Source organism: Cydia strobilella, chromosome 7, assembly GCF_947568885.1.
Source record: "Cydia strobilella chromosome 7, ilCydStro3.1, whole genome shotgun sequence".
Lineage (NCBI taxonomy): Eukaryota > Metazoa > Arthropoda > Insecta > Lepidoptera > Tortricidae > Cydia > Cydia strobilella.
This window is the reverse complement of record NC_086047.1, coordinates 12465436-12609614: the sequence shown is the minus strand read 5'-3', so window position 1 is coordinate 12609614 and position 144179 is coordinate 12465436. Positions and strand designations below refer to the sequence as shown.

At 35.7% G+C, this 144179-nt stretch overlaps 1 protein-coding gene across 2 annotated transcripts; it reads left to right on the top strand.

Moving 5' to 3' along the window:
- The first annotated feature begins 32601 nt into the window (after positions 1-32601).
- LOC134743218 (netrin receptor UNC5C-like) lies at positions 32602-97495 on the top strand. 2 transcript variants are annotated; one of them, XM_063676604.1, is made up of 13 exons: positions 32602-32901; positions 43944-44026; positions 56518-57087; positions 66359-66558; positions 72405-72483; positions 77909-78082; positions 78526-78576; positions 82423-82575; positions 90544-90681; positions 93726-93873; positions 94247-94368; positions 94708-94941; positions 95359-97495. In XM_063676604.1, the coding sequence occupies exons 2-13, from the start codon at positions 43963-43965 to the stop codon at positions 96525-96527; spliced, it is 3102 nt and encodes a 1033-aa protein (XP_063532674.1). In that variant the 5' UTR covers positions 32602-32901; positions 43944-43962; the 3' UTR covers positions 96528-97495. The 2 variants fall into 2 exon arrangements, with proteins under 2 accessions (XP_063532674.1, XP_063532675.1); XM_063676605.1 differs by lacking the exon at positions 78526-78576.
- The last annotated feature ends 46684 nt before the right edge of the window (positions 97496-144179 follow it).

Here is a 144179-nt window from a genome sequence, read left to right as displayed (position 1 = left end):
CTTAAACGGCTACCGGAGTTCCAAATCATATTGGAAATTCACCAGTACCGTTGCGCTATCCCATACTAAATTAATATTGTATCAAGCAAAAACGTCTGCGAACGATGCTATTAAGCTTAGAAATAAATTAAAAGTGGAAAAATTCACTGTCTTGGGTGGGACTTGAACCCACGACCACTGGATCACTAGTACAGTGCCCTACCATCTGCGCCACCAAGACCGTACTGAAAAATCGATTATATATATCCATGTCGATATTTAATACCTTGACTGTACCTTTATTATAATATTTACTATTAGCGACCCGCCCCGGCTTCGCACGGGTGCAATGCTGATGTATACATATAAACCTTCGTCTTAAATCACTATCTATTAAAAAAAACCGCATCAAAATCCATTGCGTAGTTTTAAAGATCTAGGCATACATAGGGACAGACAGACAGCAGGAAGCGACTTTATTTTATACTATGTAGTGATGATGTAAACATTTTTATTGTATTCCTGCGCAATTGTCTTATGCAATAGCATACTGTACCGGGCAAAATTCTTTACGATTTCTATGAAGTAGGTACATTGCAAGTAAGTACATAGTGATTTGAAAAACTCAATCACTATTGGCAACACAGTGTTCCGGCCATTGTAAGTGCACATGACAGGTGTCGTCTTTGGCACACCTAGCACTCAATAACCTTTTTGTGATAATTTTGTTTGAATCGTGGCAAGTATAAAATGACCACAATGATCTACAATTTCAAGTTTTATTGTATTTTGTTATCTTTTTGAATCGTAACGAAACACTTATCCGGCATTTGTTTTTAGGGTTCCATAGATCCGGTTACCTGTAGATGACAGGAAAGCCTATTAGAAATGTGCAATCCAGTGTGAGTCGGACTTAATTACTTAGGTTTTGATCCGACCCCTACGCGGTTTTTAGAGACATTTCATTCACGTTTCACATAAAAAATACATTGTTAAAAATTGTGTAATGTATGGAATCTATGGAACCCTTAGAACGTGAGTCCGACTCGCACTTGGCCGGTTTTTATTAGATGTGCGCAATTCATGACCACCCAAAGAATCCTTCAGATAGCTAATTGAAGAATTATTTTTAGGATTAACAAGTTGTTTTCGGGATTTTGTTTCTTATTGTTGGCCTTATTTCAATACGACGCTTATATATGAGAAACATGACGCTCTAATTATTTTTATAAAACAAATCTAAAAATTCATTATAGGTAATAATGTCAATAAGGCATGTCGAGGAACATTGACGATTTGTTATCTACAATATCTGTGTCCAGCGTAGTTAAATCGGGCTTCAAACGTTAAATGGTAATTTTCATTACCGCAGAGCGAAGGAGACAGGCAGGCCAGATTTGTAGGGCTTAGTTTCAAACCCATCTCCAAACCAAATGCTCCCGTCGACAGTAGACTTTGTCACGCGTCACGTGTCACGCTGACGAACGTGACGCAGCAATTGTGACGTGCGTGACGTGCAACTCGGCCGCTTATTGCGGTTATTGAATTGTTTAAGGGTATGATACTGTGACAATTTGCATCGCATTTTGATGATAAGCAGATTATTGTTTGGTAAATTTGTTGACAAATGAATATGAAACATAGACGTTTCGTTTATAAATTAAGCAGTGTTTAAATGAATCAAAATCAATGTGGTTCAGTGAACGAGACGGATTGAAAATCAGCGCTGCGCAGTCAATTTGTAATGAAATGACTGGCGCAGCACATGCTGAGCCCGTTCCTTTTACCACACATGCAAAAAAAAAAAATGTAATACTTTGTAAACTATCAGTGTTTGTTTTGTGTGGCAATAAATGGTTACTTATTCTTATTCTTTAAAAAATCTATTAAGCTTACCAATGCAAACCTATATGCGTAGGTATTTTTAGGGTTCCGTACCCAAAGGGTAAAAACGGGAACCTTTTACTAAGGCCCACTCGTCCACTCCACTGTCCGTTTGTCTGCTGTCACTAGGCTGTATCTCATGAACCGTGATAGCTATAGTTGAAAATTTCACAGATGATGTATTTCTATTGCCGCTATAACAACAAATACTAAATAATTTTTAAGAAAAAAAAAACCGACTTCAATGGGAGATGCCGCTGAAAGCATTCTTAGATTCCAGACAATGAAATGAAAAAGACAGCATCTTTTGCCTAATTATGTAGAAAAGGAGGTAAACCGATCCACTTTTCTAGTAGCATTTCGTTTTTGTAAGGGTCGCAGATCTAACCTTTTTTTTTTTTATAGAGGGGGAATGCGTTACGCATACCACCCAGGCGCAGGGACGGGCCTGGGATGGTTATGTGGGACTCCCATACAGGCTAATGGGACCCATGGTTTACCCACTAAACCCCCTCTGTTGCCGCCTCACTGCTATACGGCGAGGTCCCAGGAACGCCGAAGTACTCTTCCGCAATCGCAGTTCTAACCTAACCTAACCTACTTTTCTGGTAGCATTTCGTTTCTGTAAGGGTCACAGCTCTAACCTAACCTAACCTACTTTTCTGATAGCAGTTCTGTTCTGTGAGAATCGCAGTTCAAAACCCACCCACCCACCTAACCCACTTTTCTAGTAGCATTTCCGGGTCCGGGTCTGGGTCCGGATCCGAGTCCGGGTCCGTGTCCGGCTGTCCGGGTCCAGATTTGGGTCAGAGTTCGGTCCGGGTCCGGGTCCGGGTCCGAGTTGGGGTCCATGTTCAGACCCGGGTCCGGGTCCGAGTCCGGGTCCAAGATTGGGTTTGGGTCCATAAGGAAGAGAACAAATCGCCAAACGTGAACTATGTGTCATTGAATAGTTCCATTCTGATCATCATCAGCAGTTCCACTTCATCAAATGTCACTTTTTAAAATGGAAATGCTGGATTTGTTGATAAAAATACAAAAATCGCTATATGTATGCCTTTCACATTTGAGGAGTTCCCTCGATTCCTCATGGATCCCATCATCAGAAGTCGAGCTTGACAAAAATGTTTCTTGAAAACCTAACTTGCTTAACAAACATAACGAAGAGGACAAATCGCCAAACGTGAACTATGCGTCATTGAAGAGTTCCGTTCTGATCATCATCAGCAGTTCTACTTCATCAAATGTCACTTTTTTAATTGTAAGTGCTTGATTTGTTGATGAAAATACTACAATCACTATATGTATGCCTTTAACATTTGAGGAGTTCCCTCGATTCCTCATGGATCCCATCATCAGAACTGCTTTTTGACAAAAACGGGACCAATCTGTATGTATATACTTACAATCAAAAAAAGAATTTTCAAAATCGGTCCAGAAATGACGGAGTTACGGAGTAACAAACATTTAAAAAAAAAAAAAAAAAAACACAACCGAATTGAGAACCTCCTCCTTTGAAATCTTGAAGTCGGTTAAAAATACGGAACCCTCGGTGGGCGAGTGCTTTTTGAAGTACGAAAATAGTATGATCCTATTAGGCTGCCGTAGCCTGTGGGCGTCTCCATATCTGAGCTATCATAAATATGTGTAATACTAGTAGTTTTACACTTTGTTTATGAAAGCTTTACTACTTTAATCGTTTAGAATAAAACAGTAAGCATCTACTCGTACTCTAGGGGAAATATAATTTTAACGGTAAAAATACAGCTCTGATTACTTAAAATAAAACCCTTTAAAAAGTCCCAAACCAAATAACTTGTTATAACGTACTATTATAATCATAGTTAATCCATAACATTTTGTAACATGTTTGACCTTAATAAATCCTTGTTTTAATTAAAATTATTTCACTTAAACCTGGCAACTTTGCGAATGTAATATCACACATTTTACCTAGGTCAGCAATGTTATTGTAACCGAATATCAGATTTATTTAAATGTATACGATTAAACATATTACATTTATTGAGCAAGTTTTACTTTACTGCCATTAAAAAAAAAACAATATTACGTTTTTTCGTAATGGCACAACTTTATAAATATACAGTATCACATTCCGAATTCGTTACTAAACAATTTCTAATTATACTCCATAAGTACGCTGTCACCTGTCTCAAAGAGAAATCGGTCTGTTTGAATTCCATTTTTCTACCTATACCTAAACTATCAAAAGGAAATTTCAACTTTGTATTGATATAAAAAAAATATAAACTTTTAAATTCCTAATGCATAATAAGGTAATAACTACATAACAAATAAATAAATTACCTATGACACACATTTATATTAGACAATATCCATTCATCACGCTAAACCAGGGACACAGCTGGATAAAAACGCTAAATCTAGATAGTAAAGGTGTCAGTGGAAAAATATCGTAAGCAATGCAGATAATTGAGCTCATACGCCATTTTAAGTTTAGAGGGCGGAATGAGTCAGACGTACAAAACAAACGGTTACAGGGGCACGACTAATTTGCATATGGGAAACGGTCATATGACGATACATTTATTCGTACATGCGTATATACCTACCTGAATACACGTTTAAATACGGTTGACCATGAATGAATCTACGGATTCATAGTTGGGTTAGGTCATGGTAAATAATTTCGTTATTCTGTAAGTAAAAATAAATAAAAATATTAAATCTTATCTTACCACAAAACCCCGTTGTAAATGACAAAACAAAGGTTAACATTATTTCTTTTAGGTAAATTTAGTACCTTGCTTACAGTTATAATTGACTACCTATTGTTTTCTTGTTAAGGCTAATGCCTGTGACACTAATACTTTTTATCTACATTGTGTTTAGCTATTACTTAATAAATATGAAGAACCTCCTCACATTACTTACTACGTAGGTGCTAACTTATTTACTGCGAAAAAATAAGTGATCGATATTTGGCTCACATAATTTAGAAGCTTATCGGCCAACACTGGCACTGTGATAGTATGGACAGATAATTTGAATTCAGTCGGCAGAGCAATGCCAGAGAATGGTAGCAGTGGCATTGGAAATATTTACGCTACAAATCAATTACTCGTAAATTTATCAATTCAAAATAAAATCAAAACATGTTTAGTAAAGTGTTCTTTTATGCGTAATGAATAAATACTAAAAACTATTAAAAGTCTGGCAGAAGTTGGGTTAACATCGGCCATGAATGGAGTTCAACTTTCCGTGCGTCACTTCAAAATCTGAACACAATGCTGATTTAAAACTGTACGTTGAATAAATATGGAACAAAACGATGAATGAACAAATAAATTTAATGACCCTTATTACAATTTTGAGATGACACAGATGTTTTAAAAATAAAACATTTAGGTTAGTTGTGTAATCTAGGTAATTATGCATTGTGAAAACGTGTGCATACTGTTTTTCTGCCATAACGCTGTGATTTGAAAATACTGTTTTTTTTTGGAATCTACTAAAGGCTATAAAGACGAGGTTAGTTAAAGGCTATTATTGTGGTTTGTGTTCATGTTCATGGAGTAAACTTTATGTGAAGCGGGAGGAGGGAGGCCTTTGCTCAGCAGTGGGACACTCTCATATAAATAAATAAATAATAAACTTTATGAGGTAACGTTTTGCAATGTTATCGGTTACATAATTTTACACACAGTTTGCTTGATCAAAAATATAATAATAATAACACAAGTCCGCCTAAACTTATTCTACGTTGACATATTTATTATTAAACATATAGTTGCCTCCTATTTTCATTAATTTATTAACCTGTACCTATGTACTTTGAAATACTTAAAAAATATATTCTCTTAAAAAATCGTACTATAAGTAATATACAAATTGTAATCAAAATTTGCACATGGTCTCAAGCGTATAAAAGGGTGGAAACATACCCCAATCATATTTGGAGCATGATCTCAAAGACAAACAATGCGTACTTTCACACATACCCATAATTACTTAGAAGTATAGCAATCCAAAGGCAATTCGTTATACCAGAGTCAAAATCATCAGGGGGAAGGATAAAAGCAACACTTCATATTTGTTATTACGGACGCCGCGCGGGAGGGTTCCATTCATATTCAAATCACTTTCAAATCTACAACTATTATTATCCCAAACGCATTGTGTAGGTCCTTTGGGACCTATATCATTATTTCTGGGCGTCCTCCGAATCATTCCTGATGTAAAAGTATTGTCGTGTTCCATGGTCGAGCGTGGGCCAAATTATTGTCACGAGGGTGATTCCCAAACGCTTTATATCAATTTACTACGTATTTACTGTCATTATTGACACATGTTTTACGGTTTTCCTATTATCTGCTCTTAAATGGTTTACAGAGAAAGCTAATAGGAGTTTTATCGCCGATAAATTATTAAGCCAAATCTTTAAGTCCGTGGTCGTCCATTAGTAATAAAGCATAGAAGAATTCATCGGCCCCTTTGGGGTATAATTTATAGGCCGGTAAATGTTTTTATGTACCATTAAAGTTCGATTCGTCTATCGGATTGTCTAATGTAAGTGGCGCCTGAATTCCGGGCGGATGTCCTCGCACGTAAAATTTGGTCCCGAACAAACATAGTTCGCCCGTTTTTGTTTTTTAAATAAGCAAACTCTGTTTTGTCGGGATTAACTTCGGTAGTAGTAAAATATTGACTCAACTCATCGGTTACATTCGGCGATGTTATTGTAACAGTTTCGGAATTTATCATCCGTGTATGGGTTGCATAACCTCTGTTTTATAAGAAATCCTTAATAATATAGTTCTTGGAATCGAATATTTGGTTAACAAGTTAATAAAGAGCTGACTTTTTATAACTACCATCTTTTTTACAGCATGATTTCCGCGTTAGCAAAATAGATAAAATAACGACTACTGTCTTTGTGATGTAACTAGGTATTCTGGTACCTACATTTGCGAATAAGTCGAAATAATTACTTCATAATCTCAACCTTCCGGGATTATTCAATTTAATGTTAATCATCCTTGTTTCGCTAATAATCTCTAATCTAACCTATACAAAGACAATCAGATTATTACAAGATAAAGCGAAAGTCGGGCCACATCTTCTCAGTACGACAGAAATTAATTATGTATGCGATGCATGTGATTTAATAGGCGCTTGCATTATACCTAAGCCATGGTATGGTTGTGTAAAAGGCCATGATGCTATATTAAAAACTCGTATCAAGTATCGTTTCCGCTGATGGTGTTAGAATGATAAATTCCGGATATGACAATACCATACCCATTGTTTTAGAGCTGACAATACTAGCAGACGGACAAAAAATGGGAGGGAATAAATCTAAATCGTATTTGAGACGGAAAGTGGTCCAACGGCTATAACGAGACGAGGAATGTATCGACTACGAATACGAATGCGGCTCTAAAAGGTTCTTATTACACCATCGGTAATATAAATAAGACATTTTGAATTCCTCATTATCATTAACATTCTTATTGTATAAAGGATAAAACTTTGTTCTGATGTTCTTTTTGTTATATGGAAGCAAGAAAATAAATAGCTACTTACCTATAACGGCTATAACATTACATACATATTGTAATGTTCAAATTTTTTAAGGTAATTAAATTACCTATTCAATCTGACTAACCAAATGTATTTTGAAAGTAGATATAATATCTACATATCTTTAATCAAGATTACATTGCTTCTGAGTTAGGGCCGATTTACACAGTGAATAGTGATAAAAACGAGTTCGTACATTTGCTACTGCAAGTAGCAAATTTAATGTATGTATGAACTCACACTTAATACTAATCATGCAGTGTGTAAATCGGGCCTTACGACAGCTTTCATATCTAAGTCAAATACTTACGAAATTTCTGAGATTTACACTCGTTAAGTACTTAAATTATTAGAAACTTGCTAACCCTTGGTTTGTTTGTTCAGAACATTAATTTGAATTTCGGAGTTTCGTGTGGCCGTCGAAAATATTGAATTAGCGTTAAAATGGCCACTTCGTCGGACAAGTGTATGGTTACTACTGCCTTTACAATGCAATTGAGATTTCTTGTTTAAACTAAGGCACTTTTTCATTTAAAGCTATATGGGTGCCACTGCAATATCTTTACAATCACTGGAAATTCAATTTCCCTGTTTAAGAGTCCCCGGCAAGCTCGGCCGAATTTCACCTTCCCATGCAAACGGAGTTTCGTTCTCATTTTAAAAGTACGGATTGGATTGTAATAAAACTTTGCACATACAATGACATGAGGTATATCTAGGTCTGTAATTAATTTATATAAATCCAGTTTATAAAACAAATGAAATAGAGAAATAGAGCAAAAACAAGTTTTGTATGAAAAACTTAAATTCGCTGTATTTTTTTTATTATGTTATCTGAAGCTACATTATCCTATTGTAAGTACAAAGTTTCAGAGCAAACTAGCTATTTATTCGTTTTAAAATGAGAGCGTAACTACGTTTGTATGGAGAACCGAGCTTGCCGGGGACCCTTAAATAACAACTTTACTCCATCCGAACTCACTATCATTTCATTTTAGCTTTTTAATTAAATTTGCATATCGGCCATTTCGCACCACGTGCCTTATCAAAGGAAGCGTCACTTTTGACGCTATCGCTAAAAGCCATCAGTGCAAATGTGTCCAATTAGCCTCCAGCTAAAACGGGCCTCTGTATTTTTGGGGGAAATCGGGTATGTGTTAAGCCAAAATAACATGTAATGGAAATAATTAAGAATACATAAAAACTTGATGTTAAGGGCGCAGTTAATTAAGTTGGTAATACGGTGGTACCGGTTTGAATTTAAATAAGAATTTGTATTTAAATACTTATATCTACATTATATACTAAAGAGTAATAACATTTGGGACCTACTAGGAGTATCAACGAATACATTGCTCTTAACGGTCTGGCGCCTCTTTTATAAGGCAGATCGTGATATGCCTGGGTTAATCCTAGTCAGATCATGAACCGGTGGCGTTTCATGATATGCCTAGGAATATCTCAATCTTCCCGATTCTACGATCGCCGCCGACATATCAACAAATTAGGTAAATCCAAACAAAATTGAACCTAAAATTTCTCAAGGGAAACACCTTTATCTCCCCGACACCGTTACCCGGCCTAATCAAACATGTCTCATATACACACCGCACTTTATGAGGTAATAACTTCCGGACAAACCGACCTCCAACACCTCTCACACGTGCAAATGAACGTGCTATCTCACTTTGGAGAAATAAAGAAAAGAGATGTAAAATTAGAATACTGGAACTCACGTTTTATTAAATGGTGTGCGAAATGCAAAATCGAGCCAGACCTACCGTTTTAAAGTGTAAGTTTTAAATGCAAAGACAGGAGGTCCGGGGTTCGAATCCTGGTACGGGCATTTATTTGTTTATTTATCACAGACGAGTCATAGATGCTTTATTTGTATTTAAGTATTGATATTTATATTTAGACGTATTGTACTCTTTTGTACTGTTGTAACTGTTGGAGTCTGACCAAGCTAACTCTGCATAGCATATTCAATAAGAAAGTTTGGCAACATCATCATTAATGTCAAATTTATATATACATATGCCGTTTATAACGACTCTCCCTCACTTTGTTCTATTCATGTCGGTGCAAAGTTAAGCTTAGATGGCCTCTAATTTGTTATGCCTCTCTAGTTCCTCTTCCTACACACGTATCTTAGTATCCAATTGTTGTTTAGAACAAGCTTAGTGCTCATACAGTGGCAAGTTTTTGTAGTTGGTACACAGTTGAAGCAGCTTGGAAAAGTTAGCACGTTAGCAGTAACAATATTCGGATAATACCACGTTTGTTAGTCATAATATTTGGATAATATTAATGTATAGAAAGTCATTTGCACGTGTTTATGTTTTTTTTTTTCAGTAATCTAGTTCTTTTACAACTACTAAGAGGAAAATTAAGATTAAGCCTTTTTCCAGTGACTAAAAGTATGAATATGACATTATGAAAAAGGAAAACTTTCGATACGGGCAAACACATCAGGAATTCTGTATATAAATTTAGATATTAAGAATAAATTAGACTCGATCGGTAGTACGGAGACACTGGAACCTTACACCGCTATAAAGAAGATACTTGACGTAATTATTTAAACTTGCTGCAGTGTGAATATTAACAACATTTTATTTTTACGCATGATTGTTTAAAGTATATTTTTTTCCATTAAAATTTCCACAAGTATTATTGGGATTATCTTCGCAGCCTTTAATAAACAAACAATTAGTAACTCGTACTCATCAATCACAAACATTTAAGAAATATCCCAGTCTCATTTCTCAATCAAACGCCACTCAACCATGTCTGACCCGCAGCCATACATGGTTGTAGACGCAACACAACGTAAGGTTGTAAAAAGAAACAATGACGCCCGTGAGATAGGACAAAGGCGAACACAAAAAGTTACGTCGGCGCCCAGAGAGAGATGGGATGATAACGAAATTATAAGCGAGCTAACGTAAGTAAGTACTTACGTAGTCAAAGCGATACGCAGTAATTAATGTTAGATTCTGAGAACGGGGATTCTTTTTTTAATGCTTTTTATATTTGCTCGAAACGTTTGAAAAAGTTAAGTTAAACAAAACGCGATTTTAAGTGAAAACCTTCATAATAAATTATGGAACAACGATTAAGTTTATAAAAACAATTATGGTTTTCCAATTATAAGTAAAAATGTGTGGCGTTTTAATGCAAAAAGGTAGGTACTAATTCTATAGTCAATGTTCACCTTTACCTATTACATAAAAATACGACATAAAAAGATTTACATTACCTACGACGAAAGTGGACGAAAGTGGTTTTTGTTAATCACTATTTTTTTATTTTTTTTATAAATATTTATTTGCTTACCAATGTACTGTTTTACTCATACCTACTGTGACGCGAGCCCTACGTATACGCTTATAAGCGTGCACGAAGTTTGATTAAGTACACACACTTATAGTTTTAATAACAGCGATGAGAGTCTAGATAATAACTTGTACGTAAAACTTTGCTCATTACGATAAGCTAGTCTAAAAATGATTTTCACATCACCAGACAACTAAAATAAGAAAATGTACCTATATAAATCGAATGTAAGAAATTAGGTAAGTATATAATTTTAATGGGAAATCACCGTGATCAGGGTTCCATACCTTCATACGAAATAAAAAGAAGCACAAGTACGTGGATTAAATAATTAACATTAATTATAATGATGATGAAAGTCAACATATAAAGAAATGATTAAAATAAATAATAATGTTCTTTTGTCAGGGTGAAAAAATTCCAATAAATGATTCAAACATCGGTTTGATGCCGAGTGCACGTTTGAATTGGTCTGTGGAATAATTGAAAGTTTGTATAAAATTATACGGAGCACGGAACACTCGAACGCCCGTGTCAAAAATTTGCTACCGAATTAATAATCTTGAAATTGTACATTAAAGTTCAAAATGTCTGTGACGTATACGGCACAAGGCATTCGAAGGGAAGCGACATTTGACCGGTTTCTTATTTCGTGTTTCTAGTTGGATTAACCTACTACTTACTACTAGTAAAAATCCAGCATAAAAAATATTATGGCTTACAACTGAGATTTCAAGGTCGCCCATACAATACAATACAAGGGTAGCTTTTTTGTACTACGTCGGTGGCAAACAAGCATACGGCCCACCTGTGTTTCCGCATGAGTACAATCTGTGGCTCTTCTAGGCAAGAGTTAATAAGTATCTCATAAGTAAACGTGCTCCACCGTAGACTGTACCATCAGGTCAGGTGGGATCGTGGTCAAACGCCTGCCTATAACATCATAAAAAAAACCCTAACACTCCCTCACCCTCACCCTCGTTGAGCTCTGGCAACCTTACTCACCGACAGGAACACAACACTATGAGTAGGGTGTTATTTGGCTGCGGTTTTCTGTAAAGTTAGGCTCTGCTCTAGATCTGGAATGACATCAGCTGTCCTGTGCTCTACAACACAAAGCGAAATGACATACACAGTGCCCATACCTCTCTTTTGGAGGTTAGTACATCTCTAGGAAAAACAGATTATGATTTTCTATTATTAGCATATTAGCATATTTTAAATAAGGTAAATACTTCTCAATATACTAGAGTACATATTTATAAAGATACAACAATATTGAAATGAAAATACATGTATTTTGGCCCTCTTTGTTTTCCTGAGAATGCAAAGTAACTGTCAAGTAATGATTCTGATTTAAGACCGCCCCAATTTGGCATCGCCCATAAAAACACCAGTATAACGATGAAGGTTAAAAATGCCCTTTGGCTGAATTCCTGAATTTGAAAGTATAATATGAAATGCGCTGCTGTTTGTAGGTCTGGTCGGCGTGCACAAAATTCTAAATCGGGCTAATGAAAGTGTGGACTTCTGTGTTGGGATTGGTTTATCGTGGTAAAATAAAAAAACCGGCCAAGTGCGAGTCGGACTCGTGCACGAAGGGTTCCGTACCATTACGCAAAAAAATCACGTTTGTTGTATGGGAGCCCCCCTTAACTATTTATTTTATTGTTTTTAGTATTTGTTGTTATGGCGGCAACAGAAATACATCATCTGTGAAATTTTCAACTGTCTAGCTATCATGGTTCATGAGATACAGCCTGGTGACAGACGGACAGAAAGACAGACAGTGAAGTCTTAGCACGAAGGGTCCCTTACCATTACCATAGAGTAACTTGTACTAGAGCGGTACTGTCATAGTAAATTTTGTAACCCCAGTAAATTCACTGCCATCTGTCGACACACTTTAAAACTAAAAATAAATATTTATAAAAATACGATAAAATGTATTTAAATATGGATAAATGATTTTTTTTATTTGCATTAATTATTTTTATGATTTTGACCCATGTTCTTTCACCGATATGCGTTAAAATTGTTAAATAACAAACGATACAGCCAACGCCATCTATACGACAGTGGGCCAAAACTAGTGGCGCCCTCTGAACGAGAATCAAATTTTCTTGATTTTCGAGGCACGTTTTTTCCTTAGACTGTAAACATCTATTACGGAGTTATATCTATCTTTGCCATTACGCTCAAAAACTATTCATACAAGTTATATAAGTTATTCCTAAACTATTGTTTAGGAATAACTTATATAACTTAGGGGTTTCCCAATTGCGTATTAAAGGAGCCCTGGGTCTGCTCTTGGCAACCAAATTCAAAGAACTGAAGCATGAAGGTACTGATTCTTACAAAAGCGGCTACCATCAGATCTTACAATCCAGTGGGGAAAGTAATGTTTTCTTTTAATATTAAAGGAGCCCTGGGTCTGTTCTTGGCAACCAAATTCAAAGAACTGAAGCATGCATGAAGGTACTGATTCCTACAAAAGCGGCTACCATCAGATCTTACAATCCAGTAGGGAAAGTAATGTTTTCTTTTACCGGACATAAGCATTACGAATACAAATAACTGCTTGTATATTTAAGTATGTACGTATAAAGAAATATAGGTAGTTCAATATTTTTATTCGGCAAATTTAGTGTAGATATTTAAAATAAACGTCAACTTTAATCCTTTAATTACCATCCATATTCAAACTGAACACAGAACCCGAGGACTAACCAGCGCTTTTTCAAAGGAATGTACAGATCAGTCATCAAATACCGAGCGGCAGGTACCTACGCGGCAAAACGATAAAAATGTGCTGCCATCATAAATATTCATTTCTCCAGGATCAGGGGTAACTGGTAGAAATATGGGGTTTGTCAAAGCGCGGCGTAATCATAATTTTCATGTGTCTTTTATGTCGGGAATTAACGGGAGGATGCTGTGATGTTATGAGAATCATTTTTGTAATGCGTAATAATATAATTCATAGCAAGGAAGTTTTTTTATGTAACCTTAGTAAGTTAAACTTCCTGAAGCCCACTTACTTAGCTTGTAAGTTTGGAAAATTAAATAAAGGCGAATTTAAAACCGATAACATGAAATCCTGCAAATTATGCATTTATATTACTAGAATATGTACTAAACTTATAATTTAAATGTCAAAACCTGAGAAACTAGCAGTATTATAGCAGTATTAAATAATGCAGGCTTCTAAAAGTTGTGTGAATGAGAATGTAGTAAAAGGCCTTGAATATAATCAAACATGATACCTTTTATTCCAATACTATTATTATTTCGACTTTACAAGTCCCTATTATAATTATATCTCTGACTTAAGCCAAAAAATCTAGTTTGTGAGCAAAATGCTGAAACTCTTAATCCTTTTTCTGTCACCAAATTGTAGTATTAAGAAGATTTTGTTTTGGTTAAGATTCTTTAATTATTTTATTTGAGTTTAATATAATATTTTTTAAAGTGTTAATATTAAAACTTTAAGTTTATTACAAGGAAAAATCCTATAGATTTATCCGAAGCTATGATCAAAATATTATATATTTGTTGAAGTTACTATTTATAATTGTTAATTGTTATATAACTTATAAATACAAGTATAAAAGCCAAACTTTAAGCTGCTGCAGACTTCACAACAAACTATATTTGGGGTCACAAAAACAAGGCATGTTTTTTTAATCTCCCTTTACGTGGGTCGCGGCATTTTTTATTTTTAGGGACATTGATTGATTGAACCTTATGGCAGAACTATGAGAAACATAGGGATTGTTTTTTGTCCTTGTTTTTGTGTTTGGTTTCGAAATCCCGAAGTTTATTGCATCTTCATTTAGATATTATTTGTTGCCTTTCAACAGTGTCGTGGATTGTAAAATTATTATTGATTTATTCAATAATTAAACAATAATATATCAAGTTTGTTCGTAAGCCAGCTCGTATTAATTAATTAATTAAATAATTCACCTAAATTAGCCTCTAGCTAAAACTGGGTATAAATATGTTGCTTGTTTTATTTAGTAAGTTGAATTGACAATTAAAATAACACGCGTAACTCCCACTAAATCCGTTACTGAGATCTTGAGATCGTTGACATATAATGACTGTATAATAATACGCTATGTAAGGCTTTATTTATTGCTAATTAACATTCTACTGAAATAAATTACTAAATGACTGTATTGTATAAATTACTTCATAATATGCATGAATATGAAGTAGATTACTTCATTCACTTCATATGCATGCATGTGCATATGTCAATAAAAAAAATCGGCCAAGTGCGAGTCGGACTCGCGCACCGAGGGTTCCGTACTTTTTAGTATTTGTTGTTATAGCGGCAACAGAAATACATCATCTGTGAAAATTTCAACTGTCTAACTATCACGGTTCATGAGACAGACAGACGGACAGACAGACAGACGAACAGACGGACAGACGGATAGACTGACAGACGGACAGCGGAGTCTTAGTAATAGGGTCCCGTTTTTACCCTTTGGGTACGGAACCCTAAAAACATTTGTTCACATATCCATTGATTGTATCATTTTTTCTCCAAATTTAAAGTGTACCATACGAGTATGTATACAGAGCAAAAACCTGTTATGCATCTGAAATCGACTTGATCGTTAAAAACACAATATAAATTAATTATAAGCTGCATTAACTACATGTTAATATTGAAAATTGTTTTAATCACGAATTAATGTGTCAATACCGTTTAGATTTCAATATTGGATTAAGAAAAACCAATTTGAATGTAAATGATACTTAACGACGAGACTGCTCTTTGGAAGTCATGAGAAAGCTGTTAATTAAGTTGTTTCCCAAGCTCTGCAAATCAAGAGTGGGTAGATACATTACTTTTATTAATTAACCTCACTAACAATACATTTACTGGGTACTTACGTACCTACATGATTTCAGAAATAAATTAAACTTTGCGTAATACATATACGGCTGAATTAGGAAAACAAAATTGAATAGGTATGATAGAGGCGATGATAACAAATACGAGGTCGAGGTACTTATTCTTAAAATTGTTGCTGTCACTTTTAATAAAGCAATTCCACATTAAAATATCAGTTAGTCTGTTCGAAAAGAAAAGTCGTGGAATGTATTGGGGACCATACATTCCACGACTCGTCTCTTTCCGCACACTCTACTCGAGGAATAGCGTAATTTTGCTTCATTTAGACTAGATAAAAATATGATAATAATTAATACATCATCTGTATTATCTGCAGACAAGCGTTTTCATCATGTTTGCAAGTCAATTTTACTGGCAACATATGATATTCCTAGTGTCCCTCATAAAGGACAAGCTAAAGCTGTCCTTAACAAATGGGGGTAAGAGATAACAAAACGGCTTAAATAAAAATGGCGTTACGTGACAAGAGTCAAGGAAGTGTCCCTCAGGGCACAAGTACACCCTTTTCCACGAAATAGGGCACTCACTCAAGATACGCTTGGATGCTTACTTAAATATGTTCACGATTGCAATTTTAGTTTTAGCGGCCAGAGGTATCAAATCTAGCCACTTGTTTTTTTCATTCTCTATTTTATAAAAAAATATATAGTTATAACTATAAATAGGCTTCCGTAGCCATGGAACTCTTATAGGTTTATATTACAGACCTCGGATTCTAGCCGGCATAATTTATTGACAGGTAGGGAGTTTCTATACCAATAAATTAAATTATCGATACTAGTGATCGCTCCATGTTTTTTTTTGTAAAAATATAATTTTAATGAAAGTATTAACATTAAATAAACAAATTCCATTTTTCTTTATTTCTAAGCGATTTTTGAAACTTCACTCGTCATCATTGTTTACTAAACTAGCGATCATAAAATATGCATTGTGTAAACTGCATCAATTATATCATCGACCCCGAAATACTTTCAAATAATATACAATAGGGGATATTATAGCAATGTTCTGCCACCGGAGTGCAGCACTAGCCTTTTTAGTAAACCACAGAGTAACTTATATACCTTTAACAGGTTTTTGAAAAGTTTTCAGAGATAATAAAATATGACATTGACGCATCAAGGCGGTTTCTTTACAGAGGACCTACCGGGAAACGCGAATCCGAAATTTCACTATGCAAGAATATGCAAGAGTGACAGAGATGTTAGATAACGAAACTTCGATTTTCTTGTTTCGCGATAGACCCTTCAGATTGTGGTAGTGGCGCCCCCTGCGCAGATCGAGTTTCGCGTAATATTCCCTATTACAAACAAAGCTTGGGGCAATCACTAGTATTAGGGAAAAGTATCGAAAATTTAAGTTATCGATATAGGAACAGGAACTCCCTACCTGTGTAAATTATGCCCGCTAGAATCCGAGGTCTTGTTACGTCTCTGTTCGCATACAGGGACGTTAGGTGGACGTTAGTCATAGACTATAAAATGTTTTTTTTTTAATGAAAAATCCATACGATTATTGAAACAGAAGTAAAAATAAATATTTCGGTGACATCTTATGAACATGAAGTGATATAATGATTAACAAAAAAAACGCATTCACTAACATATAATTGCATTCCGTACTATGGCTGCGAATTCGATAAGCTATTGAAAGATGACTCAGTATGAGAGTATGACTAATGAAGTTGTACCGAGGTAGACGCGACGGAAATTGTAATGGGTGAGAATGGCTATCGACATCCTATAAATGTTTTTTCGTACTATCCAGTATTGTGTGCTAATTCCTTAAGTGCCTAATAAAATCCGACATTGTCAGTAATTGTGTAAATGACTAGAATAGAGAAAATATATCTTTGTAATCGCTAATTATTAAAAACTTTTTCGAATCCGGAATATTATATATTCGGTAAATTATGTTTTTGAGTTAAGTCAAGAACTTAAAAAAAAACTGAATGTAATAAATTTTATACACCGTGTTTTTATTAAACTCGGTTTACGTCGGCGTATGGCTAAGTAAATTTAAGGAAGCTACTAAAATGGCATAGCTAATTTCCAAAAAAAAAGTTTTTATTTTTCATAAAAAATACTTAAATACTTGTAACACGGGTATTATATTTAACTCAACCAAACAATTGGAAACTTTGACGCATCAATATCGAACATCGATCATCTGAGACAGTACTTGCGTTACGTATTAACTCATACTAAAACCCTAAGGCAAGTGTACATGCTCGTACGGACCTTATAATATAAAAATAAATTATTGAATAGTCTAGAATTAAGATACCGGTTTTGAGAAAGTTACTTTTATGCCAAGGATGCATTCCTTGGCATAAAAGTAACTTTTGAAATTAACGGAGTTTGAAAAAAAACACGGTGTAGGTATATAATTATATAAATGACGCATATACCGAATGTATGTAACAAACACTACCTACCTATTTTATTTATTGTGATATTTAATAAGTATTAAATAACTAAGATACTTTGTTTACCTGTTTATTGCCTGATTTTGGTTACATATGAGTATTGAGTAGTATAGAGCCTGTAAAAATTATCGCTTAAGGTTTCCACTGGCCCTGTTTTAGAACTAACACACATTACGGACCTATTTACCCAATCGCATTTTGTAGGTATCCACAACCTTTACACCTTTTCTCGTTTCCCATTTGTCCAGAAACAGAATCCGTCTCATAAAACCTCTCCCAGTAGAGTAAACGCACCGTACCCTGAAAATATTATGATTTATTAAACCATGGACACAGTTCCTTGATAAAACCCAAAATGCATAGACATTCGCGGATTTTTAAGATACTTAAGCTTTTTCTGTTTCACTAGGCTCGACTAACACCGACGTGAAAGGACACGCTTCCAAATGAATATAGAAATGTTTTTTGCATTTTTCATCACATTTACGCCCCAAAAATGTTTTCGACCGCTGCTGTCCCGTTTGACGTTTTTCTTTGTTACATTGAATTCGTAGAGTTCTGAGGCATGTCTTTTTTTTCAATTTAATTGATTTGTTTTGTTTTTGAAAATTAAATTGGATGAGTATTATATAAACTGTATTACATATAAACTGCGTTTTTTAAACATTAAATCCAATGCAAGGTTTATTTTTTAGATTCATATAAGTACTGCATAATATGTATAATAACAATATTTAGGTTTTAATTCGTGTATGTTTATGAACAAATCGTGATGAACATAGAAATTCTAAGTATGTTTACTGTGCGGAATGTTGTTTTAATAGTCAACAAATACCTAATCGAATGACATGTAAAAATATTTTTTATCAATAAATGATCGTATCGTATCGTATCGTATCGTAATTATTATGCTTAAGATATTTTGCAATCGATACAATTCGCAAAAATGCAAATTAGCAACAAAAGTGTTCATTGAATCGACATAAAATCACAAAATAATGAACTTGTAATTAAACATGGTCAATAATCACCACGTACTGCAAAATTAATACGACATCATGAATTTGAATTACCCCATTACTTAGCATGATAACGATGATCGTAACAAAGTATGTGTTCGGACTTATTTTGTTAGTGATAGGGTTTAAATTCCCTCTAAATATTTAAGTAAACGTGACCCCAAGAACAGTTAAATGAGTTAAGTAAATGTTGAAATCGTTTCTTAAGAAGATACTGATCGCGATTATCGCTTATAAATAAGGTGATAAAAATCCAAGATTTCGTTTTATAACATATATTAACAGTTTTAACTTATGCAACTGCTACATGTATTTATACGGTAATTTTCTAGTGTATTTTTTTTATAAAATCAGATCATCGTGTCATCATGGTTGGTAGGCTAATAATTGTAATCACATATTACCTTTTTATAATACACCAATATAATATTTTAAGATCTAGATATCTTATTTTTTTTTTTTTTTTTTTACTAGCCTAATTTAGTGTCCCACTGCTGGGCAAAGGCCTCCCCTCGTTTCCTCCACTCGACCCTGTCGTTTGTAGTGTCCCGCCAATTTGGATAAAATGCGTCTAAGTCGTCCCGCCATCTCCTTTTCGGCCTGCCTGCACCCCGGCCAGCACCATCTATGGTGTTCCGTGGGTCCCACTCGGTAACCATTTTGGCCCACCTTTCAGGGTGCATGCGGCAGACATGCCCAGCCCAGTCCCACTTAAGCTTAGCGGTCTGGACACCTACATCTACAACTCGAGTTCTGGAGCGCAGTTCCGTGTTTCTGATTCTATCAGTTCTGCGAACACCTAGTATACTGCGCTCCATCGCTCGCTGGCAAACCTTGAGTTTGGACTTTAACGCCTCAGTTTGACCATGTTTGAGCACCGTAGGTTAGGATAGGCAGGATACACATGTCGATGAGTTTGCGCTTGAGACACAGGGGAAGGTCGCCCTTCAATAGCGCCTTCATGGACCAGAAGCTCTTCCAGGCGTTGTCAATACGTCTATTGACCTCTATGGTTTGCCTGTTTTCGAAGGAGGCTATCTGGCCCAAATAAATGTACTCATCAACATACTGTATATCCTGCCCATCTACCGTGACCCTGTGTTTTGCTCCATTGGTCATCAACTGAGTTTTCGCTCTGTTCATTGTGATATATATATATATTGTATATTATATATATGTGATATATATTGTGAGATATCTTATACAAGGAAAAAATTAAATTAAAATTTTACTTCCTGTCTAGCCATAATAAAAATGTTACCATCGGAAGTCATGGTGATATGGCGCCGTCAAATAAAAATTAGCAAGTTGTTCAAACACATTGATACCATTTCTAACGGGATAATACAGTTTAATAATAATTGTTAAACTGTGTTATCCCGTTAGAAATTGTATATTATATAAGATAAAGCTGTTGAATTAAACCATGCTGCCTACAGCCATTTGTCATTTGACTTTCATCTAAACTAAATGATTTTGTGAAATCGTACTAACTGAAATATAAAAAAGGTCATTACCAAGTGCCAACCTGCACGAGAGATCGATCAAGTCATGATTGGTTTATCTGAGAATTTTAAGTCCCCCGTCAAGCTCGGTTCTCCATACAAACGTAACGCTCTCATTTTAAAACGACTAGCTAGATTGCTCTGATACTTTGTACTTACAATAGGAAAAGGTACATCTATGACTATTTACAAGTTTAATGTAGCTTCAGATACCATAGTTAAAAAAATACAGCGAATTTAAGTTTTTCATATTAAACTTGTTTTTGCTCTATTTCGTTTGTTTTATAAACTGGAGCTATATAAACTAATTACAGGCATAGATATACCTCATGTGATTGTATGTGCAAGGTTTCATTACAATCGAACACGTAGTTTAAAAATGAGAAACATACTCCGTTTGTATGGGAAGGTGAAATTCGGCGGAGCTTGCCGGGGACTTAAAAATACATATAATTATGTTGTGTTTTCCTCATTATAACTGAACACGTTTTTCAGCTTTAGCGTGTATACCTAGTCGTAATTATAAATTTTAATAAACTTAATCCAGGAAACCAAATTAATAATAGCTTATTCGCTTAATACTTAATTAGTAATGTCAGTATCATGCATGATCAGTAACTCTTTTTACAAATTTCGACGTATAGTTTTGCAAGCGTGGAAAATAGCTCTATCTCTATAAAATACCAGTCATAGTTACGAAAAGACGTACGTTTATTCAGTACTGGAATTCACGTGAGTCGTAAGTAGATTATGAATGGAGATGTAATTAACCGTTGATTACGCCGCGTGCTTTCGAGTCCGCCTATTTTACGATAATGCGTACCGTGTTACCCGTTCCTATTTACATAATTATAAGATCAGTACATTGTATATTATTTCTCCCGTACATTGTAAATTGTAATAAAAAACAGTTTAATAAACTACACAATAAATATATCGTAACGTAAGTAAATACACATTAAATGAATTAAAATTACGTGTAAACTATGAGATGATTTTATGTCTTAAATCGAATCAACTATCTGTCTGTGAGCTTTTATCTAACTCAATTTACGGATTGGTATTGGTATGATATTGTCGTAGTTAAGAATAAATAAACTACTCACAGCAGGTACTGTTAGTAAAAACACTGTATTCTATTCTCTACTATCATCATAATTATATTCATAAATCATAATTGTGAAAATGTCAAAATACAAAATCGAAAGCAAGTAAGTATGTTTTGTATCAAAGGTTAAGAAGTTTCTTCTCATACACATATTCCGCGTTCCAATAGTATTTTCAAGAACACTCGTAAATAAAATATCATCTAATCACAAATTCAAATTTCGAAGTCTGAAGTCTGGATGAGCTTCATCGGTAAAGTAGTGCTTGCGCCCGAGGCGGAGTGTCGTGGGCTACCGGTGCGGTCAGCTCACGATCTGTCTACGGCCCCGGGCCGGCGTGCAATTTGCATCGAACCACGCCCAGCGGCTTCCACACTACATTAATTCTGCATTGTTCCTTCCAGCGCCGCTTATCTTTGTAATTTTTAATACCATTTTGGTTGTGGATTTGAAAATGTTTGGTTGTTTTATGAATTGAATATGTAGACTATAACAGAATAATCTAAGTATTAGAAGATATTAAATAACTTTGCATGTTTACATAAACTAAGCACGTCATGCTAACGTCGTTTACGTCATGCTAAGTTACCACGGTAGTTAGAAAATATAGAAATGTTAAAATGCCTTACGCTGTGCCTTGTTTATATACGAGTTTCAAAGACGAAGTTAGGCTTTGCACGCCATACCTGAGCCTTCCATAACCCGGAGAGGAATAATTGACGGAATCGCTAATGCCCGACATGGCGAGGAAGAATATACTTAATGCAAAACCTGGTTAAGTGGGACCTGCCCGCGCAGCATGGTTCCCCTATCACTAAGTCCGTCACTTTCGCACTCACATACTTGTTAGAACGTGACAGGCATGGTGATAAGCGTACCGTGCTACGACGCCTGGATATATATTGTGAGATATCTTATACAAGGAAAAAATTAAATTAAAATTTTACTTCCTGTCTAGCCATAATAAAAATGTTACCATCGGAAGTCATGGTGATATGGCGCCGTCAAATAAAAATTAGCAAGTTGTTCAAACACATTGATACCATTTCTAACGGGATAATACAGTTTAATAATAATTGTTAAACTGTGTTATCCCGTTAGAAATTGTATATTATATAAGATAAAGCTGTTGAATTAAACCATGCTGCCTACAGCCATTTGTCATTTGACTTTCATCTAAACTAAATGATTTTGTGAAATCGTACTAACTGAAATATAAAAAAGGTCATTACCAAGTGCCAACCTGCACGAGAGATCGATCAAGTCATGATTGGTTTATCTGAGAATTTTAAGTCCCCCGTCAAGCTCGGTTCTCCATACAAACGTAACGCTCTCATTTTAAAACGACTAGCTAGATTGCTCTGATACTTTGTACTTACAATAGGAAAAGGTACATCTATGACTATTTACAAGTTTAATGTAGCTTCAGATACCATAGTTAAAAAAATACAGCGAATTTAAGTTTTTCATATTAAACTTGTTTTTGCTCTATTTCGTTTGTTTTATAAACTGGAGCTATATAAACTAATTACAGGCATAGATATACCTCATGTGATTGTATGTGCAAGGTTTCATTACAATCGAACACGTAGTTTAAAAATGAGAAACATACTCCGTTTGTATGGGAAGGTGAAATTCGGCGGAGCTTGCCGGGGACTTAAAAATACATATAATTATGTTGTGTTTTCCTCATTATAACTGAACACGTTTTTCAGCTTTAGCGTGTATACCTAGTCGTAATTATAAATTTTAATAAACTTAATCCAGGAAACCAAATTAATAATAGCTTATTCGCTTAATACTTAATTAGTAATGTCAGTATCATGCATGATCAGTAACTCTTTTTACAAATTTCGACGTATAGTTTTGCAAGCGTGGAAAATAGCTCTATCTCTATAAAATACCAGTCATAGTTACGAAAAGACGTACGTTTATTCAGTACTGGAATTCACGTGAGTCGTAAGTAGATTATGAATGGAGATGTAATTAACCGTTGATTACGCCGCGTGCTTTCGAGTCCGCCTATTTTACGATAATGCGTACCGTGTTACCCGTTCCTATTTACATAATTATAAGATCAGTACATTGTATATTATTTCTCCCGTACATTGTAAATTGTAATAAAAAACAGTTTAATAAACTACACAATAAATATATCGTAACGTAAGTAAATACACATTAAATGAATTAAAATTACGTGTAAACTATGAGATGATTTTATGTCTTAAATCGAATCAACTATCTGTCTGTGAGCTTTTATCTAACTCAATTTACGGATTGGTATTGGTATGATATTGTCGTAGTTAAGAATAAATAAACTACTCACAGCAGGTACTGTTAGTAAAAACACTGTATTCTATTCTCTACTATCATCATAATTATATTCATAAATCATAATTGTGAAAATGTCAAAATACAAAATCGAAAGCAAGTAAGTATGTTTTGTATCAAAGGTTAAGAAGTTTCTTCTCATACACATATTCCGCGTTCCAATAGTATTTTCAAGAACACTCGTAAATAAAATATCATCTAATCACAAATTCAAATTTCGAAGTCTGAAGTCTGGATGAGCTTCATCGGTAAAGTAGTGCTTGCGCCCGAGGCGGAGTGTCGTGGGCTACCGGTGCGGTCAGCTCACGATCTGTCTACGGCCCCGGGCCGGCGTGCAATTTGCATCGAACCACGCCCAGCGGCTTCCACACTACATTAATTCTGCATTGTTCCTTCCAGCGCCGCTTATCTTTGTAATTTTTAATACCATTTTGGTTGTGGATTTGAAAATGTTTGGTTGTTTTATGAATTGAATATGTAGACTATAACAGAATAATCTAAGTATTAGAAGATATTAAATAACTTTGCATGTTTACATAAACTAAGCACGTCATGCTAACGTCGTTTACGTCATGCTAAGTTACCACGGTAGTTAGAAAATATAGAAATGTTAAAATGCCTTACGCTGTGCCTTGTTTATATACGAGTTTCAAAGACGAAGTTAGGCTTTGCACGCCATACCTGAGCCTTCCATAACCCGGAGAGGAATAATTGACGGAATCGCTAATGCCCGACATGGCGAGGAAGAATATACTTAATGCAAAACCTGGTTAAGTGGGACCTGCCCGCGCAGCATGGTTCCCCTATCACTAAGTCCGTCACTTTCGCACTCACATACTTGTTAGAACGTGACAGGCATGGTGATAAGCGTACCGTGCTACGACGCCTGGATGTGAGAAATCTCAATAGCTGGGACTCGTGGTGAGGTTTCGACACTTTAGCACTGAATTCCTCTGTTAGTGAGACAAAACAAACAATCATATTTGGGATAAGTTCTTTCGATTTGATCGTTATGATTACCTCTATAAATGAGACACCGAGTGTATTTTACCTCATATACTGACACTATATTTTAAAGAATACTTTTGCTCAATTGTTTTCTATGAATTGTATAGTACGGCGTTACATACCAAAGAAACGTTACAAAGTATTATGGTCTCATAAATTAGAATTGCATTGTCATCTAAGATTCTATATTATCTCTGAATCAACTTATAACATGAACAGATGACATGACATTAGCTAATTTATAGTTTCTTACAACGATCTTACATCAAACACGAAGCCTCTCGAGTCTCCTTTTATGAAAATGTTCTTGTTCTCGACTTAGGCTGTTGTAAGCCTTTTCAAACACGACCCGCCACAGTCAAATAACATCAAGGTCGTGCTCAAGCTTCGCCCAACAATTATAACAGACTGAAACAAGAGCATGAGAATCGTAAGCGCAAAGACAAATTATAGGTACTTCGTGAGCCACGCCAACGGTAGCTCACGACGTAACTACATCTTCCTATATCTGCGCACATCTCGGTATATCTCGTTTATAATTCAAGCTTCTGTATCGAAGCTCGGGAGATTTTATTAGGTAACTTTGTAGGAATAAAACCGCAGCCTCGTGCCACTCGCAATCCCCGAGGAAAACCTCTTATTTCAAAGAGCAACTATTTGTTAGTAAGTAAAAGGATAATGTATCGGTGTGTTGCAAGACCTGTTCTATATAGGCTTAAAAGATCTATCGTATGTCTGTGTTTATATCGGTCGGCGGTTGAAAACAGAAGGTTATTTATTACCGCATAACAACTAGCATTAAAAAGTTTGTTAAGATACTACTTAACCACTTGATAAAATAAAAAAAACTACTATATTATACATTGCCACTCGAAAACTGTTTAGAATTTAACGATACCTTTTCTTTATTAAGGCTATATTAATATTTAATTTAAATTCGTTTCATACCACTAAAATCCATGCCTCGTTTCAAAAATACACTCTATTTATACAACAACTTATACCCTAAGTCTCTAAATAGTAGTGTATGTACATTATAAATTGTAAATTTATTCTGTTCTAATAAAATCTACTAAAGTATCAACGATTTCTTACTTACTTACTTACTGCTGTGGCGTAACGACTCGAAGTAGATCTTGGCCTCCGACACCAATGACCGCCATTTCTAATAAAATAAAACTTCTCCAACTTTTAGCAAGAAATTATCAATAAGAAAAAAGTTTTTAAGATCTCAAATTTCTTATTTCACCGTCAATTGAAAATATGATATTAGAAATCGAACAAAAACTAAGGAAAGTGGAAAACCTGAACCGTTACAAGTGATTTCTTGGTAACAATGGGATGACGTGGGAATGTGGAGCAAAAACCGCGGTGTTATCTTATTGGAAAGATCGTCACGTAGTATATGAGACATTTGGTTTGAGAATTTTAACTATGACAAATTACGGATTGCTTATAAACTAAATACCTAATTACACTTTTGGAGTCGGCACAGCATGATGTTTTCTTTGAAATTTGTATGCCGCCCAATATCGTCATTTCCACATTCACATCTTTTCCGCTCATCTACATAAATGTCATCCCATTGAGTTTATTTATGAAAATTACATAGTTGAAGTATCTCGAACAATTATTTTTTTAAGCGCCAACCTATCTAAACTGATGGAAACCTTACGAAAACAACTAAACCGGAGTTAACGAAGTGAACCGGGATTAATTTTCTCAGTGTTTGAGTTGGACGGACTAGCCGCGGGTGCTAGCCGATATAAGTTGCCATGTTCTAACTCAGGGGTTGCTCGTTTTAGGAGAATTCATTACCTCGATAAATTTTACTATATCCGGAATCCGGACCTATAAAGTTACAGAAACCCCGACTAAGCATATTACGAAATGTTCATTATGTGTTGATAGGGCAAGGGTTAAATAAGTTATGTATTCAATAATTGCAAGAATAATATTATAGTAAGTTATCATATATTGCATCTCACAGTATCACATACTCGTAAAATTTGTAAGTACGTATGTATCGATTTTAGATAAACTCTTTAGGCAAGTTAGTGAATTTAAAAACACCATGCAAAGTTGGTTATGCATTTTTCCTGTGTAAATATTATGAATCAAGTTTGTTTCTTAGGTACAATTTTCTTTTATCCTGAACGATGTTTAAAAATATAGAAATGTAGATTATTCTCTTTCTTCTGAGTATCTTCTGATGCTCTGAAATCACAACTTTAGCATGAGCTCCAATCCAACTTAGGAATATTTTAATCAATGAAATCATACCAATTATCATAGGTCATAAACCTTCTGATATTGCTCCAAAAGATTTGCATTTCCTTTGGCGGCTGTCAGGGAATTGGAGCTAGCTAAATTTAGTACTGAAATGTAGGACACTCCAATAGACGCTAGCTGTAATTATAATTTACAATCGCAAATATAAATTAACCAGGCATAACTTGGTGATTTGTTACTTTTACCTAATTAAAGGAAAAACCTAATAAACTTTTTAAACCAAGGTTGTGTTTTAAAATATGTTACGAAAAAAATCTTATCATCTTTCGGTCACCATTGATTCCAGTTATTAAATGATTGTTCATAAAATAATTTTTTTCAGTTATTTTTCCTAATTCCCACAGAGATTCGCTGTTTATTAAAATAAGGTGTAATTGACAGATACTTCATTATTTAAGTTATTAAATTTTACCAATATTTTTAGTGTTTGGATTAAAAACTGACAAAAAAACCATAAAGCTTGTAGAACGTGAGCGTGCACCGACAATACAACGGATGGACGGACGGACGGCGGCGGAATAACAATGCAGTCGCAATCAGTGCGGTTACGTTCCTCGGATTAATTAGCTTACTGAACAAAATTAAACTGCTTTAAAGAATCACAGAAGAAAATTAAATAAGTCATGCGGAACATGCAGTAAGTACACTGAAATATTTAAATTAGGATGCATTAATTTGATGTTATCTACAGGTAGAAATTAAAGCTGTACTAGTAAGTAGGTCAACACTGATCAACGCTGGCAGAACTATAATAACTGTAGGTACGAGTAGGTATGTTAAATATATTAATAACGGGTCACTCACGTGAACACGTGAGTGACCCGTTATTAATATATTTAATATGTCTATGTCTCACGGAAGTTTTGTTACGAGTAGGTATGTTTTATTTTTCGGGAAAAAACAAAAACAAATGTGAAAGCTACTGAAATATGTGTGACCCAAGTATGAAAATTGATTGTTACTTGATTTAATATTTGTTTTATTATTTAATTTTCGCGGCAGGCCCAGACGGAGATGGCGGGACGACCTAGACACCTTTCTCAACAACTTGCCGGAAGAGGCACTAAATCTGGGTTTTAGAAGACAAGGGGGAGGCCTTTGCCCAGCAGTGGGGCGCCATAATATTAGGCTAAAAAAATACTTTTAATTTTTAGTGTAAAATGAAATAAGGTAACAAAATAATATCACATACAAAAACCGGCCTTCACCACTGGAGGACTTCGTCACTTTTTCTTTAATATATGACATCTATTACAGTTTTTAATATCACATACAGTCAAATCGATAAAACGAAACAAATAAAAAAAAACCGGACAAGTTCTAGTCGGACTCGCCCACCGAGGGTTCCGTACTTGTTAGTATTTGTTGTTATAGCGGGAACAGAAATTATCTGGGAAAATTTTAACTGTCTAGCTATCACGGTTCATGAGATACAGCCTGGTGACAGTCAGACGGTCAGACAGAGGCACAGCGAAGTCTTAGTAATAGGGTCCCGTTTTTACCCTTTGGGTACGGAACCCTAAAAACTGGATTTAACGTAAGATAAGAATTATAAACGAAAGCTTTATCTATTGTAGACATTTTACGTTCTGATTACTAAAAATACTAATTTGTTCCTACTAACTGTTACCTTTCAAAATCTGGCCATATTTCTGCTTAAGTTCTACACCTCAACGCATAACACCATAATCTAAATGAGCGAAAACGGGGAAAGTAAAGACGGACCGCCGTAATTATCTGAATACTTCTCTCAAAATGGAGGATATTTAAAATGAGGTAATTTGCAAAAACTCTTAGGGATTGGCAAAAAACAAGATTCTGAGTGAGAGAGATAAATTTCCTTGGAGATTGCGATCGGACGCATATGGTAAGCAGCTGGGATCGGGCCGGTTGTTAAAATTTACAGTAGCATAGCGAGAAAACTGGGTGGTGTTTTATTATTTTGAAAGGGTTGGGATCTGATTTTATTGGAGGCGCCGACGTCAAAAATTTGCTAGGTACCTATTAAAACAACCTAGCAATTCAAATTTTAAAGTGCTTGTAATTGTGTTATGTAGTGAAGCAAAGCCAGCAACATCCACTTTTATACGTGTGTTTATTTGCTATTAATGTAATACGAATTTGATGAAATTTGCGTGCATATCGACCGAAACGATAAGTGAGATCATTGCGAGTTGTGTCAACTTCTTATCATATCAATTACAAATAAAATTAGTTGTTTTTAATGCCATGTTAAAACTAGGCACTAGGATATGTTGATAAATATTTGATATATTTTTGATCGGTTAGCAATCGCAATCATTACATAATTACAAAATCTTTTATAAAAGAAAAAAATAAAAACAGACATGGAATAAAATAGATTAGTATGAATATTTTAGGGAACAAACGACATATTCCCACAGTAAGCTTAATAAGGCTGGTTTTGTATTGTGTATTGGTAATTTATTTACTTAGTACCTAAACAACCCTATGGACGAAAATAAGTCATGTTATTAACAAAATGTTAAATAACGTTTTTGTTTCCAAGGACCCTCATTTTTAGGGTTCCGTACCCAAAGGGTAAAAACGGGACCCTCTTACTAAAACTCCTCTGTCCATCTGTTTGTCCGTCACCAGGCTGTATCTCATGAACCGTGATAGCTAGATAGTTGAAATTTTTATAGATGATGTATTTCTGTTACCGCTATAACAACAAATACTATAAAGTACGGAACCCTCGGTGGGTGAGTCCGACTCGCACTTATCCGGTTTTTATATCTGTATTCTGTTTATGTTTTGGCCGCGTAACGTCATAAGAGTTAAATAGGTTTTTTTTCAGCTTGCATATACATATACTGTTGGGCAAAAAAAAATGTTGACATGTTATCATCGAAATTCTTTTACGCATTCATTGCCAGCGTCCCGCTAGGCGGGTTCTCTGTTCTTAGTCACTTTTCGCTACATATGGTTTTTCCCATGTTACCGGCTACGCTCATAGCGCGTAGCTCGCGCTGGCATTGAATATGTTAAGAGGTAACTGTTACATGGGTAGTAAAAAAATACACTATAGGCAATATAAAACGACAAATCTTGATTTCAATCCATATCAAGCATATTACCTTCAATTGGGCAATAACTTATTAGGTATTAAAAACTATCAAATCGATAAAATCTTGCATAGATATTTTTTTTCTGTTTACGATCTAGTAAAATATGGATGACTATTTATAAGGCCAGTATAGAAGAACACCCGTTACATTAATTTATGTCAACAAACTCAGAACTATAATATACTACATAATGACCTTCATCCATCAACCGATATGACTCAGTAAAAACTAAGTAAAAATTTAAATAAGCCATGAGGTCCGCAATAAAAACAAAATGTCGAAAAAAGGTTAAGTAAGTCTCAAACACTTTTTAAAGATGCACTAAGACAACAACCTAGATTAACACCTGCTTAGCCCGTCATACGTATACTTATGGGCTCCCCCACACAATATATCAAACTTTTTAAAGCACTTTACACATCTTATAGAGCTGCTTCAGTCTGACGCAAACTCCAAGGAAGAGTAATGAACGCGAGTCCATTACTCATTACAGCGCGTGACTTGCTTGTGTGGCGTAGCTTTTATTTTAGTGCACTACTGTTTGAAATGATTTATCTTTTGAAACTTTATTAGGAATCAATTGTAGTAAGCATAATCAATGTTATCGTGCTGAATTAATTGTAAATATAATTGCAACCAGAATTTTCACTGTGACAGTGACACAATAGATTCCATAACGACTGTTTCATTTTGTGGAACTCGTACCTACTCCATCACGTACATCCATACCACACTGAAGACATGACGGCATTATGGGATATTTAATATTTTATCAATTTAATGCACCTTTTATTTACCGCAAGATGGGGACGAAACCGATAAGAGATAAGACGAAAAAGCTGTTAAAAATTAAAACGACGGGAAGTAAAAGTGGCTGTGAAGTGGATATTAACTGTGTGAGTTCCATTACAACCATCTGGCATTCATCGAGTTTTAATGAATGTCTTCGAAACCTCGTCTACAAATTTTTACATTTGCTCTTGTATACTTATTTGGATACCACTAAATTTTTCTAAAGTTTTTGTTATATAGAGAGAGGCACGTAATGACAATTAAATTAGAGTTGTCGCCAAATTGACACCACTATATTATATTTTATATTTTATCCCTATGAATGGACTGACTCCGATAGAAACGCTGATTGGAGTTCTATTCTATATGTATAATAGCAACATTTACAGAGATAATTATTACCAGCTAACTCAGTGAATGGAATCCCGATACGCGCCTATTGTCAAAATCTGTAACAAGACACCCTTTTAATGTTAAGTAGGTATCTTAGATGCATTATACAGATTGGAGCATTTCCCAAGAATACTTGAGAATCACAATAAGGTTATTTGTATGCTTGTTAACGGTACGCCTCCCAAACAGCTGTATAGGGCAGATCAGGGTTTAACATAAAAACGATATCCACCATAATGTTTCTCGTATTACCCCAGAGTGAGAGAAATCTTCAGCTCAGATAAACGATAAGGTAATAACAGAAGCTGATCCGATCTATTGTACTCTTTTGTTAAACGCGCAACACAATGCAGTTGTAAATTTTTGGGTTCTTAACTCCACAATTCCCGCCATTAATCTATGAGTCCGTTGGAAGTCGAGGCGGGTCGGCTTTTGTGTACCTGCCCTTGCAGCCCCTGACATGTGCGACGGGACAAAAACCCAGTCTTGTGCAATATTGTCCGCCCCGCGATCCCGAGATGATGTGGAAATAATGCGGAAGAATATAAAACGCAATATTCCACCCGCGGAACGAAGCTCGCATTTCATCCAATTTCAAACGTCTCAGACGAGATTTTAATCTAAAAATCTCTTTCCAAGTTAGTTCCATCAATCCGGCCTGTCTTTAACTTTATTGTGGTTATTTTTAAAGACGTCACCCGCAATCTTGGTTTCAGTTTTTTCTGGCACGTCGTTTTGGCCCTTGACATGCTTTAACACTTAACGTGCGCTTTTCTGTGCTTCGTTCATGTAACCATATGCGTCATTAAAATCTTCTATGACTCCAAAAAGATCAAAAGTTATCTCGGTCCGAAGTGGTTCTCCCTACGCCCCGGTGTCCTGTCTCCCCTCCCGCTCCGTTCCCTGTTCCCCTTTGGTTGGAGGCGGTTGCCGATTCAGTCGTGCCGCGACTTTGGTACGCGTCGGGTGTCGAGCTTATCAGCACGTCCCTGACGTAACCGCAAATTTGTGAAAATAGTTTTCGTTAGTGTCATTTGCATACGTGAAGTGAAAACTTGTTTTCAATTTCGTAGCCGTGCGGTTTGGATACGATTCTAGTATTCGCGTATTATTTTACTGGACTGTGTTTAGTGGAAGTGACAGATTAATTTGTTTTGATAATTGTGTTGTGGACTCAGGATTTTGACTCTATGTTTTGAGTGGACCTGGGTTAATTTTTACCACAAATTTTGGTACGTATCAATTACATGCGCGGAAATAATTTACTTACACTAAAGTCGCATTTTATATTATGGAGAGGATATAAATAGCTACTTACCTAGGCTAAAAAACACATTTAAGTATTAATAATTTAGGAGTAGGTAATAGTAATAACCAAAAGTTTATCATTTTGGTTTAGTTATATTAGAGAACTGACATTAATAACATTAATAAAACAACTACTTAACAGTATATTTACGGTAAATTCTTGTTCGAGAAACCTGGAGTTTGTAACATTGTATTTAATACCTTTATGTAGTAACTTGTGACAAGTTTCTCGTAGAGCAATTATATTTTAATATTTACACTTTAGTCCTACCCATTTTGGTGGTATTTCCTAGTTCCAGTTAGTAACCTAACTATTAGTACCTATGTAGTTAGAAGAATATTATTGCTTTGTTGTTCAATGTGATTATTTTTACGATTTCACACAAGTGACAATACAAGTAGGAACCTTCTCAGCCCGTACTATGAGTCACTGACAGTGTCAAAACTGACATATACGCTAACGTCTACGTAATTTACTTTCTATACATCTCGCTCGCACTAATATGCGAGTACGAGCGAGATGCATAGAAAGTAAGTTACGTAGATGTTAGAGTATATGTCAGTTTTGAGCGTTTATGTCAGTGCCAAACTGGTGGTAGCCACCCTGTTCATTCGTAAAACTCTATTTGGGTAAATTAAGCAAAGTTATTAGCAATTTACAATTGGATGTGCTGTGAAATGTCGGTTTTGTGATTGCGATGTTCGCAGCCAATCTTTAACTAAGTATACAATGTAGTGTTATTTTTCATTATAGCCAATTAAGATATTTATTGCAAGTATGTACCTACAATAATTAACATTTGATCGAGGTTATTTATGCTTCTCTACTCTACTTATTTTATTTTATTTTTAGTGTTCCACTTTGTCTGTGTAATTAAATAAACAAAATGATTATGATATCTATGAATAAGTCTACATAGCCTGTATACTCTTGTTAGGTAAAATAGTGGTACCTAATACAGGGTGGAAAAAAAAAGAAGAACCTTAGGTACACGACGGGTACGGTACGGTTACGGGTTTTAAAATATGTGTTAAAATTGAATACTACAATCATTTAACTAAAACAAAACAGACAAAGTTTGTGAAAATAAAAATAAAACAACATATTTTTGGGCAATTCTGTAAATATACATACTTAGAATTACTTTATTCTTGTTTTTGAAACGATTTGGAAATATTTTGTTTATTTTGCCTGTAAGTGAAAGAAATCGGTTTTACTTTTCATATATAATAGTTTGGTATATTGTTATTTTGAATAACGTAATAAATGGCATACTACCGTAATAGGTACCTAATTAACGGTACCTATACATAATGTTATTATTGGTATAATGGTCATAAGGTATATTTACACTTCGTCTAATATACATTGCCATAATTATTACATGCTCTAAAGAATTATTATTTGTTAAAACAAGTGACATCACATAATTATTTGTGTGGCATAATAGTTGCATGGCATAAAAAGGATTAGGTTAGGTTGGAACTGCGAGTACGCACAACCGAATAACTACCTAGCAAAGGGAGGGTTAGGTTAGGTTAAAACTTTTACCCTCCGTAGAATAAAGTACCTAGCAAAAAATGGTTTAGGTGATGTTTGAACTGCGGCCCCCGCAGAATCGAAAACCGTGAATAAATTGGTTAGGTTAGAACACTTACAACTGCGACCTCCCTAGAATAAAATATGTAGCTAGCAAAAGAAGTAGGCCTGCATACTAGTTTAACTAGTTATGAAAAGTATGTAAAACTTTATATTATCATTAAAAGAAATATGATATAAAATGTTATACAATAAGTGTATTTATACTTGTAAAATTGTATAAAGTATTACGTTCTTTAAAAATATAATATACGCTGACGATTATTTTATTTAACTAAGGTTATTATTTAAACAAAACAAAAAATTACGAGGCCGGTTGCGGATATCATCATTGGTATTTTTGGACGAAGCATGTTGCTGATTTGCATTTGTAGCCACCAGACGAAGCCTGCGTTGCGGATTTTTTACATGTAACTAGATTATTTTTTATAATTTTCTCAATTTTTGTATTTTTTTATGTAGTGTGCATAGACGATAATAAAATTAAGTTAATATAACAAATGTCATTTTAAAATATGTCTATATACTATTTTTAAATTATATTACGATAGACATTATTATCAATAACAGTTAAAATGAAATCACAATATAACAAAGGAATAGAATAATAAAAATTACATTATACCATATAATAATATATCAAATGGCGTTATAACAAATGTATGATAGTTCTTTTACAATTATATTAAACATTACACACCCACTGAATAGTATAATAGACTGAACTGAGAAAGGGAGCAATCTACAAAACTAGCATAAGATAGGTACATACTAGGCAATTGGGACTGAAGTTTGTTCTCAGTTGCTCATCAAAACATATAGAGAAAATAACCGGCGAAACATATTACTACCAGTACTACCACGATAGCACCCATACAATGTTTTGGTGTGTCAAGATATTTATGACCGAGTTGGTAGTTACCGTAAAATGTCATGTCAATCACCTACAGGTAGATAGGTACCGATTCTTTAACGTGACTTGCTTGTAATATATTATATTGATCATTCCTTTCAGTTATTTTTTATCAGGATGCACATAAACTCTGTTATCTATTAGTTTTGGGTGTTCTTTCTTTGCTTGTAACCGCGATGCATTTCTCCCGATAAAAGAGATTTATGACTCGTTACAGCTGTCACTGTGATATCATGGAGTCACGGAGTTATCATGTTTGGAGACAATACGTTTCTGGCCGGGTTCTGTACTTGTAGGCACCTACCTACATTTATGGAACAATAAAATGTCTGCACGAAACAATAGTCTGGTTTTATATTCCAAATTCCAATCCTAGTTGTGTAATGACTGAGTTTAATATGCTTTAATAGATAGACATTTGGACTTTGTAAGTTTACACTATGCTATACTGTGAATCGATGTTTAATTCGAATTATGTACTTATTTAAGTAGGTACCTCGATTATGGCTCGGAGTACGTTCGTTTATTCGTTTTCTTTCAGCTACTGCTCAATATAACGATGAGATACACAGGAATATTTCAATTATATAGGTATCTAATACCTACAAAAAGTAACGTTACATTCACATTACGTAAACCATGCGTAAACCTCTAAAACATAGTTATAGTTAGCCTGTCCGATTTTTTAAGATTAAGTTTGCCATAGTCTTACTTTGGCATTGATCTTAGAAAAGCGTACAGTAAGCTATACCTACCTAAAAAAAGCTAGCAATGCTCCAGCGTCGGCAGCCTGATTGCAGTTATGCCCCATAAAGCAGTCGTTCCAATTGATTTTAAAAAAATACTGGTTATATTAGAATAGAATAGAATAAAATTTTATTCGTAGGCATAAACAAACAAGACATCACATAATCTAAAAGAAAGCATAAAATAAGATTAAAGTGCCACGAAATGGCATCATCTCAGCATGTTGCTGGTGGCTTCCAGGGCTGATCTTCCGATGAGACCATCAAGTGAGAAGAATCACGGAAGGTAACAGACAAGAAGAAAAAAAGACATAAAATAACATACAATGAACAAATAGTTAAATAGAAAACACACAGCAAGAAGATACAACATAACGATTAAATTAAAATTATTTATATAATTATTTAAATATTGTTGTAGTAGTGAACAAACAAGTATTACTTACAGCAGTATTGCCCAAACTATGGGTGGCGACCCATTGGTGGGTCGCGAGCGAATATTGAGTGGGCCCTGAAACTACTAGGGAATCTGAGCGTTACCAATAATATTTTATGCCCCCTTTTTAAGACGGCCATGAGGTGGGTCCCGAATTTGGCAGTATTTGTGAGTCGGAGCCCAGACAACTTTGGGAACCACTGATTTACAGTATTTTAATTTTTCAGTAATAGATTTCAGGTAGGTAATATATTACATTATTCATTCAAACAAAAAACAAGGAAAAACGACACTCAAACGATGAAAGGAACCCTTTTATATTTAGCCTTAAAAAGTTTTACGACTGGCGCAATGGTCTAGGCGGCACCAATTGTTATGGCGGAGACGAAATCTGATAAAAACACAACGACACAAAAGAGCCAATATGTCTTAAGCGCCATACTTAAATCTGGTGAGACGAAACCTGCCGCAAACGATAAAGATGAACCGGTGATCATAATAACGTAGATTATTCAGATTAACCTAAATGGTCGATTGCGACATTTTTCTTTCTACCATCAACAATTACTCTTCCCTCCGAAATAGGTTAATGTCATCTCCTATTACAGTATTTTGTCACGTGTCGATGACTAGATAGATAAGGATTCTAACCAATTTAACTTTTGTAACCTCTGTCTCTTTGACGTGAGATCGTAGATAAGTTTTCTGACAAATTTAATTGGTGTACACCACTTACACATCCTATAGGTTTTCAAAAACCTATTTATTATTTCACCTTTTTTTACATCAACCCAAACATTTTTAAGTGCTTATTATAATTTTCTTATGATCACTATCATTATTAGTTGTACATCAACCTGCTGACCTTCAAATAAAATACTTATTACATTCAAGTCGTGAATAGACATGGACTACTCAAAGAATATTTTTGAAATCCTTTTCCAATATCGCCTTGAGCATAATGATCAATAATAATTCTTTCATTAGTTATTAATGTTACACCTCTATTAAACAAACTACAAAAACCAACATGACCGGGCAAAAAGGTAACTTACAAAGTTTCTTAATTAGTGTGCTATTATGTCCAATTTAGGATTTCTATGGGAAATGAAATGTCAGTCTGTCTGTTAAGCTTCTGCGCGTCATCGTCACGGTTGATGCGATATTGTTTTTTTGCGGTTCGGCCTTTCCTTTTAGATCTGTTAGCATTTCTTGTATAGTTTTTTTTGTGAGCAAATTCCTGGATTAAACATTTTTATTAAACCGTTAATGGTTTCACGGTATAATAAATAACCATTTGGTTAATTGTTTAGCAAAGAATAATTTTAATTAAATCGTCAGCAGGTTTCCAACATAAATCTCCTTTAAAAAAATCACTCATACATATTACCCGCGATATCGTCACGAGCGCGTGAAAGACATTAGAAAAATAGTAAATACAAATTGTCACTAAGTCAGAAACCGGAAAGGCTTGACAGGGTTGCAAGTTTCGCGTCCGCACCCCCGGTATGCCGTTAATATTAGTTAATAAGCTTGTTTCACATAAATTATTGGTCCCTGAGGTATTCAACAAAATTCATTTATCGCTATAAATTTCCCAATACCTGGCTTAATTACTTTAACAGCCGGTCAAGGTTATACCAAGCCCTAACCCATTAACTATCAGATCGCTTCGCTATAGGCCAGATAAAACGGTTTTCATGACATATAAGACCTTAACTATAATTGGAATGCAGTAGAGAGCTTCATATTGTGCGTTACTACCTTGGAAATAAAGCTGCTTTTAGTTTTAATAATGTGTAAGTTCGGATCACGCGTGGAAAAAGTTACAATAGCCCTTTGCTAGTTGGCCAAGGTTTAGTATTAATCGATATGTGTATTAATTACATTGAATTGATATTACCTTACCTTCGAATTGATATAACAGATTGCTTAAAAATATAAGCAGATGAAGTGCAGAAGCTGCAATTAAAATGCCATTATACTAACTGTTAAACAGTCAATTATAGGGTATAATTATGTATTGATAAATAAGGGTAGGTATTACTACGAGTAGAATATGCAAAAACAAATTTGTATTTCTATAAAGGTCCAATCTAATATAACCGTTTGATAGGAGATGAGAATTTTCACTACATAAATTACAAAAGCAAACTAGTTGGCATAGGATCAGTTATAACTGACGAAGCTGCAGAAAGCAGACTGCTGGACTCGTCCAGCCATGCGCCTCGGCGCATGCGTATTCGATTACAAGTCTTAAGATGTTACTGTCAACTGTCAAGGTGTGGCAGAATGCAAGATACAACGAGTTTGCATTTGTGTTTAATCTGCATAGGCTTATAGATAATACTTGTTCTAATCGTATAGTCAGCAGCAGAAGTTGAAAATTACCTTAACACGCTAGAAAGATACAATCTTGATATTTTGTGTCAAAAACTAAACAAAATATACCAAATGATGAAAAGGCGCAGTTATAGTGTTAAAGAGGTATTTCCCGTTGGATATATGGATATTGCGTATCATTTTATGATTAATTGTATTGTATTGTATTGTATTGTATTCTTTATTGCAGATACATTAAAATCACGAGCACAATTAAAATAACAATAAATAGGTACATGAAAACAAATCTTAAAATTAAATTAAATTAAAATTAAATTAATTTAATTGTTTAATATGTACCGTATCTCGTAAAATAGGTATTGAAGTAGAACTGTGACACTTTGTAAAATTGAAAAATTAAAAAAAAATGTTAATGATATTATTTTCAAAATTGTTTTCTTAGGGTTGGATATGAGGATATCACCTATCATTTGAATAAAAAATAAATGTTTCAGCACTCCCCTCCTAAAGGATTTTTTTTTAGGAACTGCGGCTCAAAATTTTTGTTTTGACCTCTAGTATGCCAAACGGCTAACCTGTAGATCGATTTGCGGTTTTTCTAAAACCCCGAACCCGAAACCCAAAAACCCGAAAAGATCGACTTTTCGGGTTTTTGGGTTTCGGGTTCGGGGTATGCTTAATCTCAAATTACGTTAATCGCCAAAGTTTAAGAACAAAGTAAACACTGAAGTCAAACAGTAAATTTGATCGAAGAGAAAACAGGCGAGTTTGCAAAACGAATTAGCTGTTTGTTTAACTATCATTACGTCATAAATTCAATGTAAACGGGAAATTTATGAAGTTATTTTACAATTAAGATTGCAAACAAGGGTTTTAATTTAATGTTTTGGTATGTATATGTGCCATTTTCAAGAAAAAGGGTACTTATTGTCGCTTGTCAGTTAGGCGCTATTTCCATATAACTTCAATTAGAAATCAACCTTATCGACAAGCGACAATGTGGTACCTTTTGATTGAAAACGTCACATATGTACTAGATCCAATCTGATAACTGAAGTGATAATGATGTAGGAAGTGTACATGGAAGCGTGCCTACTAAAAATCGATGAAAAGGGCTGTAGGATAATGGGCATTTACTAATAAGTAGGTACTATGTTTTTTTTAGAAATTGTTGTACATTGTCTAAGTTCCAGGTTTGAAATATTTTGAATTGTCTTGTAGTGCCGTGAGGCAATACAGAAAAGCCAGATAGGGGAGGTTTAAAACATGAGAAATATTTTATAGTCGATAAAGCTTACAAAGCAACTAAAATTAAGTGTAATTCAAATACCTAATTATTTACGGTCCAGAGTGGAACCCTATCTTAAAATAAAAAATACATGACCTGGTACTACCTGTAATACGAGTATGTAAAGGTGCCTACTATTTCGATCCGCTACTTTTGAGAGTAACCGTCCCTTCGTTGCTCAAGTTTTTTTTTTAGTTTTACAGCAACTTAATGTTTTTTGAAGTTGTGAAGCTGTCTCAGCCGAGTCCAGTTGCAATCTAGATGCGTTGCATCAGGCGAAGACAAAAGCGGCTGGAATTTATCTGCTTGCTATCGCGCCGTCGCCGATCGTAAGTTTGCGGGACGCCTTATTGTGCCTTACGGGACATTGGAAGTAGAGGGAGCAGCCCTAGTCAAATTTAAAGTATCACATACATAATACTCGTATTTGTCAAAAATTTTGTTTTGACCTCTAGTATGCCAAACGGCTAACCTGTAGATCGATTTGCGGTTTTTCTAAGACCCCGATCCTGAAACCCAAAAACCCGAAAAGTCGATCTCAATATGCTTAATCTCAAATTACGTTAATCGCCAAAGTTTAAGAACAAAGTAAACACTGAAGTCTAACAATGAAGTCAAACAGTAAATTAGACGACTTAGACGCATTTTATCCGGAATGGCAGGACACTACAAACGACAGGGTCGAGTGGAGGAAACGAGGGGAGGCCTTTGCCCAGCAGTGGGACACTAAATTTGGCTAGTAAAAAAAAATACTCGTATTTCCAATAGAAGTGCAGTTGAGCGTGAATGTTGTTCGATGTAAATGTCACAAAGTATTCATCGGTGTATTGCGCAAGATTTAATCCAGAAATCAGCATGATGATTGATGACGTGTACAGTGGGTATTATAATTATTATGAAACGTCTTTGTCATCGTATAGAATATGATTTTAAATAGAAACGATTATATGCATCGCTGTACGAGTAGTACTTCATAGCGGTTGGATGAACAATATGGGAAATACCTTTTTTTCTTAACCAAAATCCTCATTTCAAGTGGAAGAAGGTAGGTACTCGTACAAATTAAAATGAGAATATCTGAGAAAAGAGGGTTAAAGTTTTTGTATGTTTCACTTATCATTATCATGATTGTTGATTTATCTCTCTGCATAATTTTGAATATTTTTTGGCATTTAAAACGTTATGCCTATGCCTGGCTAACTCAATAGTAGCTTTTATACGCTAAAAGAAAAGCCAACAATTTTTAATGAATATTATACTATTCTAAACTTTAACTAAGCATCGTAAGAATATTTTATTAACCTTAATACGTATAATGTGTCTAGTTCCAGCTTAGTTCTCCCTTAACGTGTGTGTATTTTAATCAACAAATCTCCACTGCTCCTGTATGCCGTGGCTGGTTACTTACAGCTACGAAGCTTTGTTTTATCTGAGATAAGGCAGCTTCCGCTCTTATCGGGGCTCTTACAAAGCTCCGTTGTTTAATGATTACTCATGTTACATCGACGTAAGTGATTGCATCGGTTTTGCGAGCTTTTACACATTATTTCACAGTAATTGGAAAATATGTTTAAAAGATGGCAAAAAAATCATTGATTTAAAAAAATTAAGATATGTATGTATGTATAAACTCTTTATTGTACAAAACACAGAACACAAATATGTAACGCTATTAATCGTGCCAACAAGAGACTGTAGTAACATTGCTTACCCTTTATTCATAAAACTTAACGGGCCTGATTTAGTTAAATTATGTTTTATCCCCTTCTTACAAATACATAAGTCAAAATGACAGATAAAGACAAACGATTCATAGCATCATAGCTAATTCAGGCTTGTAACGCGTGCATGAATAACGCCATTAGTATCTAACGAGACACTAACGTAACAGAACGATATGTAACACTTACAAAGAATATGACCGGTTAATTTACAGCCATGTTATAAATAGTTTAGTGAGAATAAAAAGTAAAATCTAACGAATATGAGTTATTTCATCTTAAATAAACTGCATTAGACTGTCTTTAACTTAAAACAGACGTAATATCATACCTATTTCGAAACTAAAACACAATTTTATTTTGTATTATAGAAAATAACAAATCTTGAAATGCGTTAAAAGTTCCTAAACTAATTAACGTTTAACTCCTTTCAGAGTTCCCACTAAAACCAATACCGCGTCCTTCAAAGAACCTTGAACAAACCCATTTCGAATGCATTAAAACGCGTTTAGACTGTCCTATTTTATTTAGTTTTTGCCTCAAACCCATTTATAACCCGTACCCTAAAGACGTATTAGTTACGGTCCCATGCCATACAAGCTCCATATGAAATGCCGTTAAAGCGGTTAAAGTCCCAACACCGTTTGACAAAAGAACAGACGAGACGAACTCTTCTGTTCGTCGATCGAGCTTTATGAGAGAGCTATATGAGATAACTTCGTAGTTTACTCATACATTGCTGGTTCGATTCGAGATATCGTTTATGAAAATCAAAGTGAGCATTCAGTAATGGAAATTCTAAGTGGTTTTGGGTTTAGCTCATTGAAAACGTGGTTTAAGGAAGAGCTCAGTATGTATAGACAAGTCAGAATACAACTAATGTACCTACAATAATGTTCCTTTTCACAACATATAAATATTATTTATTTAACCCTTTATAAGGCATGTCAGAATCGGTGTAATGTCGGTGTAAGGGTGTCAGAAATTATGCAAAATTGAACCCTATCACATTGAAATAAAAGTTCATAATCATGTGATAAATATATTTTCTCTGCCTTATAAAGGCTTAAAATGGTTAGTAATTTTAAAAAATAACATCATAATTCACTGAAAAAATAAAAATGTAACTAAAACTAAATTAATCTAAGCTATAAGCATAAGCACCGTTTTTACTACAAAGTCTGTGCATTAATTGTCTTGGTCCGACCCTAGCATAACCCCTGTAAAAAATGTGCCTATTACGCAGTGCCATAGTTTATACAGAACAGTAAAGGTATTCCATATTTAAAAGCCAGTAACAAAAGAGTGGAGGCATTCGTGCGGGCATGCTATCTTTCCATTCATTCGAGAACCATTTCCGAACTGGCGACTTGGAATAAAAAAGTAGGGAAGACTGAGTAGTGGTGTATAAACGGGTGACTAATTTTCTTTGGATTGACGTAAAGGAGATAAAAAACCACAAATTTATTGCCCTTCGCAAATTAGATCTAGGTAACTTAACAACACTGTAACTGACACACACATCCTTCTCTACTTGTACTCACAGCCTTCCTCAGATAGCCATAGTCAATCATAAAACCTTCCGCAAACGTCTGTGTTAAGCGGTAGACCATTTTTTATTGTAAGATTTTTTTGTATTGATATTGTGCCATTTTATTGATCAAATCTATCTATAGGTACATAATATTTATTATCGGTGGAGTTGTCTAATGCGTACCTATCCCCTTTTCAATAATAATACAAGAACGCTACTCGTGCTAAATTAAGCTTATGACATGCCGAAACTAATCTACACTTGCTTCAACAAAACCTAACGGCCACTTCTACACATTAAACACACAAATATCAAATATTGGTCGTCCAACCCTTGATCAAATATTGGTCAGCTTTCCCGTGCTCAAACAGCGTTATTGTTTTAGGTGATGCGCGCGCGGTGAGATGGCGTGGAGGGGGATACTCCTCGTGCTATGGGTGGTCGGCGTCGCGGCTGACGGGAAACATGGTAAGTTTTTTTTTCTTCTATATACTCGTATTGCAACTCTATTAAGCAAAGCGGCTTAGGCCAACAGTGAAAATATAGCGCGTTTAGACAACCTAAAAAAGAAAAGCTTGAAACCGCTAGCGTGCTTTGTGAAGTTCGTAAATGTTTGGTTTTCTGCTACATACTCGATTCGCAGTTTTCACTTGTAGCACTTCACGTGGCCTACGTAGACTATTCACCTGACAAAACTTTGAAATTGTGACATAAAATCTTTTCAAATAGAGAATAATATTAATAATAAAGCCTTAAAGCCAAATAAGGATCAGGTACGCGCTTTATATAATATTAAGAGTTTTGGACACCTCATAGTTAGTTAATCCATATTTAAATGTCAACCTTTCATGTACGTCTGATCGACAACTATCTATTATTAACCTAATAAATACGTAAGTATTTTTGGGGTCGACACACCAGCGCTAGTTTAAAGACGTCATGTGACTTCAGTCAAAACGACCTAAACTTACTTACTTAGTTAAATGTTAAAAATAACTTAAGTGGTCTTAAGCTCGATAAAAAAGTTTTTAGAGCGTGCGTAAAAAAACCTTAGAGAATATAGACTTGGCACCTAATCTTGAATCAGATATCAACAAAAAGCTGTCGTCGGCTTTCAAACTGTTAGGGGGCCTCCGATAAAAAGGTTAGGTATGCATTGGGTAGGTAGCTCAGGTTCCGTCAGTGGATGACATGTTTGTTCCGTTATGTCACTCGTATGAAGTGGATTGGTACCTAAGGGTCATTAGATATACTCATAAGTTTGATTACGTACTTAAATAAATCGGTTGGTTATAAACGAAAACTTTTATCATCATCATCATCATGGAACGCGTTTTCTTATTGACATGTTGCTATTTTTACCCGTATGACGTATGACAAATAACAGAAATATGCAATGTAAAAATATGCAAGTTGTAATTTTTCCGGGTATCATACTAACAAGATAAGAGCTGACTTTTTCGGAGCGTAGTTGTTAAATATCCAGTAGTCGGTTTTAGATAGTTGTTTTGTGGAACCCTAACGACATTGGAAAGGGCGATACAAGCACAAGGCAAAAAACCTTTCGTCACGAAAAGGGCTTCAACACGACGCCATCGCCATCGCAATCAGAACGTCGCGGTAAAAAATCTATTAAGGTAACTGTTTAGTACGTACGGGCGAGAGAAATATACGGACATTTGTACAAAGGCACCTCTTTATCATTTATGTAATGGGTAGTAATGGTACCTTTACGTTTACTCCGTATACGTGTTGGCCATTACGTGACGCTTTCTTGAGCTTTATAAAAATTCACTGCTATTTAAGCAGTTTTGTTCTATCCGATTTACAAGTGCTAATTATTGAAAAAAACATTGTGCTTTTAACTTATTATTGGGCACGTCGCCAATTCGGCTTCCCGTCGTATATGATTTGATTCGTACAGTTTTAAATATGCACAGTGTTCTGGAGGCCGACAACCGTAGATAAAAACGCCAATCGATACTTTAATAATGTATGGAAATACTTATGTGGATTTCGTAGCATCTGTCATCCCGATAATTTTTATCTTTTCGTTTGGCATTTGTCATCGTGGCTGCAAATAGGCCCCTTGGTCTACTCGTATTTGCAGAAAGCTCTTACTACTAGTATGTAAACATTCATAAACATTAGATATGGTATCCCATGTCGCTGGGCCTCATTTCGAACACATTCCACCAGCACTTGTTTTAAATCTTCTATTAAAAGACTTTGGGTGCATGGATCAGTGAATTAAACCTAATGGAGTATAATTTTGAGCAAGAAGTTTTAACGATGCACTGCCTAAAAAATAATAACCATTCGTTGCACCAATTACCATTATATTTATTAAACATTTCGCACAGTATTCTCATACTGACCGCAAAAAGAGGTAACATTATAAATTCATAATAAACAACGACGTCGTAAAGGGACTTTACCTCAACAAAAATGTCCTGCTGTTTATACATTACATTAACAAGGTGCAAAAAGCCCAGTTCTAAAATTACTGCCTTTGAGTTCCCGACAAATTCTCACCCCAGGAAAAACACAAAGACGGACTCGCCTACAAAAACACGTAACTCGATATAACCACGTTAACTTTGCAGTTGGAACACATCACAAGAATCCTACATATGGTGCTTTAACTGAACAGTTCTCCAGAGTCTGATATTGACTGAACATCAAATGACACTTAGATCGTTTCACACATTACAGTCACGACGGAGGATTCTGGTAACTGACAACGAAGAGCCTAAATTTCAAGAATGAATACCGTCGATTGTAGAATAGCTTTTGTAGGGCATATGAGTCCTTATGGAAGTCACGTACGGGATTTGCCCACCTGAATATTTAAGTTGGTGGTCGTACAAAGCATCGAGTGCCAGTCAAGAGGTTCCCAAACAAGATAATCCCTTTGTTGGGTTATAATGGCGTCTCGCGGGAGTCCTTTGCCATTATTTCTGTTTCATTCACGCGGGCAGCTGCCAAGTTTCCTATTTCTCCCATGGCAGTTCGATTTGTGCATTAGAAAAGGTTTGCACTTGTCGTTTTTTTAGTCTCGTGGTTGCTTAACGTCTATTAAATGTATTCTGCTACTTCTTTATATTTATTGAATGACAAAACAACTATGTATGTAGATATCCGGTTGTTAGTTTCTTGAATTTAACTGTTTAGATATCAGCTGCAAAAATGCAAACCTGCCCACTTAATGAATGAATTCTATTCATAAAAGGGGTATGCAGTTTTGCTGGTTTTGCAGCTGGGTGTAAATAGACCGTTTTAACCGCAAAACTTCGTATTTATACTCAGAAGACTTAATACTGCTTCTTCTTCTTATTCGCCATTCTTCATTGCGCTACTAAGTTACGAGTAGGTATCTATCGTTTACATTTCATAACTTGGTAGGTACTGTGAATTAATAAGTAAAAAAAGCAAAGTTTGTCTACTAAGATAATGCATTCTCCCTAAATGAGCAACATGAAAGACACAGCATGATACTATTTTAACATTATAAATGTGGCTTTCCACGCAATAAGGATCTTTCTATCAGAATTTCTGTTGGAATTTCAGATAAAAAGGACGTTATTGCACTTGAAGCATAAGGACCCTTCTGTCATGGAAAGCCACAAAATTTTACGTTAACTCCCGTAGGTACCTATGTTAATTTTGTAACACTGGTGATTTAATAATCTTAATTTGCGTTCCTAATTAAAATAATGAATATCATCCCTCGGGTTTCCTTATAGGGTGAAATGGGAATAAGTACGATAGTAGTATAGTAGGTACTGGTCAGAAGACAGGCCAGGGTTTAACGTTAGTTAAAATCTATACGGCGCGGCTATTTCAACATAAGTTGCACTTTAAAATAGGTATTATGATATAACTGTACGTAGATTAATATAAGTAACCTACTTAATCTACATTCGTCAGATTTGTACTTAATGTACATTCATCAGACTAGTCCGATCTCAGTCTCGAGCAGCACTGGTTTAAGAAATTTTATTTTATCTGTATAAGAACGTTAGTCTGGTATTTCAAAATACTGCATTTGAAAGTCTTCCGCCAGAACTCTCCACACCAATTTAATTAGAGCTCCTCTTATTCATTTTTTGCTTCTCAAACTCAAGTTTTGCCGGTAGCTTCAATATTTTAAAGTGGCTAGTTACTTCATTAGCCGGGTATTCATCGACCGCACGGACTAACATGATAACAACGTCCGTTTCCTGGATTTACGCGGGGTAGTATTTACGATAATCCAATTTAACAATTTACTTTAGTAATATATGTAATAAGTAAGCTATTTAAGTGAAGACATATTTTCCTGAAGCATATATCAGTTTTGATGGATTGAAAAGTTTTTTAGCCTTCATAAGTGTGATCATAGTAGGGTAACATTTACATTTTCTCTAATTTGGGTCTCATTCAAGGGTAAATTTTTTGAAGATTTATGCTAGAATTAATCTAATATATTCCTTAAATCAAAATTTAATAACTACAAACCGCCTACATACAGTTCTGTGCCCAAGAACGTTAAAGTACATCTCCCATGAATACCGCCGTTCGGTTGGTGTCAATCCGAACATTGCTGCACGTTTTTGCTGACCACTTCAATCTGAAGACCACGGGTACTTCTTTTCATACTTCATTAGCTTTCTTTTTGACGGTATCCTAACAGAGACGTTCGTAGAGATAGTTACTCTTTGTTACAATGAAAGTTAGATTTTTTTATTAACGAGTAATAATACAGCTGGATGTTATTTTTTTTTATTTGCCTACCGAGGTAAAACTAGACAATAGACATACAAACAGAGCTGAACCTTAAAGACCAACTTCTAAATCAGCGCGTGTCTAAATATAAACAAAGAACAAGTATTAAGCCCAACTAATCCACCGAATCGACACGTTTGAGAGCAACATCCAAAACTAACATAAAATATCCTTAAATAAACACCTTAATGCGCCATAAACTGCCTTAAGAGCGTTTAATCGTCCACCCACTAAAGCAGTGTCGGGTCTAAGCCAGTATGCCCTTTCATATCACGCACCATGTTGGTAAAATAAAACTCAAATATGGTAACAACAGTGAAAATAATAAATGTAAATATATTTTTCCTTTTTTTATTGTGGACCGTAAGTAAGTAAGTAAATATTCTTTATTGCACCAAAATTATACATTTTACATACATGTAAAACTACAAATAAATATTTAAAGAAAAAATAGAACCAGGTAACAACAGGCGGTCTTATCGCTAAAAAGCGATCTCTTCCAGACAACCTTTGGGTAGCAGGAAATGTAGAACTCATACAAAAGTCAACAGGTAGTGCAAAGAGCTAAATATGGAGACTATTAAACACAAACACACATACTACAATTACTACTACCGTACCACATTATTACAATTTATGATACAGTTGACGATGGAATCATTTCCATACACATAGGGATAGGGATTAAGAGGGGGCTAATGCAAAATTGTAGTTTTTATATTAAATTTTTACACGTTTTAATTAAGAGCCAATGCCATGAAAAAATTCACTCGGAAACTAGACCATATTCGCAAGGGCAGAGTTTAAGCAAATCCTTAGTTAGTTAATCCAAGGTTAGTTGGCTCGATAGAAAAAAATCACGAAAACATGTTTATTTTCAATTTACAAGAGAACGTTCGAATAAACAATGCAAAATATAGACAAAGTAATTAAAAACTACACAACAACTTTGTATTATTACGACTCAAGATTGATACATCAAATGAGATTAATGACCTTTTGTCTACCTCAATTTGGCCCGCACTATAGTTCAAGCTTTTAACTCCCCAAGTTAAGTGCATTTACGAGTAAGTGCATCAAGCAGTCTGAATCCACTGAACGTTTTATTGCATCTTCGTTGAACAGATTTATCAGAAATGTGTTTGTGATTTATTTATAACTCATTTCGAAAGGTATGAGAGTGCAAAGTTTTAGATAACAACTTTTTTTTAATGATACATTCATAGGATCACCTAATGTGTGTACATATAATATAACGGAATGTAATAAAAAATCCTATTTTTTTCCTAACGTACCGCTTTGCACATTTCATCATGTCGCTCTACTAAGTCCAGGTGTCGTTAAGCCACCTAAATAGCATGAAGCACAGTACAGTTTGTGTCATTTAATTTGACCTATTAATAACCTATCAGCTTCTTGATCCTATTCCTAGCTATTTTGTTCGACAGATTAACTCATTTTTAGAAGATAAAAAAGACAATACTAAGCGCCACTTGCACCATGCCACTAACCCGGTGTTAACCCGTTAAACCGTTAACCCAGTGTCAAATTGTACTGATAACCATGGTAACTCCAGGTTTAACCGGTTAACCCCGGGACTAGTTGGATGGTGCAAGTGCATGGCCCTAAGATACTAGAAAAACGGTGGTCAGAACCTGCGCTACAAGGACGTACTCAAACGGCATCTGAGCGCTTGCGCCATCGACCCTAAGCGTTGGGAGTAGCTTGCTGAAGAAGGTCATCTTGGAGTTCTACCATCCATAACGGTGTCAAAATATTTGAAGATAACCGCCTCACAAGCCTAGACATAAAACGTTCAACGCAGCTGGCTTACTTTATTGTCACGCGTGCAATATAGTATTTAAGAGCAAGTTCGGCGTGGCCAGCCACATTAGGGCTCACGCTAGACAACTTCCATAATGTTTATTTAGGGTCGCCGTCATCGAACGACGAGGAGGACTATATATACTAGAAAATTATCAACTTTCGAAACCAAAAATTTAAAAGTAAATGTGTTCTTACACTGCCCCAATCGGAAATCAAACTACTAACAACATGAACCACTTTACGAGCCCGTCGGTCGACTTCCAAACTTACCAATTTACGAAGCACATCCGATGAATCATCCTAAAACTTGGCCTGCACTCTGCCGTGCAAAACCTCTTATGAAACTTCTAGGTTGAAACAGATGCTTCGATGCTCGATATCTGGTCAGTCAGTTCGGTTAATAGAGACTTCGAAACTGTAATCGACTGAAATAAAAAAGAGTCTTATGCTATTATAGATAGAGTTGTATTTTCTATAATGTTAAATGCAATTGAACTCGACTGTACTTTTTATCATTGAATGGTTAAGGGTCACTTAGTGGGTGCATATGTTTTAGTGCACTGATAAGGAAGTGATGTAAGCGTATTACATGTGTTTGAATATGTGTTTTATCATATGTATTCAATATCAGTAATAATCAGACCGAATTCGAACTCATAGTCTACATAATATTAGTACAAACATATATATCACTTACATACTGATTTGCATACATAATGCTACATGAGTATTATATTCTCACATTTATGGCAAACTGTGCATTAAACAGTTACATGCTAAAATAATACTGACGTCCAAAGGACAACAATGTTTTTAATGGGTTAATTAACTTCTTGTCATTCGTTCGTACGGTTATTTTCCTGAGTCACCGTTCGAAATCATGCATTTACAGGCGAATTCACCAACCATGCATCTCTCTTTCTAATTATAGATATATTTGACTTAGTAAATGGCTTAAATGCTTTAAACTACTTTTTATTTTTACTCTATACACATTAAACCTAAGCAAGTCTAATAATTTGTTATTTAAAAGGCGTTTAACATTACTTTGTACGCCATGGCTCGTAACTTCTCCAGCAAAAACGACTACAATGTCTACAATCCTAGCCCCGCTGTAAAGGACATTGATTAAGCACTATCTAGGACAAATGCACTAAACAGAATCGATTGAACTAATTATTCCAATAGCCACCAGAATGACAGCGGTCCCTTTTAAAGCTAAGTACGGGATGACGCCAATTCAAGTTTGTTTTTAGAAGTAGTGATGTTACGTTTTAAAGTATCGACGGACGTGAATTTAAAATAGCGCATCTTTTTTTTTTACTTCAGAGTTAAACCCCGTTAATCAGAATTGAAAGCTCCCTTGTAATCGAAATAACATACATACATACACTAACAGCAACAGCAACACTAACAACACTAATAACAGGCATAAGTACTGTGCTGTGCGTGGTTTATTTCCGAAAAAAGAACCTTCTCAGTTACAACTAATTAATCACTACATAGTATAAAACAAAGTAGCTTCCTGCTGTCTGTCTGTCCCTATGTATGCTTAGATCTTTAAAACTGCGCAACAGATTTTGATGCGGTTTTTTTTATAGATAGAGTGATTCAAGAGGAAGGTTTATATGTATGATACATCAGCATTGCACCCGTGCGAAGCCGGGGCGGGTCGCTAGTTTAGCATACAGTCATATATTCGGTAATATAGTTATATCGTAGTACGTCGTACTTTTAAATTTTGTGTCGTTTGAATTCCTACTTTTAATTAAGAAAATTAAAGAATCAGAAAAAAAAACCTACTTACTTATTAGAATAAATAATGTTGAATAAAATTTACCTACCATTAATATGCTCTTCCTTGTCTACATAATTCGTGAAAGCATCGACATTTATCACAGCACTACTCATTAGTAGAATTCGGCCATTCATCAGACGAAACATACTTCTCCTCTGTCGTGGCGATAAGGAATTTCTCCATTTACATTAATTTTCTTCAGCGTGTGGTATTTTAAACTAAGAAAATATTTTTGTTTAGAATTATTCAACTATTTTTGTCGACTGAAATACCGATGTTTTCATTGGACGAAATATAACCTGATGAGTACGAGTATTTAGCTGTTGTGATTGTTTGGACAAATGATGTAAGTAATTTGTTATGATTAGTAAATATTGTTGTGTCATGTTACGCTCAATGGCTGTAACAATTATTCATGTAAATATCAACAACAGAAAATAGTGTTTGATACGAGAAAATATTGTCAATTATAATTGTTTTATTGAGTCTTAATTTAAAATGACAGAACATCGAACAAACCATCGACATACCTACAAATAAAGAGACAGCCTGCATACGGAAATATTATGTACCTATGTGTTTGTCTGGGAATGCAATTTTTGTCTCTCTTACTCCGCGATGCCGCTTAGAAATGGATGAAGAATAAATTTACCGAGTAGGCAACTCGGAATTTCATTAAGTTAAAATAAATAATATGTAATTAATTTTTGATAAACAATCAACTCGACTTTTTATTGACAGCCAAAGGCAAGCCAAGAGGTAAAGTGCTTTGCATGGGTACCTGCGCAGTCCTTTCAGGATATCGATACTGAAAGATGTCGATTTATGTAAACAAAGAGGTTTCAATGTTATCAGATTTGATTTTATACATTTTGACAAACATACTTAAGTAAGCGAGAGCTGTTTTCAGGGTTCCGGACCGGTGAGAAACAAAACCCATTACTACGTAAACCACCGCACTCCGTCTGTCTGTCAGCCTTACGGCAGGCTATATAAAACTAAAACTAACTATAATAACTAAAGCTAATATTGTCATAGTCTGCGCAACCTAAGATCACATATTTGACAATTGTGAATTTACCCATAAATTAAACGGTAGATATTAGCTTCTTGTAAGGGATCAGTACATAACTGTCAAATAATATGTGATCGTAGAAAATTTCCACTAAAAAGAGTCGCTGTCGCTAACTTGTTGGATTTTAGTTAATAAGTGTCGCTTTAGTGACAATGCCTTACCTGGACCCATACATTTAAACCCATCCTGCACAATTCTATTACCACTATAAATGCAGAACACTCAACTACTACTTACAATTTACAAAAGAGTCGTGACATCGGTAGACACGTTTTGGCGTACAGTACGTAACTATTTAACCAAAGAACGTAGCTAAAACGTAAGAAATCTCTGCACTTACTGCGTTTTAAATCTAACTACAGAATAGCTAAATGAACATTGCCTTTGTTTACTGGCTGTTTGTTAAATTACGCACAAGCTCCTTGGTCTCAGCTGGTGGTCTAGTCTGTGGTCTATCCTCAACGCGTAAAATGAAGCAGTTAGAGGCAATTGGCGGTTTTATCGATTAGGTACGAAATCCCAAATTTAACATCATCTCGATGTGATTTTAACTGTAATTTAAAACCTTATTTTAGTATTTGGTACCTTTTTGTCATGTCAGCGGTTTTTAAATAAAGATTCGTTCTTACCACATTTTAGAAACTTCCAGTAAGAGTATCGATGTCAATAGCTAAGTTCATATACTCAAATTCCGATAATCGAATTAAAACCAAATAATTGCGGCTTGGCAAGTTTAACGCGCGAACGCAACCGAATTTCAATTAAATTACAGCTGCAGGTAGTGGTATTTATTATTGTCATTATGTGGCGTCCAATTCAATAAAACATTTATTTATCTCAACTGTGCAAACAGTTAATTAAAGGAAGTACATAAACAATACAAAACAAATATATTTGAGAACAATTAACAACGGGTACATTAAAAAAATATGAAAACTTGTTTAGTGTAATTATTAATTATCTATACTTAATAACCTTTATTACCTTTTACAAAATTAAATTTCATATATTATATTATAGGATGCTTTACAAACTCATCTGTTTTAAAGAAGCTGACCCGCGATTTACAGGAAAAGATTTTTTATAAATATTTGGCTATTATGAAAAACAAAACTAACAATTTTATTACAGATGTATCTGTACCTACCTTTATTGTCCATCGCCTACGTATTAACGTAGATATCTGTCCAAATATACTAACAACTTAAACCGTGTGACTTTTCAAGCGTACAAAAACAAAAAACTACCTTTGTTTATCGGTCGTGACGACCGAAGCGTGATTGATACCGCGCCGAAAAAGGCCTCTAACGAAGCGTGTGCGCATGCACTCATTACGGGAACACGACCTGAATTACGAAACAACGATACTGGTGTTAATTGAAGAAACTTTGGTACTCTTGCTCGGAATTCAGTTTGAATGAGCTTTGGAAGATGTTCTATTTTTTTTTCAAGAGTATGTATGTTTAGGAACGTACTCATTACTCACTATTTGGTTCAAAGTTTCAAACGTAACACCGCTTTAGTTATATTGAGGTTGCAAGTACCTGTACATACAATCAAATAGGTACAGATTAAAGTACATGTGCATGTACCTTTTATATATGTATTTCTGTTTTGCAGCTGGTTCTTTAACGAGTACATTAGGCGTATTCTGTCTAGAAGGATCACAATCGAAAGCAATGTCACACCAATAGGACTACATTATAGCTTATAGTTTAAATATTGATCTGTTTTGAATTAAATAGGCCTGTGCTGGAACCAGGACATTGACATTTTGCTCATTAAAATGAATGACTTAATTTTCAAATGTAATTTAAGTAACACCTCGTTGTAAATCGGTGAATATCTCATTACTTACAAAACATGATGCATGATCAACCTTCCTGGTATCAGTCTCCTTAGGCGCCAGCATATAAAAGCTGACTGTTACGATTAAGTACCCATTGGCTTCTTTAAACAGGTGATCTTGCTTCCAGTCAGTGTAGCTATTACACTTCGTATCCGAGGGCCTTGCCGGCTACTATTCTCGGTTGCCGATTAAAGTCCCTTTTAAGGTCCCTAAATAGACCGAATTGCCTGATAAAGTCTTGTCTCAATTAGCTTTCCTCTTGAGTTTCTCCTCATCAAGTTTATTATTAGCGACTTCTATCAAAGTATTTATAATCTCAATATTAAACTTGTCAAGTCCAAAAATCATTTGGAAAGCGTGCTTGAATCAATCAACAGCAAGCCCTTTATTTTGAATCAGAGTCAGCATTAATTACAAATCTGTGATAACGCCCCGTTAGAATCGGAGGCGAGAAGCGATCAGACCTGTTGGTAATCAAAAGTTAAAACCAATTTAAGTTGACGTGCCGGTTGCACAATCAAGTGATTCTACAAACTTTTTTTAAAGTCTTTATACAAATGCTTTTGAAAACTTTTAATTACATTTTACAGTTTAAGAGTGTTTTTACGAGTTAAATTGAACCTGTTATGGAATACCATATTTATGTAACACTAGGCACTTGACCTGCCACATTATAAAAGAAACTTAGAATAAGGAGTACAAGTCAGTAGTTTTACCTCGTCGAGAGATACCTAATATAGGTATAGGAGGTTCCTAAAGTGTAATTAAAAGCAAACTACCAAAAACTGACTGAGTTTATTATCAGTTGTCTTGTTAAAGAAACGTATTTTGTAAAGCGAGCCTGATGCGCAAAATGCCATTGAATTTTAAATAAGAAAGCTCAAAAAATAATCTCATTAAAACTAAAGGAAAATCCGAAAAGGAAACAGCCCCACTAAAACGGAAATAGAAATAAGCCGAACGGAAGTGAAACTAATTAAGTTATCCACACTTTGCGTTATTTTCGTCTACAAACAGACGTACAAATGTCAACGGAAAAGTAACATACACTGATGTGCTGATAGCGATTTCTAAGCGAAATGCTCAGGGAAATAACTTCGCGTCAATTAAATTGAAGCCCAAGCTTGTAAGGCTTAAGATTCAAATCTTGTTGGTGCGTGACCGCTTTGTAAAGTAGGGTGTATAGTATCCAAATATCTACGTTTCGCATGTAAATAGGAGTGAGCTGTGACACCAGGTGCGTAGAAATCGATGCCGCAAGGGAGCGTGTTATTATGACAGTTGTCGTTTATATAGCTGACGTTGATTATAAATTATTTAGGAACTGTAATTAGAACGCAATTAACTATTTGATACAGTTTCCCTGTGATCATTTGTCTTCAGCTTCAGTTTAATTTTGCTTTATAATTAGATATTCGAGGACTCATCATTTCACATGTGAATTGTTGTAGGTACTATTTTTATGGAAAATCCATCAACAAATAAACATGCAATCAATGACTTCTTTTTGGTTTAATTTACTATTTTACTCAATGCTCAAAACTAAATAAGGTTTAGACTTATGACGCTAAAGGCTAAAAAGTTTAGTTTCGGTAAAGGTTGAGTCTCACACAAAAGTATAATCAAGAACTCTCTTGTTCCAGATGCTTCCAGCACACCGAAGCCAGATGACACGACATCCGCGCCAACGCCGCCCATTCCTCTACGCCCCGAATATGCCCATCCGGCTGGAGTCGAAGCATTAGACCCCTATAACTCAGAAAAGAATCACCCACCTCCACACCATAGAGACTACTTAGAAGAAGACTACGATGGCGAACCATATAAAGAGGACGACCACGACAAACGTGAAGAAGACGAATTACCTAGTTTGTCAGGAGATCATTTACTGCAAAGCTCCACTGATGATCTCCCGATGTTTCTACTAGAACCTTCACATTCATTCGTTGTCAGAAATAAACCAGCTACTTTAAGATGTCGGGCAGCGAATGCCCTTCAAGTATACTTTAAGTGCAATGAAGTGCGGTCGGTTGCCAGCACGCAATTTGAGTTTGTGGATCCGCAAACTGGAGTCAGAATTGTCGAGGCGGAGTGTAATGTAACAAGAGATCAATTAGAAGAGTATTTCGGTGATGATCGTTTTATTTGTACGTGCTATGCGTGGAGTAGCCGCGGGGATATCAAGAGTCAGCCTGCCGTTGTAGAATTAGCATGTAAGTATTTTCAAATAACATTTACCTAAGCATATTTGACCTGCCTGTTCTGCCCTAGGTCTGTTAAACTTATCTGCTGGGTACCGCTACACTGTAGCCGATTAAAAAAAAATCCTTTCTCGTGCTCTGAAAGAGGGTCATTGTTGTTCTAAAAAGTGTCCAGAAAGTGATACGTTTCTGCACTACGAGTACGTTTCTGCATTTTACTTTCCAAGTACTTTTTTTTTTCTTTTTTTTATGATAAGCAATTGAAATTTGGTTTTAAACGGATTTGTTATACAATTTCCATTCTGATATTTAACTCGCCATTCCATAAATAACGACACTTTTACCTAAATGGTTAATTGAAAGTACCCTCAAGAAATGCTACTTATAAAAAATTATACTTAACCCTTAACCACCTACGCAAGGTCTCTCAGACCTTTGCAAATACAAAATAGTGAATAACTCAACACGTGTTCATTGCACGGACCTCTGTGACCCTGTACCTTTCCCTGCAGCCGTCTCAGTGCCGGCCATGTGATCGATGCCTTCGGACGTGTGTCTTTGTGAATTTGGTGAGCAAAAGACTGTCGTCGGTGGTCTCAGCGACCTTGTCTAGGTGGTTATATACTATATCTCGCTGGTCTCTGAGACCTTGCCTAGGAGGTTACGTTTATTTTTATGGACTTGTAGTTTTTAATATTTCAACGCATTTTATATTTTTTCTTTGTAAAATTGTTATGCCTGCACTCCACTAATAGGGGATGGAGGGTAAAAGTTACAAATTTCTTAATTTTTATGATCTTTGTATAGAAATCATATAGGCTTCATACCAAATATTTTATCTCTCTAGGACATCGGGAAGTGCCCTGGGCACACTAGTTCTGTATAAGTATTTAGAACGGCACCCCCTTTATAACGGGGTGCAGTTTTAGGATATCAAGCGGTGGAGAGGGGAGCGGGGAGGGGGGGTTACGGTACAGCGTTTTATGTAAACCGTAAGTTCGGTTCTTTATTTGCTTTCTTAAGATACAAGTATCATGCAAAATTGTATACAATAAAATAACTTAGCCTAAATCATGCATAACATTCAAAATTAAATTCTGAATAACATAAATGTACAAAAGGCTGATCAATGTCCTAACTAACGTAAAGATGTCACATTTAATAATATTGATAATTAGATTTTACACAATAAATGATAAATATACACTTAAAAACAGATGAAGTAATAATAAAGCTCATCAGGACATCGAGAAGTGTCCTAGTTTTACTTGTAATATATTCAGAACTCTACCCCCTTTTTTAGAGGTGGGAGGGTGAAAGTTACAGATTTATTAGTTTTACTGTTCTATGTAGGTATCTAAAACATAGACTACATGGGAAAGTTCAGCTTTCTAGGACAGATATAATAAAGTATTGAATAAAATGTGTAAGTATTGTATTTATTGGCTGTGCATTGGCTGCCGCGAAAAATGGCTATTTGAATAGCTTGCAATTTTATAATAATAATACGTTTTTATATAAAAATTATAGCTGATTAGCTAGACAGATTATTGTTCTTTAAGATTTATTAATAAAAAAATATATCATGCAAATAATATTTGTGATCCCTTGTCCCAAAGGATTTACAATGATTTTTTTGTTAAAAGTAAGAAAAATGTTATATGTTAAGTTCAAGCTATATGTTATTGATTAATGTTGTATCGGTATTTGTTAATAAATGCCTTCAACCAATTTTAATTGTCCCTCTAACATAATTCTTATAAATATTTTAGACCCATTTCAAATAGTGGTCTACCAGACCTTTCGTAGGTGGTTATGCTATAGAAATCGGACGTAGGTAGTTAAGGGTTAAAACACGTGTAGTTTACTTTCCTCGTATTCGAATTGAAAAGTAGTGTTAAAATCGGGTGAAAGGCATCATTTCATCCCTTGGTTAACAATCTACTATACCGGTATGAGTAGCGTTTTCACATTGTCCGATCCGATATCGGATGTTGGAAGGAAGTAAAATGTAAGATATGTGTTTCTCTGTAATTTATTTATGCATTTAATAAATAATTATTACTAAAAAACGATAAATAACGCAAAAAGGCGGACTTAATGCTAATGGCACTCTCCTGCAGCTGTTTTTGTCATAGGCGTCTTCCGACATCCGATATTGGAAAGGCGCTTCCGATAAATTCAGCCATGTTGGAGCCCCCGTCAGCTGTCGGACCGATAATATTTGTTTGGCTGCGTATGTGTAGGCATAATGACTGTTGTAGTGTGCGTGACCGCTAAAGACGGCGCCCGGGAGCGCCTCCGCGGCCTGACTACGCGGATGTAAGAGTAGGATCAGGATCCTACATGCGATATCGGATCGGACAATGTGAAAACGCTCTAAAGGTACCATGATTTTCGTTTTCCTGAAACATTTCAAACTTGTGACACCAAACGTGTTTTCCTTCTTTCCTTCCCGTTATAAATATTAATACTAAATACAAGATTCGTCAATTAATCTCAAACGATAGTCACATTGATATATTTACAACGACAATAAACACGTCGATGCAATCATAACGCAGCTTCAATATCCGGCCATGGTGCAACGTTTCATCAAAACTCATAATTTGAGAGTTTCCGCGACGCTTTTAGAACTAACCCGGTCAACGTTTGAACCCCGGTAGGTAAAGTAGAAGATACTTTTTAACTTGCGTTTTTATAAATGTTTTATTAAAATGACGAGCTGTACCCTAGTACCTTGAATAAAATACAAATTTTATTGGCATGTAAAGGTAGAGGCAATTATGTACGTTAAGATTCAGCATTATTACTTTTAAGTAATTTTTTATAAGTTTATGATGAAATTACTACCTAGCAACATTTTTACTACAAAAAAAAAATTATAATTTCTATTGCTCCAAATTTAAATAAAGATAACGGGCCAAACTGTGTCACATTGTAGGGACCAGTCCCTACAATGTGACACAATTTAAAATCTCAAGAATATTTAATCTTCTTAAAACAAAGGCCCCTCAGAGCCAGACAAATTGATTTTTACCAACCAACAATAAATCAAAAAGAATTTGTTAAGACCCGTAATAATCAATTTGTATACCAATCATGGAAATCTGTTTGAAATTCTTCATCAAACTGTTGCTACATGACAAATTTCTTTGAGAGCCTCGGAATTCTTACATACAATATAGAAAAATGTTCTAATCAGTATTTTAAATATATACAACTTAAAAAATGCAAAGAAATATTAACTGCCTATCAACTCTATGCAAAGAGAAAATATGCTAGTATTAAATTTTATTGCGTTATAACTAACATAGCTCCGGTAACATGATACGAAGTAGGTAAAGGGAATTCAAGGAAATATGACCTAAGCTAGTAGCGCAAATTAAACGATAAGCTCGAAGTTATAGCTTCTACTCGGCATCTCTTAACAAACACCATTCGTACTTTGACACCAATTACCTACAAAAATTCTGGGAACTTTAAAATCAGCTAAGTACCAATACTTCGCTTGGATATATTGTCAGAATATAATAATAATGATTTAATCTTAATTCAATTTTATATTTTTAATTATTATTGGATATTCGAAATGGGTTGATTATTTTTATATTGTTTTATTTTACTTTAATTAATGATTATTTTAATGAATTGTATATATTATGTAAATCCAATTATGAGGTGTAATATGTAATATTGTTATAACATTATAATAAATAAATGAGTATGAGTATGAGTATAAATTTAAAGAAAAATTATCTAATGACATAGTATTAATTCTGTTCACAATATGTCCATGTAATTTTGCAGCTCGCTGTACATTGGTTTTACATCTAATAAATACTCCATCAATTTGACCCTGGTGAATGAATATACCTAAGCGTACCTTCTGCAATCGTTTACCTATCTGTGAACACCTACAAAATTTCTGTCCTACAAAGACGTATGGCACCATTTATATTATTGTTCATAACTTCCATTAAGGCAGCCTCGATTTAATTCAATGCCCGGAGGTAAATCTTCTGTACATATTAAATAAACGTCGGGTGCGCAGTTTGTTGGATTTATTGCTTCTTGGGCACCGCGAGCCACAGATGGAGGTAGAACCATCACTATAATATCAATGTGATGATTGGAGCTTTAAAAAAACATTTTTTTAACAATGTATTTTTAGTTAAAAAGCTCTTATGAACTTACTTAAGTTATGCTAATTTTCAATATTTATCGCGACAGTAAAATGAATACACGTAAAAGGCACATGTCACTATTGCGTTCTATAGGTACGCAGGTATTAAGGTAAAAGGTAAAAGTTTTGGTATATACGGATACTGCCTGATTATTTTTAACGCTACCAAGCGTTACGAAGCTACACCAAAAAAACCTTTAAAAGATTGAAAAAAGTTTTAATTTATTTCTGACATGATTGTTATACCGAAGTGATGTAGCTGGCTCGATGCCTATGTGTAAAATCTGATTTTATTTGCTTTTTACACGATTAGAGCACGTTATTCGATCAGTTGAACTGCATTTGAAACCCTAATAGGATTGGGCAATAAGCCCAGATCAATACCTTTTCTACCGGTAAATACCTTTTCTACTGGTAACTTATGCAAAGTAATATCAGCGTAACATTGCTAAAGAGACATAAATCTTATTATGAGAGTATGAAGTTCCACAACTGTGAATTCAGCATTCACACGAGTTGTCTGGACCCGGTATTGGACATTGTCAAATAGAAAGTAGGTACTCCAATTGCAAAGCTATAAACCAGCTAAAGAACCAAATATCAAATGTGAGTTGCGAAATTTTACTACAAGATTATATATATCACAATTGAAATGACAGTAAAGGTAATATAATTGAATTATAGGACAGGACTTATTGCGTATTACAAATACTATTGAATCAGTTATATTTATGGTCAAAGTCGGAGGTTACTTTTAAAGTGATTTTCACCAGAACGCGTGCCTTTTGATCAAAATTACTCTATTGTAGTATGTGTAACTTTCTGTTAGCTGACATGGTTGACATTGCTACCGCAGCAACCACAATGCCTTAGGACTTAGTAACCTATCAGAATTAAGTTAGTTGTGTAGCCGTCTCATTCATAGGTCAATGCATAATAGGTAAACTACTCGTAACTATTTATTAATATTTGATAAACGAAGCCAAAATGTGTATACATACTTATATTCATGTTTTAAATGAAGTTCACCATCTAGATTATGCCATTTCAACAATACAGAGGGTTTTCCAAGTGATTACAGTAAGAGACATTTATTATTTAAAATTTAAAAGAAATCTTTATCTAGCAAGCAAAACTGTCCAGTTCATAAACATTCCTTTGAAAGGCGTTAAGTTAAACAAAACTGGAAGCAAACATCTAGTTCAACTCATAAACGCCTAAATATAAACAGAAACGTTCGCACTGTTCTAATTACGAGAGAGTTCAAAACAATACCGCCAGTAAAATTACTTTAAACAATGGCAATTTCTCTTTATTAATTAAGAGCAAACTCGACATAATTAATTTGTAACATACGAGTATGTGATATAGTCTCAATCTTGAAAGCGATATTATGACAGCTTCAATACAGAAAAGTATTTACAACTCCTTTATGTGTTATATGTAATAATCTGGTGCTTAAAACTGGAATTAAACCTACTTTAACGGAGCTACATAATTTAATACGTTTGATAAGCCAGTATGTTTTCAAAGTTCAAGTAGCAGGCTTACTTGGCAATAAGAAATATGCTCTAAATAATAATAAAATCAATTAAGTCACTCGACTAACAGTACTAACACCATCTAACACTAACAACCAACACCAACGCATGTACTCACTTTAATACAGAAGCTCTAAATCCTCAACTTGACAGTTTTAATTGTTCCCCCGCTTAAAATACACTCTCGAGCGACATTGCTATAAATGATAATACAATACGTGTTCTAAGTGACGCTTCTACGTCTCCTGTCTAAGATTTACGGCAATGTACGCAATGCATTACCTTTTCAATGGCTGAGTAAACGTGTTTAAATTTAAATTCGTTTAAGGAGTTAGTTAATAGTGGGCCTAATGTGGAGCTATTTAAGCAACAGCTGTTTGACTACTATTCATTTCTATTTCATTTTCTAAAAGACTGTTGTGATCTCGAAGATTTACCAATCCAGATGTATCTACCTAATTTTCTTTTAGTTTATTTATATTCTGATTGGATCATTTAAAATTGAAAGGCAAATTGATTCCGAAATGGACATAACTCGGTTTTTCTTTGTTTTGTGTTTTAATGCCAGTCACATATTAGCATCCCGACTACCTATCAACGTTAAAATTTAAACTTTAGTAGGTACTATCCAAGTAATAAATCTATTTTATTATAACTATTTCTCGAGCTTCTAAGTCCTTTGTTCCAGAATTTTGTGGAGGAAATGGAACGTAGTCCGTAATTTACGGCGCATGAACTCACAGGTTCAGACAAACTTATATTTGCTGTTGGGAACAGCGCCACATCTGACAGTTTTCATGTAATTAGTATGTGGAAAAGTTTCTTACAATTTTAGAGACCGGTAAATTTAAATTTGGTTTAACCTTACACTTATCATTTACGGCTATCACCGGATGACTTAAAATTTAAAGGGAGGTAAAATTTATTTTATTATAGAGTTCGTATAATAATTATAAAAATGTTATATGGGCATAAGGGTGAAAGTACAAATATCACCTTTATTTTTGTATTTTAAAATGTAATTTAGATTAAATGTTGTCGAACAAATGAAAATATGCTAATAAGAATTTATCATGATCGCGCAACAAAGAACATGCAATATCAACAATATTTCAGATTTCGTATACGTTCCTACGATGCAACTCTTTAGTCTTCCATATAAAGTGCCATTTCACACTTTATTGTTAATTTAACAATATAGTTTTAAGCTACCGTACCTCAACACTGTAGCCCAATCCCGTGTAAAAGGACTTTTAAGGTCAAGAAACGTAACTACACATACGTCCCTTTGCACAACAGAAATAAATAGCAGCGCAAGCTTAGTACTCGAGCGAGTAATGGAGCGTGTTCGCTCTAGATTTATGGTCCGCTCTACAGTTCGCAGTATTCGTTTTGCAGCCGGCATTAGTTCTTATGAAACCGAGAGTGTCGTGATTTGTTATTGTATGTTCCTGTGATACATTGGAGGAGTTTTGATTGAGTGTCGACATACCCTAACTGGAAAGAAAATTCTGTACAAAAATATGTACATAGAAATTACCAGACATTATTGAAATACAATATTTAATACGGAATTGGTTAAGACGGGGGTGGTTATTAAGACCTTTTTTAATACGAACTTATTCAGAAAATTGCGAAACTAACAAATTTTTGCCAACTTAAATCAGATATATTTTCAAGGACATCAAATTATGAAAATATAATATATTCACACGCTCCGGCTTTTATTTCTATTATAAAGTTTTACAAATAAATTGACTTTTTTTTGTCATTAAACCTTGTCTCAAAATAGGTTTGACCAAGATGGTCACATTATTTTCTCGCCTCAATAGCAACATTGTGACCGCTTTTGAATTGTTGTTGAATTGTTTAATGAAAGACAATTATCGCCGACGACGGGAACGAAGTAATCGACCGGCTTGTTACGCTTTTTATTAAGATTGATGTGAGAAGATATTCGGGGACGGCTCAATTTAGGGGACCAAGCGAAAATAAAATACCCAAAAACTAATTTACTCTCCTAAAGATATTTTGTGGTTATGATAAATATCATGTATGTGCTACCTGCATGCATATTTAAAAGTATTGATAAAGATTTCATGCAATAAAAATCAATAAATTTTAGTAAATGAATATTAAAGCCATAATAATATAACGAATGCAAAACTTAACATGACCAAAACAGATGTTTTGTTTTTGTTAAATTATACAAGACAATAATTTTATTGTCAAGAAGTATTAGACTAAGTAGTCACAATAAGCCCACAACTTACCCTAAAAATGTTAACAGAAAACTCAAATGTGTACACCATGCCAATAAAATTGCTAGGTACTTACCTGAATAAAATGGGCACGCTCATTTTGATACTTGCAAGGAGAGATTCCAGAGTATTTTATGTACCTATTAAAGGCCAGTCCATAAAACCCAGCTACAATAGGTAGTACAAACGACCCATAGAGTGTTTCCTAGTATCGACGTGAAACTGATACGAATTCACTACAGTAACGTATAACTAAATAGTATACAATCCACCTTAATCCATTGACGTGGACATTCGTTTACGACCGTTACTGTGCATAGTAAAGAAACCGGATTACACTATAAACCATCACTGTCGAGAACCTAAATACATATTTGTTTGTACAAAAGTTCAGATTCATGAATTTAGATAACTCCACTACGGTCTATTAAGGTAGACTAACTCAAAGACAGACAGTATCACGGCCATACAGGATAGAGGAAAGGAGTACACGTCGAATAATATTCATATATGGGTATGATGGGCTCTTGTCCCACTATCTTTATAGTTTAGCCCAAACCCTTATGTTGCATAACAAAACTGTCACTCCTTAAACAATTATCACATTACAGTGGCCAGTCCACGCGTGCGTGATAAATTTGTAATTGACATGGTTTTGTTTGTATGAGCTCATTCATTTTTTGTATGAAGTTCGCATGCGGGTGTTACGCAACAATGGAATATCGAATTAAAGGGAGATATGGGAATTCGATGTCATTTCATTGTCCCGTTTAAGCCTTAATTTAATCAGAAAAATGTTTAAGTGAGATTATTAAATGTATTTTGTATTTCTCTTAACTGATTCAGTTGTAATAAGCACGACATATACTTACCTAAATCATAAACATATTTATCTAATAATGAGATATTCAAAATTGAATCTTAGTAGGTATCGTGGATCGTGGCACTGTTAAGTATTGGTATAAATAATTCTTGTAAATTAAACAATCAAACAAGTTTATTTATTTAGAAATGTAATGAAACAAAACACAATAACGAATATAAGCTATATGTTGGTTTACACATATAATACACTCGGCCGAAAACGTCCCCTAAACAAACGTGTTTATGATAATATTTGAGGATAACAAACATTAAATTTCTAAACATTCACAGTAATATTTATCTTTGGCATTCATCCATTATAGTTTGTCTATAGCAAATAAGTATGTACAATAGTTAATAGAAAGGCGACACTAAAAAGTAGGATGAACGGCAATTTGTGGACGCAAATAAACATATTTTTTCTTTTACAGATCTCAAGAAAGTGTTTACGATGTCCCCAACACCAACTTCGGTAGAAGCAGGTTCCACAGTATCTCTCCGCTGTGCTCCTCCGCAAGCCGCGCCCACCCCGCGAGTGTCATGGCTAAAGCACGGGTCACCTCTTCAGCAGGATCATAACGTACTGATTTCTGCTGAGGGGAATCTGGTTATATCAAGGGCTACATTACAAGTAAGTTTAATACAGATTTAGTTCACTCAAGCGTCGTTTGGTGACTTAAATTATCGAGATATTGATTTGGTTGTAAAGACTGAAACCAAATCGGTGATACAATGTGTATAGCCTGGCCTAGCCTAACCTGTGTTGTGTACAATAAAGTGATTTCTACTACTACTACTACTACTACTACTACTACTACTACTATATAGGTAGTAAGCTGCAGAGATAATTAACCCCCCCTACAAACAAGTTTCTATGCGGAGGGATCAGTTATCTCTGCAGCTTACTGTACATGATAAACTCTCAGATTAAGGAACTATTTTTAAGTAACGGCTCAACAATGGTATATCTTTAGTCAAGATTATTACGCGTTCAAATTTTTTTACCGGTCCATTAAATGATTGATAAAGCTACTTACTTCTTAATCTTGATAGAAACTTATCTTCCCTCGTAACTGTATAGATAATCCGTAATTTTGACCTTTAGTTTCAATGAGTACCTGGGTACTTAAAATTAACTTTACAGTGATAGTAGCGGACAGGAGCCTAAAGCGGTTAAGCGCTGTCTTATTGCGGAATTAAATGCGAATGTCAAAGCATGCAAATGTACTTAATCGATATCTGAACACTCTTGAGTAAGTTCCGATCGGACACAGAGTTATAATATAATATAAGTAACTATAATGCAACATAAAGAAATTGTTAAATTTGTTAAAGCTACGACAGGAATCATTGGTTAATTTGAAAACTAGTATATTATTTTGGTACTATTTAAATACCTAAAAAACCTAAAATATTTTAAAAAAGGTGTTCTGGAGCAAAGCGGGTACTCGTTTTGAAACAATTCTATACAAATTTGTTTCACACAATCTTATCGAACGATGTATAAAAAGGAGAAAAAAACCTGGAAGATAGTCCTGATTGAGACGTAAATGTGTCCACCCTTAATTTGCTAAACGCTAATAAATATGTACGAGTATAATATTATTATTTGAATAAATATAACTTTAAAATCATTTTCTTATGACAGTTACGTACACAACGAAAGTCTCAAAGTTATGTTTTTTTTTTTCAATCTAAAACATAATAGATAGCTACTACACACATAGTAACAAAGGTACAAATGTATGAGAAAATTATTTACTCATGTTATTATTAGTTTTTGTAAAATACAGGGATACTCGGTCGAAATGATAAATGTAAGGATAAATAACAATAGTTCCCGCTTGTCAGACATTTCGTGCAAAATCCGCATAAAATTCCGCTGACAGACAACCGTGAGTAACATTTTTATTGAATACAAAAGTTTCGAGCGCGCCATTTTTATTGTTCACTAGTTTCGCAAAACACAAATTGTAGAAATAAAACTGTGCTGTTAACTCGTTCCGTGAAATGTTTTCAGAATACGGGTCATTATCGGAATATAAAGTAGAAATCGTTTATTTCGAATGTAAAATCGCTGTGCTGTGTGTGCCTAAAAAGTTAATCGCGTAATAATTTTTTCTATCGAACTCCAACACCAATTAGTTTTTAGGGTTCGGTACCCAAAGGGTAAAAACGGGACCCTCTTACTAAGACTCCACTGTTCGTCTGTCTGTCTGGATGTATCTCATGAACCGTGATAGCTAGACAGTTAAAATTTTCACAGATGATGTATTTCTGTTGCCGCTATAACAACAAATACTAAAAACAATAGGTAATGGTACGGAATCCTTCGTGCGCGAGTCCGACTCGCACTTGGCCGGTTTTTATTGAAGTTATTGACGATATGCTCCGGTACCTGAAAACAGACAGTTTTACGCTATCAATTTCCTGATATAAAATGTAGATTTGTTGTTGTTGTTGTTTGATGTCGATTTTACTATAAAGACTGGGTCATTTTTTTATATTCATAGTTTGTGGCCATTGTATTTGTCTTTAGTGGACCTTGGCATAGCACAAAAATTATAATAATGGAAAATAATCAAAAACTATGCGGGACAAAGATAATACGGCGATATGGTTACTTTTCACCAACATACATAGAATAAAAACAAAAAACATGTTGTGGATTTTCTAAACGTTGAGATATTCCAGTTTTCATATCTTTTGCCCCCAGGAAAAATTTCTAGTTTGTTTATATGTTATACCTCTTTGCATTGGTCATATATGAGATCATACTCTCTTAAAGTTTTGTTACAGTATTGTAGGTTCGATACGAATTGAGATGACGCAATTCTGTGTTATTTCGTTACTAAATATGTCGGGCACATTTGGTTCATAGAATGTAATGTTTATATTCCTGTTTTAACTTACTTGGTATTGTTAAGTTCGCTTCCGTTAGACCTATAATAATAAACGGATAGTAGAGTCTCTAAGCCAACCTAATATGTATTTTACTTCTATTACTTTGTAACGCAGCGTCTTATGCACTATGATGGTCCATCGCGTAGAGGAGCCATTACGTAAGCACAAGCGAACAACTTGCGAGCGCGATGCGATGCGTGCGGCGTGGCGCGGCGGGCCCACGGCGTTCGCCTTCGCAACGAGATCGCCCTCGTAGGACACTTCTATAGGTATCAAAGGATTGATCCACCCAGCGCCGGATCGCTTGGCTTCGCGTTCGCGTGTTGTTTGCCTACGTAGTACGCTGCGTTATACATGTTAGATCTACAGTCTATCTTCAAAGATGAAGAAGAATGAAGTAGCGTCTATATAATGTGCAAAAGTTCGCGTTTTCTTTAACAATTCTTTCACACAAAATCACCGTTAACACGTTTTTACCATTACGTATTAAGTAGCATAAAAGCAAAAAACACACTTTCGTCATACCGCTCTTTAAAAAAACTTTATAGTCATTAAAACGTTTATAGCTTATAGTTAATTATCGTTACAGCTTATTAAAAAACCGCAAATATAAAAGTCGTATAACTTACACGTGTTTTATTTAGGTCATGTGAATGCTACACTTTTAAATTTGAACCTTCGCGTGTAATTAATAAAGTTGTATTTATTTTAATATTGACACGTGACAAGTTTCCTGTGGTAAAGCATGTGACTTGATGGTTGGATCTACAACATGTTTACTATTAGATACCATGCCAGTGTTTAATCATGCATTTTTATACGCCCCTATATGTACTATTTTCAATTGTATGCATTATTGTTTTATAGTAAAAGGTATTGGGTGAGCCAAATCCCTGACTGAACTTATTTTTACTTGTTTAGACGATAGTTATATAAGTAGTTAATAGCAACATATTTATTAAAATCTTGCTTGTTGTAGCCATAGCAAGATGACAAAACGTGTTTCTTGCGTGTGTAAAAACATTTTTTGTTTGTTAACAGAATTTTAACACGCTTTTACTTTGCTTACATTTGGTATATTTATTTCATTCGATTTTTTTTTAAACAATTGGTTTATTCTGAAATTGTATCTTCTATTGAGTAGTGTAAAATAAATATTATCTGTATATGTCTTGTAAAGTGTTAAATATATTTATTTGATTAAAAAAAATCTTGGAGCGACGACCTGGTGAAGGTCGCGGGAATTCGGTGGATGCGAGCGGCACAGGATCGGTCGGAGTGGCGAGCCTTGGGGGAGGCCTATGTCCAGCAGTGGACGTCTATCGGCTGACATGATGATGATGATGATGAAAAAAATCTTGTACTTACGTTAAATTTCAACCACTTTTTGATGTTTGATTCGGCGGCATGCACTTCCGTAGGTAGTTACGTCAAACTTTCATATGTAATCGAGGTGAACCTAGAAACTCTTCGAGGATACAACGTACGAAATTGAGGCTTCATTAGACAGGACAGGTGCTACTACAGTCAACAATGAAAGCGTGTATCAAAAAAAAAATTGACAGGACTTTGTATCGTTACAACGTTGTGTTGTTGTATTATTCCGTTAATTTATTTTCATTAGCGTATATTCCTTAAACCAAGCATAGCTTCACCTACAATAATCATCAACAAATTATCTCACTACATGCTTTACGGCTTTATAATTCAGCAAAGCAATTCACTAACGAGATAATGCCGCAGTGTTGCAACGTAATCACATAGCTTAGCTACAGCATGAATAAAATATCCCACCACTTTCATCAGGGCTTTGAAAGACAACACCGCGCAGAGGAACGCAACAAAACAGCAGACGGAGACTTGTGTTGCAATTAATAAATGTCCGTGCCGCTCGACTAATTAGTTGGACTCACTTTGAAATAAACATGAAATAAACAAACGAATAAACACAGTGTAAACAAATAAAGTGCGAGTTGGTGACGATTGTTAACGCTAAGTCGGAGTTGGTTAATGTTGCCCCGGTTGGGATTGATGGCAGAGTCCATTGCAAGTGAAGAGGATTGTCAGTTGCAATACATACTTGACGATGATAAATTTTACAAGTTGTTCATGAATAATTGCTGATATTTTTTTGAAGTGTTGTTATTTAAAATGTTTTTTCTTGCTAAGTAGGTGTTAAACATAAATTATTAAATGCACATTAAAGAACTTTTAATAACCTTATATTTAATCTAACGAAAGAGCTCAATGAAGTTTTCAACTCAAGTATTATTTTCATGAAATAGTCATTGTTATTTCAAAGAAATTAGACTTTAAAATAAAGACCAAATGAAGAGTGACGCTTGCAAATACGACCAATGAAGATTGACTGCCAATTACTTTGCATCAAAACGATAAACGTGTTTAATGCTCTGAATTATGTTAACTGTTGCCATAAATTCATATGACAGATTAATACCACAATTTCCACAAAGAATTATTGTCTAGAAATTACACGTGGCTAAATATAACTTACGCAATGCTCACTTACAGTTAATATTTATTATTAAATGACTACTTATATGAAAAGCAGCATGCAGTTTTCAGCAAGAACTTTATCATGTTAGAGGTTAATAATAAGTGTACAGTTAGCTGCAGAGATAACTGACCCTCCTACATAGAAACTTGTTTGCAGGGGGTTCACCGGGTCAATTGTCTCTGCAGCTAGCTGACTGTACCTAATGTTATATTTGTAGTAAAAGTTTAAGTGATAATTGTGATATTTAACTTAATAGCCTTCCAAGAATTACTTGTTTAAACACGGTCGTCGTAAATAACAGTTTTACTAGCGTATCTAAAGGGTCCAATAGCTTTGCTTTGGGATTTTACAGTTTGTGAAGGCAATTTCGCCCCTAATAGTTACAAATAAGTAAGTATAAAATAAACAAAAAGCTTGCAAATGCTAATAGCGCATCATCTCTAAACATAAATGTCGTTTCATATCCAAAATATCCGCCTAAACCCTAACCAGAACCACCCACGAACGACAGCACCGCAAATAATTCATTCCATCTCCGGTTTCCGTTGAACCGGCTTGCTAATTAGCAAACGCGTGCAGACATGGATAAATTGCAGGCGATATCCCATTGTACGTAACGTTATATGACTACGCAAAGGTGTCGGAAGTGCTCTTCTTAATTAATAAGTACACCGCTTACTTACTAAACCTCATCTGTGTATTTTGTATTGCTCTGTAATTTGAACTCTATACTAAATTCGAAAAGGTTGATTTTGCCATGATAATTCGTAAGCAAAATATAAGGTTGAGCAAATAAGTAAATAGTTAATATAATCACGCGTTGCTGGAATTAATGCTTGTCCTTTGTAATTTTAACACAGGTTTTGTCAGTTTCTGCTAAAAGGATTTTGCGCACTGAATTTCTTTTTCAACATTTGTTTCTTCTAGTTCTATGCGCATTGTTCTCTGTTTCAATTTTTCACTGAATATTAATTTTAATATGTATATATGTTAGTTTATATTTATATTCGTGTTTAATTTTAACACCTTTACTAAATTAGCTTTATTGTTAACAGGACATGGCGAACTACAGCTGCGTGGCCGAAAATATCGCAGGCAAAAGAATTTCGGAACCAGCACTTCTAACTGTCTACGGTAAAAAATTTTTTCTTCCCTTGACACTCAAACTAAGCCCATATGGAGACACTTCAGTGCCCCATTCATTAAATTCAGACGTCGAAATAGTAGCACATGTGAATGAGTGTAAGTGGCCACAAGAATAACAGTTGTTGGCAATATAATACGACGTCTTTGTTTTGATAATAGGCGTTAATATATTAATGAAGGATTTAATAGGGTTGGGAGTTTTGTTATTAAAATCGTTAGGTTTGAAGTTCATTTGGGTATATGAATACGTATACGAATATTATAGTCAATTTTCTGATAAAATGTGTGTTATGGGAAATTCTTAGTAATAGCGTTACAAACGACATCGAATCTCTAAATATATACATTTAGAGATACGACAAAACAACTCTTACTTAGGATGGTATAATGTTTACTCCTACACATTAAATTGAACCCTGCATAGGCTCAGCAAAACATAAAACAAAATTCAATTCGTATCCACCGACATATCAAAGGATTAATAACAAAATTGCCCGCTAATTTTCCAACGATTTAATACGCTTTACCTAACAAGACATCGAACACGTTCTATACCTCACATAATTCATCAGACAACCATTTCCGATGGAGTTTAACGCTCATTTCACCCTCCTTGTACGTAATAACTATCTTTACTTCAGCGAGATCAAAAGGGCATGCGCCGTACAATTATTGCACTGATGCTTGCGCTGGCGCATGGGAGAGTCATTAGGGACGCGCCCACGCCATCTCGGAAATATGGCGCCTGGCTAACTGATTGCAATCAGCACCTCTGACTTTACACGTCCGAATCCTTGTTTCATATCATTAAGACTAAAATTATTGGTCGTGTGCTATTTTGTCTGGTAATAACAGATATATCGTGCAACGTTATAATGTCCCTTCGCATCATGAAGACTAACATGCAAGTACAGAAATAAAGCTATAGTTTGTCAAAAGTCTGTCTTAATTCAAACATAGACAGAAAGAATCATACTATATTTGTCTTACACTAGTACAAGAACCTAAAAGAAAAGGATGAGTATAGTTTTGTTTGTTCTTATTTACTGACAATCTGATTACCTAGTTGATTAGTAGATTAAGAGTTTGCAAACTTTACTGAACAAAGGATATCTTCACGAATTAATATTAAGAATTTAGCTAGTTTCGCCATTACTCGACCATGATCAATAGCACTTCAGCTTCTAAATCCTATTGCGGTTTCGTCCTAGCTAGCAACCTTCGAAATCCGGTGGATTATAAACTGAACCTCAATTTCTCCTTGCAAACTTACCTATAACTTCGAAACATACATATATTTAAGGTACTAATTGGAATAGTTATTCCCGCTATTCGGGGAGCAATTACGTTTATTAGAGGGACAGAGCTCCCTTTGTTACGTCTGTACTAACGTGTGAATTGGGCAATATACGTTGTCGCATAATATACCTATTGTGTAATTGTGTATGTGTGCTTTGAGGATTGTTATTTCCCTGGATATGGAATCCGCAACTTTGTTTGTCCTAATACAATACTATTATTTGTTCCTAACACGCATCATATCCTATTGGTTTTATTAAGTCTGCTGTAGCCATTTCACTTTGTGTTTTGAATTTTATCTGGCCTGTTAAATAAAATAAAAAATATAATAAAATTCATTTATTTCAGACTTCATAATGGTCCGTACATGTTAGTACTGAATGCTATCTTAAGCTATGTTAAACCTGCACTATTAGACTATGCCAGCAATATTTGTATAATGTGTTTATCTTTAACTACGCTTTCGAGCTTTTAGATTCAGAATACAAAGACAAGTTATACTTATAGCTAAGTTAATTTCTTATGTAATTAAAATAAATAAATCCATTCTTTCAAGCTGCGGTCAGCGTTAAATACAATATGTATATATATTTGTTTAGCCATATATTTCTAAGAACAAGTTTGGGAACAAATCAAATTATTTTATTAAATATTTTGGTTTGTGATATTTCTAATTTATTTGCCCAAATTTTCATGATAACACTTACCCTTATTTGAGAATTACTAACACTATTCGCTGGGTACTAAAAATGCATTTATATGTATATGAATTCAACAATAGGTTCAACCCACTTTAAAACCAATAGAACAAAGATACTGTTCATAACCATTACCAAAAATAAACTACCTATGTACCTATATTGTTTTTTCTCGTTTAAGCCTGGAAGCAATTTCCCAAAAACCAATTTCACCGCTATTGCCTTACATATTACCTTTTATTAATAGTGGGCATGCTGAACAATACTTACTTCACACTTTTATTTAATAGTGGCCATGCGTGTTAGCGGTGTCACGCTATTGTAGGAATTATCTTCTATCTCCAAGATAGCATTCCTCTGAAGATGCTTCTTTGTGTTCAGGTGATAATATAAAAACTTTAATGACGCGAGGAAATTTCTAATTCGGTACCGTTAGTTTATTAACATGTTAAAAATTGTTATCGCATTTGTCAAAGCTTGCATCTTCAACTTTAGACGACCGGTCTGGCCTAGTGGGTAGTGACCCTGCCTGTGAAGCCGATGGTCCTGGGTTCGAATCCCGGTAAGGGCATTTATATAATTGTGTGATGAGCACAGATATTTGTTCCTGAGTTATGGGTGTTTTCTATGTATTTATGTATTTGTATATTATATATATCGTTGTCTAAGTATTCACAACACAAGCCTTCTTGAGCTTACTGTGGGACTTAGTCAATCTGTGTAAGAATGTCCTATAATATTTATTTATTTATATTCTTTTATTTGAGTATTATGACTTTATAAGTGATAGCTCAATAGAACCGACTTGGACAAATGTATGGTGTTTATGTGGACCCTACATTTAAGCAGATATATTATGAAGAGGAGTTTCTAACGAAATATGTAGTTTTGGAGTTGTACATTAAGAAGCTGCTATTCCCACTAATTTCAATTCACATGTTCAGAAGTCATAACTCAAAACAACCGCCCATAATTACTAGCCTTTTCTAACTTAATTTAAACTTGTAGACAGCAGATTAATATTAACAGTACTTTAATAAGTTAATAACGGAGCCGAATTCTCTAAGGGCAATCAATTTTTATTGGGAATCCAACGCCAGAATGATTAACCACGGGTGGTCTGAAACAATTTGAATGAAAGCTGTTTCGATAACATGCTAACCAAAGCAAATTAGGGAATTTTACTGATACGCCATTAAACTAAGTTTAGGGGAAATAAATAACCCGTGTTTTAACAGCAGGAGTTGATTACATTATAAATATTAAGTATAACTATCGCTTAATTGTTTCATGTTTACAAAAACTTACTTACCTTACTTACTCCTCTGGCGCAGCGACCCAAAGTGTCTTGGCCTCCAACACGACAGTTCGCTACTGATCCCGGTCCTGTGCAAACAAAAACTACAAAAACAACAACAAAAAACAAAAAATGTTTACAAAAAGGTTCTAATAATACTAAAGCAACACATTATATCTGATTTAGTAATAAAATCCAATTTATTATAATTTATAATCTAGCGATCTAACTCGCTATTGGTTATGGATGGAAAATCAATAGTAGTAATTTTAAAAAACAAGCTTAAATTTTCAATATTTTACGCATTTAAATTTTGAACCACATTCTTGTACCAACATTACAAAAAAGGGTTGCCGTGGAACTTGTACTTGTATTCGGGACAATTTAGGTAACATATGGCGAAGAATACCGTTAAACGAATGAGCGTAATGACGCTTCATTATATGTAGTGAGTTTAGTGATGCATTTGTCGCTTCAAGAATAATGGCGTGAAGCACTTAGTGGGAGTAACAAAGAGTGTCGCATATTAAGTGAGAGCATAAGCGAAAATATGAGAATATTATTTTGATGGATGTTTGAATCGTTATTTTTAATATGTATATGTATTTTAACCAGTAAGTTGTATCTAAAACAGTTACATACATTAATTAAATATAAGTATATTTTAACCATTTTCGCATTTCTTTTATTATTTACACTAAGACTATCAATGCATAGGCAATAGGCATACGTATTCACAACCTAAGCTATTGAACTTTTTTTTGATAGCTAAAAGCACATTAAATTTGTTTATTTTAAACTGAAATATACATCATGCTCTACACAAAAAGTGACCAAGTCCACTGGCGGTACATTTGTTTATCATTGAAGCTTTCTTATTATATATGTTATTTATTTATATTATTAAAATTACAGTACATAAAATAAAATACAACACAACAATAAAATAAAACGTTACACAAATTACTCTTACTCTAAACTATACTACAGCAACCACGACCCCCCCCCCCCCCCCGATGCAAAGGTGCCCATCACGCTCGCCGCGTTGCCACCCGCCGCGTTGCAGTTCTTATAATTACAAACAAATTAAAACTAATATCAATACCGTTATCATAAAACAGTAGCTTATACTTTACTTGTACTGAGCCGGGTAAGTTCGATCCTGACAACGTCTCCTACATTATCTTAACAAAGTTATTTTCTACACTAAAACCGGACATCTGATAAACATTTATTTTATTGACAATAACTGATTATCCAACAAAGACAAACTGAAGTGACCCTCCCAATTAGCGAACAGCCGAGGTGGTCAACATCACCTATTCTCGAAATGAGGTTCTAGGAAGGCTGTCGCGGTTAGTTAGCCTACAACGACACGCAAACTCGCGTGCCTCAACCAGCATGCAACCGATTTGCGAAAAGAGATACCCGAGAATGGCTAGTTTTTCGTATTAGAAACACTTTTGATTTTTTGAAGGGAAATCGCCCATTAAAAGATCTGGCCTCACATTGATGGAGATTAGATAGAAATAGGTTCCGACTGATTAATGGTTGTAGAGCAAAAAAAGGAGTCCATTGTGATGATATATTTCGCTGGGAATTATATTATTATCCTAATAGAAAAAATAATATAATCGCTTAGTTAATTTATTATTTAGGAAACATAACGGTTATTTGAATTAACTGGGTTACTTTTAAGAAAGGATCTGTCGAACAGATTTCATTTTATATTGAGAGACTTACTTACTACTTACTTATATACTATTTTAATGTAGGTACGCAATTTTAATATGAGCATAGCAGAACACCACATCTGTCATGCCTAGTTGCTTATCTTCCATCCATCTATCAATTAACACATCTAAGGCGAGACCCAAGTAAATTGTGATGATGGATTAAAAAACATTAGTTATAATGAATTAGTTCTGCAACGTTTCAATGCCAAAACGTTCAAACCTACCAAGTAGAAGGTCGCGATAATAATCGCGTCTCGAATAATGAGAAACCTTCGGTGAGCACAGATCGTTCTTCCCAACCCAACACATAAGACTTGGGTGTGGTAAAAAAAATGTGAACAACCTTGTTTTAATAATGAGATCTAACCAGTTTTTTTCCACAGTGAACGGTGGTTGGAGTCCCTGGGGCCCCTGGACCCAGTGCCGCTGCAACGGGCGCGCCGCCGGCGGCCAGCGCCGTACTCGCAGTTGCACGGAACCACACCCCCTGAATGGCGGCGCGCCATGCCAAGGACAAGCAGTGCAGAGGACGCCGGACTGCATATCATGTCCAAGCGGTAAATACACAACACCAAAATGTATCTCCAGCGCTTTAATTTGAAAATTAGGATTAAGTAGTAAATACTGCAACAAGTGAATGGAACTTTAACTCAAACCCTAAATAAACAAGATTTCAGTATTTTAACTTTTTTATAGTTTTACAATGGCCCAAAAATGCCCAGCTTGTACATTGGTACTTAGGTTTGTATTGACAAACCTTAAATAAGTAGTACAGTTAACTCATTAATATAGTTACTGTCAAAGTTGATTTAAATTCGGCTTAAGTGACAAGCTTCCACTATTACCGTAAACTTAATTAATGCAGGTTTACGTCAGTCTCAGGTAAGCTCAAGCTCAAGGTAAATTAAACTCCAACCACACATAGGCGACTAAAGTTATTACATCACCTGAAATGCTACATTTACTAAATTTAATGTATATCTTAATGCTGCCAATGAAGATGGATATATGGATCTACAAGCGTATGATAACTCACAACAATTATTGATCGGTAAGTACCTAAGTCGATAAACTAGAGTTCAAAAACGTGCGTGACATGACCTTGACAATTTAACTTTCCACTTTTATAGCCTCGTTTAAATTAAAACACCAGTTAAACACAGACGCATTGAACAATAAAACAAAGGGCGCGTGCCTATTTAAATAAATCCTTTCATTACGAATCATAACGACCATTTTAGTCATATCTTGGGTCTAAACTAAAAAAAAACCTTTTATTCCTACAACACATAAAGTCGAGTACTTAGTCCGGTCACATCAAAGGTTTAGTACTTCATAGCAGTTATATGAGGGCGACGAATTTTACCGCGTTTCTGACAAGTCGCATGCGGTAGTGTAGATTGACATGATGTTTTGAGGATGTTGGCAATATGGAGTCTTATGAGTCATAGTTCGCTCGTTTGATTATTCATGCTTTTATTATTTGGGATGATTAAATGTGTAACGGAAATGTCGAACACGAGTTGTAAGGATCCAATCAATTGAAAGAACCCTTTATTTGATTCGATTAATAAATAAACAACTTATCAGTATTCTTTTACTTTATTTACATTACTAGTGATCAAACTGAAATAAAGATTAATTCATAAATGAAATAGCAATGTAGTGAAACATTCGATTGCTAATCCGAATTCTTTTGTTTATAAATAAACTCAACCTTGTGTTACTAACTAATAAAATAGACCAACCGGGTAGATAATAAAATCCAATCAAGAGATGTTAAACTCCAACTCAGGATTATTGTTCAGTTAATTGGTAACACATGTCTGTTCCTCTTTGGCGGTCTTCACTGAAGCCGTTTCAGTCTAACCATTTTATTAATGCACTTCACTTCAAAGAGTTGAATAATTATGATGAGCTAGAATTTTATTAAAAAAATTTATTTACTCATATGGAAGAGAGTTGTTCTTGTTAAGGAAATATTTCAAGTTTTCCATGCAACGTTTTAGTTACTTATAAAATGGATTATATGAGGAAACTTGGAATGCGAGTATGGTTTGTATTTCCTGTGCGAGATTTTATGCTTTTTAATTAGTACAGATGTTTTATTATAAATTGAATTAAATTATGTGCATTAGACATTGAAGAAAGTAGCCAACGCAAAACTATTGTGGAGTATATGTATCTACATATTATTATCGACTCTTATTTTCTTGAAATGAAACCCAATATCAGTAGGTATTTCTGTCACCTGCAAGTAATTCGTGTCACAACCAATTGTGAGAGATATGCAAATACGGGCTTCCTAAAAGATAATATACTGGATTATATACGAGCAAATTTGTAACGTACTCTTGTATATGAGGCGGCCCAGATGCGATTTGCAGATATTAAGGTACCATTACAATTTTTCATACGTTTTTATCTTCGCACATCTGCCACATTGTTTTAAATTTCTTCTCTGAAAGCATATGAAGCGATATTACATAATTTACCCGTTTTATTTCGTGGACGTCTCCAAAATGACTTCCTACAAAATGCTTTCTTAAAATTCGTATGGACCCGTCAGTGGGACGCAATTACATACAATTTATTAACTTACTTCGAGCCATAAAAAGTTGTTAAAGTAAAAAATACGTTTTACAAAATGTGAAAGTCCTTCGCGTTGTTCCTCTAACGAACCTCGACTGATTTATGTGTGTGCGCATTAATTAATAAGAAATGTTACACACTGTTGTAGTTTAATATGCGTATGGTTCCACCCACACACGCAGGGAGTGAATAATTGGCGGGAGGAAGTCATGAGACTTAGCGGTTAGTGGTATAAATAATGCCAGGTATTTTAGGGAGCTATTTTTGAGGTTAGTGATTACTTTCGACATATACGTCCGTTCTGATATTTAGACGTTTATTATGTCGTGTAGTTTTAAGTTTAATAAAGTCATGGAAAACGTAAAAGATGTAAAAGTTTTTATTAAGTAATGAAATAGTTTCATCAGTCAAAACGAGAACAATCCAACAGTATTTAGAAACACGTACATTTTGTCCCAAGATCTAAGCAAATAACGCTTTATGTAGAAGTATAAATAAAGAAATAGCTACATCCTGTGATTCACATACTGTGAACGATATCTTAATTTTTAACAAAATTTTAAGTTAAAAAATAAATAGAGAATAAACAACCGGCCAAGTGCGAGTCGGACTCGCGCACGAAGGATTCCGTACCATTACGCAAAAAACGGCAAAAAATCACGTTTGTTGTATGGGAGCCCCACTTCAATATTGTTTATTCTGTTTTTAGTATTTGTTGTTATAGCGGTAACAGAAATACATCATCTGTGAAAATTCCGACTGTCTCGCTATCACGGTTCATGAGATACAGCCTGGTGGCAGACAGACAGACAGACAGCGCGGAGTCTTAGTAATAGGGTCTCGTTTTTACCCTTTGGGTACGGAACCCTAAAAATTCACGTTTGTTGTATGGGAGCCCCACTTAAATATTCATTTTATTCTGTTTTTAGTATTTGTTGTTATAGCGGCAACAGAAATATGTACATCATCTGTGAAAATTTCAAGTGTCTAGCTATCACGATTGATGAGATGCAGCCTGGTGACAGACAGACGGACAGAGGAGTCTTAGTAATAGGGTCCAGTTTTTACCCTTTGGGTACGGAACCCTAAAAATGACACATGCTGTTAAGAATTACAACTTTTACGATTTCGGATGCTAGGACGTTACGAAACTATTCCACAACCCTAAAAAAGACATGAAAGTTTTAAGACAAATACCTATTTGAGTACAAGTACCTACCAACACAGTCATACCTAACCTCATGCTTTATACATAACATGTAATTGATATTATACAAATATTTGTGGTCGTCGTCTATATCAAACTGAATACTTGTTTCAGTCGTGGTTTGGTAAATTCAGCCTCCTGACGCCACCCACGAGAACCGATTAGCGCTAATCCCTAAAATGTTTAGACCAAACACTAACCCAGTATAAGCACCAGCGCTATTATTTCTTTTGAAAAAAAAACAAGTGATTTATGCCCGACTCGTATGTAAGGGCAGTTACGGCGGGCTGATGTATTTTAATTTCAATTTATAGAGTCGATTGGCCGTGGGTATACGCTCTGAATTATTAGATATCCTATTAATAACGGCAAACGATGCGGTAATTGCTGCAGTACTGGCGATTCAATACTGAATCTTATTTCTATTGTTGTAAGAATGAAATTAGAAATGAAATTGAACCGTGTGTAAAGCTTATTACTGTTTTGCGATGAAATCTACAATATTTGCCTTAAAATGTGTTCTTCTGTTCGGACGATAAAACGTAGGCGAATGTTTATGGTTAAATAGGCTTGTGACAATCGGTGAGAAGTCGATTTTATAAAAGATAATTGATTCGAAGGTTACCGGCTCTTAGCGTGACAATCAGTGAAATAGAAGCAAGGAACTGTTAACTAAGCAAATAGCTAAAATACCCGTGCCGCCCCCTCACCATAGCTCACCTGGGTAACCTCATCCTAAGAATTGACATACCCAAGCAACAGTTTTTTACGAGAGCAACTGTTATCTGGACTTCCAGCCAAGGGTGCGTAGTCAACATGCCAATCGTTTACGCTCCGTAGTAAACGAAACGCAACTGTCACTATCGCACTAATACAGAAGAGTGATAGAGAGACAAATCGTTTCGTTATCGTAGCGCAAGCGATTGTCACCTTGGCTAGGCACCCAGAGGAGAAATAAGGCCTTAATTATTGGTACCTATTAGTCCGGTTTCCTCACGATGTTTCCTCTTCCTTCACCGGTAAATATAAAATAGGTAGCGTATTTGTAGAAAACAAGTCACCAATATCGTAAATCGCTAAGTTTCATATTTTCCACAGCGGGTCGCTGGGGCCCGTGGTCGGAGTGGTCTGTGTGCGGCACGGACTGCCAGCAGACGCGCCGCCGAGCGTGCGTCGGGGACACGCCTTGTTTGAACAGCGCGCACGTGCAGCACGCCGACTGCGTGGGAGACTACTGCGGAGTGCATGAGAGTAAGTATTAGTAGTAGAAGTTTATATGATTGAATCCAACTCTCAACGGTATTGCACTGATATCCAAATCAGTTCACGATATGTCAAATCATACGAGTGTCCAAAACACACTAAATATGGGCCCCTGGATGGAGTACTGTATCTCGTTTGTTGGAGTAAGTAGGTAAGAATTTATGCAGGCTCTGTGTGTGGTGCGCACTGTCCGAATAGCTGCCGCCGCGCATGCGTCGGGGACATTCCTAGTTCAAGCGCGCAAGCGCAGACGTTTGGGACTACTGGTAAAGAGTAGTGCGATGTTAAAGAGTAGTGCGGTAATATAAGAACAGTTCAGTCACTACATACCTACTCATCGCAGTAGTTGGCGTAACACGAGCAGCAGACCGACTGTCGAATTATTCATTGAACCTTTTTTTTCCAGCTATCAATCTTGTTTTAAGCGAGTCCAAATGAGTATGAAGTTAAAAGAGTAGGTTATATAAGATAAAAGAGTAGGTATATAAGATGAAAGAGTAGATAGTTTGTGTGAATATAATTTTGCGAAAAAACGAAAGTGGAACAATCATGCAAGGTACACCTTAAGATACGATATACACACATTACACACACTGTTACACCGTAATAAAATAGTAAAATACACTGTTCGTAAAATAATAAATAATGTAAACATTCAACACACCTGTCATATTAAAAGGAAGAAAGCCATAAGAAAAGTAATTTAAATCATAACGATAAAGGATGACATCTTAAAAGGGCGAAATAATAAAAAAGTATACAGTAATTTATTATCTCGAAGAAAATAAATATAAATCAACCACAAAATCATATAAAAATACCAACACCTAAATAATTAAAAAGCTGGACATTTTTATGTCGCAGATATATAAACAAAACATTTATAAATAATGGCGGAGTCAACTGCCAAAATATTTTATCATCGCGTTAAGACAAAAAATAGGCAAAGTGCGAGTCGGACTCACACACGAAGGGTTCCGTACCATTAACTATAAAAACGGTCACCCATCCAAGTACTGACCCCGCCCGACGTTGCTTAACTTCGGTCAAAAATCACGTTTGTTGTATGGGAGCCCCACTTAAATCTCTATTTTATTCTGTTTTTAGTATTTGTTGTTATAGCGGCAACCGAAATACATCATCTGTGAAAATTTCAGCTGACTAGCTATCACAGATCACGAGATACAGCCTGGTGACAGACGGACAGACGGACAGACAGACGGACAGCGGAGTCTTAGTAATAGGGTCCCGTTTTTACCCTTTGGGTACGGAACCCTAAAAATGACACATGCTGTTAAGAATTACAACTTTTACGATTTCGGATGCTAGGACGTTACGAAACTATTCCACAAGGGGCATCTTAATTAAGCCATTTCTATGAAATGCACCACAGTTCCAACAACCAGATGCCATGCAACTAAAAATATACTTCCTTTTCCGCGCGAGATCATAACTATGAAATGTTACACGGACTGCTCGCTTTATAACAGGCTATCGGTTCTACCTGTAACCTACCAGAGTAAGATGACCTGCCCACCCTTCTTCCTATTCAAACGATCTTATATTCTTAGCCTCAGGTATAAAGAGAAAAACGGATCAGAGTAAATTGGCCGCGTTAAAAGATTCGAGAGATACTAAAATCGGGTAGCCATGACCATCTGGGTCGTATCATATCGACTAAATATAGACGAGGGACTAAAATTTTATGGTGGTCTTACGGAATGTTGACTTACAATTTCGAGTCTTAAAGGTTGTTCTATAGCGTAATGGCTTAGTTATTGCTTTCCAAATTTTCAGTAAGCGCTTTGGTGATTATTCTGGAATGTTTGTTTGCTTTACCGTGCCATTCGTATAAACTATTTTGTAAAATGAATGTTTTATATATACAAATATTTTTTTCTATACATACATTGCTTGCCCTATAATCGGTGTATTGCTGAATATTGTGATATCCTAAAGCCCAATAGGTAATGTTATTTTTATTAACAGTTAATATGTCCAAAACGCAAGTAAATAAGCAAAACCAAAACATTCATAAAATTAAGCAGAAAAATTATGACTTTGTTTTGTTGTCTGTCAACTAATAATCGAGGAAAAGATTAAAACACATTTAAAGGCATTACCATAATTGCGAAAGCTGCAGTTCCCCCAGCAATCGCGATCCAATACCCAAATGGAAAATGATCAATCCTTATTTTGTTTATAATAGCAATAAATCATTTTCGTGGTCCCCGTTGACTCGATTTCAATTTCCTATGTCTGTTTATCGAGCATTTGATAAATAGCCCCAGGCAGCTTTGCCAGTTGTTTGGTTTGCTCAACAATTTCTTTCTCGTACCACGTTCGGTTTCACGCTAAATAAATCTGCAATCTCTGACATATTTGCTTATAAATTGGCTTTGGTTATCTCTTGTTTTAGATTGATTATTGTTTATTGAGATCATCGCTCAGGGAATTGCGTCGAGGGCTGATGTTTCGTAAAATTTTACGCGGGTGTGTGCTTGAGATTGGTGATGATTACCATTAGCCCAGTAAAGATACCAGGTAGAGTAATAAATTAAACTATAACAGCCTGATTTTTTAATACTTATATTATTCTAATATGATACTAACAGATAATATATGCAGGAATACTAACATTAATTAAATGTTTGTATACAAACATTCTACCCTGAAGAAAGTAAATAGGAAAAAAATAAGTTTTTATTTTATTTCAATGTTTTTTTTGTTGCCTAAAATCAGTAAGGAACAATATCGAAGATTTTTTTTTACATGTAAAACTAATAAATTATCCAGAAACGTACGGCGCAAGTCGCAAGTGATATATGTCTTAATTTGATAGAAACAAATAGAAATAAGTAAGTATATTTTGTTTAGATGCTTATTAAATGACCTAGAAAATATGTTTTCATAAAAGTTCTACATTAAAACATTTGTAATAGGTGCATACATAGGTACTTGTACCGGAAAACGTATAGGTAACGATATTTTTTAGATGCTTGTTCGTATATAATATCAGAATCGTGATATATTCGTTAAATTAAAATCATCAGCTACATATTATAAACTATTTTCAATTCGCCATACTTCCGGTCCGTAAAATGACTGGAGTACATTGAAGTCGGGTATGTTAACCATGGTTAATTAATAAAATAATGTCAAGGTTACTTTCTGATCATGACTGCAGCAGCATTGCTGATGCAGCGTTGCAGGGGCATGAAGCTGGCGATATCTATCTGCTTGATATAATAGAAGTACATAAGTGCCAGATTAGACGTTCTAATCACTCACGATAACAAAAGGCAAGTATAATAGCAACTTTGTAATTTCCTTGATAATCTATAACTCTTATATCTTGATAATTCTTGACATGGGTATTTCGTTGCACGAGCAACGCTGTAGCAGTACCGCTGCTACTGTTGAAATTCGAATGTAACCGTTAACTGAACTTTTGACTGCACTTTTATGATGGCTTGAAAGAACTCATAAAAGTCTACCGCTAACAGTATGCGGGTTAAAACTACTTAAGTAAACATTCCATTAATAGCAGTAACGTAATTTCCCGATCACAAAACGGAGCACGTACTACTTATCGGCCTGAAAATTCCTCAAACCATCAAACCCAAAACCATTACTTAGAACTGATTCAAGCCTCGCAGAGAATGTGGACCATCAGTAAATTACCCACATGAAAGGTGAGACTTGAATGCGGGGAACGCGAGGACCATTCATTCGTACCGACGCCGCTACTTCATTAGCCTAATTGCTGGTGTATAAAGGGGAAATGGTTGAATTTTATGGCAGCTTTTCATCTTTTGTTGCCTAAACATTGGAGTGTTAATTCAGCGCTAAGGCGAAGCGAATTACGTTGGGGAAGTGTTGAAGTGTCTGAAGGAAATAGGGTTAGTTTTTGTTTCTACCTCTTTGAGTACAGAATGCTTGCATTGAACGGAGTCTAGATGGATCATTGGCATGAAGTCTGAATTTTATACTTATAATTGTTATGTATTAGACTAGGTAATAACTAATAAGTTATTACAATTCTGACTTAATATTAACATTGTCAAAAGCAATTTAATTATAACCCAAACATTTAAAAACCTAAATCAGGCTGTTTTTCAGTTTTATGACAGTTTGAAAACCCGCGAATATGTCTTTGTCATTAAATGTAACTTTTTCGCCGTTCAATGTTACATACGTAATTTTTTTTCCTCCACTCCAAACTATAGTCCGAAATCTCCCAACTATGATCTACAGCCAACTCAAGTATTTTGATGAATGAGATCAAACCTAAACGAACATACTACTTACTTTAAGGATGACTCACGTTAGACCTAGCCGTGACCGGGCCGGAGCTTCCGGCGCTTACTAACTTTTCTATGACATGACAGGTGATCACGTGATGCTTTCCATAGAAAACGAAGCGCCGGAAGCTCCGGCCCGGTCACGGCCCGGTCACGGCCCGGTCTAATGTGAGTCATCCTTTACTTAATAATTATTAAAAATAATACTTAATTACGTATTCAACTTTTACATATTGGACAATACGAGTAGCTGGGTGGTATTACGATATACCAAAGAAACGTTACCTGCAATACCTATGTTTGACGTATCTAAACGCCTTTAAAAATTAACATTCGTCCCGAACAAAACGATAATAAATTTGAACAATGAACATAAGTTATTGCTAATTTAGATCCATTGCTGATACGGAGATAATTGACGTACATGGCTCGGCCGGCCGTATCTAGGGCACAATTAGTTAAGCTTCGGTTACATTCATAACTTGGTGTAATAGAAGAAAGATTAATTGAACTGAATTTATGAAAGCTTTTGAAATAAGAAACAGTTCTGGGTTTTATAACATTAATATTTCTTGAATGTATAAAGGAATAAACGCACACCTCACACATAGTTAATTTATAATTTAGTCAAATGCATAGTACTCTTATTATTTATGTTACAAAACAACAACAAAAAATTAAAATAATTTGAAATTATTTTTAGCAACGATTTGTAGGTAGGTACAACCGCCACGCGCCGCGCACGCATAATTTGATATCAATCAATCTGAACCATAAACAACTCCCAAGTCCCATACGGTTTAATGCCAGCCAAAGTTTGAAACGTGATAAATCATTTGCTACTTCATTGCGGACGTCAGTCCCTAAATCGCGTAAAACGTTGCAGAATTAATATATGATTCGTTCAAACGCTTATCGGATTAACGTCGAAATTTGTACGCAGTGTAAACATTTGTCAGTGCCAGCCGTACATTCGGAACTGCAGTGAGATTGCAGATACAAAATCCAATCGAAATTTACAAACCCTTGTCGCTTTACCCATAACGCGGCAGGAGGCCTTGCAGAATTAAATACATTGACGAAAACAAGTACGCAAACGCAGCTCTAAAGGCTTAGGTACTAAAGGTGATAGCGGCGTGGTGCGTTCGAAGGGGCGTCGGGGTGCAAGTCGAGCTCGCCCGCTGCGTTCTCTCGACGAGATCACAACAAATCATTCACGGGGCCCACCTCCGGTAATGATAGCTACATACTCACATATTGGTTTTGGTATGATCGATACAAGAATCTGACTTTCGTCGCGAGTATTCATGTGGAAAAATAATGAACTAACATGACGTGTTGATGTAATGACATGATGTTTTGGTTTGAGGCTGCTGACGTGACGAGTCAAAAATAAAAGCATGAGAAAAGGGAACATTGAACCCTCTTGGGATCACTAAAATCTTTGATGGATATTTTGACATTCGACATTGAAATCCTCTTCCAAATAAGATTTTGCTACACCCTCCGATAGGCCTATAGGCTGCCATGGCTGCTCAAAATTATAGGTGCCTACTTTACCATCCTATAAAGTTACCTTCCTACTTTCCATTAATTTGTAGCATAGGTAATATAATAATTTTAAATGTTTTGTTTTGGACTAATTATGTGTCCTCATTTAAATTAAAAAGCGAAAAAACTGCCGTAATATAATTGGCTATTTCAATCCTATCGCCCTTCCATATCAAAATAATCAACTTATCACCTTTTTAACATCAAATAGCATTTTAAAATTGTTCAAATTATAACGAACTGCAAACGCCCTACACAGCCAGGTGCAAAAAGTTCCCCTTTGCAACTTCGCTTAGTTTGTTCTTTATGTAACCAGTCAAGTGGTACCTTTCAAAGGCTTTGAATTACAGTCTGTTGGAACTTGTCTGCACGGAGTTGAATAGTTGCGCAGTTTTGATATGTTTCTGTTCAAGAATGCAGACAAACGAATGTACATACTGTTTAGACGCCGCTTTCCTTTTTAAAACACATCAACAATGGTGTAGTACGCCTATAATTTTCACAATATAGCTTTTTTCAATCAGAACCACTTCGCTGTGAAAATAATGACACATATTAAACATAGGTAATTTATACAATATGTTTCAAGAAACTATGCATAACTAGTAAGTACCATAAAAATAACAAGCCAAGCTAAAACTGAAAATGCAAAAGTTCAATACTCTCAACAAGTGCATACGACCAATATTTCCAAAGGTAAAGAACTAAGCGATGCTCATAAAATTAGCAAGTGCCTATAAAAAGCAACTATGTGAAACACACCGTCGCCTCGTTTTTAATTACTGTGGCAACATTCGAGATCGTTATCGAGTTATCGAGCGATGGCTTTATTCTGACTTCCTTGTATTTATAGTCCATGCAATTAGCATCCCTTTTGCCTTGACCGTAGAATATAAAATTTGAAGTAGCAAGGGCCAGTGATATAAGACCTTATAAAATGAGCAACTAGTATCGCGGCAATCCAGCAATGTTGGAGATAATTCTTTAGGGTAAAAGTTTAAAACTCATTTTTATCGGGAATCTTCAAAAAGAATTTAGTTGGCCTTATTTTTAAGAGCGTAAATTGCTTCTATCGTTCTTTCTTTTAAAAAACGCTTATTAAAATAAAACAGTAATTATAATTTGGCTTGTTAATAACTCTTTGACGCTTCTATTAACTGTCACTGTCTCCCACGTGTCCAAAAAACACTTCATAAAAAGCATCCCTTCATTCTAAAAGACTGGTCCCTTCACGGCAGCAATTTACACAAAAAATACTCGTTAAAACGAACTGCCGCGAGCCCAATCGTAAACTTGGAGTTGCGATGACATAAATAATATTAAGGCATGCTACCAGAAACTTGTACGGTTCCATTCCGAGTCCGACGCTTGAAACAAATTTACATCTACAAACACGAAAATTATATTTCCTTCCACATCGTCAAATTTTATATTGACACTAAAACTTTACTAAGCATTTCTATATTTGTCAAACTAGAATCAAGCAGGTGATTATTGTGGTTCATTTTATAGTTTTCAAGAAACCTTTATATCCCTTTTTTAAATCATCAACATCATGGTTCAGCATCACTTAATAAAAGTTTGCGAGTCAGAAAATGGGAGCTAAAAACTTACTTTGTAATTTATTACGCTTTGTTTGGATGTTGAAAGCGTCTTCAAATGGCCGAATGAAACGTCGGTGGTTGTGAAATGAGCTGTAAATCAAAACGCTGGAATAGGATAAAGGCTAATGTTTTGAGTGAGTCGTAGCAACAATAATATTGAGTTGTTTACATCATTAACAGAGTGCTGCCGCGCTATTTAGTGAATGTTTACGTAGAAACATGTTTTCGGATCTTTATTATTTGAATATACACCTACTTATTTGACTGTCAATTCGTGTATACAGCACAAAATAGTTCTTTTATGAAAACACCAAACTTTCTCGACTATCATTAAAAGTGTTGGTGTTTTATTAACAGGTTTTCAAAACCAGGAACGTTAAGAAATAGTGTTTTTAAAATCTGCATGTAAAAAGAACCAAGCCGCTAACACGTCCATTCCAGACATTTTTGGCAGCCGTCCTTTTATTTCCCCTGCTAATCTTCCGTTTTGTCCCCAGTTGCAGCGCACAGCGACGTGCCGCTGTACATCGGCATTGCAGTGGCAGTGGTCGTGTTCCTGGCCGGCGCGGCTGTGGTCTACAAACTGCTGCAGAAGAAAACGAGAGACCACTCACTGTATACTATGACTAGGACAGGTGAGGATTTATATTATTGTTCTTGTTTTAATTATACCTGGCTATAACTCTGTCACTGTTGAAATGTGGTCCAGTTTAAAACAAAGGTGTTATTCATTTGTATGGAAATTTTAGGCTAATATCGTAATGTTTTGCATTGTTCGCTTATTTGTACACCATTCAAATTATTGCCACTTACTGCAGTGTTTTATGTTATGAGTAGGTAAATATTTTAATGTGAATATCTTTACCTCTTCTACCCTCTTCTACCAACTTATACCCTTAAGTCCACATTTGGTTAGGCGTTAGTGGCGACAAGCCCATGTGAACCTATGTTTTTTCATCCAATTTCAATACTTCATTACGAGTATCATGTTTTGGAAATTTGGAATTAGCTCAAGTAAACGAAAACAAGTTAAGTAAGAATATCATTATTGACAAGAGCCTACTTCATAATGAATCAATTTACAAATAAGTCTGTACTGTACGTATTGTGTTTACTTTTTGGACTTTAATGCAGTGTTCTATTTTTAAAACATCTATACATATAATAAAGCGGAAGAGGGTCGAAAGTCTGTACATGGAAGATATTCGAAAAAAAATTGGCTGGGGATACTTAGAATCGATAACAGAACACGTTCCAACAGTTTTTAGAATTTTTGTCTGTTTGTCTGTTTATCTGTTTATCTGTTTGTCTGTTTATTTGACCGCGCATCAAATGAAAACGGCTGAACGGATTTCGATGCAAACTTTACTAATCTGTCAAAAAAATCCACGGCCAGGTTATAGGCTATAAAAAATTGAGAAGTTTCACCCCTAAGGGGGTTAAAAAGGGGATGAAAGTTTGTATGGGGTTCAAGATTTATTTTAAGGTAGCAATTTGAAACTTCGTAAAAAGATATACTATTGAAATACAAGAAAACTTATTTCAGCGTTTTTGAAAATTCATCCCCTAAGGAGGTGAAAAAGAGGTTGAAAGTTTGTATGGAGATCAAATTTTTTTTCGAGTGCGTTACTTGAAACTTTGTATATGGGCATATTATTATTATAAAGGAAAAGTGATTTCAGCGTTTTCAAGAATTCGTCCCCTAACGGGGTTAAAAGGGGGTTGAAAGTTTGAATCCATTACAAATGCTTTGAAACTCCTTAGAAAGGCATAATAGACGATTACAAAAAAAGTAACTTCGACGTTTTTGGAAATTTAACCCCTCAGGGGGTTGAAAAGGGGATGAAAGTTTGTCTTGGGGTGCAAATTTTATTTAAAGCTAGAAACTTGAAACTTTGCAAAAAGGTATTATATTAAAAAGCAAGGAAATTACTTTCAGCGTTTTTAAAAATTCATCCCCCAACGTGGTGAAAAAGGGGTTAGAAACTTTATCTTGATAACTACTTATATCATTTAAGCTACTAGGCCAAGTTAGGTATCGTTTTTGTATAAATCGGGTATGCCGAATTCATTTATGACATCAAAATGATACCATTCCGGAAAACACAAAAATATGAAAAAAAAAATTTTTTTCATAATGATAGAGGAAAATGGATGGAGACTGCGTTTGTATGGAGAAGCGGCCGTGCCCTTTCCTCTTAATAATGGCCACGAAGGTGGGTACTTTAAAAAAAAAAAAAACATTTTTCTATGTCGTTTGCGGGGAACCCAAGTATTCCGAAATACGTTTTTTCGAATTTTTTTAACCACGATTTTCAAAATCCCGATTTTTTGAAGTCCGAAATATCAAAATTACGATTTTTAAAAACACGATGGAATTAAATCACGATTGTGCTATTTCCGAAAACTCAAAATCCGATTGTCACTTGACCGAAAGCTTAAAGTTCCGATTTTACACTTTTCCGAAAATATTTTTTTCCGAATTCCTAAATTCCGAAAAGTCATTGTCCGATCGGAAATTAAAAAATTCGGTATTCACAAATTCGGTCTTTTGGAAGGTCGGAAAAATGAAATTCGTGATATTCAAATAAAGACTCACGTTTTACTTTAGTAATTCGGTATTCAGAAATTCCGTTTTTTGTAAAGTCGGAAAAATGAAATCCGTGATATTCAAATGAAGACTCACGTTTTAGTAATTATTACGGGTGCCTGACGTGCCGCATCATGTTAAATTCGGCATAAAATATTATTGCCACAAAAATTCGGCATAAATAAAATAGGCAGAACTGCGAACCTGCGAACCTGAATTGTTGCTAGCAGTGGGTTAGGTTAGGTTACAACTGCAACGCCAAGAAAACGAACTGTTGCCAGAAGTGGGTTAGGTTAGGTTAGAACTGCGGCCACCAAGAAAACGAACTGTTGCCACAAAAGTGGGTTAGGTTAGGTTAGAACTGCGACCCCCAAGAAAACGAACTGTTGCCAGAAAAGTGGATTAGGTTAGGGTAGAACTGCGACCCTCAAGAAAACGAACTTTAACAATATATTCGGAATATCGTTATTCGGTAATTTAAAACTTGGGATATTTAAAATAGGAATCACGTCAATTCGGAATAAGGGCAAGTCAGAATTCGTGATTTTGAAAATCGTAAATATTAAATTCGGCGTTTGTCACTGTCGGAATTGTTATAATCGGAATTAAGGGCAAAAAAATATTGATTTTGGAGTTTAGTTTTATTTAGTGGTACCTAATTGTAAAATATTTTATCCGGACTACAGTCCTCTAGCGTCTAGCGTATCCATCTGTCAAATTTACTTCAAGTTCCGCCTCCAGGGGAGAAGGAGATAAATTAGGGGTGCATTAGCCGCTTACTGACACAGACCGAATTCCACGCAGGCGAAGCCGCGGGCACAGCTAGTCATAAATAAAAGCGAACGCGTTTATGCACTCATGAATAGCATTTATTATTATTAGTATCGGATTCTAAAGCAAAAAAACGTGAGCAGAATATTGAATGCCTATAAATATTTACCTCAGGCGGTGATGGCATTAAAATGTTTATTGCACTAAGTCACATTGGAATTTTAAGTCAAAAATTAGGTATCAACAAAATCCTTTGAATACATTATCGTTTGTGAAAAACATCCTTACCATTAATAGAATGATTTATTCACCGAACAGATTTCCAACCGGAAATGTACCCAACAGTAGAGAAACAATCCCTGTCCCTGGCCCCCGACCTGATGCAGCACCGGCCACCTAGATACGAGCACCCCCAGGCCGACACGAGGGCCGAACACCATTACGATGTCCCACATCTAACTAACAGGTAAAATTAGAAACTTGGCACAGTTTTTATTTTGCTCCTATCTATGTTCAATTTAGTCTGACGAACTTTCTTAACAAAGTTAAAATAATGTTTTAGAGCTGGGAAAACGAATTCAACTTGATATTTGGTTTTATTAATCTTATATAATTTAAAATCAATACCTACATTGAAAAATTCACTAAGTTACAGCGAGCTTCAAAATTGCATAGACACTTTATAAATGGAATTAAGTAATCATGAAGTGGTCATACTTATTTATGCAGCTCGGTGTATCCTACAAAATGGAGATACTGAAGCATATACAGGACAGGAACTAGAATAAATTATACAAAAAAACTGTTACACAACTCGTAACTACATGTAACTTCTACAGCTACGCTTCTCCAGTCGATCACCAGATAACTCCGTGCGTGTCCTCCAAGGGTCAGAGCGAAGACTACGATAGCAAACCGTACAGCGAATCAGAGCATTCCGTTTCCAGTTGTTTCACTAGTTGTAAGTATCCTGAACCAAATAGTGCACTTATATCAATGAATTTAAAACAAAAAAAAATGGCAGTAAAAAATCTTTGAATTGCCAGAAAATTATCGTTGAACTGTACTGTAGGTATCTAAGATACCAAATAGTTCATTCTTAACATTCGCCTCGAAAAGATATTCTGCATGAGAGAAAAGTAATGTGCTTCCCTTATAATATACCCTGAATTCCTGCCTTGCAAAACTGCACATTCCAGTACTACAAAATTTAAAGAGCTGTATTTTCATCATAACAGCATCGCCTTAAACTAAAAAGCAGTCTCTAAAATTCCTGTCTTATATTTAAATTTCTTTCTAGCGGGGTCTATGTATGATGCAGCGAACGAATCAGTGACATTACAACTAGCGGAACTCGTGTCAAACTCGCCTACCTCACAATCGTTGTCCGTGTCGAGTTCTGGATCGAGATTGGCCCTGCCAGCTGCCGGAGTAGCGCTATCGGTTCCTGAGAATGCCCTTAGTAGGGGCCGGAGGGAGCAAATGTATGTGGCTGTCGTGAGGGACGATAGATACAGGCCGAGACTCGGTAAAGGTGAGTACGAATATTGCATTTATTTTAGCGAAACTATCTGAAAAATTGTATGAAAAAGTGAATATAGTTTAACGTTACTGCGTGGTTATTTGTGACGTTACTTAAAATGTTCAATCCCAATAGCGTACTTTTAGTTATTAGGCAAGTTAGATATTTGTTAAATGATTTTTGATAGTTGCTATAAACTTGCCTTTCGCATTTTGATTTCACATCTTGTAGTAAAAAAACAATTGGTATTTTATAAATAACTTCAGTGCCTCAAGCATAATTTAAACAACACTCTTATACTGAAGACAACACATTAAAGTTCACCATCTCGTTCTGAAACCCAATATTAGAACAGGAGGCGTAGAAAATACTGTAATTATTGTTAGTGTCTATCCTATTCGTAGTCTCACAGTTAATTCTGCCCCGCAGGTATCACGCAACTGAGTCCAGTAGTTAAGTGCGGACCTCCGCGGCTGCAATTAAACAAGCCGGTCGTCCTTCAGATTCCGCACTGCGCTAGCCTCAAGCACGGCTTCTGGAACCTCGCCCTCTATGCCATAGACCACAACAACAAGGCAGACAACGCCCAACCCCAATGGAAGAAAGTCGTCGGTCTCGGACAGGAGACCATAAACACCCCAGTGTTCACGCAACTTGACAACGAAAAGATATATTTAGTGACAGACATGCTGTCAACTTTCGTGTTAGTAGGAGAAAGTTTTAATGGCAAGGCAGTCAAAGCTTTACAGTTAGCTGCTTATGCTCCCGCAGCGCCTAATGAAAGTTGTTCGGAGTATAGTATAAGATTGTACGTATTTGAGGACACTCCTTGTGCACCATACTATTGTCAGGAGCAAGAGAAGAAGATAGGAGGTGTACTTCTTGAAAGAACTAAGACACTTCTATTCCAAGACGGCGGCTCCAACCTTTGTTTAAATTTAGAACACGTTAGTCCTGGCTGGAAAGCCAAACCAGGTATAGGCTATCAAGAAATACCATTCAACCATGTCTGGAGCTCTAATTACAACGCCCTACACTGCAGTTTTGTACTAGAAAGGACTCACGATTGCGACTCTATAGACTTTAGCATTTCTGCATGTCAAAGAACCAACCCATCTTATAAACAAACATTCCGAATATCTCTTGAAGACATGAGAAGTCGGTCGCCGCGCGGTCGTTCGCCCCGCGCTGAATCGCAGCGCAGTTTCAACATAACTGAAAATCTTTTAGAGGCTCGTATGTGTAGGAGCGAGGACGGTGATGCTAAAAGAAACGTCACAGTTAGCGAGGCGGGAGTTAACGAATGCTCTAGCGAAGGCCCGTTCAAATTGAGCGCGAGGGTTAAGCGACAACTATGTGCTATACTAGACCCACCAAACGCTCGTGGCAACGACTGGCGGGCCTTAGCCGCAAGGCTCGGGGTAGATCGTTATACGACGTGGTTCGCGACGAAGAGTTCTCCAACGGAGACAATTTTGGAGCTATGGGAATGTCGAGAGCGGGGTCCCGGAGCGACAGCCGCCCTTGCCGCCGCCTTACGACAGATGGAACGACACGACGCCGCCGATTTGCTTCAAGGGAGACCCTCCTGGTTATGAATTCAATTAAAGGACAGTCGATAGCTTGGTGTAAACTTGAGTGACAAAGACATTTAGGGAACTTATTACAGAGGCAGTGCTGGTTATAAATGGTGTTTTTTGTAGTTTCTGTGCTAAAGCTCGTTTAGAAGTATAGTAAGGACGTATACTGCGTTGTACATTAGAATGAACAAGAGGATTTATATGGATGACATGTTGGTAATTTACTGAGTAGTTTAAATGTTATGTTAGTGGAAATAGTCTTGGCCTTGGCCTAAGTTTGTAAATCGTGGTAGTATATTTTGTATAGACCATTATTACGCTGTAAGATAAGCGAGGAAAATAAATTATATTAATATAGTAGCAATAATAGTGCCTACGAAATCTTTTAAAGAAACACTGCCAACCTCAGATTGGCATTTGTTATTTTTTACTCTTAAGTGTTTGGTGTTTATTGTATTGGAAAATTATTTATGGCCAAGTTTGTTTACTTTGCTTTTTGTTTAAGACGCTTGAGTATTCAAAATGTGCCAAATCTCAGATGCCACAGCACTTTGGCAATTTTAAACTTAACGCAACTTATCAGAGCTTACTGTTGTTGAATAAAAATAGCTTAGCGTCCTATTAAATACTACAAAGACTTAAGCAGAATGCATTTACTACTTAAAATTGTATCTCACTGTATTATATACTTATCGAATCTTAAGGCTGATGAAGTCATTCGTCACTGTAAAATGAACTTAAGAGCTATAGCTTTCGGTCTACTTTATAATGGAAAATCTTAGATCATCCCTTTCTGTATATAAGTAATAGATTGTACATACTTCATGTATCGCGATCATACGGTAGTGAAATAACCATGGTTTTGTAAATTGGATACATGCCACAAGTAGACTATATTATTATATTTTTGTTAAAGTGATGACTATTAAAATAAATGGATCTGTGATACTTAAAGTAATATGAAATAAATTATGTTTAACTGTGCACTTTATTCGTTTTATTTTACAATGGCATTCCTTTCATTCCTAGTCAGTATATGGATATCTATCTAATATGGTTGGATTTCAATATGGTAAGATTGGTAAGTAATTATAATTAATACTAAACTTACCTATTTAATAATGGAACCAAACCAACCTCTAGATTCCAAAAATTGGGTTGCCCCAAGGATAACTTCAAGATCTACTCGGCCAAAATTTTTCTTTCTATTTTTGTTTTGCTATCTCGGGGTTAGTTTTATTGTAAATGTAGTTTGTATGACGTTTTAAACACAGTGTTCGTTCAGTGTATCCAAAAGGTTATTCCATAGATAAATACAAGATAGTTATATCAATAACATTTTAAACCGATGTCGAAAGTGCACTCGCAAATAAAATTAGAATATGTTTAAATATTGAACATAAAGTAATTAAGTGTTTAAAAACAAACTGACGTATATTCTTTTAAAGATACTAAATGTTATTTATAATCTAAGAATTTGCCTTCAGGTACTATTTTTACATAAATTTTGTGATATGATTGCACGATAGCGATGCCACAGCGAACACGATTCGTTAGCTCATTTATTAGGTAGGCCTAACTAAGGCATCGTAATACTAAGTGTAAAAGACCGTAGTAGCGAAGTTTAACCTTTTCATAATAGCCAGAGAAATTGCTTTCAAGAAATGTATTAAATATACAGAAGCCTAGTTCCCAACAAAGGCACTCTAGTTCAAATAATTTAAAATAAAAGAATATTTCACTATTACTCAAAGGCAATTCTAGCAACCTGACAGGCGAGAAACGCGTTAAATAAATTACTTTTTAACAATAAGGTTGGATAGATGTAAATAAGGTAAAGTTTTTGTGTCGGTTGAAATGTGAGCAGGTGCAAGCACGGTTTATGACGGGCTGATGCTTCACACGTCACGGTGTTCCCTGGGTGCGTGGGCAGAGTGACGGCGAGAACAGTGTCAATATTCAAACGAGAATTTGACGTAAGTATTATATATTATAATAATCTTATTAGTCCGCACATATTCAGAAACGTATAATTCTATCGTGACTGGACTTGTCACAAGCAGATAAAAACAATTGGTATCACATTAGACGCTTGTACCTGTGTTATAACTGCGTACCTAAATCTAATATATTGCATTTTTAATAAGAATCATTAAAATTAATTACTAGGTAATACAAAATTAAATGTTATTACTTACAACACCGTACGCACAAACCCATACTATATTGGTAGAAAATTTATATTACTTTTAATTACATTCTAGACCCAAGTTAGTTGTAGAGGTGCGGCAACCACTCGCTACCGCTTCCGCTAACATTGGCTCCACCCTCAGTCACTACATTTCGGGCATACATTTAAATACATTATAACGCCATTTCGGGTAGAAGGGCTATAAATAGACAGGTGCAGTAATAAAATAAAAAATTAACCAACCGCTACTGTCAGCTTTTGGGGCCCAAATTATGTGTAATGACCAATGTTTTTTTTTAATAATATTCAAGTACCTATATTGAATTTCCATTTAGGAATGGGTTATTGCAATAATAAGGATGGCGTTAGAAACTAAGCGTTTTGATTAGATGATACAAATTGTAGACATGTTCGAAATTCTACATATTGCTAAGATCTTGTTATTTGTACTTAATAATTAGCTGTTTAGCAGTTTCTTGCGCCACATCAAATATAATATCAATAGCTATTTGGCAAAGATAAAAAAAAATATGCTGCCTACTCATAATACCTACGTGATGTTAGAACCCACGCCAATGGTCGGATTACATCAAAATATTCCAAACCCTATAGCTAATATTTTAATCAAAACCATTCGTTTTATCGGCAGTTAGCGACCAGCCCCGGCTTCGCACGGGTTACACAAAACCTTGACAAATTATACACCTAAACCTTCCTCAAGAATCACTCTATTGATAGGTGAAAACCGCATGAAAATCCGTTGAGTAGTTTTTGAGTTCATCGCGAACACACATACACACAAACAGACAGACGCCGTGTGGGACTTTGTTTTATAAGGTGTAGTGATTACGCCAAAAATCTTTCCAAGCTACTTAGAATACTTATATGGCAATATGACGTTTATTGTAGCATTTTCACACTTTTTCACGTCAATGTTGTGATTCAAGATCAATTTCCTACAATCCAGGTCATAAAACCTACCTACCTACCTTACTTTAATATCCATCAAAAGTGCTTAAAACTAAATTTAAAATTCAAGTAAGTAAATTTTCATGTGTAAGTAAAGGTACCTACTTCTAAGGCCGCATTTCAATGTCTGTGAAGTTGGCATATCAAATTCTAGCAGATCACGTTTTTATTGGAATTGTAAATAGTTGTATTAGCATGCACCATAGTTCTAGAGTTCCTGATACTTTTCAGCAATAGTTCTGGGGTTTTTATGATATGCTAACTTCACACACTAGCATATTATTTTGTTACAAATGGGATAAAATAATGTCCTAGCCTCGACACATGGAAACAAAGAGTTCCTGACACTTTTTTTTTTAATTCTGTGATATGCTAAGTTCACACGTGCATGCTGATGTCATTTAACAACGCACAGACATATTATTGGTTCAAAACGAAAGCTCTTGCTATCTATTTGTTTACAGAATAACTGGAGTTCTCGGTTCTGAATCAAGCGACGAAGCCACAAAAAACGTAACTTTCATACACTTCAAATTTGAAAACATACACGTGTAATATATACAAAAATATTATTGAAAGTTTTGGGTCTAAAATTTAAGCTGTGGATTTTATGCATACAGAAATTCCTGAGTGCCGGGAACCCGCTCGGTGGATTATGCGTTCGTAGTCGCTTTCCACTAAAAAAAGGGAAAACGCTGGGATCGGCTACGAGCGTAGCGCTACGAAAACGTTGACAGTGTCGGGTTAAAGATTTTTTTAAATTATCAGTCTTACAGGCCAATTCGAACAATGAGATACGTCATTTACTAGTTCTAGAAACGATATGGATGTCAGTGTCAAAAATGACATTTTTGTTTGAAGAAACGTTATTTTTGACACTGACATCTAATCCATATTGTTTCTAGAACTATGTAGTAAATGACGTAGGTATCTCATTGTTTGAATTGGCCTGTTAGATGATTAAGTGTAAAGCTAATTATCACTGTACTTTACTATAATTATCCGGGGTATACAGGTTTAGTTATAAAACTTATAAACACAAATAAGTCTGATTCCACACTTTGCACTATTGGTACTCTAAACCCCGTTCCAACTGGTTAGAAGGCGAACTATAACTACGAGTATTTATTATTATTGTGTTTATAAGTGCTAACAACGCTTAACGTAAAACCACGCCTTAAACAATACTCTATTATTCTAAAAGAGCGTATGACTATAGAAATTCTGAAAGCCTTACGCTCCTTTTGAAAAACTGATGTTATAATAGTAAAACTAAAAGTCGTTTTCCGGGATTATACTCAACTTGCCTAATAAATATTAGCGTTACCAATAATATTTATCGCTAATAATTTTATTTATATGTGAAATAGGATAGCACAGAATGCAACGTGTTAATGCGGATAATCTTTTAGTATTATAGTTTTATATTATTTGTGCTAAGTGAATAGTTTCATTTATTTTATTAGTCGAACTTAATCGCGATAACATTTCATGAGATAAGACATTAATTTTTGGGTACTTCTATGAAAGTAATTTATTGGTTTGTAGAGGAATGTTATCGTCGTTGTTTTTATAAGTACTTAATTATCTTAAATAATTATCTTACGAATATTATTAATTTGAAAGTTTGTAGGTTTGGATATTTGTTACATACATAGATAGTAAATAAGTAACCTTGAAAATGACAAAGACAACTTTATATCTCGGAACTCATCGCTTAAGTAAATATAATGTTAGTACGAGAGTATCGGTCGTCGGATAGTTTAACGATTTCTACGTAGAAATAGTTTATTTTTATTTTTTATTTTATTTATTTAATTACAGTTATAAGCTTACAGTAATACCAAAGCGCCTATAATGCTAACAACAGCACATTTCAGTTTAAATGAATTTATTATGTGTGCCAGCTATCGGCGAACAGGTCGGCATCCTGGCTTAAGAGCCCGTTATCGATTTTAGTCGCAAAAATTTAAAATTGTAAATTTAGTCGTTGAAATTGTACACCTTTTGATACGTTATAGAAATAACAAGTACTGGTTTCTATTAGCACGTCTTCTCATCTTGCCGTTTTACAGATCAATTTTTTGAAAACGTTTAGGTAAACGCGCGTAAAGCACTTATTTTGTCGCTCTTATTTGTAAATTTCGTACGGTTTGGACGGCTAAAAATAGTAACTGTGTATTACACATATCCTACTACTGTACTCGACCTTTTACAGACTACATTTTTATTATTATGGCTTTGAAATAGTGTAAATGAAAGTTAGACGAAATCAACGTAATTTTGATATTTAAACAATCTACAACATGTGCTGAAACTGTTCTTATATAGGGTGGGCCAGTGATAAATTCTCTTTTCGTAAGAGGTCGAGAACGAAAAGAGAATTTATCACTGCCCCGCCCTATACATCATTTTGTATAATTTACCACCATATTGTTTTTATGATTTTTTTTAAAACTGCCCCTTCTCTTCATATATTACCGGTAACGCACGCTCGCGACCTCATTATTAAAATGCACGATGAGAAGACGTGCTAATAGAAACCAATTCTTGTTATTTAGATATTTCGTAACAATCAGGTATATCGCGAATTTACTTTGTTACCTTTACCAAACCACCAACCACCACCACGTAGTTTTGTTGACCAGTGAAACCTGTGTCGAAACGTCGGTAAATAAAGGTAAGTAACAAAGTAAATTCGCGATAGACCCGATTGTAAATGTGATTTAATATGTGTTCATAACGCGAAAGCTTCAACGACTAAATCTATCAATTTTACATTTTTGCTCCGAAATCGTTACCGGGCTCTTAAAACGAGTTGGTTGAGCAGCGCTGGCGCACGAGCGCCGGGCGCGTTGCCGGCACGGCGCGTGCGAGGCCCCGCCGTCGGCGCCACGAACAGCGGCCGGCGGCGGCGTCCCGCTCGTCCGTATTGCTCGGGCACAAAGAGACGGATACCTACCAACGCCACAGGGTTGTCTATTATATAGTTACATAGGTATATTGTAGTAGAAGCTATTCAGAAACGAATTGTGAAAAATGTATTATAATATATTATTTACTTATCTTGTATTAAATAGGTTTGTATACAACATCATAGATCCTTTAATAAAATCAAAATCACTGATTCACTATTTCGTTTATCTTAACAGAATTGTAAGGGATATTGTTATAATTATAAAATGTTTATTAGGAAGTAAAGTTATCTTGTTGTTATTCCTTATTTTACCGCAAGAATTCGAAAGACAATGAAATGACTGTCTTCATTAAAAAGTCTGCACCTACACATGTTTGTTATGTAGGTATATTTAAGAAGGTATAGTAAACCCGTACCTATAGGTAATTACATCGCAAACCGCACCCCTTAAACTTACCCTCAACTATTCACTGGCTTCTTAAAGACGCCCTACAACTGAAAGATAAGGGTAGAATTTACGTTACCTGATATTTATACTAAGGTATAAATATTTTATATTTGTTTTTTCCAATTCTTTTAGCGTTGCTGCATCAACACCAATATTGATTGCGTAAAAAAATTCAAAGATAAAGTGGGCAAAAAGTAAATATACTTAGCTATTGTTTTATTTATAGCCGAATAGAAAACGGAGAAGCTTTTTGTACATACTTATTGTACCTTAATAACAATGACTATTTATCATGTTTCAAAAATATGTCGCGAAAGGATAGGTAATGTATAAAGCTATGCAGTTTCATTAAGTTATAAGTAAATACTTGTTGTTCTAGAACTATCAAGTATTAATACTCAATTTTCACCTAGAGGGTCTGAAATGTCGGTAATCAATCGAAAAGGGCGAACAACAAAGGGGGTTGGAAGGGTGCCAATCCATCAACGCAGGTCACTGTCCTGTGTCCTTTCACTGAGGGTTTTGGCGTATATTAATTTTAGTATCGAATGCCATAGGTCATAAGATACTTCGTAGGGTGCGATAAGGTTTCGTAAGTAACAAGTATAATATTTCATGTTGTCGATATTAAATTTTTGATAGAGACACGTGTCTCTCAAATGTCACAGGTCTTGAGGAAATCACTTTAAGGTTAATCTGAAGCCGCCTTGAATTCCTAAGCCTATTTATGATTTAATTAAATTTGTCCGTACTTGAAATGTAAAAGATGAATTTAATTTATGTTATCAGTCATCTGGAAAGCAAGCAAAGCTGCAAAGCAGATACATTTTATATGTAGCATAATTATATTAAGTACATTGACAGTAAATGCCACTACACAACTACTACATTCCAGAAGGATACCTAATTGTTTCGACGTGGGTCATATTTTGTTATTTTATCTGAAATGCTTGTATATTTTGTACATTCTTGCTCCTTGCCTATTTTGAAATCTGCTTTAAAGTATTTTAAGCCGTAATTGAGTCAAAATAGTTTTTCAAGAAGTGACACCTTTTCGCATCATCATTATACCTACAGAATAAATGCTATTTAATGGTATGGTGTTAATACGTGGGCAATACTAGAAGATTGGGTATAAAAATGTTGGTCCAAGGATGGATTCCTTATGTGACACTAACGGCAACTTTCTGGTCTGTAGTAACACCACTATACTTGACTACACTTATGCTCTATCTCTAAGTTCATATTTGTAAATTAATATACTAAATTAAAAAAGAAACCCGCAGGTATCTTTGAGATTCTGTGAGTTACGATTGCTGTATATTGTTAATTAGGGTTCCGTATCCAAAGGGTAAAAACGGGACCCTATTACTAAGACTCCGCTGTCCGTCTGTCCGTCCGTCTGTCCGTCTGTCTGTCTGTCACCAGGCTGTATATTGTGATAGTGATCTGTGATAGCTAGACAGCTGAAATTTTCACAGATGATGTATTTCGGTTGCCGCTATAACAACAAATACTAAAAACAGAAAAAAATAGAGATTTAAGTGGGGCTGCCATACAACAAACGTGATTTTTGACCGAAGTTAAGCAACGTCGGGCGGGGTCAGTACTTGGATGGGTGACCGTTTTTATAGTTAATGGTACGGAACCCTTCGTGTGTGAGTCCGACTCGCACTTGGCCGGTTTTTTTCTGCTCACCTCTACCGTAACAAAGAGCTGAAATTCTAAACTCAATATGTCGCAACTCAAGCAAACCCACGCGTGTTGAAGCCTAATTGTGGGCAAATCCTTGAACAACTCATCCGAATGGCGTAAGGGCAGTTTAATGGCAAAGACAAACTGTCGCGAGGTGGCTCGGGTCAGAGCAGAGTACGATATTATCAAATGTCGCGCCGGTGGCCGGTCGTGACTTACCTTACGCGCCAGTGAGGCGTAAGCAACGGACTGATGGACGATTTTCCTGAACGACGTGGTTTCATAGATATAAGAGTTGTTTAATTAGTGTTTCTTTGTGTGCGGAAAACCTACATATGGTGCCTGTACTTCTCTGTATGTGCGCAAATACGGCTCTGAGCTACCGCGAGCACTTTGCAAATCCGGGCATCTTTCTCTGTCACTCTAATTACGCCCCAATTGGAGTAAATGAGAAATATGCCTGCAATCTGCAAACTTCAGTGTTCGCGGTAGGCCCTCTGATCATTTTATGTTTTTTGGAAAGAAGAAAACACTACATAAAAAATGTACCAATACGGAAAAGTGAATTGGCATGGGGCATGCCACAGGCAGACAATCTTTTTTTATTTGCGGAAGCTTCTGTCGTATTACTGACTGTTAAGGGGCCCACTGATTACCAATCCGCCGGACGATATCGGCTGTCTGTCAATTTTTTGTTATAACTGATAGGCTGATATCGTCCGGCGGACTGATAATCAGTGGGCCCCTTGACCATTTGTATCGCCCATTGCTCATTTTATAGGTCTACTCGCACCACAAACGTCACTATCAGGCGGTTGGTAAAGAAGTTGCGCGGTGATTTTTTTAGTAGTGGGTGGCTGAGTTTTGGGACAAAAACCAGCTTATTAATTTAATTTTTACTTACTTAATTTAATATAAATCAGCTTCATGCAGCCAAGCCTTCAACCAGTTTTTACTTCTTAGCTGACCATAATAACTTCTTAACAACCGCTTTGCCTCAATTCACCAGTAAGTACCTATAGTTATGCGATAGAAAAATGACTCTCTTTTCATTAATGAAACATTCAATATTTATTTCACTGTAGGTATTTTTATTTTTATTTTTTATTTATTGATATTATTATTCTCTTATTAATCAGAACAAATGCTTAAAGATGATATTACACTTAATTAAAACGACGATAGGATCAACTATGCTCGATTGAATAGACAATAATAAAACGCGCTTTCCAATTTCCAGTATTTGACGGTTTCTATTGAATAAGGTCTTGAAAATGTTTTAGCACGCTTGCTTCTTCTTCCTTAAGCCAAATTTCAAATCGCACTGGACAAAGGAGTGGGCGAAGCGGGAATGATGCGAATGGCTGTACAATTGTTTAATTTAAGGATTATCTTGAGTCAATGGTCGGGCCTTAATGAGGACGATCTTGATCTCCGGGTCATATGGTTCTTATAAATCATCAACAGTTATCTGAAAAGCTTCTGGTTGAACCAAGGGCCTGACACTCTTTGATAGAGAAAGATAGTCTTATTGCGATTCCTATAAGAGGAAAGAGAAAATAGTGCCATGCTTTGTCCTTTTCGCCGACCGGGTGGCATCATAGGTAAGGAGGCGATGGCGAAATACCGAAATTTATAAGAGTGAAAGAGAAAATATCCTTTGCTGCCCAAATTTTATATGAATATTCTGTCTCTTACCCCCGGTCGCTAGGTGGCGCGTCTATAACTACTTGTATATACTATGTCTATGGGTTGAACACAATATGACGGTAAGATGGCGCTCATAAGTTATTATTGGTACTACAGCTACGATTAAATTGTGACAGTAAATACTCTATTCTGGGATTTTGTTGCATAGGATAAACTACGTAATGAATGGTACTGGAAAATGCTAAATTAGCACTTATTTATTTAAATCTAAAACTTTTTAGAGAACGAAAGAGTTTGAGTTTTTTTTAATGTACCTATATAACGTACCGTATATATTGTAAATGGTAGTCTAAGTAACTCTTACATAAGATACGAAAAAAACAGTAAATAATAATCTTAAGTCGTAAGATATTCATTCATACCTAGTTCGAATGGACGCGCGTCCTAAAACGTTAAATCTGAGCAATGTATTACAAAATCGCGACACTGTCAAGTCAACTAGAACGTTCCAACATCCTAATTTATAATCCAATGTCAACGTCTCCCTGTTCCTTTTGTGCCATATTTCGTTCAAACTCTGCAAATAGCAATGCGCATAAGTTATGTGTCGGAGCGGAGTCTGTGAAATTGCATCGCAGAGTTGCGAGCAAAAAGGTGTCCGTAATATTAAGTTCTAAGGGCAGTGCATTGCTTAGGATTGCACTTTATAAATTATATAATCTTATCACTGTATCAAAGAAACCGGCAGTAGAATTTTGGGACTTGGCTTTTATATAATTATATTAAATATAAGAAAACGCTTATTCCCATCCCACTTCTTACATAAACATTCTACGCTAAATCAAAACGTCCATCCCTCGTCTTAACCCTTTTTTGTGTCCCTAATCTTGTTTACCTTTATAGATAAAATACCACGTTCAGTCTATTCTCTTGTAATTTATCAAAGTACAGATCTAATCAGATGTATAGATAAGAGGCCACCAACGAAGCCTTCTATCGTTTATTGCTACGATTTTTTTGTACTGAATGTATTCTTATGACGAGTATATACGAATATCAACGACTCGAATTTATCTTATTATTTTTTCTACAGCATCTACAGCTTCATGAGCATGCCATATGTAATTATGTACTAGTCACTTTAGTTTCAGAAAACATTTACAAAGCCACTAACTATACTATAAACATTTACAAAGATACTAACTATGCTATAAACATTTACTAAGATACTTACTATACTATAAACATTTACAAAGATACTAACTATACTATATTCCCATTATGCCATTAAATTTCAAGATAGTGCGCACGCCGCTAAAAAACTAAGAATAAGGTCAATTTCACAATGCGTAGAAATAAAGCTTATTTGCCAAAACAATAAAATATCATTACACTACTCGTAATAGGTACAAGTATATCAAATTATTTGTATATCGCCATTCGAGACACGTTTTCCCGTAACGAGGATATCATATTAACTGGAGCACGAACGAACCTAGTTAGTGTAAGTTATTTAGTAATATCAAAGGGTAATATCTCCTTGGTCAAAAACAATCGCTATCTTTTTAAAAAATTGACTTATAAACAGGGCCTGTACATGTCATGCCGTTTTGTCATATTATCTGTTGTCACTCCATTGAGGTATATATTATTGCTCGAACATGGCTCGAACCTTTTACTAATTCTTCATTATGCATTAAACCCATCAGCATAAAATATATGAAATCTATTAAATGACATGAAAACGGTACACACAGGAACCATCAGCCGAAGGAATACCACTTCATCACACAAACTATTTTTATTATAAACATATTAGGTAAAGTTAACTAAGTTTAAGTAATAATGTGTAGGTAAGTTTAATCGTTAATAAATTATTTCATAAATATGATGTAAAAATTATTATTCTTTCACACTTATAGTCATAAACATGAGTTTACATACATGGAGTAACTAAAAACCGATCGATCTTACTCCTACGAGAGTACCTAATGGTTTATTTTATTAATATAAATTATGACAATAAAGTCATACAAAGCAATAACTAACAATAATCTATAAAAAATTGAAACTATGCAGCTTTTTGTGAAAAAGGATTGATTTAAAATTACATTTTTATTCATTTAGATTGTATATCAAAAATTAATTTTAAATAATTAGGTACCTACTAGTTATTAACCTTAAGGTGTCGGGATTCTGTTTGGTTCCTGTTAATAATATTTTTTGCCCGAGACACTCTTATTGCACAACCAGAAAATATGATAAGGCGGCAGCTGCGGTGGTGTGGGCACGTGTCTCGGATGTCAGAAGACAGAGTGGCGAAGCGCATCTTCTTTTCAGAACTCTAGAATGGTAAGCGCAAAAGTGGTGGCCAGTACTTACGATATATGTAAAAATGTTATGAAAAGACATAGGTAAAGGTATGAAGAGATGCTAACTAAAGCCTTTTGACTGGGAGCGGAAGGCATCGCAGCGGCCCGAATGGCGGCGCCTCGTTCATGATCGAGCCAGCGATTTTGAGACTAAACGCTGCAGTGAACTCGACAGAAAACGAGATGAGCTTACGGCTCGGCCGCCAACCTCAATTCCCTACAACTATGTAGGTGGTGCGTTGACGTGCCCAAAATGCGCTCGAGTATTTAGCAAGAAAATAGGGTACGTGAGCCATCTAAGGACGCACCAGAGAGTGGATCAGCGACACTAATAAAGCAAATAAAAAATTGCCTACTCCATAATAGCGCACAGTCGCTATGGCCGAAATCGGTCAGGAGAGCAAAACAGGATTGCACAACGCTTCATCGCGTAAGCTACGATTATACAAATGAAATACTCTTTACAAACAAACTCCGTTTGTACGGCAGCCTGTACAGGTCAAGATTATTTAAAAAGGACTGCTCCGATAATTTTGGTTTTATTATGACGAGGGTCGTTGATTTGTGGCGCCATCTCGCGGACCGACACTGAGATATATCCTGGGAACGATTGGTTGTATAGATTAGGGTAAGTAATTTGACTCTAAAAATTACTAGCATTTGGTTTCTAGCTTTTTAATAGTAGTAAGGTATTTGTTAAAAGGGTTGTAGCTTTTTATAATTTATTATCAAGTTTCTGTAATATTGTCGACGATATCTAGATATGTATTATGTAGGATTTTTATTTATCTATAAAAGTGCGCTTTGGTGTAATACAATTCTATAGAAAGTATTGTGCAGGTAGCTGAATGTATATGACGATAATGCCGTCATGATTGTTCATTTAATTTGTATTTCATTATTAGTTACAAAATTCGAGACGTTTTTTTTCACCTGTAACACCTTACATAATATTTCATTTATAAATATGATTCACTAAGGTATTCTCAGAACCTGCAATACTTTTAATAAGAAAGTCGACGTCCTTATTAGCAGGTCGTAAGTCCATCTTAAGCTACGGCTCGCTGACTCACTGTGATCCGTTTAGCAGATAACGATATCGAGTGAGAGCGGGCAACTTCTGAGTTAATTTAATACATATACCTAAATGCTAGATCGTTCTGGCTAGAATTGGCCCTAGAAATAACATTACCTTTAACAGCAACATCAAATATAACATGCCTTTGAACTTGTGATTGTAAGTACACTACCTTATTTTGAATATCTACATAATATTTCAATATCGTAACAGACGAAGTTAAATGAATGAGGAAGGAAGGGAAAAAAGGAGGAGGTACATGAATAAAAACTGGCGAGTGCGAGTCGGACTCGCGTTCCAAGGGTTCCGTACATTATACAATTTAAACAATGTATTTTTTATGTGAAACGTGAGTGAAATGTCTTTAAAAAACCCGTAGGGGCGGGATCAAAAACTAAGTAATTAAGTTCGACTCACGCTTGACTGCACATTTCTAATAGATTTTCCTGTAATCTATAGGTTATCTATGTTGTGTATTTTTTTCAACATTTTAGACCCAGTAGTTTCGGAGATAAAGGGGGGGGGGGAATGGTAATTTTTTGCCTATTTTCTTGAATAACTTCTAAATTGTTTATCCTAAAAAAGTAAAAAAGTATTTGAGATTCAAACAATTCATTTGATATATAGTTTGAAAAACTTTATTTTTTAATTTTCTCATTTACCCCCCAAAAGTGGCCCCCATGTTTCAAATTCATTTGTTTACGTTACATGTCCGTCTTTGGGTCACAAACTTACATATGTACTTATACCAAATTTCAACTTAATTGGTCCAGTAGTTTCGGAGAAAATAGGCTGTGACAGATGGAAAGACAGACGGACAGACAGACGCACGAGTCATCCTATAAGGGTTCCGTTTTTTCCTTTTGAGGTACGGAACCCTAAAAATAGACTGGAACATAAGTGGCGAGTTGGCTAACTATATGTTTAAAGTTTAAAGTCCAGTGACACCTTTCTACCCCCCACCCACACACCGGTTTTGCACTCTTTTTTTTAAGAAACAAGAAACAAACGGTCATTTACAAAGTAGCTCGAGGGAGAGGAGTGTTAGGGTCGGCAACGCGCATGTAACTCCTCTGGAGTTGCAGGCGTACATAGGCTATGGAGACTGCTTAACATCAGGCGGGCCGTATGCTTGTTTGCCACCGACGTAGTATAAAAAAATATTACAAAGTGCGTGGTAATTACACATTGCATTTTAAAGTTAGACCTACAGTTTCCTTAATTATTTAAGCTACATTTTATAAATATGTTTTTTTTTAATTAGTTTTGCTACAGAACATCTGAGTTGCACATGCACTTGAGCCATCTTAGATGTCGCTTTTTGTGGGGGGCATTTTTTGGGGGTAAGTCACCGTCGGCTTACCATTTTATTAGGTAGGTGTCATACATCACATACATAAAAGCCTAGATCATTTTAGATACCATCAACTCTAAACAGTCCTTACTCCCTGGCGGGTGTTGTCTCTGCGTGCTTCCCATGACACGTGCACAGTGTAAAAAGTACACAGTGGGCCGACGACTGACGTGTACCGAGCTACTAACAATGGCGAATGTATGCAGCTCGGGTTCGCGCGGTACACCCCTCGCACCCCGCACGATTGCCCTGTCTAGACGGCTTCGTCGAACACGTTAACACGTTCGACGGACAGCATCCGCCCGGTGTACCCCTCATATTTCATTAAAGTGTCAAAAGGGAATCTACGTGTCGGCTTCGGCTCCGCGCATGCCTCCTAAATGTCCGGAACACCATTGTTCCTTGATGGGTACTTACAAAAAAAATTGAAAAAAATATTTACAAACAACATAAACATAAAAATATATACTTGATTTATAATATTATGCAAAGTTCTACTCCAACAAGTCTTAAGTATAAAATATTAACATACTAAATGACACTAAGCAGGATTTCATCGACACTAGTTTGACAGACAAATAAACTATTACAACCTAGCAACTTGTCCAGCAACAAGTAGGAGTTGTTATCCCTACCTCCGCTTACTTAATGTTTATATCTTTTAATCCAAACCTGTCATTACCGTTTCCCATAAATAAATGGTGCAATAAAAATGGACCGTATAATTAAAACTAGATTTATGTTAATCGAAGACGTTATTGCCGTAATAAATAATATTGTATCGCCTCAAATTGTATTGTTGGGATAAATTGGACGATGATGTATAAAATTTTATTGTTTTTCGCTTAATGGAGTTGTTCTGTGGCAATAAAGGGCAATTAAAAATAGTTAGGTAGACACAAAAAAACTCGATTTTCATGGCGCATTTAAAATAAAATACAATTATTTTGCATCTCTTCACCGCGGGATCTATTTTTTAAGTAGGTACTACTGTGTATAAACTAAAAAGTTTTATGTCATAAATCATAAATCTTTATTTGCAATAGATATAGTACTTACAGATCTTAGGCTAATAATATACAGGTCCATATATCTAGACTCAAAAAATCAAAAAAATTGTTGAAAATTTTATTTTTGTTACAAGATTTTATCGCTGACTGTACTTTTCTTTCCACAGGCAACTAATACTCATCGAGACAATTCTAACAACCCCAAACACAATTAAGTTATCACAGAGTTCCAATGGTCACCTTCTGTACCATAATATTGCGTTGTCACCCAACTTACATATGTATGCAAATTTTCAGCATCATTGGAAGCCGGGAAGTGGGTCAAATTTAAAGATTTGATTACAGACAGACAACGGGACAGGTGAAACTAACAAAAAGCTTGTAATATAAATAAAAAGACGTTAATAAATACTATATGTCGCAAAGTGACTATATGTCTTCAGCTTTTATAGCTGACACCATAACTTTTCTGGAGTACCATCAACCGAGGTGAATAGGGATAGTTGGCGTGAATAGGGACAAAACATAAAATGTGATTTACCTGACAATTATACTTAAAAACTACGCACATAAATTGTATCATACAAAATCTACTATTATTTTCAATCGAATGATGCAATTAGTGTGAGTATTTTTTAAGAAATTATCAGTCAAATCACATTTAAAGTATTGTCCCTGTTCACCCCAGCCATCCCTATTCACCTCGGTTGACGGTACCTGCTGGAGGGCTTGGTACCCCTTTTTAGTAAGTATATGATATCAATTTCAGTTTATAATTTTGCATCTCATTCAATTTTTTTTGCACTAGTTACAATATGGTAAGTATTTGAATGTAACGTTCGTAAGACATAATAATATTACATTACAATAATATTATGTAAAATTTCACGGTTTGACTAGTATTTTGGTAACTATGCGCAACAACAAGTTGTCAACGCACACCGATCTCAGTACATAAATAAAGAGACCTATTAGGCTGTTCGAAATATTTTTTTGTTTAAAAAAAGATATATAGCGAGGTTTTATGTCAGTAGCACAATAAATGATTGACTATAGTCCGACAAAAAAATCATAGAAAATTATTGAGGGTGCCACTCCCCACGTAACTGTCACATTTTTGACGTAAAGTAAAATACGTAAACATAGCAACAATTTAGTATGGAATTGTTTTAGTTCCATTTTATTTTATTTCTACTATTTTATATCGCACTATACTAATTACCATCAATACTATAATATTATAAATGCGAAAGTCTGTCTGTCTGTCTGTCTGTCTGTCTGTCTGTCTTTCTGTCTGTGTGTTCCCTCTTCACGCTTAAACCGCTGAACCGATTTAGATGAAATTTGGCATAGAGATAGGTTGAGTCCTTGAGAAGGACATAGGATAGTTTTTATCCCGAAAATCAACCCTTAAGAAAGTAAAAAGCGGGGTGGAATTGAGATAATTAACGAAGTGCCTGCTAATTTGTGTGCATAATATGCACAAATTTAAATTGCTATGAAATGTTTTCCAGGCGCTGTTCTTACTCTAGCTGCGGTTACTAAGTCCACGCAGACGAAGTCGCGGGCAAAAGCTAGTTTTAAACAATTTAAAAAGCCGTCTTATCGCGAAACATACATACCTATACTTAGCTGATGCAGCGAAACATATGTTATCCTCATTTACACTTTAGAAATTTATTTTCTCTCATTTGGTTTAAAGTTTCACTTATTCAAATTGTGACATTATTTTTAGTTGCGGGTGGCACTGACATGTTTCGTTTCAACAGTGTCACTTTTCTCAATAAACATCGTTATTTCGGAAATGGACTTACTTGGCAACACCATAACAGTCTTAAACATGTATTAAATTGCAAATTAAGTTTAAAGAGATGTTGATATTTCGTTACCAAACAGACCTTACTTGTATGTCGTGCAAGTTTTAAATGACGTTGTTAGTAGAAATTGATTTCCTGTAATAAAGATTAAAAGATTTTTTTTAAAGGTTGTTAAGTACCCGGTAAGGTTGGACCCGGGGTATGTCCTTGGACCCGGGGTATGTCCTTAAACTACGTCCGGACCCGGGTATGTCCTTAAAGTACGTCCAAAAGAGAGGTATGGGCACTGTGAATGTCATCTCGCTTTGTGTGGTAGGGCACAACACAGCGAATGTCATTCCAGATCTAGAGCAGAGCCCAACTGGGGAAGTACCTCCACCTTACAGAAAACCGCAGCCAAATAACACTAGACCCTAATCATAGTGTTGTGTTCCTGCCGGTGAGTAAGGTTGCCAGAGCTCAACGAGGGTGCGGTGTGTTGACGACGGGGGACCTACGGAACTCACGGTACTGCATTTGGACTGTATGGACGCGGCGTACAGGTGCGGCGATCAGGGAGACCCGGTGAAACGGCTGTCCGCTGGCCGCCCGCAGGTCAGTAGGGTTCCCGAACCCAGGGATTACTTAATCTCCGCCCTGGGAGGCTGAACCACCAACCTCGCGTAAAATCCTTGATGTAGTAGTCGTGCCGGAGAAGGAGACCGGAGTGGACCCGGCTGCTGCACCAGGGGGGGACCGGGGGCCCTTCCGTACGCCGTGCCTGTGAACCGCACTACCCTACATATTCCTTTGGCAGATCTGTTCTGTTCTCTTGTCCCTTAAGCCGTCAACGCCCCGAACCCTCTTTGTACACTCAACAACAACAACACATGGCAAATAAGGGTAAAAAAAGAAATGGTTTCTCAGCGGCATCCCCTTCCACACAAGTGGACTTCTGCAATATCCGGGGATTACACTCAAATTTGAGCGCAGTCCATTACCACCTGGAATCTGCGCAGCCGACCATCCTATTTCTAACGGAGACGCAGATATCCTGCCCGGCGGACACTGCATACCTACTATATCCCGGCTATACACTTGAACACAAGTTCATGAGACGCGCTGGTGTATGCATGTATGCCCGGCAGGGGGTCTGCTGTCGCCGCCTCCATGCCTTTGAAGACAGGGACCTGTCAGTTCTGTGGGTGCGTGTGGACTACAGCGGCCACACTCGTGTCTACGCGTGCCTGTACAGGTCTCATAGCGGAAACACGGAGACAACCCGGCTCTTCGAGCACCTGCAATCGACGACTGACAAACTTCTAGAGCAGTACCCTTCCGCAGAGCTGGTGATTTTAGGGGACTTTAATGCCCACCACGTTGAGTGGCTTGGTTCCCGGTCCACCAACCACGCGGGGAGGTCTGCTCACGAATTTTCTCTGGCCTATGGATTCTCGCAACTGGTACATTCTCCCACGAGAATACCAGACATCGAGGATCATACTAGCTCTTTACTGGACCTCCTGCTGACTACACGTCCGGACGGATATTCCATCTCAGTGAATGCACCTCTCGGTTCGTCCGATCACTGCCTCGTCCGGACACAGGCGCCTTGCGCGCGGCCCGATCCACCACGGCCAACTAGCTCGCGACGCGTGTGGCAATATAAATCAGCAGATTGGGACGGACTGCGTGAATTCTACGCTTCGTACCCATGGAGGCAGCTCTGCTTCACATCAGAAGATCCTGACTCCTGCGCAGCCAATGTTGCCGAGACCATACTGCTGGGAATGGATTGTTTCATTCCCAACACGGTAATAGCAGCGGGAGCAAAGCGACGACCTTGGTTTAATCGGCCTTGTAAAGAGGCTACAGTTCGCAAGCAAGCCGCTTACAGGGCTTGGACCAAGGCCGTAGCTAATAAGGATCCGAACGTTTCTGATGTGAAACGCGACTTAAACGCTGCCTCGAGGTCCAGTAAAAAAGCCATTGCCAGGGCTAAATACGATTTCGTCGGCAGAATTGGCGACAAGCTAGCGGGCTATCCCTCTGGGAGTCGCGCGTTCTGGTCGCTCGCCAAAGCTGCCGAGGGAAATTTTTGTCAGTCGTCGTTACCACCTCTGCGAAAAGCTGATGGTGATCTGGCCCACAGTGCAAAAGAGAAAGCCGATCTTCTTGGTACTCTTTTTGCCTCGAACTCGACCTTGAACGACGACGGTAGCGCCGTGCCGCCCACCATCCCGCGGTGTGCATACTCCATGCCCGAAATCTCATTCACGCAGAGGGATATTCGGCGGGAGTTGCTATCCCTAAACGTTCATAAGTCGAGCGGGCCAGACGGCATTCCAGCACTTGTGCTTAAGCAGTGTGCTCCTGAGTTATGTTCCGTGTTGGCGCGTCTCTTCACACTCTCTAGCAACAAACGGCATGTTCCATATTCGTGGAAGACGGCCCTTGTGCACCCTGTGCCTAAAAAGGGCGACAGATCGGACCCATCGAATTACAGGCCTATCGCTATTACCTCCCTTCTCTCTAAGGTCATGGAGCGTATAATCAACGCAAAGCTCCTGAGATACCTAGAAGAACACGACCTGATCAGCGACCGTCAGTATGGTTTTCGCCACGGTCGCTCGACTGGTGATCTTCTAGTGTATCTCACTCACCGCTGGGCTTCGGCCATTGAGAGTCAAGGTGAGGCATTGGCAGTTAGCCTAGATATAGCGAAGGCGTTCGATCGGGTCTGGCATCGGGGTCTCCTGTCGAAGTTACCATCTTATGGATTGCCGGAGGGACTATGCAAATGGATCGCTAGCTTTTTGTCTGGCAGACGCATACGAGCCGTAGTAGACGGAAGCTGCTCCAATAGCATGGACATTAACGCTGGCGTTCCGCAAGGCTCTGTGCTATCCCCAACGCTGTTTTTGCTGCACATCAATGACATGTTGTCTATCGACGACATTCATTGCTATGCAGACGACAGTACTGGGGATGCCTATTACGCAGGCCGTGCCAACATCCCTCGTTCCGTGGTGCTAGAGAGTCGTGAAAAGCTTGTGTCGGATATTGAGGGCACTCTATCCAGAGTTTCGGTGTGGGGCCGGGACAATTTAGTGCGATTCAACCCCACCAAGACACAAGTTTGCGCGTTTACCGCTAAGAAAACCCCATTTACTGTGGTCCCACAGTTCGAAGGCACAGCCCTTACCATGTCAGGGAGTATTGGGATCCTCGGTGTCGACATCTCCAGTGACGTCCAATTCCGTAGCCACCTGGAAGGGAAGGCTGATCTGGCATCCAAAAAACTCGGTGTGCTCAATAAAGCACGGCGATACTTTACTCCGGGGCAAAGACTGCTGCTATATAAATCGCAAGTCAGACCCCATATGGAGTACTGCTGTCACCTTTGGGCAGGAGCACCTGGATGCCAGCTTGGACCCTTCGACTCAGTCCAAAGGCGCGCTGTACGAATCGTCGACGATCCCAAACTCACAAGCGGTATCGAACCTTTAAGTCTAAGGAGAGACTTCGCCTCCTTGTGTGTGTTCTACCGCTTGTACAATGGGCTGTGCTCTGAAGAATTGTTTGACATGATGCCAACGGCCGCTTTCTATCACCGCACCGCTCGCCATCGGCAGGGTGTTCATCCTCACACCCTAGCACCTAAATGGTCGCGTACTGTGCGGTTTAAGAGGAATTTCCTCCCGCGTACGCTTCGGCTGTGGAATGAGCTCCCTGCCGAGGTTTTCCCGAGGGGCTACAGTATGGGGTTCTTCAAAAAAGGAGTGTACAGGTTTTTAAAGGGTCGGCAACGCGCGTGTAATATCTCTGGTGTTGCAGGCGTTCATAGGCTACGGTAACTGCTTACCATCAGGCGGGCCGTATGCTTGATTGCCACCGACGTGGTATAAAAAAAAAAAAAAAAAAGTAGGCAAGTATTTTTATTAGCTTGCTAACTTGTTGATCGTTAATAGGTACTACAAAGCTGCAATTTGGCTACGAAGCTATCCGTGCTGCGAAGATACTCCTTTTTGTTCCTTATTATGTCCAAAGTAGGTATCTATGAAAATACCCGTTTCAAGTATTTCTATTGTGATAGACGGGCAACCACGGAACCTTATAATGAGCATAGCCTCGAAGTTTTCTTAAGGCCCCATGGGTTCAGGTTCTTCTTTCACCCTCACTGAGCGTACACGTGAGCGAGATAGATAGCTGCATGTGTGATGTGCGTGCCCGGGATCGCGGATATCATGTTTTTAGGGTTCTGTACCCACAAGGTAAAAACAGGAACCTATTACTAAGACTCCTCTGTCCTTCTGTCTGTCCGTCTGTCTATCCGTCTGTCTGTCCATCTGTCTGTCTGTCACCAGGCTATATCTCATGAACTGTGATAACTAGACAGTTGAATTTTTCGCAGATGATATATTTTTGTTGCTGATCAGCTATAACAACAAATACTAAAAACAGAATAAAATACATTATTTAAGTGGGGCTCCCATACAACCAACGTGATTTTTTGCCGTTTTTTGCGTTATGGTACGGAAGCCTTCGTGCGCGAGTCCGACTCGCACTTGGATGGTTTTTTGACTTAATTTTTTTGTAAGGTTTAACAATCAATGAGTACGATAAGAAATAAAATTTGCACATTTTTAATAGCAATTTGATTTTATATTGTCTTCGGTTACCGCGATAGTTACTTTTATATCATGAGCAATTTGATTTTTTTAGCTTTTCCGCAAAAATTGTTACAATTTAAAGTGCGTGTTAGACCTATGCACGTGATTTTTTTCTATCTAGCGAAAGTCAAGAAATCAGGTTACGAATGTATGAAGTTACAGGATAAAGGCTAATAAAAATTTTGGCAATCGTATTGTGCTCTAAAAAGCGCTATGATATTTCAAAAATGCCGCTGGCTAAACCAACTGGACATTAACAAAGATAAACTTCTTTCTTCAGTTTCAAAACCATACTTGTTGGTTTTAAAGATAAATAAACACATTAAAAAGTAATCAATAATTTGAAATCACTAAAGAACATATTAACCAACTCAATAGCCTCGAAGACATGCAATGCCGTAGGCGGCATCTGGCTTTCTAAGGGGCCATAAAGGTAATAAAGGCCTTAATACGCCGCAAATAAAATGTTGACAGAACACAATCGAGAAATAAGGCGATTGCGTCGAAAATCTCCGCTTGAGATAAGTGGATAAGATATTGGAATAGCATAGTGATGTCACCAGTGGTTCAATCGCGGCCAATCAACGTTAACCACTATTAACGCCAAATTTAATATTATAAACATTTACATTAATCTGATGAATTAATGTTCGCAACCTTTATAATTAAGACGAAAGTGGAGGACCCGTGCGAAATCGCCTTTTCATACAAACGTAGTCATCGTTTTCCTCTTTGGGTATTAACATTATTAAAAATACGAGTATTGCGAAATAGTTGCGTTATGAAATTCCATCGACTCAACTTGTGCGTTCAGAATTACATTCAACATTATTTAAAAAAAAATGTTTCTTATGGAATTTAAGGTTTATGACTTAAAATCATTAAATAAAGCTAAATTTGGTATTGTTTATTAAATTCTCAAACCATTTATTTAATGATAATTAATATTGAACGAACCATTATTATGAGTTTTACGTTTTGTTATCTCTCAAAAGCTACTTAAACACGCTCCATCCAAGGTCAAATTACTTTCCCCACTAGTGGACAAAATGCGTTTTTCCCCGCTTGTTTTAAAGGATAAAAGACGGCTTTCCGAGCTAGTGAGGGGAAAAAGACGTTCTAGAATCTGTTCAATGAGGTCTCATCTTATTAACAGGGTGTTTTTTTGCAGCAAGTTTGATTTGCGTTTTTCCCCAAAAAAACATTATAAAACCTATAATGTTTCATACTTAAATATGCTCCAGGAGCCGAGTACTATCAGCTATTAAAATATTGGTAGATAATTTGTTAGCTTATATACACGGTGTTTCATGACCCACTGAAAACCTAAAAACAGTTTGTTCAGAATGGATAGGAGAATCGATTGCTCTATATTTTAATGGGGGTAATTTTTTTATTGTTTTTTTATTTTTTTTACATGTTCAGCCTACAAGTTTGTAATGCAACAACATCAATAACTAGCATTTGACACGTTATTTGTCAATAAGCAACACCCTTAACTGGCCATTGGTAAACCTTATCTCGTTGCAGTAAGGTATGCAAATGGTCAGTTAACATTGTTTACGATGGTAACTAGCAATTGTTTGATGTCACTAAAACGACGAAGTATCTTGTGTAGAATTACCAGTCGAATAGAATTGTTAAGGAAACTAAAAAACGAATATTTTTTAAAATATTTATCGGATTAAAGAATAAATACTCAAGATGCGTTTAAAATAAAAAAAATCTGTTGGGGTCTCTGGTTTTCAATGGCTCAAGTAACACCGTGTATATATTGGGACCAATCTGTAGCTTAAATATTTGACTTTAAGTCGGTTGAAAATAGCAGTTGGGGTAAGTAAAAGACAACACATAACATTTGTCTGTCTCAATCTTTCTGCGAAGTTTAAAGTCCCTCACTTAAAAAAATTGTTCACATTACAAACTTTTAGCCCCCTTTTAAACAAAATACGGAATATTTTTATTTAGGCTGAAATTAATTTTCTTGTTTAGAAAACAAGAAAATTAATAAAGCATCTTTATGAGTTCTTTTAAGTCCCTCACTTAAAACCCTTTGTGTCCCTTTGTGTTTAAACCCTTCGGGGATATGTTTTTGTATTTTTATAAAATTCTTATTTATAAAATTTCAACTTTCTATCTTAAAATAAATCTTATTCCACATTCAAATTTCCTTAGGAGCCCCTAATTTTTCAATATCCCTTAAATCACAAATCATAAATCTTAATTTGCAATAGATATAGTACTTACAGATCTTAGGCTAATATGTACAGGTCCATGTATCTAGACTTAAATAAGTCATGCAATAAAATAAAAAAATAAGTCATGCATAAATAAGTAGTTTCTTTAGTTATAAGTATAAGCAAGCTATTGCAAAAAACCGGCCAAGTGCGAGTCGGACTCGCGCACGAAGGGTTCCGTACCATTACGCAAAAAACGGCAAAGAAATCACGTTTGTTGTATGGGAGCCGCCCTTAAATATTCATTTTATTCTGTTTTTAGTATTTGTTGTTATAGTGGCAACAGAAATGTGAAAATTTTCAACTGTCTATAGCTATCACGGTTCATGAGATACAGCCTGGTGACAGACGGACAGACGGACAGCGGAGTCTTAGTAATAGGGTCCCGTTTTTACCCTTTGGGTACGGAACCCTAAAAACAGCTTTCTAGTTCAAACGGTTTGGTTTGTGGTGAGCGTTGATTTAAGTCGACTCAATTGTCAGAAATCTTCAGAAGTTCAGAATCAGAAGTGAGGACATTTACATTCATGTACATATATAATAGATAAAAAGACACACTCTATGTTTTAAATAAGCTGTGAAGTAACGTTATTTACCTCAAGTAAGGTATTTATAATGAATATATGTAATATACAGTACACTTACTTTTATCTTATATTTTGATCTGGAATTAAGTATTACTTAACATGAATTGCGCAGAGCACATAACCGTACGTAATTTATAATCATAAAAAGATAGGTATACATTCGCATATGTTCATAATGATACACGACTACTGTATAGTGTGTATGTGACACTTTATTTAGGCAATAAAAAAGTAGGTAATTATTGCCTTTTTTAAGATAAAATCCTAGATTTATACCTTTTAACAAAAGGTAGCGAGATACATATTGCAACTAGGTTCGAAACGAATATTTTGATTTCCTAAACATTAGGTTGCCTACCTAATGCATGTGGTTGCGTTACAGAAAACAATATTAAGCTGTAAGAGCGCCAAAGGCAACCAAAGTAAACTAACTAAGGCAGAGTCAAAATAAAAGTAATTTACGACCACTATTCGACTCTTTAACAAGTGCATTTATAAAGTCCGTAAGGGCAATCGAACGCATGTGGAAGCCTTTATTGCGAATAAAATGTGCGTTTAAAGCGTTTAATGAAGGTGTTTGGTGCGATGACGCGGCGATACCGTGTGGCGGCGCCCTAATGGCTCGTGTTAAAAGAGGGCTTCCGTCTAATGTTCAGTGTTTATAGTGTTTATACGTATACGGCGAGGTAAGGATGGCAATCTAGGATGAAGGTGCAATATGTTGCAAAAAAGTTAGAAAAGGTTACAGGTACGAGTTCATTATACCCACGACAGCCCCAACATCACCACCAATTTATAAAAATTATGTAGTACCCGCCTATATAGTGTATCATAGAAAGATTATGTAGTCACTGTGAATCTCATTGTGAGCAACGCCGTCAGTGTCATAGAAGTAAGTTATTTATAACTGGCAACATAAGATAACTACTACGGGGATAGAATCCTTAGGAAAAGAATACCATATTTGCTTAATAGTTTGCCCGAAGCCATAAGATGTGAAAATAAGAAGTCTAAATTTAAATCTATGTTAAAAATACACTACCTCAATATGTTGTAGTAATTGCACTATTATAAAATTAAGTTAAGTACATATGTAACTAGAGACTGATGACCCCACAGTCAAACTCATTATTGAGTTTTGCGGGGCTATGATTATTGTATGAATACTCTGTATTTTATTAAATAAATAAATAAAATAAATAAAAATATGAGTGCACGGTGGTAAGCATTCGTCCTAAAAAAACTTATACTGTTACTGTATTACGTAGCTTCCTCTACTCTTCTTAGTCATGTGATGTGACTTACAACGAACGGCCTCTTTATCGAAAAATGCGAAGTTAGCTCACGCTGAGAGCCCCAATTCGAGGCAATGATTTTCAGCAGTCGATACGTTAATTTCCGATATGGAGAAGAATAAGGAGGTTCATTCATTTTCTTTTTTTTTCATTCTGTCCGTCTGTCTGCCCGTCTGTCTGTCCATCTGTCTGTCCATCTGTCTGTCCGTCTGTCTGCCAGTCTGGGTGTCCGTCTGTCTGTCACCAGGCTGTATCTCATGAACCGTGGTAGCTAGACAGTTGAAATTTTCACAGATGATGTATTTCTGTTGCGGCTATAACAACAAATACTAAAAGTGGAATAAAATAAATATTTAAGTGGGGCTCCCATACAACAAACGTGATTTTTTTGCCGTTTTTTGCGTAATGGTACGGAACCCTTCGTGCGCGAGTCCAACTCGCACTTGGCCGGTTTTAAAGTTGGTTTAAATGAGATATAAATTATAAACCATTTCAACTGGATAACGTTTATAAAAAAATGCATTCATAAGAAGTGTCGGAGTTTGTTCATTCAGTCTACAAACGGCATTTACGAGTATTCATACTTATGTAGGTCCTTCGGTTCGTTCACTTTCGAAAAACGTTAAACGAAAATATTACCGATAAGTTTATGAACATATTTATATCGTTATAAAAGTCCAAATTAATGACGTCGCCATACAAAAATATCCACTCGATATTCCAAACCACGACGGCTGGGTCCAGAAAATTAATTAATATTTTAATTAATTATTGATGGAACTTGGGAAACGCATGAGAGACATTTTAATAGGCTGCCTATTGGAAACCTGTTGAGGGAATGGCGCGTAAAATATTTTCAGGCAATCGAATAATTCAATAGAAAAACTTGAAAATCGATTACCGTTGAATCGATATTACAGTTGCAAAAAAAATACTCCTTACTTATTTATAAAATCAACAGTAAAACTAAATACAAAACGGGAATAGGTACAAGACCTTTCGAAAGATTTTTTAACCAGCTTAGAAATGGGGGAAAATCTACTTGAAGCTGACTACAAACAGGAGTTTCCTAGGGCTCAGACATACGAACAACTCAAAGAAGAATTATTCAATTTATTATAATTAAATAAGAGTTTTCAAGAATAAATATAATGAAAAGGTTTCATAAGGTTTAACGTATTTTAGATAAATCACATTTTTAGTTAATAATATGATTATATTATTTTTCAACGAAATTACAGCGTGACACAATCAGTCGACATCTCAATCTCTGGACTAAATAAAAGTCAGACGATAAATCACAGCCCTGTAATTACTTGCCGGGGTTCATTAATAATGCATAACTCGATCAAACGTGTGTCGGCGCTGAGAGGCGTTCACACAGGTAATAAACTTATATTTGATGTTGTAATTGTAGCACACATTATAGCTGAAAGGCATATTGAGGTGTGGGATGGGTCCAAAACCGCAAATGAAGACTGTCATGTTGAATAATCTCCTTAATGATGTTTGATAAAACGATCGTAATTACAGATAAGGCACCCTCGCCTTTATAAGCAAGTGTGTGCATGAAAGCAGATGTTCTATCAACGTTGTTAAGCGCATCCATAACACGTTTTCTACAATCAGTATTTGCAGTGCAATTCATCTACCTACATTTTTTTTTCCGGGAATATTTAGATCATACTAAAAGTTCTTACAATCTTTTCTTAATTTTCGTTTATTATTCCTTTTCTTGACTCTTTCTAACAAAGCTGACAAAATGTTGGACCCTCAGTCGTTTTTTATGGCGTTTGCGAGGTATCTACATTCAGTTTCAGTTTACAATTTCAACATACTCACTCTAACATCATGGATCATTAAATATATTATACAAATAGTGCACATTTTCATGTACTAACCTCCTGTACAAAAAAATAACGCAAAGAACTGAATTCACAAGAACATAGGCTATTAAAAAAATGGGTTAATTATTCCTTGAAACTACATTAACTCAGTCAACACACTCCTTTAGGTACGTATCAAGCCCATACGTGCATGTTCTGCGTCTTATGTAATCCGCTAAATTAAAACCACCTTCGTACGCATAATTGACTCAATAAATACTCGCCTTTACTATGGTTACAAGAACTTTTCTCGAATAAGTATAGAGTACTAAGGGCATATAGTCTTTGTACCTATGTGTTGTACCTAAAATAAACTAAAATTAGACTACTTGTAAAGTAACATTTATTTTCTTTTTCTTCCTCGCTCGCTCGCGCAGGATCGCTACCATGTATGCTCCGTCTCCATAGTGTGCGGTCATAAGCCATATGGGTCACGCACTGTATGTTGTCGCCAACCACCCTCTTCACACCATCAGACCATCTCGTGGGTGCTTTTCCTCGCCCACGCATGCCATCCATGACCCAAGATAATCTGCCTTTCTATGATATGACCAAAAAAGCTGAGTGCGCGTTCTTGACATATTGTAGAGAGCCGTGTGGTGATTTTCAGCTCCTCTCAGCTCAAAACATTTATTTTAGTTTTATTTATTTTACAGAAATAAATATTATGAGTCGTGCGAACGAGTAGTTTAATTACTTAATTATTAATAATTGTTTAATGTTGCAAAGCGGACCCCAGGCTCCCATGAGCCGTGGCAAAAATGCCGGGACAACGCGAGGAAGATGATGATTAATAATTGTTTAATAATTTCCAGTGAAGATAAATTTTTATTGTTTAATATTAGGCCAATCAACTTACATTTTTTTACAAGCTTTTTATTAACTTGCAATGTACCTATGTAAGTAAGTATGTATGTAATATGTAACTATGTTTGTATGGGTCAAATCTTGCAAGTTAAATTTGACCCACCTGTTTCCGATGAAGCTGAAAATTTGCATACATATGTAAGTCGAGTACAATGCAATATTATGGTACCATCGAGCTGATCTGATGATGGAGACAGGAGGTGGTCATAGGAACTCTGTGATAAAACAACGCAACCTAATTGTGTTTGGGGTTTTTAGAATTGTCTGTTAATTAGCATTAGTTGCCCACACACAAAGGTACCCCACGTCCATACCAATTTCCAGAAGTTTGTATGCAGGGGGCGTGCCTTTACCTGTACCAAAAATTAAATGTTTGTCAAAAACTTATTGAAGAATTAATTTTCAGCAAGCTGGGTATCATTTTAATACCTTCGTTTGGTCCTAAATGCGTGTAATTCGAGTTTGCGTAATCCCAGGAGGTGTTGCATACATTTTTGCTCTTTCAGTTTTTTGCTTGTAGTTCGAATACGGTACGTCCGACGAAGAATTTGCTCTAATCATGAAAATGATATCATCTGAGGATCCGAAACCTTATCTTAATATGAATTCGTAGTCAAAGTTGTAAAAAATTAGCCGCCATTTTTAATTACTTTATTTTTGGTATGATCATATTAAACTCCGAAAACGCTTTTTCACCATTGTCTGACCCACCAAACCTTGCTGCTAATGCCATTGTACTTGATGGTGGATTCCTTCTAAATCGAATAGTTTGGCGATCCAAGGAAATATGTGTCTCCCAAGGCTCCCAAAATTTATGCACACCTCCTGGGATTGCGCAAACTCGGATGACACACATTTAGATCCAAATGAAGGTACTAAAACGATTTACAGCCAGCTGGTAATTAATTTCTCAAATTGCTTTTTATGGGTCTAATTTGATTGGCCTATATCAGCTTCACACTGAAATACCTGTACACTCAAATCTGTAATTGAAAATTAATTTTCTGTAAAAATAAGGATGAAATACGAGTCAAGTCTTTAACGTGAAAATTCATTCAACAGAAAAATACCAATATTTCTTCAGTAAATTCAGAATCATGTAGCGGAATATCTCTTGGAATTATTTCCCCAGGTACCTATCTGATAACTCGGCAAACGACAAAGCTATTATAAAAATCTGGCTCGAGAGAAACTCTCCTGAATCTCACGCGCTTTGAATTTAGTAAATTTTATCCGGTCAAACGAACAAAAGGTTCGAAAATTGATTCGCATTTAAAATGTAAATTCAGTTAACTTTTGAACACGGAGCCTTCGTGATGTTCGTTCGTCCTTTTTTATTTGCAAGAAAACAATAGAGACGCAAGTTGTTGATTTTATCTAATAAGTCGCGATTCAATGCGGGTTTTTGTTACTATGCTCGTACAATTTCGTAATACGTGACTTGGAATATATTAACTTTTATCGTTTGGGTTTCATACGTATAAAATTATTGTTTGCCATGTTCGAACAATTTAATCATACAAATTGCAGTATTAAATTGATGTTATTTGTTATTGTATTATTAAAGCAATATTTCTTCAGCAACTTTATACACTTCACACATACATTATACACTTTCCTAAATGTCCCAATACATGAAACAGGCCTCCTCCTGAAAAAAACTGCCATATCCTAGTAGGGCCAAAGTTTTTTTTTTACGTCGGTGGCAAACAAGCATACGGCCCCACCTGATGTTAAGCAGTCTCCGTAGCCTAAATACGCCTGCAACTCCAGAGGAGTTACATGCGCGTTCCCGACCCCAACACCGCACCATCGTTGAGCTCTCTGGCAACCTTACTCACCGGCAGGAACACAACACTATGAGTAGGGTCTAGTGTTATTTGGCTGCGGTTTTCTGTAAGGGCTCTGCTCTAGATCTGTGAAGATCTGTGTAGATCTGTGAAGTTTTTACAAAACAAAGTTGCATTTGTTTTGGTATTATCCGTTGCTTGTTTTTATTGAAAAAAGGTAAGCATTTGACCACAATCTCAACTGATGGTAAGTGCCGATGCAGTCTAGGATGGAACATGCTTACCTAAAATATATCTATTCACTCTCGATATAAAAAATCCAAGTTGTATGTTTTAAAAATCGAAATTAAACCCATCTAACCCAATAACTGAACAAGTACATTGCAAAAATTCTGGGCCTTTCTAGGCTATGGCTACATTGCTTATAATATGTTGGGAACTTGACACACCTACCATGAAATATAGAATAAATAAAAAATTGGCTTAGATCTTCGCAGAATAGAGTAAATTCTAAGACACTTGTTTTACAGGATTTTAAATATACGAGTTTTTCTTCTTAGAAAAACTGAAATAAATTGAAATAAAACTATGAAAACGGATTATATCGCGTATATTGAATTTATAATACATCCCGACGTTTCGAACTCTTTACAGCGTTCGTGGTCAACGGGTGACTGAGGAAAAATTACAAAATGCAAAAATACCCACATACTAAAATAATGAACAATCATAGACTACAAACTTTAAGGCTGGTTGTACATGCAAAATCGGTTCATAAGGCTTGTTATACACTATAATTATTTTTCAAGTAAAGATATATATATATACGCGATAAAAATAAACTATGCCGGCTCCAACCCTACACCACGGACCCGAGAAGATTTAATTCCCTCCTAAATTGTAGGAGGGTATCCCAATATGGGACCGGCAACAAACTCGGCGGGACACATCTTTTCAAAACATCAGAATGTCCAGCATCATCCAACACTACGGTCTCACAGTCTATGTCTCGCTTGCTCCTTTATCAGGTGGACTACAGGATCCCAAGCTGGTGGTAGAGAAAAGCCATCTTCCCTATTAAAGTTTGGATATTTCTTAATCTCAATGGCCTCGCGCAGCATTCTGGGTATGTAACGCTTCTCCTTGGCAAGAACCAGAGGCTTATCAAACTTGATTGAGTGAAACGAGCTCAGGATACCGCGGGTCAACCAGAGGTCCCACATTAAGATCCCCACAGTCGAGCGCAGGCCTGCCATTCTGCCTTTTGTCAGGGGGGTCACGGACAGGATCAGCCACATCTTGAAGCGTGCTTCTATAAAAACATATTTCAAGCCAATGAAGAAGATGTCACAATTCCTGAGGCCTGTAAAATGCAATACCCCTCTACAGACTGCAGGAGTGTACAGGCTGGACTGTGAGTGTGGCCTATCATATGTCGGGCAGACGAAACGGAGCATTTCCACTCGGGTGAAGGAACACATAGCTGATGTCAAGCACCGTCGACCTAGGTCTGCTGTCTGTGAGCATGTCATGGATAAAGCCAATCACTCAATCAAGTTTGATAAGCCTCTGGTTCTTGCCAAGGAGAAGCGTTACATACCCAGAACCAAACTTTAATAGGGAAGATGGCTTTTCTCTACCACCAGCTTGGGATCCTGTAGTCCACCTGATAAAGGAGCAAGCGAGACATAGACTGTGAGACCGTAGTGTTGGATGATGCTGGACATTCTGATGTTTTGAAAAGATGTGTCCCGCCGAGTTTGTTGCCGGTCCCATATTGGGATACTCTCCTACAATTTAGGAGGGAATTAAATCTTCTCGGGTCCGTGGTGTAGGGTTGGAGCCGGCATAGTTTATTTTTATCGCGTATATATATATATATTTTTACTTGAAAAATAATTATAGTGTATAACAAGCCTTATGAACCGATTTTGCATGTACAACCAGCCTTAAAGTTTGTAGTCTATGATTGTTCATTATTTTAGTATGTGGGTATTTTTGCATTTTGTAATTTTTCCTCAGTCACCCGTTGACCACGAACGCTGTAAAGAGTTCGAAACGTCGGGATGTATTATAAATTCAATATACGCGATATAATCCGTTTTCATAGTTTTATTTCATGAGTAACTATCGCGGTAACCGAAGGCTGAAATAAATTAATAATTTTGTTCTTACAAAATTATTAATTTATTTCAGTTTATACAAGTTTTTGTTTTAGTAGTATTAGTAAACAGAACCTATCTTATAGGCACAGGACTTGTCTTGACATTCCTATTCTAACTTACAGATTTTTTCTTAAAAAGGTGATTATTATGCTTGTCCTTTTTGCAACAACTTGCAAACAAAAATTGACCTCATTTAGCAGAATAGATTGTCGGGACGCCAAAATAAATGTTTATGACCTGCGTATTCATGTTCATTAGTTACATTGTGATGCTCGAACGCGTGCACTTTTTGTTTCGATGCATAAATTTACGAGCTCTCCAAACTGCAACGTGATTCGCAAACAAAATGGAAATGTATTGACATCATAATCAAAACTCGTAGGTACCACTCAACATTGCGCTAAAAATTGTTCTCGATTCAACTTAATGTCAAGTTTAAAATACCTAGTAGGTACAAGTACTCGCACTTTTGTTCGTTTTTATTATGGTTCTGTATCCAAACGGTAAAAACGGGACCCTATTACTAAGACTCCGCTGTCTGTCTGTCTGTCTATCCGTCTGTCACCAGGCTGTATCTCAAGAACCGTGATAGCTAGACAGTTGAAAATTTCACAGATGTATTTATGTTGCCGCTATACCAACAAATACAAAAAACAGAATAAAATAAATATTTAATTGCCGACTCTTTACACGTTCTTCAGATATCATTCTTTGAATTTTTTTACACAGCTTTAAGGACGAATTAAATAATAGTTATTTACGATACAAGTGCGGAAAAGAGGAAAGTGGCGATAAATTTAAACACGACCGCAGGGAGTGTTTTAAATCGACACGAGTTGCGAATTACCTTTTCGCACGTGTATCGTACAACGTTTTACAGTACATATGGCCCTTTAAACTTTCGACATATGTACGAAAAGTGCTAATTCCCGCACTAGTGCGAAAAAGTAGCACCATTGTACTGTAAAGATGTTTTATTATTAATGCCAGTTTAATTATGTCTCTGTATATTTCGTGGTTCTCTGTATCTAAGTGTTATTTGAAACACATTTTTTTACAAAGAGGTCTGTATTTTTTGGCAAATCTCGGCCCATCTTATATACTGCATTCTAAAAAGTAAAATAGGCCACAGGCTGGGTGCACTGTGTAAAGGATTCAGGGTTAAAAACGTAAATTATAAAATATGTTACAAATATTAAAACATTTAAAATGTAAAGAAGCCTTTGACATTATACAGAAGCTCACTCCTTCCACAGTGGGAGTAATCCCCTAAATATTGAAGCCACTAAATCTGGAAAACTTCGCCCTCCTCATATTTTCGTATTGCCGCAATGGATCCGTTTACACTTACCTACTTCTCTAATTAATTAGAAGCTTTTTTATCTGATAAATGTATTAGATACTTGTCCATATTTCTTTCGTTATTAAAAAAAATGCGAAATACATACTACAGCTCTTGTTGCAAAACTTAATTGACACAAACTGTAAAGTAAATCACTGGCTCAAAGAGTACTATAGACTATGATAAAACAAGTTCAAACAATTGATTTAGATTTAAAAGACTTCCTAGACCTATTTCAGGTTAGGTACTCTAATGATCTCATAGTTTCAATTGTTGTCATTTGATAAAATCGACATTTAGCGTTTGACCCGAATAACTTTTGCTGTTACAATATAATCATCTAATAGCCACAAAGTAGGTGAAGCGTCCATGGAAACCCGGCTGACTGGAACGACTGGTGGTGCAAAGAAAAGTCGAGGGCAAAAGATCTCGTAGGCGCTCTCCAACGCGTTGGACAGACCTCATCAAATCTGTCTCACACTTCAGCATAAACGAGAATTCTCACTCCTCCAAACATAGAGCTACATGGCGTCGCATCACCAGGGAAGTGGTAGGGAAAGACTCAACCTAGACATGACCACGACCACTCTGCCAAGAGTGCACGACTAAGAAGAAGAAGAAATAAATATTATAGGACATACATAAATTAACTAAATCCCGCAGTGAGCTCAAGAAGATTTGTTTTGTGGGCAATCAGACAACGATATTATATAACATTAAATAATTTCACGGTTTAGACTGACTTGTTTTAGTCACTCGCGCGACATGTGAAACAAGCGAAACAAGTGTCTAAACCGTGAAATTATTTAATGTTAGTATATCTCACAACAGTTTAAATTCGATAAACGATATTATATAATATACAAATACTTAAATACATAGAAAACAACCATGACTCAATAACAAATATCTGTGCTCATCACGCAAATAAATGCCCTTACCGGGATTCGTACCCAGGACCATCGGCTTCATAGGCAAGGTCACAAGTCTAGACTGGTCGTCAAATTTATCATGAATAAATATAAGTCAAATTGTCTCCGGGTTGCTCTGCGGGTTTATTTTGCCACGAAACCACTTCTGATCACAGTTAGCTGGTATGTAGCAACAACCACTGTCAATCGTGTCGTATCCGCAACGTATTGTAAAAACCGTTCATAGGTACTCACATTTGCATAAAGCCGTCCTCTCAACGCTGGCCCTCTTATTAAATTTCTCATGACCTCTCGCAGGCTTCTGCGGTTAAAATACGACCGCAAACTTTATTTTCATTTACTGTGGATTTTATATGAACCAGTTATGGTCGACGTAATAACTTGTAGTTTTCAGTAGTTTTAATACGTTTAGTCCGACAATATTTTGAAATAATGCATTATTCTACTTATGCTATATTATTGCCTTCTTTTACTTCATACAATATTTTTTAGCTTTAAGCGTAGGCGTGCTATTTAATAAAAATACCACCCGAATGAATCCACATTATTTTCCTACGCGCTGCTATTAAAATGCTACTTAAAATATATCTTTTTCTTACTGATCTCTATAAAACTTCTGAATATCACAATTAAAAACAGAAATAACACAATTACTGTGCCGATCTTTACACCTACAACGATAATGTAAATATACCTACGTACATAGGTACCTACTCTACCTAGGTAGATCACCAATAGGACCGTTTCTTGTTAAATTAAATTGTTTCACACTATGCACGAAACAAAGCACCAAAAATTAATAGAAAAACGTAGACCAGTTATTTTTGGACACAATTACAAATATTACAAATATAGAACTAAAAAAAAAGAAGCTAACTTGACCGTGGCGTCACAAGTGCTGTTTCATATAAATTCCACAGTGGCTCGTCGTTTTGACAGTAAAGTTCGAAAAAATAAACTGTTTTGACTAGCAGACAATAATCATATTACCAATAGCAACTTATCTTACAAGAATATTATAAAACTAAATTAACTTTAAAAGTGGTATGAAAACTTGTAAACTTAACATCAACATTGAAGCTTATTTCGGAGTCAAGACCAGAGGTCAGGGCCGTAGGTTAGCCCGGGATTATGGGGACTTGATAATGTTCTGCTTAATTGTAGACCTTTTGCCTGACCACGTATCTCCATTGTTCGTTATTACAACCAGTGTAACTGTGATCTCGAGATCCATAAGAATCATATTAAAGCGGAAATCGTACATATTTACTATTCCACCGAAACGGTTAGCTCGCCTGCAATTGGTAAGCGGTAAGCATAATACCAATATTGGGATCCACAAGGACCCGGATTAGGCTACGAGCTCTAGTAAGGCTTATATTGAATTAGGTTTTTACTACGAATCTTAAAACGTGAAATCAACTCAGTTTTTGGTATTAATAGTAAACAGAGAAAATAGAACAAAATTGTAACAAACTTTTTTTATATCTGTACCGTTTAGATTCCACAAATTTATTAAATTTGTGAAAGTTCTAGGAAAATTGTTGATACAACTTTTTTGTTTGTTGATAAACTGAATCCCAACACCAATAAAAATATAGTTAAAATGCAGATCATTAACTTTCTTTTTATTTTAATGTAGTTTACATGTTGGAAAAATATAACTGAAATGAACTTTCACAAGCAGATGGTCTTCGGAACAATAGAATTCCAATGAATTCCAGTTTTCCTGAAACAATATTTTCTTGGACGTTGCTTTGTTATTATTTATTTTAAATCCAGAGAAAATGTCTACGAGATAAGGAACTTTATATCTATTCACACTGATTTCAAAGCAATGAAGGTCCCTACTTATTCACCGATAGGTACCTATAAAACAGGTTGGGATGGTACAACACGGAATTCTGCACTTTATTGTAAGGCCGAGTTTGCGAATTATATGTAAACATTAGCGTGAAGGTTTAACACACTATATTTTGTAGCATAGCTTCTTATATTTTCAAACGATGAAAAACCATAGATTTTTAGATTGACTGCGGCAGGCTTTACAGTTCTTGCGATAAAAAGCTATGCGTTTAGATCGATGATAACTTGTATCGATCAGGAAACCTGGTGGTAGGTCCTATTTAAAATACAATTCTAGGTGTCTTCTGGGCACCACAACAAACGAAGGCGCCTCAAGGCATTTTAGGTTAGTGTAAATATTTTTTTTGTTATGCTCAAAACTGCCTTATTGTTACAAAAATAGTACGGATACGGGAAGTTCTTAATTAATAGTCAAACTCAAATTTATAAAAATCTGAATCATTGTTGTACTGTTTTAGCAGACGGGAAGTTGTACGAAAATCCACTACTGTATTGTTTTTTTAACAAACAATTCATTTCTTCATTTGTATATACATATTGGCTCTTGAAACAGTACATATATGAATGACTTTTATCCCGTATTAGGGGTATAGTTAAATATATTATCGCATTGTATCTACCGAATGAGGTTTGCAAGTTACAGCTGTATGAAAGACGTACGGAACTATTCTTGCTCCCTCTAAGTCGGATGCCGAACGGCGCTTTTGTGATAAAATTAATTGCATTTCCCCCTATGCACCGTGCACGCACACATATTGGTTTTGTCTGTCCTGAAATGGAAGGCTTTTTGGGTTCTATTTTTAACATTGACAGGCATCGGATAAAAACCACATAATATATCATCTAAATACTTTTGTTATAACTTCAATAGATAGTTAAAAATTGTCTACCTATAATTACGTATTGACAGTGATAGTAAGTAAATATAAGTTTGAAGTTGAAATATTGTGAGTATTAATTACTACAATGTTTTATATAAAATAAAAAAATATTTAATTATTCATGAACAACGACCTATTTACACGACAATGCTTCCAATTTGGGTGGTAGCATCAAAAGTAGCGTATCAGACTACACGTCAAAAGTATCTCTAATAACTTAACAACAAGAGATATGTCTCTAAATGAAGAACAATTATACCGTGACAGATACATACTTTTGGGTAACTGTATAGATATACCTCTATTTGGAAAAGTATTCCAGGATGACAAATACTTTTGTAGCATTATTTCATACCTTATTATTGATGGTGACTGTACCTGCTACTGGTTAGTGGCGATGACGAAACTAACACAATTTACAATTTCAAGCTGCAGTGCGTTATTATAATTACTAATATCGGCGCATATATTATTTGATCGACCTCCATAGGCTATTCGGCGAGTGCAGTCAAACGATATTCTTATCTCAGTGCTGCGGAAGTAAAATATTTAGAAACCATCTGCATACAAATATAAATATTTCAGCTATCGGGCGTAATTCACCGTACTTTTCGTTAGCCTAGTCAGTCACTACTGATTGCCTGCGAAGCTGGAGGTCCCCGGTTCGTCGCCTTTAACTTTTCATTTAAAACGGGTGTGTTACCTATATAGAATTAGACCAAGATAACTGCAACGATTTAATAAGGCTTGTGTTATGGGTGATAGACGGTATTTAAAAGTAAGATTATTTTATTGTGTATTTACTACATAGTAAAATATCGAGATAAGTGAACATAAATATGTAATCAATAGAAGACAGTTGATCAAGTCTGTACAAGCCGGCGAAAACTCCTAACAATGCTATTTTTCCGAGGAGCATTCTATTGCGGAAGTTCCATCTATTTGCCGTTATCCTGTAACTAACAGTTAGCGGGATTAGAGTCGGAGCTAATAAAACTATTGTGTCCTATGATTGCTATTTGAGAGCGGATTCACGGATGAAAACGCCTGGAGCTACTGGAAATGTTTTAAAACCGTAACGCGAAAAACCTTGTTTTTGAAAACTAAATTCAGGCAATATCAGGATATGTACACAATTCGAACCTGTTTTAACAAAAAGTGCGCATTCGCAGCAATGATCAAGTACATATATGTATATTACGTGCCGGCATTATTATCAATTAAGAACTGTAAATTTAGGTATATAAAAGGTAATATACAGGATGGCTAAAAAATAAGTGCATTCCCGTTGCCAGGGAGGTTTTGGGATTATACTGAGCAACTTTTACTATGCACTTATTTTTTAACCAACGTGTATATGTTACGGGTAGTGTTAGACGGTTAAAAAAACCTAAGATTACCCTGGTAAAACTAGTACCTACGTATTATAAACGTCGAATACGAATTAAAGTTGATTTAATTTTCGGGCTTTACCCTAAAGGCTTGGGTAATACTATGTATATCCAGGTAAACTTACGTTTACTTAAATGTTACGGACAACACTAGAAGGTTAAGTTAACTTAATTTTACCCGGGTATACCTAGTATTACCCAAGCCTGTTGGCTAAAGCCCGAATTTAAGTAACTTATACTATTTAGTTATACCAGGGTAAACTTGAGTTTAATTAACCTTCTAACATTACCCGTAACATATATATATATCTAGGTAGTTTTAGGCATATAATTCTACAAGTTCGAATAAATTGTACCTACCACTGAATAAAAAAACAGGGATGTTTAATATTGGTGCATGATTAATTTCTGAAAAACTATTTATATCTCGCTGTTTTGGTATCTCTATACAAGCATTGCGAACTACTATTAATATCCAATACATATTAAACATTCACAACGCCGCAATCGTTTAGACTGACATATTTAGATTAGCATTTGTTCTCTACCTTGATACATTTGCCATTCCGATATCCTTATCACACCGAGGTAAGGCTTATTTTTATACAAACCGAGAATACAAAAATTCGTTCGGAATAGTAGCAGATGTTGTAATAGACCCCATATTTGGAGGGCACTCGAGAATTGATTACGACGTAAGCTGGTAAGCGGATTTCTTTCTAAGTTTTCTTTTTAAACCCTTCTATATGCTGTGGTGATTTTGTGTGTTTAGTTGTAAAAAAAAAACCAGTACATATGGTCCTACTTTCTCGCACTAGTGCGTCAAATTGCACTTTTCGTGCATATGTCAAAGGTTTAAAGGGTCATATGTACTGTAAAACTGCCTGCGGTCGTGTTTTAATTTATCGACACTCGTTTCGAATTTCCTCTTTTCTGCACTTGTATCGTAAATAACTTTTATTGTTTAAAAGTCTTTATTTATTTCTCAATCATACTTTTCTTAAATTATACCCACTGCTTACTTATTCATTTAATTTTAGAAGAATTTCCTACGAGTGAAGATGTATAAAAAGAAACATGTTTTTTTAATGCAGTGATATTTAGAAGTAACAATTATACCCACTGCTTACTCGTATTCATTTAATTTTAGAAGAATTTCCTACGAGTGAAGATGTATAAAAAGAAACATGTTTTTTTAATGCAGTGATATTTAGAAGTAACAATTATACCCACTGCTTACTCGTATTCATTTAATTTTAGAAGAATTTCCTACGAGTGAAGATGTATAAAAAGAAACATGTTTTTTTAATGCAGTGATATTTAGAAGTAACAACTATACCCACTGCTTACTCGTATTCATTTAATTTTAGAAGAATTTCCTACGAGTGAAGATGTATAAAAAGAAACATGTTTTTTTAATTCAGTGATATTTAGAAGTAACAAATTTGAACACATTATTTACTATTTTAAACTTATTTTAGTATTTACTTGCTATAGTAATCGGACTATTGCTGAAATAAGAATTTTTGAATAGCGATACTTACTTAAATTTAGATACATATATGGTAAGTCAACTTATTGTAAGCAGTTTTTTATTTTTAAAATTGGTAACTAAGTAATCTGAAATGCTGTTAAGTGTGAATATAAATGTTTACAAAATTAAAATTCACAAAATTACTTTGTTCTATTCACAGTCGAAAGTTGTGTTCACTAAAACTCGTTACCGTGTGTACGAGTTAATGCTGCAATAATGTGCGTGTCAATAATGTACAGATGTTCTTACAAACCGCATTTTGACGGGATCGAGTGTTTCACCGGATGTTACATTACTACTAAACCACAATGTAAACACACGAGCGTACCTCTGTTACAACACTACATATATCCGCTGATAATCACTATTCGTTCACCGTTACTTGATATCAAAGAAATATATTACATATTAAGAGGAATGTAATCAGGTTTAGGGATATACATTATTTACATGAAATAATGTAAAGGATATGTCGCATTTTGAGTGACTTTGTTGACAATGGGACTTAAAACAACCACTAATTTAATTTGGTGGCACAACATGTGAAGTTATCTTGATTCTCCATTTAGCCTAAAGGTTAACTCATGGAGAATATATTTTTGTTAGCATATTTTTTACTGCTCGCAAATTTTTAAATGATAAATTAACATGACACTTTTCGTTATGCCTGTATACTTACTGCCTTAACTACGAGACCTGAAAAAAAGACGGGACTTTATTCAACAGTACACTACTCTAAGGCAGAATAAATATTTAATATGTACTGGCACAGAAAAATTACATTTGATTATCACTAGAGTGCAAATATTTTTTCTACTCCAGCCCAATTCTATCATTCCATAAAGTGCGGTTTTTAGGTATATAAAGGGCATGGCAATATTTACTTTTAGGTGGAATGCATAAACATGCCCCGTTTATTGACCAACAAGATTGTGTATCGAGGATACGCAAATAATCGAATCGCGATCGACTTGCTGTGTAAGGACTTACTTCAAAATGACATGAAACTTATAAAGACCAGATATATCCGCATCAAATGGATATCTAAAACAGTTTTTTTTTTTTAATTATTAAATGTGACGCCATGTGACACAATCGGCGATATCACTAGCTAACTCACATCATAAATATACTTAGTCCTATCTCCGCAACGGATGTAGCGCGGACATTAATTCGCCACGCGCTATGAAGAGCAGGCACCTTGCCGTATTCGTTAAGAAATTAAGCATTTATGGAACAAAGTTCGCTTTATCATCTTTTTAGTCCTTTGTTCCACTTTTGTTATGTTATTTTTGAACAAATGTTTTTGCTCCATGATTCATTTGGACATAAAAAATGATTCTCATTCAGAGTTTAAAAGTATAATCTGCCTTGACTGCATTATTTATTCAGATTGAATTAAATACGAAAAAACGTAAGTTGTTTTAGTACCTGACTAGTAGTTGGTTTCTGAATAAACGAAAAAAAAAATACGGTTAACCCAATGATGTGTTTATATCTTACAAAAATATACTCACAAGTAAATCTTTGCTCAGTTAGGTTCTTAGGTCAAAATCTAAAATACAAACAACAGTAAGTTGGTATTTTAAAACTTTCAAAAATGTCTCACGTGTCCCAAAAAGCCAAGACAGTTGATGCGTGCACCGGGCATCCCTTTTAGAATTCAGGATTGAAAATATTTTACTAACTTTTGTCTGAACTTTGGCTACCGAAAAACCAAGTTTTATGAGCAGTCGTCACAATCTCTACTACTTTCATTTTAAGGCTACTTTTCGCTTGATTGGACACCAAATTAAACTTAGATATATAAACAACCCATTGGTGAATAGATGCTTTTGCCATACGTTGTTGAAATACGGATTAATTTCGTGTAAATTAGAAGTAAAGTATCGTGCCCGGTCGAGGGTAGTGTTTATAAATAAATCCGATATTCAGTTGTTTATATTTTGTTATTTTTACTCGTGTTTGATGTGACACGTGATATTGTTTTGTTTGAATTGGAAAATAAATTGTGTTTTTAAAATACTCATTTATTTTTATAGTATTATTAATATGTTTAATACTATTACAAACTAATACAGACATAACGGTAACATAACAGAAGTAAAAATGTTTCAATATGTGTTGAAGTAGGTATAACGTAGATGTAATTATATTTCCTACCTTGAGTTTGTTTATAATTTCTAATAAATTATAATTAAAATAATAACGTTAATAATTTATATGTAATATTAATAAGACAGTATTATTTAAATACGTATAACATATTTTCGTTAGAGGTTAGAGTAGCCGTAACACGAGTTGACACTTAACGTTTACGTTAGCGACTGCGTAAACTCGATCTCAGAGATCGCAGTCCATCTCGCTCGCATTGATGAATTGGTGCGATAAAGAGGAAATGCGATCAAGTTCACGCAGTCGCTAACGTAAATGCCAACTCGTGGTAGCCGTGCAGGTGCCGTTTGACATTAAGTTGGCACCTACAGCTCCTACATTAGCCATACACCACCACCACACAGCCTACCATTCAGTCTACCTTAAGCTTTTTACGCTGAGCGATATGTGAAAATCTACGAGACGAAATTGCGAGTGCGAACAAATCGAATTAGTACATTTTTTTAATCTGTGTTTTTAAAAATATGTACACTCATCTTCCTCGCGTTATCCCGGCATTTTGCCACGGCTCATGGGAGCCTGGGGTCCGCTTGACAACTAATCCTAAGAATTGACGTAGGCACTAGTTTTTACGAAAGCGATTGCCATCTGACCTTCCAACCCAGAGGGGAAAACTAGGCCTTTGTTAGGATTAGTCCGGTTTCCTCACGATGTTTTCCTTCACCGAAAAGCGACTGGTATAAATATCAAATGATATTTCGTACATAAGTTCCGAAAAACTCATTGGTACGAGCCGGGGGTTTAAAAATATGTACACTATATACATATTAGGCTGAAATGGTAATATCTAAGAAAAAAAAAACCTACGACCGTTTTCAGGTTTGGCGCCTGACGCCTGGGTCAAATTTTTCGAGTATAACATGCAATGCAATTATGCAATATTGTAAAGGCTAGGTCCCCTTTATTAGGAAGCCTTTGTCCAACACTAATGTCTATAATATTCTCGTAACTCCTATCCGAATTAGCTAAGATGATTAAAGATTTTGTTTTATGTTTACTATTTAGGTTCAAATCTAATACACATACACACACACATATACACATACACATACATACATGCATATACACATGTCATACTTGAAAGAAGGTGGTTCGACTAGGTTACCCAAAGCTTAAACCCCGCTAGATGGCGTCACTTTCGCAAATTTTCAGGTTTTATTTTTTTGTGGAATAGTGTTGGTATCTGTATACTTAAAAGTATGTTTAGCGCACTCTTTACATACAAATTGAACTATTATAATAAACATTGAATACTTCATTAGTGCAAAAAACACTTTTAAAGTCGACAGAGTGTTTCTGTCATGCTATTTCCTACTATTACTCACACATGCAAACAGTGTTTCCGTGATGCTTGTAGTAGACAATTTCATGCAGTGTAAGTATGCTGCAATGGCGTTGCGGTATGTTCGTGGAAATACGTGCAAGAGGATTCGGGTTCGAGACTGGTACGTCAGGGGTACTTTTTTTTGTCCTTTTTGTGTTATCTTATGTTTCTTATACCTTTTATTCTTCGAATTCTTGTCCGATTCCGATATAACCGAAATATATTTCAGTGATATCGGAAACGGCTCTAACGATTTCGATGAAATTTGCTGTAAGGGGTTCGATCTAGCTAGGTCTTATCTCTGGGAAAACGAGCATTTTTGAGTTTTTACTTATGTTTTCTTTTTCTCCCAGATATTCAGTATTATTAATAAATTAGTTTATAACTTTTTATAAAAATATGTGACGTTTTGAACTAAAAGGTACCACATTGTCGGTTGTCGATTAGGTTGATTTCATTTTGAAGCTTTATGGAAATATGACAACAATAAGTAGGTACCCGTTAGGTTGAAAACGCCACATATATTGAAAACCTGACTTTCACAAATCTCACCTTTTTGGGTTCTTCCAACTCAAAAAGGATGGAGAATACTGACGATTCTTAGTCACCTAAATATATATCACCTAAGCGTTTATTACTTGGGTAGATGCTACTGGGACGTAAATGATCAAGAATATTGAAATCTATTATATCAATTTATTAAATTTACACTAATACTAATATACACTATCTCGTTTTACATGCATGTTTATATGCATGAAAAGTGCTCTTTACGCACTAGGGCGAGAAAGTTGCACCATATGTACTGTAAAATACTTTTTAGTACATATGGTGCTACATATACGTTACCGCCCTAGAGCGGTAATTAGTAAAATACGTGCATATGTCGAAAATGTAAAGGGCCATAATTATGTACTGTAAAACGTTGTACAGTACACGTGCGAAAAGGTAATTAGCAACTCGTGTCGATTAAAACACTTCCTTCGGTCGTGTTTCAATTTATCGCCACTCGTTGCCAATTTCCTACTTTTCGCACTTGTATCGTAATGTACTAATAATAAAGTAGTAATTGTAAAATAAAATTAAAACTTTTTAATTTTTTTTTTTTGATTCAAGTAGGTACAGTGAGTAACAACATTGCATGGCCTTCTAATTATAACTATTATAGAAAACGGGATATTTATCATGTTTATTTATATTAATTATTTCTCGATATTTTGGCCGGTCTTGCAAGACCAGTCGTTGTGGAGATCCCTGGGGAGGCCTATGTCCAGCAGTGGATGTCTTTTTGGTGTAGATGGATTCACACAACAAATGAAATAACATTTTTTCATATTTGTTATCCGTAGTTGTCCCTGTACCTGAAAGAAAAATAATATCATGATAGCACAAAATCTCTAATGTTATAGGAAGAAAGATGATGCAACAATATGGATTCTAATAAAGTTATCATTTACTTACCTAGTAATAATTGTGTTTTTCATTCATAGACAAAATTCCATAATTTTCATCCCCAGGAAATGTTTTATTTTACTTATTGCAGTGAGGATGTCCTGATTTTTTCTGGCTAATGAAGGAAAACATTTTATTTCCAAGAATGCCTCTTCATTTTGCACAATACCTAAAAAAACCTAGAGTTAGTGACACATTGACTATTCGGCAACCAAAACAGTAATAATTACATTATATAGGTATTGTTCACTGCTTATCTCTACCATTACGGAAGAAGTGAGAATTATTTTCTAAAAAGATCGGTACGAGAAAATTACAATGTACAATGAAGGAATGAAACTGTACCTACCTTACGAAACTTCACCATCATGAATTCCGCTTCAAAGAGTCTGAATTTTTCTGGATTTTCGCGGACCAGAACACCGATGATTTTTGTAACTTGATTTAGACGTTGCTATCATTTTCAATTTATACAAACAAATTGATAAGTCACAATAAACATGACCCTATGTGTCAGTGTCAACACTGTCAAATAAAAATGCACTAAACATGACGGCACTGCAAATCCTGCCAGGTCGGCCAGGCAACGTCGCCCATAGAGTGGCAACGCCGCACGCAACGTATTTGTACACGACATTTGTGACACACACATACGTAAAATTGATGAAAAAATTACGTTGATTTATGTATGATTTCTGTATGAAACAAAATTTTTCTATTAATTTAGCGCAAACGAATATTCGAAAGTAGATAAATGAGCAAATATTTGTGTAGTAATAGTGTGTAGTGCCTTAATTAAAGCAGATTGAATTTTGTATGAAAATCGAACCACCTTAAGTTCATTGGGCAGGTTTACTTATTGAGAGGTGTGTAATGTTTAATATAATTATAATAAAACTATCATACACTTGCCATAATGCCATTTCATATATTTTACTTGTTATAATATAATTATTATTATACGTTGATTTTGTTATATTACGATTTAAATAATCTAAACCGTTGTTGATTATAATGCCTATCTTTATATAATTTTTAAAAGTATAGACATATTGTAAAATGGCTTTTGCTATATTATATTTGTAGCGTCGCAGTTCTAACCTAACCTTACATACTTTTGCTAGATATTCGTTTGTGTGGGGTCACAGTTTGAACCTAACCTAACCTACTTTTCTGCGAGCCGTTTAATTCTATTGAGACCTACATATAATTATATAATGTAGTGACATTATATAATTATAATTATTCCTAAACATATTTGTTCTAACTAGTGAGTTGGAACAAATATGTTTAGGAATATGTAATAATTATGGCAGACTATATTAGACGAAGTGTAAATATACTCTATAACCATTATACCAAGAATATGTATGTCATATACTAATGTATGCCTTTTATTACGTTATTCAAAATGACGATATATCAAACTATAATATATGAAAAGTAATTATTAAAAATATACTGCACCCGTTATTAAGTTCCGCAAACATCAAATAACACTGCTGCACTGCAACATAACTGCAACGTATTCATCCCTCGTACAACCCGCACTTTGAAGGTACCTATTTCCTGTAATCCCGCAAATCCCGATTAATTCCTTTAAGTGACGTCCGTTTAATCCGACCTGACGTGTTTAATGCGAACTTAATTAACTTTTATTAATGAGCGCGGCTAAGTTACGAATTAAAGGAATTAATTCGGTCTATAATTAACTGAGCCTCCGAATCTTGGCTAGAAAGGTTTAATTAGTGTCTCGCTAAGTAATAACATTTTTTGTGGAAAACCGAATTATG

What these genes read in the sequence shown, in the direction of transcription:
- LOC134743218 (XM_063676604.1), top strand. Translation starts at nt 43,963, where the DNA reads ATGGCGTGGAGGGGGATACTCCTCGTGCTATGGGTGGTCGGCGTCGCG. An exon ending in GTCCCACATCTAACTAACAG is followed by an intron (nt 93,874 to 94,246) that starts GTAAAATTAGAA and finishes TAACTTCTACAG; the next exon opens with CTACGCTTCTCCAGTCGATC. An exon ending in CAGGCCGAGACTCGGTAAAG is followed by an intron (nt 94,942 to 95,358) that starts GTGAGTACGAAT and finishes TCTGCCCCGCAG; the next exon opens with GTATCACGCAACTGAGTCCA.